We start from the raw sequence: 143,450 nt of genomic DNA on the forward strand, positions 1-143,450 counted from the left end.
GGAAGCCAGAGGAGGGGATATGTGGAGGATTCTGTGATCGGGGTGCAGTTTTCTGGGTGATCTTTGAGAGGAGGCTCTTCAGTAGGACACCGGGGAATGCTTATGGCAGAAAGACAGGATTCAGCCTGGATGTAGGAAACCCTACAAGGGCTGGAGAGGGGTCTAAGCTGGAAAGATGTGTCGAGGTCCAGTCTCTCAAACTCCTTAATCACACGGTGTTTGCATTTCTATGAGAGGTTATTCAATCACCTATCAACAGCTTCTATTTTTTTCTCCCACCTTCTTTTCATTAGGTAGGGACGTTGTTCCTTTTCCACTTGAAATAATTATAAAGATGATTATGGAAATAATGGTGTTGGTGGGCTAATGAGGAGGAGGGAGAAGAGGGTTTGTAACATTTCCTAATCTCCCAAACTCGGTCTCTCCACTTTGGGAAGAACTGTTGGGGCTCTCACTCACAAACCTCTGTGGGCTGGTGTTTGCTGAACAGAAAGTGCCATAGATAAGAGCTGTTTGGGGAATTAGTAGATCAGGGGCCCTGGACAGTGCTTTAGAAAGCCCAGAAATTCTAAAACACCACCTTTAGGCCAAAACTGGATGCGACTGAAGACTTTCAAATTTCTGTTAGTATTGAGACAGTTTTCCCTACTCTGGGCCTTTCATAAGGCCCTTATGGATTACTGTGGAGTGTTCTTCTGATACAGGTATTAATTCCTTGTTCGAACGACGCAGACAGGTCAAGCAAGCATGACACACTGCAGCAACCTGGCAGGTTGAGTTAGCAAGAATGACCCTACAAGGTCATTCCATTCACCATAAACGCTGCCTCACCATGGTGTGTGTATACTGCCAGCCTCTTCATGAAGCTTGTTCTTGTGTGTTACCATCTGTACTCAGCTCAGTTCCTGGAAACACTGGAGAGTGACAAGAAGAAGGCCAGGACAATAGCGACTTAGTTTGCTTGGGCAGCCCTCACACGTCAACAATCCTTGGCGCCGGGTAAAAACAACACAAATCTAATCTCTTGCATCTGGAAAACACATTCTGAATACAAGTGTCCTATGTTAGGCAGCCTTCGTTTGCTGTGGTGGGATACCCGACATATACAACGTGTGGGAGGAAATACGAATTTTAGCTCATCGTTACAGAGATTTCAGTCCACGGTGAGTTGGTCCCATTGCTTTTAGAGATGAGACACAAACAGCATGGCGGAAGGAAAGCTACTCAACTCACGGTCACCAGGAAACAGAAAGAGAAGGATAAACCATGCAGTCAGTGACCTGTTTCCTCCACCTGAACCTACCTGGTAATAGCTCATTTAGTATTAACTCATCAGTGGAATGATTCAATGATGAAGCTAGCATCCCTATGATCTAATATCTTCTTAAGAGCATGATCATTGGGTACTAAGTCTTCAGCACACAAATCTTTTGAGGAGACACTTCATCTCCAAACCACAATGGGCCCTGAGGTAGGAGGAAGTCTGAGTGTGGCTGATGTGGTTGAAATAGAGAAAGCAAGAGGAAGCAAAGAAGTTGAGATAAAGGCTTTTGATCACCCAGTCCAAGTCAAGTTATCCAAAGGACAGTGGAAGACTCAGTAAGTTCACGAGAAAACGAGAGACGTATAAATGATCGTTGTCAAGCCTTCTTCTTTCATATACACTATCCACTCTGCTGGCTATCCAAGGCAAAACAAGCTTCCATCCATCGACCTTCCCTGCTTCTGCCTGCCTGCTGTTCCCTCTCCATCACCTCCTCCTTCCTGACTACCCGTTCCAGCTACACACAGAACCAACCTTAACTTCTTTTGTATGTCTCTGGAGAAGTACCAGGGATAGTGTTTGCACACAGGAGCCCCTCAGTGGTGCTTCCCTTCCTCATCCCTTAAAACCTCCCCTCCACTAGGGATTTTCACGGCAAATCAAATCTGAACTGAGTTTTCCGGAGAAGGCTCCGTTTACGTGCAAAGACATAAGGAGGCAATAGAATCCTTTCAAAGCACTCCCTTGCTAATGCTGCATCTTAGGGAGGAATGCATTATCTGACACAACCAGATTCCCAGATTCTCCAGGGCTAGGAGGTGGGGGAGAGGCGAGCGGTTTTTATAGAGGTTCTCCAGTCTCGTTCTTCTTCTAGACTCTTTATTCATGGGCAAAGGGGGAGAATTAACATGAAAACACACAGGAAAAATACATGTCATGATGCCAGGTCACCAAGGTCCTGTGTTTTATTTTATTTTTTGGTAGCTAAGTCGTGTGTGTGTGTGTGTGTGTGTGTGTGAGAGAGAGAGAGAGAGAGAGAGAGAGACAGACAGACAGACAGAGAGAGACAGAGACAGAGACAGAGACAGAGACACAGAGACAGAGACACAGACAGAGAAACAGAGAGACAGAGTAAAAGATCTAAAGAACATTAGAGGGCAACACCAATCTCTCTCTCTCTCTCTCTCTCTCTCTCTCTCTCTCTCTCTCTCTCTCTCTCTCTCTCTCTCTCTCCCCCCGAGTATGTGTACTTAAAGAGGGGAGAGATGAGAGACAATGAGAGACAGAGTTGACATGTGCTGAAGATGAGAGAGAGGATTGGTGGCTCAAGTTCTGATGAAGAAGCTTAATAGGCATTTGACTGTCAGCTAAATGTGGAAGTATTTCCCCCTGAGTGACACCATTATATGGCAGGGGGTTATCTGTAAGTGGCACACTTCAGGCTGGAAGGTTTCCACACCTGCTTCAATCAACTTCACAAGCATCTTTATGAAGACTCACACTTACAGAAGCTGGAGTTGTTTTCCTGAGTTCCTTCCTTTTTGCTTATAGCTTGGAACTTTTCCATGTTTTTGGACGCAAATAAATGCAGCTGTTTGCTCTGCAAAAGCTATGGAAAACATATATTTATGCTGTATTTGTAATACAGAGAATGTTCAATTGGGGCTGAATTTGGCTTCTTGCCTTATGTTTCAACTTTTTAATACCATAAGGTCCTTCATTCATACAAACGATACTGTTGACTCATCAGTGCAGTGCTGTGAGGGAAGAGGGGTGTGTTTCATCAGGAATGACCTTCCAGGATGTGGCACATCCTAGTCCCCAAAGATGGCCTCCAAATTCTCAAGTCCCAGGAGCTCCTTGACAAGGTAACTTGACATTTTCCACAAGGTGGATAGTCTCTGAGAGTCAAAGTCTCTTTCAGCTTCTTGCAACCAAGCAATCTCAGCAGAAGTTATGGTGCAGGGTTTTTGAATCCGAGTCTTAGGGGCCATACTGCTTCTGCCTGTCCACTAGAATATTTAAACTGGAGTCATGCTGTTGTATAAGAAATTTGGCTGTCTTGAGGCAGCTGTGCTGTTATGAGCTATGTGCCTGGAGTGGCCCCATGTTGGAACTCCAGGGCTTGTTTTTGAGTTCTCCCAGCTTAAGTGCCAAATGTTTGATTGGAGAGGGCTTTCAATGGTCCAAATTTTTTGTCTGAAGTCACTTCCAACTTTCAATTATTTCTAGCTGAGACTCAGGACAGACAGAAGCTTGACCCACATAGTCCATGCACACAGTACAATGGCTACTTCATGCTGGTCTTAGAAATAATAGATTGAGTAGCCACAGAAACAAAGAATGCAGAGCAGAACTTCAGAATCTGGGAGTGGGAGATGATTATAACTGCACACTGAAGTAGGGATCATTGGCTTTGGGATCTGAGGCTGACAGTGTGAGAAGAGGAAAGGTAAGAGGGTGTGGCTCAATGATATCGTTGCAGGTTCAAGGGAAACAGGAAAGTAAGATCAGACACTGATGGAAGGGGCATTGCTCTTACACAGCAGGAGGAAGCTCCACAAAGCTGCTTCTGTGAGAATGCATAAGACATACATTGTCCACAAAACATACATCCAGGCAGGGGGTTGAGGGTGCTCCCCAGCTTCCAGCTGCCTAAAACAATATGGGAGGAGTGAGATAAAGAATGACTTCTTAGGTTTCCATGTGGCATGTGTGTTGACAGAGATTTCAGTCCCACCAGGTCCCAGTTCATTTTAGTACCAAATAAACACACAGAGGTCTACCTTAATTATAAACTGGTTGGCCTAGAGCTCAGGCTTCTTATTAACTAATAACTTACATTAGCCCATAATTCTTGTCTGTGTTAGCCATGTGACTTGGTACCTTTCATCAGTGAGGCATTCTCATCTGTGTCTTCTATGTCTGGGTGACAACTGCAGACTGAGTCTTTCCTCTTCCCAGAATTCTCCTGTTCTTGTTGCCCCACGTCTACTTCATGCCTGGTTGCCTGCCTATACTTCCTGCTTGGCTACTGGCCAATCGGCATTTATTAAATATAATACAAGTGACAGGATAAAAGATCATTGTCCCACAGCACATATGGAGGCTAAAGTAAGAGCCCACTACAGTATACCAAGGGAAAAAGGGGTCCAAAGCTTAGAAATGAGTCTGTGACAGGACTCAGGAAAAGCTGTATGAGCCCTTGTCCTTGTTTGGTTCTCAGAAGGATCCAGGCTCCACCCTCAATTTTCCAGGTCATCCAAAGTCCTGCACATCTTTAGTGCATCTTGTTGATTTTCTTCTTTATGCGGTGGGTCGTTAGAGAGTCTTGTGGGCCTTGCCCCTCAATGTTGTTAATAAAGGCCCAGGACAGAGGAGGGACTCTCCCAAAATGGTGCACAGATGTGGTTGCAAAGCTGACTCTCTACTGATACATAGTAAACAAATAAAACAAAACAAAACCCAGTATTTTTTTTTACAAGGAATATGTCAGCTTTGACTTAGAGGGAAGAATAAAAATCAATATTTTTGGAGCTTTTTGACCCCTGAACTTAGAAGGGCAAGAAACTAACTGAAGAGTCCAGTCCACTGTGTGCATAGGCCATGTCTTATGGGGAAAGAATGATAGCTCAAAGGGCAGGACCAACAACTGCAAAGGAGATGCCCAGAGACCAGGACAGAGTGCCACTCTAGACACCTCGGATGCCTTCTCTTATCCCTGTGTTTGAGAGGGTTGACAGCAGTTATTGAGAGCATGTCCTCTAGTGTGTGATGCTGGTACAGGGGACAAAACGTATCTCTCAGCTATGAATGTAAGGGTCAAAACAATGATACTTAAGGGTGTTAATTTTTTTTACAAAAATGTCCTCAAGGAGCCTCATCTACACTGGAACGATGTTTAAAGGATGAGGGTCTGGACTTACACATGGACCAGCTATAGGATGAAATGCTGTGTGTCTTTGGAGAGAAAGGGACTCAGTTTGCATGTGTGATGGGTATTGTGGCCAGTGTGTGCCACTCTTGGGCAGAAAGTATTCTGCTCAGATGACTGTAATGATTCTTCCGTCTGCTAGCTCCTTCGAGAAATCACCTTGACGCTCTTCCCACCAAAAGTTGGAACCAAGGTAAATTTTTGACTGAGCCATAATTCCCCCAATGTGAAGGAAATGCAACTTCTGCAGTTTTACTAGTATTGTCATTCCTGAGCCTTCATGACACTTTGTGAACTTGGTCACGTGGCTTTGCAAAGGTGCCTGGGAAATATGCTCTCTGGGAAAGCCTTGTGATCATGATAAAAAGACATATTTGCAGCAATGGCCACAGCATCTGTCTGATCCAAAGGCATTTGAGCCCTAATGTGATGAGATCAGATTTCTGAGACTTTGTAGTTATGAAGGAAGCCTGTTAGAACAACTCTGCTCTGACAAATACTAAGTTAAATCCACGTCCAGGATTCTGTTGCTGCACCAGCCAGCTCAGACCCCATGGTGTGGAACACCTTACTGTAGTAATGTATTCCATAATCAAGAATCCACCAAGGGCACAGGAGGGTGGGCATGTTTGGCCCCATGATCCTTGGAGACTCAATGGGAAGATTTGGTGACTGGGGTTGGCCTCATTGGAAGGCTCTGTCTTTCCCATGCTTAACACCAGGCCTGCAAGCCTACATAGACTAACTCTGTTAAACAGAGTCCCCCCCTTTGCCCTCTCCATGTGGCTCTACACAGCAATCTCGCATATGAATTAAATTCTCTTGCTCAAACCACTGTAGATTTGGGTCTTTTTGTATTAGGGTCTGATTTCAATTCCAATACACTGTGCATAGGCTCCTGGGGCCCGTGTGGTAGATTCCAATGTCCTTATCCTGGCTTAGGCCCTGGTCCCCCTCCCACCCAGTCTGTTGCCACTTCCTTCTCTACTCTCTGTCCTCTGGTCACATGCTTTTTCACCCAGTCCTCTTATTCTCCCCCCTTCTCTGCCCTGGTCGTGCCTCCCCGCAGCCCAGCTTCTTGCTGGCTAACCTTTACATATCCTTGGGTCTTCCTCTTAATAACTTAAATTATCTATATTATACATTGTCATAACAACTCTCTATGCTTTTTTGGTAGATTTACCACTTGGATGGTTAAGCAATTATTTTCACGGTTGTTTGAAATGTGCTTCCCCACTGTTCTATAGCTATCTCCGAGACATGCTTGGGATTCTTGTGCCCTGTCCTATCCCCAGGGTCTAAACACTGTCTGTCTCAGAGTAGATGCTCACAAAGTGTTTGATAAGCGCCATCAAATGACCTTCCTCCTCCTCTTCTTCCTCCTCTTTTTCTTCCTCCTCCTCCTCCTCCTCCTCCTCCTCCTCCTCCTCCTCCTCTTCTCTCTCTCCCCTCTTTCTTTCTGTCTCTCTCTCTTTCCCTCTCTGTTTTTTGAGACAAGGTTTCTCTGTGTAGCCCTAGCTGGAACTCACTCTGTAGACCAGGCTGGCCTTGAATTTATGAGATCCACATGCCTCTGCCTCCCAAGTACTGGGATTAAAGGTGTGCACCACCACCTTCCAACTGAATGACCTTCTAAGATAACCAAATGACCAAAGCTTGTCAGTTCATGATATCAGTTAGCCCTTGAGCTAAGTAACACGTTAGCCTGCCCACGTGCATCCCTGCCTCCTGACTTACCATACCTACAAGTCAGCTGGGCTTTCACCTGGATGTGCCCCTGGGTCGGTTCCCTGGAGCCCTGAGTGTCCCTAGAGATGCTTCTCATAATAGAAGCGCTCTCTTTAAAAAATTGGTTTATGGACGAAAAAGTTCCAAGTATGTAGGGTGCTGAGTTTAGCAGAATCTGTATGTAAATTGGTATTTTGCTGGTGATCAATCTTGTGCTAAAAATGGAAAATCAATACAAAAAGAAAATCTAAGGGGAAAAAATAAGTTGTAGACATTTTTGGTCCAATGAGTTTTCAAGTCTGAGGATGCTGCATCTAAGACCAAGGTGACTGCATTTCAAAGGTGTGCGGGAAAACAGACGGTTACGTCACAGACACAGAGTGGAGCCTGAGACCTGGGGAGGGACAAGTTCTGGAGGTAGAGTCCTCCACAGTGCTTGGCAGAGAGAACCTTTAAGGTGGCTCCTTGGAGCTAGGAAGGGACTCTTCAGATGCGTGTGGCACCTCAGGGTCTCGCAAGCCGCAGTCCAGTGAGTGAGTACAAGGAGGAAGGTGGAGCCATGGGCCAGCTACTGATTGTAGGACCAATAGCGAGCTTGAAGAAATCAGAGAGGCATGAAAAACAAGACAAAACAGCAAACTAGTCCAAAAATGCCCATTTCACAGCCTCCAATCAGGTGTCAGAATGGGTTTGTAGGACAAATGTAAGTGCGTTGCCTGGGGTGAGGGCAAATAAATACTGTGCAGTAGGGCGTCTTCTGGCTGAAGTCAAGGGGAAGCCCTGGGGACGACCAAGTGTTCAACAGGATGCAACAGCCGTAAAGAGACAGGAAGATATCACACTGAAAATGCAGCAGGCATTATGGGTTGTGACACTCTTCTCAATTCATACGCTGAATCATCTTGACACTTAGTACTCCAAAGTGACCATCTTCGGCAATCAGGTCATTGTTGATGTAATTAGTTAAAATGAGGTCATTCCAGAACAGGTGGGCACCAGTATAATATGACCAGCATCCCTAGAAAAGAGGGAAGTTTAGACACAGGATGATGCGGAAAGAGTAGAGATAGATAACAAATCATGAAAGAGGCCTCTGAACTGACCTAGTCAACACTTTGAACTTCATACATCTAGAACTGAAGGACAACCAAACTGTTAAAGCCACCCAGCTAGCGGGGCGGCAGCGGTGCATACCTTTAATCTCAGCACTTGGGAGGCAGAGGCAGGCAGATCTCTGTGAGTTCGAGGCCAGCCTGGTCTACAGGAGCTAGTTCCAAGACAGGCTCCAAAGCTACAGAGAAACCCTGTCTGGAAAAATAAACAACAACAACAACAAACAAGCTTAGGGTCACACCATCCTCATACTGACTTAGTACAATGGTGAGGAGCACAGATGCACTTCTCACCAGCTATGTTTTAACAGTGGAGTCCCCTAAGGCTCTTTAAAATCCTTGCTCGCCTCTTCTGAATGCAGATAGGACACCAAATCTTCAGCAATCCACGGGCTCCTGGCAGAAGCCTCTATCCCTGTAGGGCCACATATAGTGCCATAGTTCCTGAGGACCAGCACGGGTGCTGGGTAGTAAGACTCCACCAAGCATTGACTTCCTGAGGTCCAAACACCACCTGCTCCCTGGCCCTTTCTCCCTCTTCAGGGCTCTGGTGACTCAGGATATGGAGACACATGGGGAGAGAGGCACTTATGGGGAACTATAGAGAGTTCTTAGGAAAGGAGGCCCTGGGGAGTGCCCACTTGGGTGTCCCCTCGGCTGAGGCACTCACCAGAGTCAGGAATGAGGGGATAGGGCTACTTGAAGGGTAGTGGACCAACTGTTATTTCCTAACATCTATGGAAGTGCTTTTGCTATTTCTCCAGCCAACATAGCCTTCCAGGCTTTAACCTACTGTCTCAGTCAGGGTTACTATTGCTGTGCTGAAACACTGTGAAACACCTTGGGGAGGAGAGGGTTGATGTGACTCACACTCTCACATCTCTGCTCATCACTGAAGGAAGTTAGGGCAGGGACTCAAATAGGGTAGGAACCTCTGCCTTGCTCCGCATGGCTTCCTCAGCCTACTTTCTTACGGAACCCAGGACTATCCCTGACAATAAGCTGAGCCCACCCACAGTAATCACTAATTAAGAAAATGCCCCATAGGGGCTTGACTAGAGCAGGGAAACATTTTTTCCTTTTCTCTTTCTTTCTCTCTCTCTCTCTCTCTCTCTCTCTCTCTCTCTCTCTCTCTCCCCCTCTCTCTCTCTTTCTTTCTTATTTTTTTTGAGATAGGGTTTCTCTTATACAGTCCTGGATACCCTGGAACTAACTCACTTTGTAGACCAGGATAGCCTCAAACTTACTGAGATCTGCCTGCCTCTGCCTCCAAAGTGCTAGGATTTAAGGCGTGTGCCACCACTGCCAGGCTGGAAACATTTTTCTGATAGAGGCTCCCTCCCCTCTGATGATTCTAGCTAGTGTCAAGTTTCTGCAAAACTAGCCAGGATACCTACCTTTGTAGTTTGGATAGGAAGTGTCACTCTCAGGTTCACATCCTGAAAGCTTGGGTCCCAGCGGGTGGTTCCAATCGTGAACAGGTAACTGGATCACAATGTCTCTCTCTTCAACATGGGTTTATCCATGGGTAGATTTATAACTTGATGATATTATTGGGAAGGGATGGAAATTTCTAGAGGTGGGGTCTAGTTGGGGGTAGTAGGTTTGGGGGGAGGGGTGGTTCTTCTGAGTTATATCTCATTCTGGTTGTCTCCCTCTAACTCCTTGCTTCCTGCCACAAATGGGTGAGCAGCTTTGGAAATAAGAGTCTAATCCTGACAGGATGCCCTGTCTCACCACAGTCTAGAAACAGCAGAGCCAACTGACCATGGACCGAAACCTCTCAAACTCCGAGCCAATGCAGGTCTTTATTCCTGTACATTGTTTCAGATATCTGATGGTAGCAACTAGGATGTTGCTTTGCTGAATATGAGGCATGGGATCATTATTACACCTGCCAAGTGTTTGTAAAGACTCAGGCAGGCTTTGGGGTTTCAAGGACAAGTACCGCCCCAGTTCAGTCTTTCTGCTTCCAGTTTGTGGTTTAAGATGTGAGCTCTCAGTTGCTGCTCCATCCACCATGCCTGCTGGCTTCCACGCTTCCCCTCCAAGAGGCGATGGGCTCTTGCCTTTCTGGAACCATAAGCCCAAATAAATTCTTTCTTGTATAAGTTACTGGGGGTAGTTTGAAGGGGAATGCCACTTCTCTCCATGGGTTCAGATCTTTGAATGCTTAGTCCCCAAGTTGGTAGGACTGTTTGGGAAAGATTAAGAGGTGTGACTTTGTTGGAGGAGGTATGGCATTGGGGTTTTGAGGTTTCAAAAGCCCACCAGGCCCAATATCACTCTTTTTTTTTCTCTGCCTGTGGATCAGCTATTGCCCCAGCACCATGCCTGTCTGCTTCCCACAATGACAATAATAGATTAACCCTCTAAAACCATAGTAAGTTCCCAATTAAATGCTTTTCTCTATAATATGGTCATGGTGTCTCTTCACAGCAATAGAACAGTAACCAAGACACCTTGACCATGGCTTCTTATCACAGCAACAGAAAAATAACTAAGATTGTGGAGGTTCTAGAATTTGTCTTTGGAGAGCAGTTACAACACTTTCAATGGGCTTTATGTAGAGTCCCCCACAAATCTAAACTTATCTCAGTGAGCCTTAGGATTTTTAGATCATTTGGTTCAACCTACCCACTGTAGAAATGAGGAGGCTAAACACAGAGGCTGCGCTGTCCAGGCTCCTTCTCGCACCGTCCAGCCCACTGGTGTTTGCTTGTTTTACTCTTTGTCTTGCTACTACTTCACATCTTTCCCAGGGGTCATTGCTCGCTCCTTTGCAAATGTTCCAGGGTTTGGTGAATGGATTTTCCTAACTCACGCTTGCTGTGTCTCCACAGTCTTCAGTCTTCCCTTCCCTTTACCTTTAAATGGTCCTGGTTTGCTGCTTTTAAACATTGTTTTCTCCAGAGTCTAAAAACATAGACATACAACCAGCATAACATTTACCCCTTTAAAAATGTGTGCATGAGTGTTTGTGTGTGGGCAAATGCAGGTGTGTGTCCACACACAACTGTTGTTCCTCAGGAGTCACCCACTTTATTTTTCTAAGACTGGGTCTCTCATGGATCTGGTAATTGCCGAGTAGACTAGGCTGGCTAGGTAAGCCCCAGGGATCTCATCCCCAGAACTGGAATGCACCTTCATACAGACTTTTAAAAAACATTTCGTGTGTGTGTGTGTGTGTTTGTGTGTGTGCGCGCGTGCGCGCGCGCTATTCGTGTGGGGATCCTCACAGATGCCAGAAGATGGAGTTGGATCTGCTGGACCCAGAGTCCCAGGTGGCTTTCAGCTGTCTGGTGGGAGGGCTGAGGCCTGAGCTCAGGTCCTGTGGAAGAAAGGGAAGTGGTCTTTTTTTTTTTGTTTTTTTTTTTTTTTTGGTTTTTCGAGATAGGGTTTCTCTGTAGCTTTAGAGCCTGTCCTGGAACTAGCTCTTGTAGACCAGGCTGGTCTCAAACTCACAGAGATCTGCCTGCCTCTGCCTCCCGAGTGCTGGGATTAAAGGCGTGCGCCACCACCGCCCGGCTGATGGAAGTGGTCTTAACTGCTGAGCCATGTGTGTAGGCCCCCAAGCATTTTAAAATTATGTGTTTAAAGAAGTATTTTTTTTTAACATGGATCTGGGGACTGGATTCAGCTCCTCACACTCACAAGGCAAACACGTTCACTCACTGAGTGTCCCTCCCCCGTTTTCGCCTTCATCATACTGATTGTACTGTATGTCATGTATCTGCGGCATCCATTCCTTCCTTGGTGCTCCAGTGTGACATTGCTGGAGATCTACCTGCTACCCTCTGAGAGGTTTGAGGTTACAGCACCGGATGCTACCACCTAAGACATGCTCAAGAAACCCCATTTGAATGAATCAACGGCCCTCTTTGTCAAAGAAGACACCAATAAGGCTCTTGTATTGGCTGCCTTAGCTAGCTTTCCATCGCTGTGATAAATACCCTGACCAAAAGTAACCTGGAGGTGGGGGATATATTATTTTAGTTTGTGGTCCATTTTCCAGGGAAGTCAGGGCAGGGACCTCAAGGCAGGAACTGATGCAGAGGCCGTGGATCTTGGAGGAGTGCTGTTTACTAGTAGGCTTGCTCCTCATGGCTTGCTTGCTCAGTCTGCTTTCTTACACCATCTAGGATCTGCACTGTCATCTGTGCGATGGGCCCACCCACTTCAATCTTTAATAAAAAAAAAATGATCCACAGGGCAATCTGCTGAAGGAATTTTCTCAGTTGAGGTTCTCTTTTCCCAGATTGCTATAGCCTGTGCCAGGTTGACATGAAAACCGCCAGCACATCCTCTTAATGTTGTTTTTCTGTCTCATGGGAAGAAAGGGGCTTAGTAAGTGGCAACCACGTGCTATGTGAAGACACTGAAAGCTCACACAAGCGCTTCCTTCTCTAAGATAAGACATTTGCTGCGATGTCAGAAAAAAGGACAAGCTGGCAGTCATCCTGAATGTGATGGGATCGTACTCAATCTATTAAACATCTGCCTCACCATCCCAACAAGCCACGATCTTGTTCTTGAGATAACCTCCTCTTTGTCTACATCCAGACCAGACCAACCCTGGACACTCAAGCTCCCAGAAGGCCTTCCCTGTGCACTCAGAAACAAATGTAGCTTTGGCAGAAGGTAGGGTCAGTGCTGGAATGAGGGGGGCTGGAGGGATGACTCTCAACCTTCCTAATGCTGCGACCCTTCAATTCAGCTCCTCATGTCGTGCTGACCCCCAGCCATAACATTATTTTCCTCGCTACGCCATAACTGTAATTTTGCTACTGAGCGGTATTTCAGCTCCTAAGACCATCAGAAATATGTCTTCCAATGGTCACCACCCACACAGGTTGACAAACACTGGCTTAGAGGTTAAGAAGTCAGGACCAGGGTTGGGTTCTCAGCACCCACATAATGGCTTACTGACTCCTGTTCCAGGGGATGCAGCATCCCCTTTGGCCTCCACAGGGACAAGGCATCGCACAATGCACTTACATGTACAGGCAAAGACTCAGACACATAAAATAAAAACATATATATATATATATATATATATATATATATTTAAACAATAAGGAATGAAGGGAAAATGATACCCTTTGGCCTGGCCTGCGGCTGCATCTTGGAGTCTTTATTTATTTATTTATTTATTTATTTATTTATTTATTTATTGGCAGACCTGGGGATGATACCCGAGACTCATCTATGCTGGGTAAGCATTCTGAGATATTTGCCTGCCCTTGATGTGTTGATTCTACTATTTTGATTGAATTGCAAGCTACAAAGCAAGGTCTGGCCCAGAGAAGCAATTCCTAGACCATGAAAGCTTGCTGGCAATGTTCGGCCACTGCCAGGCCAGAGAGACTGCTATTGACTTGGGAGAGCCACATTAATGGACAAGTGTCATGACCTGCTATGAGGGGTGGGGGACAGAAATCTCCCATCCGCGGTTATAAAGGACAGCCTAATGGCCAGTAAACCTTTTACCAGCTCCAGACAATTCTATGGAATACCACCTTTCACCCTCTCTGTCAAATGACTCTCCCACTGCGCAGAAGGAAAAATATGCCTGTCACTTCAGTAGCTAATTCTCTGCACACAGTAGGTTCTTGAGAATGGCAATTCTCTTCCTCTCCCCCTTCCTATTCACACAAGCCTGTCCAGAACCACTGGGTAAAAATCGCTCCCCCACCCTCAGTCAGAACCGAGACAGGAGGCCAATGGAGGTGATCCTATTTTGGACAGTCATCAGCTTTTAAACTTTTTTTTTCTCTAAGTTTTCCTGAGCGACAGGGTCATTCCTGTTGCTGGCCTGCAGGAAAGGCCAGTGGCCCCCAAGCCATACGGTTCTATTTTCAGCTCCCCAAGTACAGAGAGCAGTCACCTCCCCTCGCTGAGGGCCATGCAGCCAACCCGCCGGCAGCTTGAAGCTTGCAGCCTCTCTGCATTTCTATTTCCATAAATTTACATCAAATTTGTGCTGAATCATGGCCCCCAGCCCCCGCAGAATAGATGAAACACATTATCAATAAGTACAACATATTTGAGTGATCTGAGTGCCAGGTGACTTTGTTTAACTCCTTCTGTGGCTGGGGCCCTCTCCATTTCTCACAGGGCTTGGGGTTGAATTTTTCCTGACGCCGGAGGTTTTTGACTCTCCTGATGTTCTCTTTACTTTCTGGTCTCTCATCAGACGCGTTGGCCCCGCCCTTTCCAGGGTCCCTCGCCCCCTCCAGCTCTTTTCCCAGTTCTTCCCTTTTCGCCCAGGCATCTCAGCCCCCTTCTCTCAACCTTCCGCTTCCATCACCTCCTCCTCTCCCCAACACTGCCTCCCGCAACGCCCAAGCCAATCAGCCCAGGCGTGCGACTGCTCCGGGTGACAATTGCGTCCCGGAGCCTGCCAGGCGGTCATCAGCCTCACTCAGTGGCTCGGAGCACCTCTGCGTGGTTCAGCGGGAAGTGGAACTTCCTTCCACCCCCTGTGGCTGGGCTGATTGGCAGCCAGCCGGGCTGGAGGCGGATCGTGAGCGTGCATGATTGCTGCTGGGCAGGGAGGGTTTAGAGGAGTTGGCAGGGACACCCCAGGAACTCCACCGGCTAACACACACAGCATGCTGAGAATGAGGAAGCGGCCTGAATCCCTCATCTACCCCTCTGCTGCCTGGCCCTTTGCAGGGAAATGATGAATGAGATCTCTCACGGAGTGTCCCTAAGCAGTGGAAGCGACAGAGCCTTGTTTTTCCACGGAACTGAGGCCAGTGGCCCAGGGGACCTCAGGTCTCAAGGCTCTTCAGGAAGCCCTTGCAAGGAACACAAAGACCAATTAGGTCTCTGTCTCCAGCTAAACTCATGAGCAGCCAGCCCATGGAGGCTCCTGGTAGGGCAGCTCAAAAGGAGCCTTTCTTTAGGAACAAGAGATATCCGCGGTCTTTAAGTTATGTAGAGCCAATTAAACACATGGGCGCGTGCATCCCTCTCCCTTCATAAACCACAACCATTAAGAATCATTTTTCCCCTCAAGTTGGATTTCTTAATTCAGGCAGGAGAACTAGCCCAGAACTAGCCTCTCGAAGGCTCAGAAGGGGAGGGCCCTCAAATCTCTCTCCAGGTGAACAAACCTCCTTGCATTTAATGAGAACTCTGACATTTTTCGCATGGGTGGCCAGAATCCAAACCAACAACACTGTGGAAGTATCAAAAACTTTGGGTATTTTTCCCACGTGTCTGAAGCATTTGGGATTGGGTGGGGGTGGTGGGGGTGTGGGGGTGGTGGTGGGGAGAACCACCCAAGATGATATTCTCAGCAGATAACTCATTCTGACAGTCAACTCGAATTGTCTTTGATTCCCAATCTCCCCAGGATCTTTTGTTTGTTTGGTTTTGTTTTTGTTAGTATGTAGTGGTTTAATTCCTGAGATTGAACTATTCTGGAGTTTCCATATCTAAATCTTTCTCTGAATCTGACAAGTGAGAAACATCCTTCAAAGGCATCTAAGCACTCCTGCTACCTTAGGTGTATAAAAATAAATCCATAAAATTGGTCTTGGGGCTATGAATACTTATGAAGAAATTGGGTCTCGAAAGATATCCTTTAGAAAGTGAAGGGGATGCAAAAACAACAGCTAAAGCCAGTGTTTCTGTATTTTGTGCCAGGGTGGCAAGATGAACAGAAGGTCACCTGTTTTAAACTGGCACCATGCACCAGCACTGCGTAGGACATTTAGTGGATTGCTTTTGTCTGAGGTGAGGACACTTGTAAGTAGTTTTATTTTTCCTTTTTTTTTTCTCTTTGAAAACAGTCAACCACAATATAATTAGCTTTGTTTGCACCAGCCAGGGCTGCTGTTGATGAGGTGTCTAGAGGCCTTCTGGTATAGGTGCCTAAAAGCTTAAACTGGATTTAATTATTATTATTACTCAGTGTCAGGCTGCATAGATGAAAAGAGATAAAACGAATGGCTCGCAGCCCCACTGCCTTGCTGTGTGACTCTATCACAGCTTACCGGAGGATTGGTGGGAGCAGGCACAGGGCATCTCCAGGAGACCCCCAGCAGCTCAGGATGGTGGTTTTCAACTTCATGGAACGTTTCTCAGCCTGCTGGGGAGAGGGTGGGGTAGAGGCCTGACACATTTTTGATTTCCTCTCCAGTTTTTCCTTTAAATGCTTTGATTGCTCTCTGTTATTGCAGGGAAAGAAAGCAAATCATAGGGCGTCGCCTTAAAAGTCCATGGTTTCCAAATGTAGGCATCTTGGCTCGTAGCAGTTCATTGATCACCCATCCTGCCGCCTACAATATCAGGCACGGCTCCGTGCAGCCGCTGAGCTGAAAGACTCAGCTAAACCAGGTATCCAGAAGGGGCTTTCCCACCTGAAGGCCAGCAGGGAGCAAGGCAGATGGCCCAGATCTGCCCACCCTCCCTACAGTCTATTTCACCGACAGGTCAGAACGGAAGCAGATGGTTTGCCAGAGGGCAATATATTGGCAGACAGTACCTTGCTTTTCAGGTAAGAGACAGGCTGTTTGGAGTAAGTGCTTGGCACCGTGTTAATTAACCCTAGTGGCTCTATTGAGGGATGACCTCTTTCCACCTTCTTGGATTGCAAAGAGAATGAGCCTAGGTGGCAGAGAATGGAGAGAAGATTAGAAGGTTTAGTTCATTTCCTCTCCCTCCCCCTCTTTCCTTCTGTCCTGTTCTCTAGAGCATTAGCTTGCAAACCACCAGGACAGAGATCATGGGCTCCATTGCTCTTCAGCCTTCTCAGGACAAGTTCAGGCACAAAACCCAAGAGCTCACAGGTAGGCAGGCTTCTTCTCACAGCCCCTTCCCCGTCAGTATATCGTAGAAGCTTTCGTGGATGAGAAGTCAATAGGCTGTGATGTCAGGCACAGATGCTCCGGTGCGGCTGATAACAGAGAAAACAGAGTGGTCCAGGCTTTCTTTCTTCATCAATAGCACTATTATCCTCCCTACCAGTTATCTGCTGCGCTACAGCGGATCAGCCCCAAACCCACGGGTGTAAGCCCTGCTTGTTTACCGCACGAGTCTGTGGGTCATCAGCCTGGGCAGGCTCAGCTGGGCAGTCCCACTGCCATTTTAGCTGGGCCCACCCATGCACCTGTGTCAGATGAGGGCCTCACACGGGCGCTGGTTGGTTGGTGGCTGAATGGTCCAGGGAGTCACGTGACGACCATTAAGCCATTCTGGACTTGTTTTCATGGGGGTACTCACAGGTTCCCAGGAGTACTGTGCAAAACGAAGGCGCAACCCAAAGGTGCTTATTGACTTGATTATTATAATACATTGGCAAACATGGCTTGGGCCAAACCCATCCGATGACTGAGCCCAGAATGAGAGATAATGGAAGAGACAGAAAGGCCACCATCTTGGAAACAATCTACTATGTCAGGGGAAAAAAGCCAAGAACCGAGCTCAGGGTCTCCCATTCTCAGGCATGATATTTCATCTTTAGGTTTACCACACACTGGGGCCGAAAGCCACTTACTGCTCCAGATTTGAGAACTCAGTTCTCTTCCTGATAAAATGGGTAACAGCAATGAAGTGAGCCACCAGCAATAGGAACGGAACATGTAAATAAATTCACATTAACCGTGAGGTTTCTGCAGCTGTCAGATGGATTTACGACTTCTCAGGTCCCCTACTCATTTGTACAAGCTGTGTTTCCCCGAGTAAGGAAAGCTTTCTGTTGGCAAATACGAGGGGGGTCACACACATCCACCTGAGGTTCCCTTCTGTCTGCAGCTTACGTCTAGTCTTCTCGCTAAAGAAAGTTTAATGGAATTATCTTTATAAAAATGTTCTTATTTATTTTTTGAGAATTTTATGCAATACATTAAGATATCTTTCCTCTTCCCCAAGTCCCTCAGACTCCTTCTATCCACGACCCCCCAACTTCATGTTCTCTCTCTTAAAAAAACAAAACAAGCAAAAGCATTTTTTAAAAAATCATGGAGTTCTGTTGGCGTTGGTCATCTGCTCCTGAACATGGGGCCTGCCCTGGAGTGTGGCTGAAACTCACTCTGTTCAAGAAAATGGATTTTCCCTTTCCCAGAAGCTATCAGTTGCAAACAGCTTCCTGGTTGGGGATGACACGACAGGACTCTGTGGCCACTTTTCTTCCCAGTACTTGCTTATCTGTCTTATCTTGTGCGGGTTTTGAGAGTTCAGCCCTGCTACACTTGCAAAATGCTGTTTACTTGAAGTCGTCCACCCTCTCTGACTCTTAAAAATCTTTCTGCCTCCTCTTCTAGAACCCTGAACGGCACAATCTTGAACACCTCTCTCGACTCCTGCCAAGTCCCACCATTGAACTTTTTGGCCCTATTCAGAATTTAAAGTTTTGTTTTCCAATTTTTGCTTTGCGTCCTAAATATGACATCTGATACCTTTTTTTGTAAAAAAAAAAAAAGGGTAAATATGGGTCGCTTAAAAAAAAACTTATCTGTGTACAGTATGGAGGGACTCATTTATGTGTTCAACAAAAATATGTAGAGCACCTACTACCTTCCTCGGAAAAGGAAGGCCCTTTCTTGAAGGAGCCTCGATTTCAATGGTGGAGGCCTGACCTGGCAGGGTATGGCTGGATGGGGGAGTTTGGCTTCTCAGGGTTGGGGTGACACCAGCTGTTAACCAGCCTTCTTCCCTTCACAGCAGGCCTGGGAACGATGGGGTCTAGGATTGTGTGCGGGTTCACAGGCCGGCTCCTTTCCCTAGGAGACCGGGCTGGTGACCTGGGGTCCCCAAGGCGCCGCAGCGGACGCTGGCCCCGGACTGTAGCAGGGCAGTGGTTGGGGCCCGGCTCCTCCTCCCCTTCCTCCGCGGAGGCTGACGTGGAGGCAGCCGCGCGGGCGGCGGCGGCGCGGAGGCTCGGTGGTGCCCAGCCCTCTCCCGGCTGCGCTGGTCGTGGTGGCGGCGGCAGCAGGAGCCGGAGGAGGAGAAGGGAGGCGTCTGTGCAGCCGGCCCGCGCACGCAGGAGGGGACATGGACGGCGAACGGACCGAGAGCGACTGGCAGGGGCTGGTGAGCGAGGTGAGGCCGGGGCTCCGGGCCGGCCTCCGGAGCGGCTGCAGCGGGTCTGTAACCCCCGAGAAGCCTGGTACCAGGTGGCCCCGCAGGACCTGCAGGTGCGCGGTCCATCCCGCACTTTCGGGCCTGCGGGGGCGCCGCGGTCTCCCGCGCCATCTGGTGCCAGGGTCTGGGGAGGGGCCTTTAACCCACCAGGGTTTGGCCTAGGATTGGAGAGACGAAGCAGCCCTGGGATCCGGGAGGGGAAAGACAAGCCCCACCTGCCAGCCTAGTCACCACTGTTTTGGAGGCAAGTGATTGGATGATTCTCGGTGCTGGAAAAGTGACGCCTGAGGGACAATCCGGGCCCTTGGGTAACAACTGGGCCAGGTGGCATGACTTGGAACAGTGGTTTGGGTGGATGAGTTTGGCGTCCTTGCAACGGCTGGTTCATGCGTTCACTTCTCCATTCTCTCAGCTCCTGTTTCCTGCGCCCACTGTGTGTGAAGTGGTTCATTCATTTCTCAAAGGAATGAGACAGGTGCAGAACTGATTTGACCTGTGGAAATAACACCACATCCTCCCCAGCGAGAGTGCCAGAAACACTGCCAGGAGTGAGCTTTCACACTCTTGGTCTGTCTCCTCTTTAATCTACCCAGAGTTTGGCGTCGTCCCTCCCACCCCACCCCGCTCCGTACACCCCCCCCCCCCACGCCCGCCCGCCTCAGGCTGCTGGCTTCTCCAGGTGGGAGGCATAGTTATGTCTCTCTTTCCCAAGCAAGCCACCACTCACCACCACCACCTGTGTGGATGGGTCCTCCAGTTATCTAACCACTTAATGCCCAGTTAATGCCCAGTGTGTGTAGAGCTCCACCGTCTAGGGTTTCGGCCCTAGTTTTAATTGGTTTAGCCTTGGTCTACACTGAAACCTCCCGTAGGATACCTATGTCTCAGTCCATCTCTGTCTCCTCCATCTGTTAGGCTTTATGTCAAGGGATAGATTCACAGGGAATCTTGTCTCTGGGCCCATCGAGAATCACCCATAGATAGAGAAAAGGAGGCTGGAAGGGCTTCTCCATGGAAATCCAGTGCTGGGATCTGACTCATAAGGTACAATATTCCCTGTTGTAGTAGATGTTTATTGAGAGTGCTTATTAGAAGTCAAGCACCCTAGCCAGCCATGGGATGCACACCTGTGATCCTAGCACCATGGAAGAAGTAGAGGCAGCAGGATCGGGAGTTCAAGGCCATCCTCTGCTACATAGTGAGTTCAAAGCTCTACACAAGACTCTACCTCCCCCCTCCTCAATAAATAAACAAGACGTTAGATGCACTATTCTGTGCTTAGAATTCAGTGGTCACCCATTTAGAGGGCTCCTCAGAATCTCCTGCCTGCCTTCAAAGAACACATGAGGTTTATTGGTGTAGTTTGGGAAGAAAGTCACTCAATAAACAAAGGAAGTAATCAAGTGCTAAATCGTGCCAGGTGTCCCTTGAGGGTGCCTCCCACTGGTAGGTGCATTGACCACATTGAATGGCCATGGTTTCCTAGCTGGACTGCATTTTTCAATTGGTTCTCCAATGCCTGCATTTTAAGTTCCATATACAAAAGGTGGTTGCTAAACACTCATTGAGTAAGCCCACAGATCATGAGCTAGGTGTTTTAAAAGTTGCCCCATCCATCCCCAACGAGCTTCATCTTGTTAATCTTATAATATGTAAGAACCACGCAATCGAGTTACAAAAAATTGTGAAAACTTTTCATGTTTTAAGTAAGTTCGTAATTTTTGTGGCTCCATTCATAGCTATCATGGGCCATATGCTGTAGAATAGTGGAATTTGCTGTGCACAGATGTGTGTTACAGACCTAAAATGTGAGCATGGACAGATCTTGCCTTCTGCCTCAGGAGTCACAAATGTCTCTTGACTTTGCCCTTCATGTCAATCATTGCACGGAAGCCATATTTTCCTTAGCTATCTGAGCCTCATTCTACATCAACATATATAGGAATCCCTTCTTAAGCAGCATGGAAATCAGGGCTGAGGCCAGCCAAGGAACATGCGCTCTAAGTCTTACAGCTTGTAACTAGAGGGAACATGATTTGAACCCTGGTCCGTCTTGCCCTGGGTCCTTGCTTGGCATTATGAAGCAGTGCTTTACATAATCTGTCTACATCGCTCATTAAACAGTGTGTCTCCCAAGACAGGGGCCATACCTAGTCCATCTTTGATTCTGCAATAAATGTATCAGCTTTCTCAAAATAAGGCCTACAGATCAGAGCCCCTTTGGATGCCCATGAATGTGCAAATTTCTGGGTTTCCTATCTACTTCAGTGGATGGACATGTAGTGCCTGAACGCCATAGATATATCTGAGTTTTAGCTCCCTGTAGCTGTTCTTATGTTTGGAATTTGGAATTAGGGTCTTTGGAGTCAGTCTTTCTTTGTATTGCCATCTCCCAAATAATGACAAGGAGATTTCTTATTAATTATGAATGCTTGGCCTAAGCCTAGGCTTATTCCCAAGTAGCTCTTGTAACTTAAATTAACCCATTTGTATTAATCCACGTTCTGCCATGTGGCTCATTACCTCTTCTCCATACAGTATATCTGACTCCTTCCGCATCTTGTTGGCAAAATTCTGCATGCCTTAGATTCTTCCTGTGTTCCTGTCTTCCCAGAAGTCCTGCCTATTCTCTCCTGTCTAGCTATTGGCCATCCAGCTCTTTATTAAACCAATCAGAGGATGCCTTAGGTGGAGACACATCTTCACAGTGTACACAAAGATTATCCCACAACAGGTCTTTGAAGATATTGTGAAGTTGAGATCCTTGCAATGAGATTATCTTACATTTAGGGTGAGCACTTAATCCAATAATTAGTGTCTATATTTTAGAAAGGAGTGAGAGAGGGGCTCGCAAGACACAGAGCATGGGGAAAAGGCTATAGGAAGACAGGCACAGAGAAAAAGCTTGCGAAAACTGCCAGAAAATAGAGGGGTGCAGCCACAAGCCAAGGAGAGCCCACTGGCACACTGACTCTGGACATCTGGCCTCCCTGACTGGGAGAGTAAGTTTTTATTTTTTTTATATCCCATTTGGTGTCAGTTTTTTACACTGGACACAGGAGACAAATCCACCTGCTGCTTCTAAGTACTGAGAGATGTGTGTGGAGAGATATGGCCCCAGGACTGCCTCTTTTGAAATATCAGCTGCCCAGGAAACTGCCTGTCCACTTAAATAATTAAATAATTCCAGCAGGGTTCACTGTGCATGGATTGGGCCTGGTACCTAGTCATGTAGAATTCAAGGAAGTATGGCTGGTGGCATTACCAAGAGATTTAGGGATCAGGGCCAAATGAACATTATAAGAGAACACAATCTCTTTTTGCAGAAGTCCTAATGTCTGTCCCACCAGGGTCCCTACACCATTTCCATTTCTTCTTTTAGCCCTGGCTGTTGTTTCTACCTAAGTCTCTATGGTGCTATTTATTATAAAGACTTGAGAGCCAAATGCTGGAGTGAAAACCTGCTAGCTCAAAGAGGCAGAGAAAGCACCCAGCTGCTTCCCCCTTTGCTGTTGTCCCAGAAAGAGGGTTTTCTCCTATACTGTCTGAAACAAAAACTTCTTCAACTGGATGTGTCTCCTTTCTACTTCCTGTGTGTCTCTCTATCCATCCCCCTGATTTCCTCCCACTCTCTATGGTTTTTCTTATCAACTGGTTGCTTGCTCTGCTTTTGACCTATGGTTGACTTTATTGAACCCTGTTTACCACATTCAAACAGAAAGCTCGCGAATTAAAGGTGCTAGGACTTAGCCACACCATACCTAGAAGCAGGTTCCTCCAGTAAAGACACAATCTCAGGGTTCACAGTGTGATCAAATATTCTAAAACACAGGACTGTCTTCCAGTTGTTTTCTTCCACTGGTTTGGACATGGTTTTCATTTAAAATGCGATTACAGAGATCATTTTTAGTGTAACCATTGGTGGCAGCCTTCTCTCAAGACCTGACTTCATCACTCTCTGTGTGTGAAAGAGGCATGACTGATGCTCAGAGCTGGACACTCAGTGCTTAGGGAGGTGCAGATATCGTGTCTCTCATTGCCATATGTGGGGAGCTTTCCACCTTAGAGAAACCACAAACTCAGCCACATTCGCAGCCTGTGACTTGTTTTCATTTTTCTCCCGTATCTGTGACTAATTACTTGACAAAGATAACTTGGCAGAGGAAGGTTTATTCTGGGCTCATATTTTCAGAGGGCTCAGTCCATCGTGCCAGGGAAGACAGTGGTAAAGCAGAGCAGTGCACAGACTGGTGGTAAAGAAACAGAGAGCTAGGAGAACTCAGGCCCCTTGCTGGCTTTGTCCTTCACTGCCCCCTCTATCAGCCTAGGCCCCTGGTGTGGGATGGCTCTGCCCAGATTCAGGGTGGGTCTTCTTTCATCTATTACTCTTCCCTGGAAATGCCCAAACAGATCTGCCCACAGCAGAGCTTCCGCCTACCTTCTCAGTGACTCTAAACACAGCCCAGCTGACAATCATGTCTCAGCCTAATCACCGCTTGACATTTGGCTGGTTAATTTGGGCGGGTGGTATACAGTGGCTGTGAAACAGACAAAAGACAGTGAGCGCTCTATCTCAGCTCCAAGCCACTAGAGTTCAGGCCTGTGGCTGAAGACCCAACTCTTAGTTTTAGTGTTGACAGACTCTGAAGATATTAAGATACTTAGGGACAAGACTACTCCAGTTTTGGTGAACACAAAACTTGGATCTACAGAACTTCTAAGAAAAATAAATGTATCTGTTAAAATCCTAGATACCTACTTTCTAAATGTGGTGATTTAAATAAGATAGACATCAATGTGTCTTCCGTGCTATAGGACTGCAGCACAAGTAGGCCTTTCTCTGCTCTGTGAATCAGTTCAGATCCCAGGCTCCTTCCATCTTGTTCCTCTACTATGATTTAAGGCTTGGTCATCAGCTGGGTAGTTGAACCAAGATGCTGCTACCTTCATATCTAAGCCCATAGGAAGGGGAAAGAGGGAGAGGGCAGGGGGAGTTCAGACCATGGGGCTTTTCTTCACTGAGGGATGGATGGAGAGATTTTTGCATTACTTCTGGTCATAAACCATTGGTTTGAGCATTGTTACATGGCCAACACTAACTGAAGAGATAGAAAGAAAATATAATCTTTATCTAGATAGACCCAACTTGTATTTGGGAAGGTTTGACTAAAAGGTAGAGAGTGTCTGCAGACATGGAAAGAAAAATCATCAAAGAAAGAGGCAGATAAATTGAATTTTATCAAAATTAAAAAGTATTTGCCTCTGAAAAACTTGCTTGATAAATGCAAAACAAGCCATAGGTTGGGAGAAGGTATGCACAGAATATATGCATATATATACATATATATCATATCTAGAATATAAAAGCAATTCTTATAACTAAATAAGAAAATAAGCAATCTAGTTTTCCAAATGGGCAAAGTTAAGTACATGCTGCTCTGAAGATGAGATAGGGATGGCAAGTAAGCACCTACACAGATGTTCAGCATCATCAGTCACCAGGGAAATGGAAATTGGAACCACAGGGAGAAACCACAACACTCCGATTAGAATGGAAAAACAGCAAACAACTAATGAAGAACTGACAGGGTGCAGAGCCACCAGAGTCTCCATTGCTGGAGGAGCAGACCGTGGTTGTCACTTCTGAAAAAGTGTGTGTGTGTGTATGTCTGTATGTCTGTGTGTGTGTCTGTGTGTCTATATGTCTGTGTGTTTCTTTGTGTGTGTGTGGTGTGTATATGTATTTTTTTCTCTGTGTGTGTGTCTATGTGTGTTTCTGTGTGTCTGTATGTGTTTCTCTTTCTCTCTCTGTATGTCTGTGCATGTTTCTGTGTGTGTGTTTCTGTGTATGTGTATGTGTGTGTATCTGTATGTTTCTCTGTGTTTCTGTGTGTGTGTGTGTCAGTGTGTTTCTCTGTGTCTCTCTGTGTGTTTTTCTCTTTCTGTGTGTCTATGTGTGTTTCTGTGTGTCTGTATGTGTTTCTCTCTCTCTCTCTCTCTCTCTCTCTCTCTCTCTCTCTCTCTCTGTATGTCTGTGCATGTTTCTGTGTGTGTGTGTATTTCTGTGTATGTGTGTGTGTCTGTGTTCACAGGGGCCGGTGGAGGATAACCAATGTTCTGCTCTATCATTATCTGCCACATTCCCATGAGACAGGGTCTCTTACTGACCCTAGAACTAGACTGGCAGCCAGCAATCTGCAGAGATCTTCTTGGCTCCTCCCCACATTTGCTGGGGTTAGTGTTGGGGTTACAGCATGTGCCATGCCAACAGCCGCCTCTTTATTTGGATTTTTACTGAGGATTTGAACTCAGGTCCTCACGCTTATGCAGCAAATGCTCTTGTCAACTGAGCCTCTTCTCTAGCCTCTCCTATGTCTTCTAAACACACCTTTACTAAGGTTTTGTTGAGATGTGTAAAATACCACACTTCTTTAGGGTGTGCAGTCGATGGTTGGGACATTAATACACACCTTGTAAGGCTTATTACTAAGACCAAAGAATAAAGAATTCTTTGAAAAGTCAGAAGTAAGGGGATAGAAAAGCCTTGTGGTTTGTTAGAGCCTTGAAGTGGTGTGAAAGAGGAACGTGGGGGGAACTTTCTGATTTGATGAACATATCCTGTGTTTTGTTTATGATGATAACTATAAGTTTATTAAAGTGTATAGAACTTCAAACTTTGCAAAGGTGGTTTTGCCTATGTAAATTACATGTAAATACTATAATAAATGTAGCCTTATTCTTTGTAATTCTTCAACCCAACAGGTTTGTGTCTAAATTAGCACATTCCCTCTCCAGCCCTCACTTCCTCTCTCCCAACACTAATCAGGCTAGGCTCAGCATTCCTTCAAAGACACTAAAGGCCAAGTCCTCCTTCACACTCTGATTCCATCCTACCCTTGATGTAGGCTATACTCTCTTATCTTTGGGAGATCTTGGTGGAGGGAGCTACTGGGGAGCCATTTATGCCTGGACATCACGAGGGCAAGGCATTTAAAATGGAAAAGGCCATTACTTTATTACCTGGGTTTTGCTGGGCTTCTCCTTCACTGGGACAGGAAGACAGGATGTCTGGCCTCTTAAAAAAGAGACACACACACACAGGGAAAAATGGCAATGGCTACAGGAAATGGAGGTGAGATGGGAAGACAGGCCTGCCCTGTTATTATTTTGAAGTAGTCACTCCCATTAAAAGGTATTTTTATTGACTAAAAGAACTATGTTCAATAGTACATGAGCTGGGCAGAGGAGCAGAGGTTGAGGAAGTGGAATGTGAACAGACTCTCTTCTCTTTAGTTAAAGAGGGCAAAAAAATATCAGGAGCAGAAATAGGTATGAGCCTGAGCTGGTGTTTGTGCTGTTAGGAAGCAGTCCAAGGAGGAACTACTGGGTTGGGGGAATAGCACGCATGGCGGTTAGATAGCCAGGGTAGATCAGGTGAAAAGTGGATTCAGAGGCCAGACAGCAGGGTGTGCTCTGATGTAGCCAGAGCAGAGAGGCACCAAATGCTTGTTCAGCTAAAGCCCAATGTGATGAAAGCACTTGGGGTCAGTTTGTTTCCATTGAACTCGCTTGTCACAGAGCTTCAATCACCTGCAGGGCACGGTGCCAGGCAGTAGGAATGGAATGGAGAAGAGACAGGTGAGGGCGAGCTACCGCTGATCGGATCCTTTCTGTCAACACCAACACTCTCAGTTGCCTTGCGTGTTCTGGAGAAAGGTCTAGGAGAGCCAGACTTCTGGTTTTGAGTAAGTGAGTTTATTAAGGATACAGGAAGTGAAAAAAAAAAAGAACAAATAGCAATTAGCAGATAGGAAGAAGACAGTAGATTGCAGATAAGACAGTAAAATATTAGGTTGGGAGTTTACGACGTTTCGCAGACTTGACTGGAGTAGCACAATTGAAAGAACGAACAAAGGAGACACCATCAAATCTGGAGCCTATAGATATCCAGTAGAAAATCAATGGGGCAGTTTCACGGAGGCACAACCAGTTGGAGATCTCCCTCCTGAGTCCTGGGCCAAGCAAAGTGTCCCCCCTCAGCTGGGCCTCCAAGTGAAAGAACAAATAGCAACAGGTGGAGATGACATCACTAAACATCTATCAGGGTGGGCTGGGGAAGCCGGGGCGGTCAGGTGATGGCGGGTTTTCTCCATCCTCCCCATGGCTGAGCAGCAGGCTGTTTTGTTCTATGGGATAAACAGCAGTAACCTCAGTTGGAAGTAGTTTACTTCCTAGCTGTTCTCAGATGACAATTGACATAAATTTGCTGTGTCTAAAGTGTGTGTGTGTGTGTGTGTGTGTGTGTGTGCTCCCTTTCTAGACTCAGCTTCTCATAGAATGTACATCAATGAATCCTAATTATTCTGTCATTGTCTATCTCTCTACTGGACCCAAAAGCATTGAACTTGTTGAGAATAAGTAACTCTAAGTTTTTAATTTGTAACCTTAGCATTTAGAACTGGACTTGTTCATTGTAGGGAAGCATAGTCATAAGTAAAGACTGTAAGATAGGGTCAGTGTTTTGAAAGAATGGAGAGATATAGAAATGCAGAATGAATGGACATTGAACACAATGACGATGGGGAACATTTCTAAGGAAGACCCATGCAGGATCCATAGCGAGCTGGATGGGGTAGATGGGAGGAGTGATGGCTCTTGAATGGCACCTTGAGCATCACAGTGCTGGGAATGGCAGGAGGTGGGGGCTATGGAGCTTGGTAAGGAGAGGGTGCGTGTTCTATTTTGAACTCTGCATTGTTCAGCTTGCTGGGAGAGCTTGAACTCTTGTAAGGAGAGCTGAGTGCTCACTGGGAATGCTTCTGATGAGCAGCTATCTTTGTAGTGGCAGGCTAATTTCAGAGTAAGTTTATTAAAATTAGCATGTTGGGAGAGGGGACTGAGCACACTGCTATTTTTAACTAATAGGATTCATGTTCTCTCCTATGCAGAGAAATTCACATATGTACTTCTAAATTTGACAATTTATACTCTTTTTATGTTGAAAACTTAACTGAGTTTCACACTGAATCAGATACACTGGCTGGAGACCGAAAGAGGATTGTGGCTAGTCTCTCAATGAAAGTGACCAGAATAAATGACGTTTCTTACACACAGCCTCTTTTCCCATCAATTACACCAAACTGGGACTGTCGCCTGACCTTTTTCTGGCGAGGCTTGAACAATTGTCTGTTTGCCCACACAGGCCACTGTTGATAACCAAAGAAAAGATTCCATTCTAGCTTGGTGATCCAATGAGCTTCCTGGGAGTCGCCTATAGGAGCGTGGGTGACCCAGAAGCAGCTGCTTCACCCTAAAGCCTGCCCCACAATGATGACAGTTCATAGAAACCATATCCATGGAGCTCTCTGTCCATCTTGCAGGCAGCTCCATTGAAGAGTGTCCTCTCCCCTGGCGATTGTCCACTGCTCATGTAACACTTGAGTCTCCTGATTTTCCCAGCTCTTGAGCCTTGCTGACTTTCTGAGCTTCCCCCAGCCTTGGGACTTCTTCTTGGCGTCCTGCTTCCCTCCAGGAAGGAATGATTTAATTTGAAAGAAAGTGCTACACAGTGCCAGCTTTGGCTCCCTCATAGCAAGAACTTGGCTTAGGTTTGCCAGGATAGGGTCTGCTCCTATCCTGGGGGCTGCAGACAAATGGTACCACATGCTGGGACTAAATGATTCCCAGGGGACACAAACACTATGGTTTGTGTAGGAAGTATTCTGCCACCCAAGGCTCAAATATTAAAAGTTTAATTCCCCAGCAGGTGGTCATCATTGCAGGAGGCTGGCTCATGAAGGCTGTGACCTCCTCCGGGAATGGACCTGTGAATTGATTCATACTTCACTGGTGTTACTGAGAAGCGATGGGAACTGGAGAAGGAGGGTTCTCTTGGCGGAAGTAAGCCACCTGAGGGATGTATTGGAAGGATGTCTGGCCCCAGAGTCTTTCTTTTCCTCCTCTGCTGCCTGGCTGCTGTGAGGGGAGCGGCTGGACTCTTCTGGGCCGCTGTTGTGTGATACTTCCGCCTTGACACAGGCCTGAAAGCATGGACCCAGCCAACCTTACCTTGAAATCAAGAACCCTTCTTCCTTTTAAGTTGTTCATGTCAGGCATTTTGTTGGAGGAAGTATGCCTCTGGCAGGTGGGCTTTGAGGTTTCAAAAGTCCAAGTCAAACCCAGAGTCTCTCTCTGCCCACTGATCAGGATGTAGCTACTGCTCCAGCACCTGCATGCCGCCATGCTCCCTGCCACGATGATAATGGACTAAACCTCTGGAACTGTTAGCAAACCCCCATTAAATGCTTTCTTTTATAAGAGCTGTCATGGTCCCAGTGTCTCTTCACAGCAACAGAACGCTGAGTAAGATGACTCCCCAAATCATGGTCATTGAGCCTGAAGCTGGCGCTTCTTCCTCGGGCATCTTTCTTGAAAACCCTTTTCCATCAGTACCTGCCTGCAGCCTGAGAGAGAACGGAACTTCTCTGTATATGTGAATGGGCTTTTGCAAGGTTAGTGAGCTCCTCAGAGATGGTTCACGACTGCTTAAGGAAAGCCGGGAGTCGGTTTTAGAATGCTGAAGCTTTTTCTGTGGTGACTGCTTGGGAGCACGAGCTGAGGCAAGACCCCGACAGGATTGATCCATTTTGAACCATTAGCTTCACATCCTCATTTATAGAAAATGAAACGTGGCTGCCCCTGCCCACCTACCCATAGTTTGATTAGTGACTGCCACACAGGTAGGGCTCAGCAATGTGAGGATGCACCCCCAGTTGTTCTTGGTAGAAAGGGATGGTGCGAAGAAATGAGGGTCCATCCTCACAGTGTTTCTGGAACAGGCTGGGTCACAGGTAAAGGTCACCCTTCAGTACACTACTGGGCATGCTCTGTTACGAAGTCTCTTCCCTGGCACAGCTGGCCTTGGGTGTGTCCACTGGTGACCAAACATGAAGTCATTACATGCATTGTACTTCAGGGCAATTTAGCAGGGGAAAGAGGAAGGTTCTGGATGGAGGTGACTTCTGGGGCAGGAATGGTGGGCAGAATTTCAGCATGTGGGGTGTTCTTGTTGTTTTTCTGTTGCTGTATAAAATACCCTGACAGAAGAAACTTAGTAAGGAAGGAAGGAGGGAAGGAAGGAGAGAAAGAAGAATGGATGGGTCTCTTTTGGCTCACAGCTCCAGTATATAGTCCATCATGTGGGTGTGTCGAGGCAGCAGGAGCTCGAAGCAGCTCTTCACAATGCACCTACAGTCAGGAAACAGAGATGAATCCTCCTCATCAACTAGCTTCCCCTTCTTGTGCAGTCTAGGAATGGTGCTGTCCTCCCTTTGGGTGGGTCTCCATACTTAAATTAACAGTCTGGATCATCCCTCTAAGGCACGCCCGGAGGCTAACCTACACAAAAATAATCCTTCGTGTGTGTCATCTAGGCGACTCTAGATCCTGGCAGGTGTTAGCCATCCCATGGAGATGCAGAGGAACAGTGCTCCAGGCAGAGGGAATGGAGATGGGAAAAGTGCAGAGCTGGCAGAACACAGACTCTGTTGGTGAAACCACAGCTCATCCGGCTTCAGGTGGGGACACTTGGACTTCAAGTGCCCCAGCAGCAGTAGAGAAGTTAGAGGATGTCTAAAAGTGTGTTTTCGAGCCCCACTCCCGTGCAGAGTGCTTATCTTCGTCAGGCTGCAGGAAAGCCCTTCCCCAGGGCATCAGAGATGCCTCTGCAAATGGAGGTGATGTGTCAGCTGCAGCTGTCAACACGATGCCATTGCAAATTCATGCTGATGGGGCACAGATTGACGTGCCTGCTTGCTCTGCCATCTGTAAATCCACGACGAAGGCAATATTGGAGGTGGTTGGGTGGGGTGGGGAGGGGAACTCCCTTTTTCTAGCCTGTTCCAATTTGCTTTATAATTGGTTCCAGCCTGATGTGAATGTGGGGTCAGCCTGTAACCTTCTTTCCCTCCACAGCCTTTCTAGACCTTGCAGTGTGCTCGCTGGCTACTCTGTCTGTTCCAGGCAACTTTTTGCCTATGACCTCTTTTGAGAACCCCTTAACTTCCAGCTTTGCACCCCCTTCATTGTCCCTGAGCATCATCTCCTCTCAAGCCCACATTGTTCTGCTCCTCTTCACTCCGGCCCCCGTATGATTTTGAGAACATCGGCCAACCCCTCTGATTTCTGGCTTTGCTGAGTAAAGTTGAGTTTAGTGTTTAGGAGAAAGACACGACACTTGCTCACAGGGAACTAACAGTAACCTCCTTCCAGGATTGTATTAGAAACGTCATCAGCCTTCCTGTACCCCCAGCCTTCCTGCACCCCCAGCTTTCCTGCACCCCCAGCCTTCCTGCACCCCCAGCCCTCCTGCACCCCTAGTCAATTCCACCTTTCTATCCTGTCCATGACAGCTAGCTCAAGATCCAGTCATAAGAGTCTGACTGTAACTTTTCCTTGCTCATGGAGCCTCCGCTTGCTGTTGGCTCTCACTTTGGCCCCAGCTTTGCTGTCAGTTAAAGCATGTCTTACTTTCATCCAAACCAAATGGACCAACTCTATATCGTGTTTCTCTTTCCATACGTCTAGCAGTCCTGGCAAGCAGAACCACTTCCGGTATATGTGAAGACTGGTTCCCCTCACCTACCTTTCCACATGCTCCATTCTCTGCCCGGAACTGTCGCACCCCTTCTTTTCCTTACTCGCATTTCAAGGCTCAGCCATCGGTGCCATGGCCCACTGCTAAAGTTGTCTTCCTGTCTGCCATCCCACAGCATCCATTGAGCCAAACTTGCTCTGTCCAAATGTCCCTGTGGGGGCTTAGGCTGAGATTGTTCTTGCTTTGCCTTCAGCCTGGAGTCGCTGCAAGAAGGGCAAGGCTGTTTTATTGTAGAATCTCCACTGGGCCCCTTGAAGCACACCCCCACCCCCAGCAGTAAACAAATTCAGAAGAGATGGCAACCTCAATGATTTGTGGTTAACACTTCAATTGAAAGACTACTGAATCAAAATAAGGACATTATATTTTTTATGAGAATAACATCATCTGTTTTTCCCCCCTCAAAGTCTCCTTCTATCCATTTCATTCCACAGGGCTTCTGACTTTCAGAGTATAGATTGTGATCTCTCGGAGGTGGTAAGTCAAGCCACCTTCAGATAAGCTCTCGGGATTTATGCATTAACTGTAACTCACTTTTCTCCTCCCCATTTCTCTCCCCTCATTCTTTCTATGCTGGAATTGTACTGTATCAGAGATATTGCTAGGAAAAGGCAGGCAGAGGCTGTGGGTGGGAAATCATTTGGTTATAAAGAGCTATTTCTATAATGGAATCTGACCTGCCCCTGAGTGTTCACCACGTTCTTCCTCTGCTCTCGACTGGAATTAGCTTGCTCCAAAGGTCATTTGCCACCTAGGCTTGACTCTTCGGCAACAAAGTTCCACAATTTCTTTTTTAGAAAGATGTATTTTACTTTTTGTGTTCTATTCTCTCTCTCTCTCCCTAGAATAGGGTGTCATTTCCCCTTCCTGGAGCTGGAGTTACAGATGATTGTCACCTGATAGGAGTGCTGGGGATTGAACATGGGTCCTCTAGAAGAGCAGCAAGGGCTCCTGCCTCCTGAGATGTCTCTTTAGCCCCAGTCACACAGTGTCTTTGGTCTCTGTGGTCATTTTCTCATCAAGCAAAGTGTTAACAAAGTCATTCTTCACACCTCTTTTTCTTCAACTGATATTTAAAGGCATTAACTATGTCCTAGGTACTTTACCAAAAGTTGGGATGCACAATCCAGAAGGCGGTTCTCCCCACAACTGTGTTTGAGGCTAGAGCAGGTATTCCTGGGAATTCCAAGTGTTTATGAAGTATCTACAAATTCAGAGCCCTTATTTGTGGTTACTCAGCAACATCTAGGAGCAGAGGGCTTTATGTTAATTTCAAATCACTCGTTTTGCCGTGAAACCAGGGGTTCGTGCTGGAAGGCGTGTGCCCAGGTATCTCTTACCCTTGCTTTCAGACGTCTGGAAAATATCTTTTCTCATGTTGGTTCCCATCTCACTTAGGCCTATGCCCCAAATATTGAGTTAAAAAGCAAGATTTTGGAATATCAAGATGGAACAGATTCAAAACTGTGGGCCCTCACGTTGGGGTTTGACTCGGGGTTCCTTCCTGCATGCCACATAGGCTAGCAGCAGCACCAATGGGGTCAGCAGCCCTGTAGTTGTGACTGTATCCTAAAGGGGGCATCAAAATACCTCTCGTAGTGCAGCTGGAAGCAGGTATACCAGATGACCTAATAATACTCAGGGTTTACTTCACCAGCCTGGACTTGCCTCTCCCTGGCTGTGTAGAGTGTCCTCAGGCAACATAGAAGGCTTGGCCATGGTGGCCTAGATTTTTTTTTTTTTTTTTTTTTTTTGGTTTTTCGAGACAGGGTTTCTCTGTGGCTTTGGAGCCTGTCCTGGAACTAGCTCTTGTAGACCAGGCTGGTCTCGAACTCACAGAGATCCACCTGCCTCTGCCTCCCGAGTGCTGGGATTAAAGGCGTGCGCCACCACCGCCCGGCTTGGCCTAGATTTTTGAATGTGGAAGGATTTAGGAAGAAAAGTAAATGACCAAAGCTATTATATAGGCTTGATACATATCTTAGGTAATGATGGGTTTTAACTTTAATATTGAGTAATATAAATTCTCTGTACACTTCAAATTCACAAAATATGGATGTGTTTAAGGAGAGAAATCTATAATTTATCCAGGCCTCATTGCTGTTGACATAGAAGCACAATCTCCCATTTCTCGTGTTGTTATTTCTCCAGAGTGAACCTGGAGTAGTATATGCTGTTTTATTTTTGTCCTTATAGAGACTGTCTTGCAGGCAGTGAAAGCACACATTGTATGTGGAAAGATCAATGAAGTTTTTACATGTGTATGCAGCTGTGTGGCCATGTGTTTACCAGCGTGAACCAGGGAGAGCCAGGCCTGAAAAGGAGGCAGACTGAAGTCTCAAGCAACAGCCAACTTTGTACAGAGCATCAGATAATTTATGCTCTGAGTTGAGAAGGGTCACCTGAACAAAGCAGATAATCCCAAAGACAAGCCATGTTTTTTGTTTTTCTGTAATGCATATGAATAACAACAGCTGTAAAGTCTCTCCTATCTGCTACATCTGGAAGGAGCATGGAAACACATTCTATGAACAGTTCTGTGTTTTGAAGAAGCTAAGGTCACAGGACTCTTGTCTTGTTTTCTTCGAGTTTTCTCACAAGCACTCAGAATTCTCACGGACTCCATTCTTGGACTGTGTTCCAGCTGCCTTGCGTAGATATAAAATCCAGAACATTCCAAGCTCTCCAACAGGTTCTATATGCCCTTCTTACTCAACTTGTCCCTCTTCTCCACACCTCCCAGCGGTCACCGTTGTTCTGCATTTCGTCACCATATGGTATTTGTATTACTCACTTCCTACCCAGTGGTAACTCTTAGATCATTCCGTGTTACTTACTGTTCCTTGTCACCATCACACACAGTGGTAGGGCAGGATTCTAAGCTATTGATACCTTTGTTAAACCTTACGTGTGTGTTTTAGAAATTGCGTTGTTTTCCACTGTCAGAGAGGTCAGGGGTTTGACATCAGGAGCTCTGAATCAGGCCTTCCAGGGCAGTGAGGTGAGAGTAGTTGGTGTGATAATTTTGGGGTGGGGGGATCAGGGCACTGGCTTCTGCCTTCCATAGATCACTCTATAAGCACACCTGGGTTCTGTAGAACATTCTGATGCCAGTTCTTGCCTGCGTGTGAAAAGGCATCTGATATCCCAGTTTGACGACTGCACGGTGGTGTTTGCAGGAGAGCAAATTCTAGATGCTTGCTCATCCCAATTACAAACGTTTTCTTGGAAAATTCTAGAAGAGGGAGCTGGAAAGATGGCTTAGGGGTTAAGAGTACGTGTTGCTTTTTCAGAGGATCTAGGTTCAGTTTCCAGGACATGGCTCACAGCCATGAGCTTCCATGAGCTCCAGGCACACAAAGGCTGTACAGACATACAAGTAGGCTAAGCACTTTTGCACATCAAATAATTTTATAATAAACAAACAAATAAAAATTTCTTTAAAACGTGAAATAAATTTCGGAAAGAGAAGAGGCTTCCATCTTGCTGGCTGCTACTTTGTACATTTATGGGCTGGTCACAGGGTCTGCTTCATAGGTCCTCCTTGTGAGGGCCACATGAGCGCCTGTCTGCTATGGCTGAAACAATTCCAGAATAAACACTCGTTTGAAATTTAGTCTTTGTACCTTGCCACAGTGCGGACAGCAACCAGTACTGATGATTCTCAGCTACTCAGCATTCCTGAGAGTGGCTCCGCTGTTAAAGAGCACTTACTGCTCTTCCTGAGGACTGGAGCTCAGTTCCCAGTGCCCACACTGATGACCTCTGACTCCCAAACCCATTTACCACTGCTGTGTCCACATCCCCCCCTCTCTGCGTCTCATCTCCTTTAGAAACGGCTAGTCTGGCCATCGAATCAGCCGTCCATCTGATATTTCTGTTTGTGCTGCTCCTGACGATGCTGAATTCCTTTACTGGTGGGGAAATATGTGAACCTGACGTTTCCTGCCTCAGTGCCTTCTGAGTACAGGGCCAGGAATGCTTCTGTTAAGTGTCCGACCTTCAGACTACACTTGCAGGCTAAAACAGCACACCTTAGTGACATTTGAATGCTGTTTTGATGAATGGCAGTGACCAAAGTGGTGGGGGACAAACAGACTGTGGAAGAAAACAAAACCTGTACCCAGTGTTGGTTTGAGTTCCACTGGGGGTCTGTAGTCAATGGAGATTTTTCACCTTCTGGAAAAGTCATGGTCTCAGGCCACCCACAGGGACCTTTCTGTTAACATCACCAACCCATGTGCAGTCGACAGCCAGAGAAATAGATCCTCCATGACACGTCTTTCCACTTCAGCTTGTCCCCTGAAAACGCCAGTGGTTTGAATCCCTTCCCTGCATCCCAGACTGAGTCTCCACCTGACTTTTTACTGTGGGCTGGTTCTGAACTGACAGCTCTTGTTGAGGAGAATTTCTCCCTCATCAGTCATGCCTGGAGATGGTGGGAAGAAAATAAGCACTGCGAAGATGAAGCGGGAGAGCAAATTAGCAATGCTCGGGGAGAGGCGAACAGGGCGCAGAGCAGGCAAGCAAACAGTTCCCCGCCTCAGGCTGCGGCTGGGGACACCTCCATACTGCAGGCGGAAATTCAGGGCCCAAGTGGTCCTTTAGGGATGTCTATGAGGTTCTCATCCAGAGAAAACGACTGTAATGATCACGATTGGTTGGAATCCTGGCAGATGGTGGCAAGAGCTCTACTTACTTGGGTAATTAAAGCGGTAAGGATTTGCATGGTTGATTTGAAGGATCTCGAGGCTGCGGATGCCCGCGTGTGGGGCGGACTGGGATGGAGCACCTCCTTGCTTTAGAGGATATGCACCTGGCGCCAGTAGGAGAGGATGGGGGCAGAGACTGTTCCCACGCAGGCTCTATCTCCAGCTCTCTGGTCCACTCATGAGACTGTTTAGCCCCGCAGGAGATGCAGAAAGGTGGAGTCTGCTCTCAAACTTAGGAGGGAGACTTTTCTTCTTTTCGGTGGTTCGGACACAATTCTCTTGATTACTGTGATGACAGGATGTGTAATATTGGGAGTCGCGGCTGTGACTCAGGTGCTCAAGTGCCCTTTGCCTGCTTAGCACGTGGAAGCAGGCAGCTGGAGTCCCAGTACGATCAAAGGAAATGGCTGGTAGCGTTAGAGTTTCAACATTTCATTTTAGGCGAACTGTTTAATGGAGTCCTTGCCACCCTCCTATGAGTGAGATAGGGCCACCGGTGTGGTGCAATAGCCACCGGGCAGGCCTGCATTCAAATCTCACTTTTGCCTAGGACAATGTTTTGCTGGTGTTCTGGGTTCCTTAAGAGCAAATCCCTTGAAGACTTTTTTGTTTTTCTTCCTCTGTAGAGGAAATGGCAGTCCATCCCCTTTGGGATGGAGATTTTGATCAATGGTGGGTGCAAGGAGCTGTGTCCTTCTCAAGGCTCCAGAGTGATGAAGACCCTGCCCATGTTTTATGTGCAGGAGGGGGAAAACCCCCAAGTACTGGATTGGAGAGCAGTTCCTTGTGTTTTCGGGATGAGTGATGGCCATGAAACCCACATGGTGTTCCCCAAACCCTTAGTACAACTTGGCAGCCTTGGCAGATGCCTTCCTGTTAGCTCATCCTGGATTCCCTTAGAGAGAGTCCTGAAGGGGCCATGTTTTAGCTTTCTGAGGAAGTAAAACTTCCTCTGTAAGGTAGAAAACACAGCCTGGGTCCCCTTCTGGCTTGCCATGTTGGAAGAAGGTCTGAGAACTTAGGAGCTGATATTTTTGCAAGGGGAACTTTAGTCCTGCCAGCAGAAGTGTTAGGGCCTTTGTAAGGATGGATGCGTTTGTTTGTTTGTCTTTATTCATTTGCTAGGCATATACTCTACCACTGAGCAACCCAAACTGCCAAGCGTGTCTGGAAAAGAACAGTCTTTCTATTTGACCCAAGTTGGCCTCTTACTCCAAATCCTGTTCCACTCAGCTTCCTGAGCGCCGGCTTCATAGGCCTGCAGCACCGCTCCTGGCCCGGGGTCTTTTTTATCGTTTCTTTCCTATTCCAGGGGAAGCTGAGCGGCTGCCGTTTCCCAGCTTTTGAAGTCAGCCTGACTAACATGTGCCACAGATTCTGCTGCTCAACCCTAAAGAGCTGAATTGAATCGTCCTCCCATGTGGGGAGTGCCAGAAAATCCCCTCTTCCAGTCTATGTGTGACTGTTGCATAATATGGTATGTAAATAGATACAGGAGTGTCTGTGCGCACGCACGCTGTCCCATCCAGTGTACCCTAGGAGCCCACTCGCTCAGCAACGTAGATGGGAACGGAACAACCTCTGCAGACACTGAGTGATTGCAGTGCTGTCTCCTGAACATTTGATCTCTGTAACGAACTGGAGCCATACACCCCACTGGCAGGTGGCATCTTGGCCCCAGGCAAGGTCAGATTATCCTCACATTGGTGACAGCAGCGTCACTCTTGGGGGAAGCAGTGAGTTTGACAAAAATGTGCTATCTTCAGCAGAGGGAGAGGAATGTCCTGGCGCACTGTGGCCAGCAGAAGGATAGGCAGTCTCCTTCCCTGGCATTCTACAGACCCAAAGGAAGCAGGAGGCAGGGCAGGAGTGGAAGTGAGATGGTGGGAGGGAAGAGGAGCGGTAAGGAGAGAAGGACTGAAACAGAGATGCAGGTATAGCTCGTTATTCACCACTTCAGTTAACCAAGACTGTCAGGGAATTTCACATACCCCCCAGCTACTGCGGTTCACGTTATAAACTTTTCCAATTACCTGAAATCTCACTTAACTTAAATCCCAGCACATCCCCTGGGGCCTTCAGATCATCAAAATTTGCCTTGTTGAAAGCAATCCCAGGGAGGGGGAAGTGTGATGGCGAGTCTGAAGAAGATGGATCATAAAAAGTCATCTTCCAGGATGGCATGAGAATCACTAAACCGCTGGCTTAGGATTGCTGGATCGTTAGCTAAAAGTTACAGAGTTGAACGCCAGCATGGCAAAGGGCCCGTGCCATGAGAGATGTACCCATGGAGGGTGGGCTCAGGTGGGCAGGAAGGGCTTGCGCCTAATTCTTGAGGGAGGCACATGGGAGGCTGCCATTCTGCAGGCGGAGACTTCAGTAAGATGAAGGACACCGTACCTGCCCCACATGGTGTTTTACTCTGGATGCCCAAGTCATACCTTCAAGAAGTTAAGGGCACATATGTGTCTCTCTGAGGGACAGTCCTGGGTGCCTGTGTGGCAAATCTGCAGGGCTTATAAGGATAAAGGTGAGGAATGGATGACCACAGAAATGAAGGGAAGTATCGTGTTCAGTGCTAAAAGGTCAAAACCCAAATCCCATTTTGATGACTGTGGGAATTCTCCCACATTCTCGCCATGTATACACTGTGGCTTGTAGAGCTGTACATTTCCCCTGCAATGTGAAAAGCTTCATGAGTGAGTCGGCTTTTGACCTGGCAGAGTGATATTGTCATCTACAGAGTTTACCTTCCAGGACAGAACAATCATGTTACAAACAAAAAACCACAAACATTGCCATAAAATAATCCCCATAAAATCCCAGGTTTGTGATTTGTGTTGGTCAACATTCATAGCCGTGTTTGAGCCATGGGTTGTACACAGCTGGCAGAGATTTAGGCAGAATATCAAACTGATGGCTGTATCACTAAAATACACAAATACTAAATGTATATATCTGTATAACAATGTATGTGTACATTTGGTTACTGGAGACTGAGGTTGCGTCTCTATTATTTAGTGTGGTCTGGGCTCTTACTATGGGCTAGAGTCTGTGCTTGTCTGTGGGGATTCAATGTTGTATGTGAAAGGCCTGGTTGCAGAGGCCAAAGGCATAGAATAGGAAAGTGGGCAGCATTGTGTCACACATGTATACGTGTGGCTTGCATGTGCTTGCACATACCCCGTCCCACTTCCGCTCTTGTTGAGGTGCATGCAGAATGCTGTGCAGCCAACCAGGAGCCATTCTTCCTCTACTTGGGGGTTAAGAGGCTTTTGAGACAGGACACTTTCCCCAGCACTGGATCAACTAAGATAAATGAGATTGGAGGTGGGGGAGGATGATGTAGGATTCCCCTCTGTATGCTGTAAATATCATTGGTTAATAAAGACGCTGTTTTGGGCCTTTGATAGGGTAGAGCAGAGCTAGGTGGGGAAAACTAAACTGAATGCTGGGAGAAAAGAGGCAGAGTCAGAGAGAAGCCATGTAGCCCCACCAGAGACAGACATGCCGAATCTTCTGGTAAGCCATAACCACATGGCAATATACAGATTAATAGAAATGGGTTAAATTAAGATGTAAGAGCTAACTAAAATTATGCTTAAGCTATTGGCCAAGCAGTAATTCAAATGATATAGTTTCTGAGTGATTATTTTGGGTCTGGGCAGCTGGGAACAAACAAGCGGCCTCTCATACAAGAGAGAGTTGGGCAGGGTGGATAACGGCAGGAAGCTTTAATGGGAACAAGCCGAGCAGGTGAAAGAGCAGCTGCAGTCAGGTCAGAAGCAGGCTATAGCCAAATACTGAGGGGATGTGGCATGACAATTGCTTGATATCCAGTGTGTGTGTGTGTGTATGTGTGTGTGTGTGTGTGTGTGTGTGTATGTGTGTGTGTGTTTAATGTTTTTATTTTCATTTTTTTAATGGTAGGAGGACATCAAGATGGCTCTGTGGGTAAAGGTGCTTGCTGTAAAGACTGATGATCTAACTCAGTCCCTAGGTCCTACATGGTAGGAGGCAGCCAAACGTTGCTCTCTGACATTCTCTCTCTCTCTCTCTCTCTCTCTCTCTCTCTCTCTCTCTCTCTCTCTCTTTCTCTCTCTCTCTCTCTCAATGGATGAATGAATGAATTTTATTAAAAAAAAAGAGTGGCAGAACCTGACTTCTGCTTTTTCAAAGCTCCACGATATAGACTGGGCAGATAGGAAATGTAGAAGAGGTTGTGATAGTCCTGATGTTATAGCGCAGAGCCAAGCAGAGGTTTCAGAACAAAGAGGTTGCTTATTGGAGTTGGAGACGGTGTGCTGATTGTTGAGGGCTGTTTACCCGGTGCTTCTGGTTGGGCAGGAAGGAGAGGTTCCTGGAGAGACATGGGGCAGGGGAGAAAGTGGACACTAACAACAGAAGGGAAAGTAGGGGGTAACCTGCTGTTGTCAGTTCTCCATTACGGTGCTCAATATCTGAGAGAATCTATCAGCAGAGATGGTTCTTCCTGGCATTTTAAAGACTGCATTTGTAGCCAGTTGGCCCCATTGCTTTTGAGCTTTAGGATGATGGCGGTGGGGAGTGTCCTCACCTCACGGCCAGGACTCAAAAGAGAGAGAGGAGCATCTTGCCCTACACTGTCCCTTCAAACAGTACGCTCCCGTGACCCACAACCTCCCACAAAGCCCTGCCTCTAAAAGGACCCACAGCCTTCTAATATTGCTATGCCAGGAAGGAAGTATATAGGCCCTTGGGGACATTTAAGATCTAGCGGATGAAGTACCTCTAAGCAGAGTGAGTTTTCAGGTAGCAAATGTTGGGACTGTTCCTGCTCGTGACCCTTTGTTGTGTGTGCTGTCCTCTTTCTAGGTGGTTTTCTTGGGGTAGTAGGCAGGCTCTTGCATGGTGGAGAAAAACCAGCTTGATTCCTTCTCCAAAAAGTGCTCACTCAGGACCAGGGGGCGCTCATACAAGACCAAGGGGTGCTCACTCAGGACCAAGGGGCGCTGTTTGGTGGAAAAGGTCCCTTGGCAGACATACTCCCCTGACCCTGAGCTACCTCCTCTCTCGGCCACAGCCAGCCAGTTGTAAAGCTGTCCAAATCCTAATGTAGTATGTCAGGTAGTCATTTAATTATTATGGTCTCCCTTGTAGCAATTATGATTTGCTTTATGGCAGATAACAGGAAATGGGTAGATAAAAGCCACTCAATGGCCCAAACTGTGGGATTGGGTTCTTAAGGTGACGAGTATGACTGCCTTCACCTGTGGGCATGAATTAACATCACACGTGAGTTACAAGCTCAGCTTCAAAAAGTAATTGAAATGCAATTCAAAAGAAATCTATTTTTGAGTGGATAATAAAAATATTTCACGATATCTAGTATACATGCCAGAAACGGGGCATATTTTATGGAGTTCCATTCGCTCTTTCTGGGTTTCCCGGTCTACTTGGTGTGTGGCATTTCCTTCTCTCCTGCTGGTAGGTATGTACCCACTTGCAGCAGTAGGAGTCCCAATAGCCCACAGCTGTCATTGGGAGACACATGCTTCTGCCCCTGATCACCAGCAGCTCAGAGGTCAACAAAAATAAAAGGGATTGCTAGCGAATAACCATCCTTTATTTGTCAGCCTTTCTTCATGAGCCATAAGAAGGTTCCAGAACCTTAGCAAGGTTCAGAAACAGTCAGTAAAATGGATCCTCCCCAAGTTGGCCATTTTCCCAATTCTCAGCATTCATTCCTCTTTCTCGGAGCTCCTTTATTTGGAGACTATTGTCCTTGACCAGTCTGCCTACCAAAGGACTGTGGACAAGGGCCCTGAAGACACTATTGAACAGAAAGGACCCCAACACTGGAGCTCAGCTTACCCCTTTGGCAATTTCTGAGTCAAACTCCCCTGTAACGATACCTGGTTGTGGGTGTTCTGGGCCTTTCCCTCTCTACCTCCCCTCCCCCTAATCTAAGTCTCTTTCTCCACTAGTCAAGTCTACAAGTGCTAATATTCTCCCAGTACAATCCTATGTTTCAGCGTCTGTTACTGTTACTGCCCACCAAAGCATCCTAATTTCTGCATGCAACTCTGCCACCTCCCTACCTCCACAGTCATGAGATCATTGACCTCTTTGGGCTCAGAATCCTCACCTTTGAAAAGGGGTTTGTCTCACTGCTTGTTACAGAGGCTGACCACGGGGAACAAATACAGCACTTAGCATAGACAGGAAACTGTTGAGCTCACTCTAGTGGTGGCTACCATTACTATTTCAATCAAATAAAGTCCTTGTTACTTCTCGGAATGCTGGACACGTGGTGGCAAACATTCAAAAACCAACGTCTTTGCTCCTTCGCCTTTCTTGAAAATAAATGAAATGTTTCTTGTCTTGAAATGGGAAAGAGGGTGAAAAAGCCACCATTCCTATTCCAGCTGTGAACTTGGCCAACAGAGTTGTTAGCCGACTGAAGATCAATAGCAAAAGAATTAGGAGAATAAAGGGGGATCCTCTGGCCCCACCCAAGGGGCTAGAGGGTGGAGTCTTTTCCTGGATTTGTCCTGCTCACTGTCTTTGTAGTGTGATGGGGCAGTCACATGACTCATTGGCCCACGATATGATCCCCCTATCAGGCTCTGTGGCTAAGGCTAATTTCGCGTGTGTCTGGTTGTCTGGGGAATGCCCTGTCTCACCATGTATTGGACATGGTGAGGACAGACCCCATTAAGAAATAGCGGAGCTGGAGTGTTCTCTGGAGGCCTGCTGGGGCAGACCTTGCTGCAGAGTGCAGCGATGTTGGTGTCCTGAGCCCCAATGCCTTTTCCTCCCACTGTGGGCTGCATGGCAAATTGTGCCCATGCTGTGCAGGCCAATATGAGTTACCCCCTCTGACGGCAGAATAGCATTTTTCCCCATGAAAAGATTCTGAATGATCCTCCCCTAGCTAGAGACCCTAGGTTCCTCATTCCTGGGAGAAGAGAGGCTGAACAGCTCAGCCAAATCTGCACCCTAAGGCCTCATCTCTCTTTACCTTCACCCTCCCTCTCCCTGACCTGTAGGCTCTATGTCACATGTCACCCCCTCCTCCAGTGAACACCTTCACTTTGAAGATTTCCCCACTTGTCTCACCCTGAGCCATCGGAGTGGAAGTCATGGCAATCACAGTTAATGTGTTAGAGGTTTCACAGATGCTAGCTCGCTTCTTACATTGTCATACCAACCCCTCGAAGGTGCTTCTCCATCTCTGTGTGTAAAACAGGGAGTCTGGGCTCACAGTGGCTAATTGACCACATAGCTAGGAAGTAGCAAAGCCAAGACCGGAACTCAGGCATGCTGGCTCTTTCTGCCACAGCTTCCATCATGACTATATCTTGCATTGTCCCTTGAAGGAAAGTGTCTGTCACCCTTACTAATGTCCAGGGCACAGTAGTGAGGTCTACTAGTTAATAATATATTCTCACATTATTATCAACACCTGCCTATGATGATCACAGCAAAAACTTCAGCATTATTCTGAGTTCATGGTCTGTCATTTCTTTTCTTTTTTTCCTTACTTGCCAAGAACTTGGGATTATTTGCTATCCGGAAAGAGCCTTGAACTTGGAGTGAGACAAGTACACAGCTTACCTAGCTTTGACCAGCCAGCTTTGGATAAGTCAGTCCCTTCACCAGGCCGAGTCCCGGTTTCCTCCTCTGCACACTAAGGAGCCTGGTGTGGGTGACTCATTGTCAGGGAGTCTGTAAAATAGGGGTGGTACCACATGGCCACAAGGTCTGGGGAAGCTCTAGATAACATGTGAGGGGTCCTCACCCATCCATGTGACTAGTGACTGTGTACATATATTCTATATGTGTTATATATGTGCGTATAATAGGATAAATGAGAAAATCCATACATTATCAGTTTACAGCATTACACCATATGCATGTGTCTGTGCATGCGCACATCTAAACACATGTATGGAGTACCTGTGCACCGTGTCTTTTTCTCAGCACTGGGAATCTGGAATGAATAGGATGACGTCTCTACCGTCACAGGGGAGATACTGAAAGTAACCAGTCTCTAAGACCAAGCATAGCTCAAGACCCAGACATACTACCGAAGGGACAGGAAGTCACACTAGGCGGCTGGCTTAGCTCCTTCTCTGTTGCTGTGCTGAATACTGTTAGAGGAGCAACCTCGGGGAGAAAGGGTCTATTCTAGCTTGCAGTTCCAGGCATAGTCAGCCATGGTGGGGAAATCAAGGCAGCAGGGTTTGGAGCAGCTCACGGTGTGTCTGCAGTCAGAGGACGAGAACCATGAACGCTCGCTGCTTCTGCTCAGCCTCTGCCCTCCACTTTCACAGTCCAGGACGGACCCCTGGGATTTCCCCTAGCGAGGAGACCTTTGCCGCTTAGAACCGTTAACATTGTGTTCCTGGGTCCTCAGTGCCGCCTGTGGTTGCAAATGTCTAAGACAATTCTTCCTGTGCTCAGATCCACTTCACGTTGTTTTGTAAGCGAGGCTTCAGCCTAAGGTTTATCCTGCTGATAAATAGTGTTGGGCTAAAGTTTTTGACAACCAGGTCTCTAGACTACAGCAAGCAGAAGACTGACTGACCAGTGCTTTCTAGGACCACCCTTTTCTCAGTGTAGCGCCACTGTCTGTACAGACTGCCTCTGCTTTCTTTGATGTGTGGTGTGTGTGTACGTATGTGGTACATATATGTGTGTGTGTGTGTGTGTGTATATATATATATATATATATACTTTTGTAATATAATTCCATCACCCCAACTCCTCTGTTACCCCCAGACCCTCCCCAACTTGTCCCCCCCTCACCTTCATGCCTTTGTGCCCTCTTTTTTTCTCTCTTGTATACCGCTGTGTCCAGTTCTTGCGGCCTTATGGAATGTTTCTGGATCTTTCTGGCTAGCGCATTTGTGGGTAACCTTAGCTGTGCCGAGCTCTTGAGCCATGCCAGCATTTCACGGCTCTCCTTCCCATCGTCGAGCTCTTTCTGCCCCCTCTTCCCTGATGTTCCCTGGACAGAGCTTTAGCTGTCACGTGCTTCCCCCTGTCATGTGCTCAGGGATGGACCTGCAGAAGTCTCCTTCGCAAACTCTAGACCACTGTGGCTTGTGAAGGCCTCCACATCTGGTTTCTACCAGCTTCCACAGAGCCAGAAACTGGAGGGTTTTTTTTTTCTTTGTTTTTTTCTTCCTTTATAACTTGGACTGTTCCTTGGGAGAGAAATGCTTTTTCTCTTGGCTCATTCGTGGGCAGGGAACCTGAATTTCTGCTTTTCTGAGTATGAAGCAGCCTTTACTGTCCTTTCATGAGATGGGTATTCTATGCAGACTTACCTATTGAAATGTCTTGATCCAATTGAGATTCTCTTCCTTAGAGTCAAAGACACTGGACGTCTCTGGGGCCTCAGGTATAAACCTATAAATGGGACCTTCATGCTACTGACACCCAAGGCCCTGGGACTGGGGCTGCTGACTGGGGGGAAGAAGAGAGCAGGGTGATGGGTCAAGAGGTGTAGCGATGCTTTCCCCTGTGACATCGCCATGCCTCCCTCCCCCAGGACACTGCAGCTCTGGGTTTCAAGCCACTCACCTCCGATATTTACTTGTTGTGGACTTGACTCTTGAGAAATCACTGTGGCAATAGGATCACTTTGCATCAGGCAGACAATGTCAGAGTCTTAAAAACTGGAGCGTCTTAAGGCAGGATTCCAACCTCATTACTGCGGGGAATAAAATTCCACCAAGGTGAAGTGTCCTTTCTCAGAACTCAAATCTCCCTCAGCACGACTTTTCTTTCCCCTTTGTTTTTGAAACTGAGCAATTACTTTTTTTTTTTTTTTGGAAAAAAATGTGCTAATGCACAAGACTCTCTTTTTTTCCCCTTTCATTTATTTGAAATTGAACTTAACAAAGTCGGTTCTGAGCGAGCACTATATATGAGTAATGCTTTTTGTCCGTAAAGAGCATTGGCTCAAATGGTATGGGAGTGCCGGCTCTTGCTCTGCTTTCTGTAAGCGCCCACAATGACAAAGCGCTTGTGTCAGGGTGGATAATGAAACTATAAATTGTTTTCATGAATGCTCTGAATTTGGTCTTTTATGGGGAAAATTCAAAAGGTATTTAGTGCCACATTTCACATATGTGAGTAACACCAGGCAGTGTAATAGATCCAGTAAAAGCAGAGTCTCCTCTGAGCTCACATGGGCCGCTATGGTGGGACCGCTGACTGGGCTTCATTCCTGGAGGGAGACACAGAGACACACAGTGTTGTTTCTTGAAGGCAGGAGTTCGAGCCAGCACTGCCCGGCTGTTGGGGGAATCCAGAGTGTGGCAAAAATACCGACTTCTGAAGTTGGTCTCTGGTGATGGATGGGTGCGTGTGTTTGATCCTTGAAGAGGTTTTACAGATCAGTGCCGAGTTAGTGAACAAATTCTCCAGAGGAAAATGGCTGCTTGGTTTCCTGGGTGGGAAGGATCGAGTGAAGTGTTTTATGGCTCAAAGAGATGATTTTTCATAATATTTGGGGTTATTGTTATAATTGAGAACATATTGACTTATCCTCAAAAATTTAGAAAAAAAAAAAACCAGAAAAGCACAAGGAAAAAAATTAAAATTTGAGGGAAAGGAATTACTAGCAAGAGTGATTCCTATCAATATTTATAAATTTTTCATTAAATATGTTTGTGTATATTGCTTTGTAAAATTTTAATAAAAATTTATGTAATTTTATATGGATGTATAAATATATATGTCATACTAGATAAATCTGGGATCCAGGCATCTATTTATCCTTATACATAATTTTAAAAATAGTTCTACTTTATTAATATCATAAGCATGTGTATGGTGTGTGTGTGTGTGTGTGTGTGTGTGTGCGCGTGCACACCACGGCACATGTGCAGAGTCAGTGGAATAAGTTGAGAATCGGTTCTCTCATTTCACTATGGACTCAAAAATCAGACTCAGGTCATTAAGGTTTGACGGCAAGTGCTGTGGCCTGCTAAGCCATCTTGCTGGCTTATAGTTCTATTTCTTAACTTATTTGCAAATACATGATTGTATCTGTCCCAGTTCGTGAACGTTCGCGGACAGCTAAGGTTTGACTTTGTCTTGAGAGAACTGTGTCAGTCAATGTGGTAACCGTTCTGTACATATGCTACCGGGAAGTGTCTAAAAGTGTGTGATCCTGAGCCATGAAAGAGGGGGGATGTGGAGCACAGTGCCCTGGGGCTGTGAAGCCCATCTGTCATTTCTGACCAGTGGCTGTTTGTTCTGCAGTACCTGGTGTGTAAGCGGAAGCTGGAGAGCAAGAAGGAGGCCCTGCTGATCCTCTCCAAGGAGCTGGACACCTGCCAGCAGGAGAGGGACCAGTACAAGCTCATGGCTAATCAGCTGCGCGAGCGACATCAGTCCCTGAAGAAGAAGTATCGGGAGCTGATTGTAAGTCTGGCACCGGAGGGATATCTGGCCCCCTCTGCAAAGACAGGAAAAGAGGCTGTGTGATGTCCTCTTTTCAAAAGCCACCCCTTGCCAACAGTTCACCAAGTAGCCAGGTATATGCCTGGAACCCTAGCTTGGGAGGTAGAGGCAGGGGGATCAGGAATTCAAGGCCTTTCTTGGCTACCTAGTGGGTGAGAGGCTTGTCTCAAGCAAGCACACAAGCAACAACAAAAAAGCCCAAATCAAACCAAACCAAAGTTTAAAAGTAGAAACGTTCACACCACCTGTTTCCTCTACAACCCACTCCACATGCATGCAGTTCCAGGCTGCTGGACCTAACACAAGTGAAGATGCTCATATCCATCTGTGTTTACTGTGGCTCTTTCCTTATTATTTTACTATGGACTTTTCTTGTTATTTTAAAGAGTAATTAATATCTTAAATATGTGCCAGTACAGAGGCTGCCAGCTGCACATGGCTCAACTTAACTAAGCTAATTGGCATTAAAGAAAATAAGAAACTCAGTCCCTCAGTGTCCTGTCCCATCCCATGGGCTCAAGCCCCACAGGTGGCTGGTAGTTGCTGTATGGTGAGGGTTGAGCGCTCCCGTAGTGGCTGCTGTTCTGTTCTCCCTCAACATGGGGTTCTGGACAGCATGTGCCAATGCTGCCTAGAGCATGTTCTCTTTACCCAGCATTTTACAGCAAAGGCTTCCTAAGCCTTGTAAACAGGCCGACGTTACCTATGTTAGCCAGCGTTCTCCTAGAGGAAGAGAGCTTATATAGTGAACACAAACACACATCCCTGTGTGTTTCTGTGCATGTGTGTTTACATGTTTGTGTATGTATGTATACATGTGTGTGTTTTCATATGTGTGTATGTTTATGTGTGTATGTGTGCTTGTGCTTGTGTCTGTATGCATGTGCACATCTGTGTGCATATGCAATATGTTTATATATGTGTGTATGTATGTGTGCACAATGCCTGTGCATGCCTGTGTGTATGTATATGCATTTATATGTGTGTGCATGTGTATTTGTACATGTATGTGCCTGTATATGTGTGTATTCATGCATGTTTATGTGTCTATGCACATGTGTATGTGTGTACATGTGTTTATGTCTGTGTACATATCAGTCACTATTCTTTTTATTCTATTTCAAAATACTTTAACCAAATGAATAACTATTTCAGTTTTATGCTCTTCTCTAAAGTAATTTTGATCCATCTAGATTTCTCTTTTAGAAACATCATTTTGGAAAATTCATGTTTGGTCTTGATTGAGCCGACTCTCTGGGGTCCCCATCAAGTGGTAGTTATTTTTACAGCATCGTCAAGCTTGCTTTCTCACCTTACTAGCTGCGTGGCTGATGGGGATTGGTCTGAATTTAGATTCACATGGGTCCAACTGAGGGTTGAGATTCTGTGGTGAGTCTGGGTTTATTCTTGGGAAGAAGTAAAATGTAGTATTTGTTTCTTTGTAGGATGGAGACCCATCACTTCCCCCTGAAAAGAGGAAGCAGGTAAGATTTCTTCTTGCTCTCAGGCAACTCTCACATCAGAGTGACTTCTTACCTTGACACAGTCCAAAGAATTGGGAAACCCCAACTGTCTAGCGCAAAATTCCTTTTTAAGTTTTCCTGGAATCTTTTCAGACACTGGGGGAATGTGGCTGTAAGAGGCACCAGGAGAGGCAGAAGGGGTACTGAGTACAGCCCAACAAGATGTGGGGAGACACCAGCTGGCTGAGCCCTGGGACTCTGGGGGAATTCTCCTGAGAAGCTGGGAACTGAGTGATCGGGCAGCAGCTCCTTATGCTGACTTTTAAACATGTCTCCTGTCAAAACTCCCAAGCTGTTTTCTTACTTTCCTCTGCATGGTGGCCACCCCTGTCTATTGGTCTACCCCCTTTCTTACTTCCTCTTGTATACATGTGGCTATTCCATTGGGCTTCCTGTATAGACCGGTGGCTATCCTACATGATTCTGATTGTTCGCCTGTCCTGTGCTTTTCATGTCTGTTTGGGTCCGTCCTTTCGCCTTAGTTCCTTCTGTTCAAATGTTTCATATTTGTTACTTTTTTCAGATAAAACTGAGAAATATTTTTATCAAGTCTTCCTATTCTCCTCACACAGATCTTGTTAAAATTTTCTGAAAATTGTTTCATTAAATTGCTACAAGTGAGCATCTAAATTTGTTGGGTGACAAAAGGGGGTATCTCAATTTAATTTCTTTAAAAATTATTTTTAAGTTGCTGGTTAACAGTAAATTGATTAAATCTGTCAAATTATGGGTTAATTTGAACTTCCCCTCCCGTGTGTGTATGAAAAGCACTGATGTTTTTTCTAAGACAGTTTTCTTAGACCTTCCCTTAACTTTGCAGTTTTTCTAATTTGCCTTGTGCTGTGTTAGAGGTTTTATGTGCCCAGGTGGTGGCGATGTTAGTGGTGGCATGTTCTGTTCTGGCAGGCCTCTTCACTTGAGCAGGACTTCAGAACTGGTGGACATAAACCAAGACACAGACAGCAACCATATGTCCTCGGCTGTAACATCAACATCCTGTGGTCATAACTGACGGGTGTCTGTGAACACAGTTGACTGCTAATGTGTAAGATACGTCACATAAAATTCCTAGGTTTATTAGCTCGAGATATCTGATGCTGGTAATAGTGTCAAACACACACACACACTCACTCATATGCACAATAACACATACATATGCTCTCACTTGCACACATGCATGCATGCATACACATGCATGCATGTGCACATACACACACCACACGCACACACGCACACACACAACTTTCATCCGTAAATAGCACTGCCGTCCACATCCACCTGTCTATGCTGCCGGCTTGTACACTCCTTTCTGCTCTATGTGACTAGTTTATAAAGCTCCATGTTTGATCTAGTCTAATTTTTCTGTGTGGCTAATTGATGTTTTTTTCTAAACAAAATTACATGGGAGTTTATCATTACTGTTTAAAAACTGAAATCCTTAATCTTGGCTTGCTGGGTGTTTTCGATAGCTGTAGGCAGTCATCTTCCCCGTGATTTCAGAGTTTGTTAGTATTCATGAAGGAGTTTTCCAGTTCTAAGTGCATTCGTATTCTGTGACTTTATAATGACACATTTACATTGACTGAGGAGAATCTGATGAATTCCAGTAAGTCTGTCAAGCTGCATCCTCACCGTTCTAAAAATACAAGTTCAAGGTGCCAAACATGAACATTGTGGCTTTTAATATGGTGCTCAGTTCCCTTCCCTTTGGGGATTAATATGATGCTGAAGCTTGGACTGAGCCTCCTTCCTGCCCGACTAGACCCAGGAGACATAGGATGGGGTGCAAATAAGAGAATTCTGAGCTGTATGTCTGGTCAAAGGTGTGATGGTCTTGAGGAACCAGAATCTCTGAGATGGTACAGTCAAAGGGCTGTGTGACCGGCAGTCTCCTGAGGTTGACAGTACCGTTTCTCTCCTCTGAGGCATGTTTAGCAAATAAAAATGCAGGGTACCCAGGTAGACTCGAAGTCAGATAGCCAATGAATACTCTCTTAGGATAAAAACACATGCCATGCAATGTTGGGGACACACATATGAAAATATAAGTCAACGTTTACCTGAAGTTCAAGCTCATCTCACCTGAGAGCTCTATTTTTGTGGCAACTATGAGGACCTCTTCCTCTTGTAGTCAGCTTCCTTCTATGGCTGTTGTCCCTGAGCAGGAGAGGCAGGATGCCCAAAGGTCAAGCCCTTTCCTATAGGTTGGCCCATGAAGGCTATTTCCCATTCTTGGTCTAACCCCCAAGGGGTTATGCTCTTGGCTTAGTTTGGTCATCTGGGATGGAAGGACCATTGGGGTCAGCAATGATGTGTTCTAGAAGGCACCTCTGGGTACCTCAGCATTATCCTCCATAGAATATGATAAATGTGGTACCCACTGTGCAGAGTATCCATGGGGGGGGAAGGGGCAGATGATATGATGCAGGTAGATTGCTCAGTGTAGTGCCTGGCACAGGTAAGCTTTAACGAAGGTCTCTTCTCCTCTTTTCCTCCTCCTCCTCCTCCTTCCTTTCTTCCTCCGCCTCTTTTCCCTTCTCTCCTTCTTCTGTTTTTCTCTATTCCTCCCTCTCTTCCTCCTCCCTGTAAATAAAAGTCATTCTTTCCTCAGATGCTAACTGTGCATGACTCCTAGCTCTCTACAGAACATGATGGCCTTCTTGGAGCCTTTTGGTTGTATTTGTTCAAAGTAGCTTTGGCTAAAGAAATGGTTCCTGGCTTCCAGGAACTTCCCTAGAGTTGTTGTTTGTCCAGTACTCACAGGAGGCAAAAGACAGCTGTCCTGGGGAGTAGGGAGATCAGCTTGAGTGGTCCTAGGTCTGCCCTCCATGTCAACTCTCTTGCTTAGGCCACTAATAGAACTATGAACCCTACCCCTTTAACCTTGAGAAAAGGGCAGTTCCCTGGGTCTCAGGGAAGAGCATAGGCCAGGATTGGGCTAGGGTCCATTTCAGGTTAGACAGGCTGGGTTGGGCTTTCTGCAGAGGTGAGGTGGCTCCCACTTGTACCCATGCTATGGGTGCTGGTGGACAGTGTCATGGTCCTCTGCTTTATGTGCCTTATTGAAATGATCTAGGAATAGCATATACTAAGTATAGTCAACCTTCCTGTTCATCCATTCTCACTCTTCCAGGCTTGTGGGTGACCTCGTTTAGCTCCTTCTTAGTCAACCAAGGCAGGCTGTGGTGATGGTCAGTGCTGTCTGACCAGGGCGGAACCGGAAACTCATGGAGGTCAAGGATGTAGAAGTCATGTGACTAGCTGGCAAGGAAGTAGGGCTTGAGCGCTACCTTGCATTCCAGCCGCTGGTGGTGACTACTGGGTCTCAGGAAGACCTTAGTGAGCGCTTTGCATGTGCCCGGTGCTTATTTTGGCAGGAAGGATCTGGGGTGGAAAGAGCCAGAGCAAAGCCATTGACTTGTTGGACCTGGTGATGTCAAAGTCACCACTCTTTGATCTCACCTCTTGTCCTGGCATCAGGTATCTTGGTATGAATGACCAATAATGCAGCCATTATTAAGTCTAATGGTGTTACTGTAAGTCAGTGGACAAAGTCATTAAATATAGGCTGGCAGACAGTAACTGCAAAGGAGAGGAAACTGTGGTCCAAGGTAGGTTCTGGCTGTGCAAATTGGGGGAATAAGTAATATTGAGGAATAGTCTTGGTATTAGGAAGAAGGCCCTTTCCCTTTGAAATATTTTAAAATTTTGTTTCCTGTTAGTCCTTAGGCCACTGAATGGTTTCGAATGGTCATTTTAAAGTCCCTTCATTTGAGCCCATTCAGAACGGGGAGGAACATGCAGTTGCGTTTTAGACCCTGGTTCCAAGGTGATTTCCTATTTAGCCCAAACCAGACAGTATGTGTGTTTATAAGGGGAGACATGCTCATTTCCTGAGCTGCTTTGTGAACAGGAAGTGGGGGAGGCACACCCCTGACCTGGTGCCCCCAAGCCTACATGGCATATTGATCCCAGATGTGAGCCAGAAGGAGCAGTGTTTACCCCTCCAGCTGCAAAGTGAATGCACCTGGCATGAACAGATGGTGCTGAGCCAGACCCGACTGCCAAGTTAACAGAGGCAGCATGGAGGTCATAAGATGTGCACACGGCAGAAGAAGGTGCCCACTTTGGTTCTTGCCGTCCCACTGTTCTTATGTCTGTGATAGCTATCCCTGACTTGGAAGGACCTCACTAGGCTCTTGGATGAGAGATGCTATGACCATACCTTGTCGTACCTTCTCCATTTTTTCAATTCCTAGGACCGGTGCATCTCATCCTTTTGGGAATCGGAGATGATTCTACAAACATGTCCAAAGCCATGGGTCCTCACTCTAGAAGAAGCCCACGTGCTTGTCGCAGAAACTTTCCTACCATTCCACAGAGTCATAGATCCCTTACAGCCTCCCTGTGACTCCTTGGCCTTCCACAGGTTGCATGTTAGGAGCTGTAAATGTGTTGAGGGTTCTTCGTATATTTTGATAGAGAATAGTAACCTTAGTTATCATAGTGCTGTGTGCTTTCTAAGAGACCATAGAGGTGTTCATGTGTGTAAGTCCTGCTGTGGGCTGAGGTCATGCTGGTGCAGTGTACCTTACATAAAGGCAATGCCATGGGGCTTAGATGATATTTTCCAGTCCAGTGAATTTAAGTATAATCCTTTGCTGGCTGGCTGACCCTAGGCAAGCTGTATAACCTTTCTGAGCCACCATTGCCTCCTCATCAAAATGGAGATACTAATGAGACATAGTCATGAAGTTCTTTTGAGCAACTTCTGCAGAGAAGCTTCTAAGTGCCGTATTAGTTAGGGTTCTCCAGAGGAACAAACATATAGAATGAGTCTATATAACAATAATATATCAATAATCAAAATACCTGGGAGTTATCCTGGGAGTTACCAAGCAGAAACAAAACCACAGTGTCACAGATCAGGAAATATATATATGGGATGTACTGGAGTAGCTTACAGGCTGTGGTCTGGCTAGTCCGACAATGACTGCCAATGGAAAGTTCAAGAATGCAGTGGCTGTTCAGTCTATGAGGCTGGATGCTTCAGCTGGTCTCCAGTGTATGCTGGAATCCCAAAGTAGGCTCTAATGCTAGTGAAGGAATCAACTTGCCAGCAAGAGGAAGGACAAGCAAAGAGCAAGCGTTTCCTCCTTCTGAGCCTTTTATACAGGCTGCCAGCAAAAGGTGTGGCCAGGTTAAAGGTGGACCTTCCCACCTCAAGGGATGCTTAGTAAAGATGAGTCTTCTCACTTCAAATGATTTAATTAAGAAAAATCCCTTATGGGTTTTCCCATGCACTTGAGGTTTAGCTAATTCCAGATGTAGTCAAGCTGACAACCAAGAATAGCCACCCCCATGTGCTTTCCCTAGTACTTGGTGATTGCTTGGTGAATGTTGGGTTTTGTATAATTTCCTTGGGATTATCCAAGGCCACACAGCAGGTTCACAGAGCAAGGCTAGGTTCTAGATGACTGTGTGTGGCGATGTTTTGGGTTCTATCATGGATCTGTAGGACTGCTTGAGCAGGAATGAACCATGGTTGGCACCATTAGTCCAACCCAGTTTGGAAGTCCTGTTCAGAGCCCTCTGCCAAGCAGTGGGAAAGAGTCAGAAATGGAGGTAGGGTTTTTACACTAAGCTGTTGTGGTTTATCCACCAGAGAAGAATACTCGGACACTAGGAGGTCTGTAGTAGCTGACTGGAGATGGTACTGGGATTTGGGGTCTCAGTGTAATCCCAAGCCTTTTTCAGAGTAAACTTTTGAGCAGAAAAACAATCTCCTGGGCTGACTGGCTTCAGGTGGTATGAACCGTTAGCCAGAAGCAAAACTACAGAAGCCAAAAAGCAAGGTTTGTACATTTAGAGACTTTCCAGAGCTATGGACTTTGATGGATTAGGTCTTTGTTTTTGTTTTGGCAGGTGGTGCTGTCTACACGCTGAGTTTTGTGGTGTGAGTAGTACTTCCATCATGGTGTCAGTAGTGCCAAGGTGTGGGAACCTGTTACATAAACTAGTTCTGTTTCTGGTGGCCACCAGCCACTAACCATAATTGTGTCTGTCTTTTTCCCTTCTTAATCTCCTTAGAACACAGACTTGAACTTCACGCTTGTAAATTCTAGGAATATAGTTGTCATGCTTTCCTTTTGGACCCTGGACTTCTTTTTCAAACAACTCAATTTCCAGTGGTAAATCACCCGTTAAAGAAGCTGTGGAGAAACCAAGACAACAGCGATTGCGCTAATAGCTTCTCGTGGGATATTGAAATGAAAACGTCTTCCCATCACTCCAGGCAGAACTGTACGCAGTGCGCCCCTTTGCACTGCGCGGAGAGATCATGGGAAAATCTCAAACGACCCTTTAAATATTTTTCTTTTGCTAAACAAGCACTTTCTGTGAAGGAGACAAAGGGGAATTGAGATGATCTTGGGTTAATCTTCTTAGGTGATAGGATTCTTTTGGGTCACGGCGGCACACTCCTCCTCCCCAAACTCCTCCTTGAACAGACAGTCAAACACATCTTTAATATCTTTGTCTTTGCTTGTTTGATTTCAAGCATGAGAACCCTGGGAGGCATCTCCCCTGGCCCACCAGGGAGCCTTTGCTTTCTTGCCTCTAAAAAGGAATGGCTTATTTATACAGTGACGTGCGGGAGATGTCAACTCTCGGGGAAATGGAGTGTAGAGTGGCCCCATGCAGGAAAGGAGGGGGGCTTTTATTTCAGCAAAGTCTTCTTGGTCAAGCTTACTTTAGTCCCCAGGGCCCACAAATCAGAATGGCTTTGTACAGGAATCCTGGTTTGATGCAGAGAACCTGAAACTTCCTTCAAAGACTTCAAGCACTTTGAGGAGTTCTTTCAGAACACTTTGAAAGGAGTGACTTACTGTCACGCTAGGGAAGCCAGGAGGCAATGCAGGTCCAGCTGCTCCGAGCCCTCCCCAGCAGGACTGTGGCTCCATCTTGGCTCTCACACTCTGCAAATTCTCATAACAACTTGACATGGAGTGTGGGCGTGCCCCCAATTCATAGACTCACTCTAAAACACTTGGGAGTTATCCTGGGAGCCACTAGCAAGCAGGAGCAAAATCATAATGTCGTAGGTCGGGCAAATATTTATTTAAACTGTGCCTTTCTTAAAGTCACGCAACAGGTTTGCCTGGAAAGAGGTTTATCTGTGAAGATGGGGGAGGAGGCTGAGCTCTTGCGCTGCCCAACAAATGCGCAGAACGTGCTCGCTGTAGCTGGTGTCCATAAATAAGAGCGCTGCCGGTGTGATAGGGATTATTGCTCTGGCAGTCTCTATAAGCAGGGGCCCTTTGCTGAGCAGGTTTTACTCAATTACTGTGAACATAGGAGGAGTTGCCACCTATGGACCAAGACAGCATAGTGAAAGCTGCAATTAAACTTGGCAGCCATCACAGGCTTTAAGGACACTGGTGTTTCATCCAGTGTAAGGTGGGAATATATTTTTAATGTATTTTTGCTTTATCGTATATTCTTCCCTGTGGAAGCTGTGGCTTCCAGGGGCCCAGGATTTAAACTTCCCCGTGAAGTGCAACACAGCAGGTCCTCTGAATCTGCTCTCCCTTTCTTTCTCTCATTTCTTGATCAAGTCAAGGATTTGCTTGTCTTTCCGTCCCGTCTTATTTTCATCTTACTTTTAACTTCCTATTTTGATAAGTCTGTAAATAAAGAGGTATGTTGTAAGATTTCACAGTATACATCAGTTATTTAGGTATCGTGTGTGTGTGTGTGTGTGTGTGTGTGTGTGTGTGTGTGTGTGTGTGTATGTATGTTATGTGCATGTGAGTGTGGGTACCTGTGAAAGCCAGAGGTGTCAATTCCTCCTGAAGCTGGTGATGCAGGCAGTTATGAGAAGCTTGATATGGGTACTGGGGTTTGAACTCGGGTCCTCTGGAAGGATAGTACCCAGTTGTAACTGCTGAGACTGAGTCATCTCTCCAGCCCAGGCCCTATCATTTTATATTATGATATAGACTAACCTTTCCATGGCTTGATGGCTAAGCTGCTGTGTATATAATAGATTCCAGAGGAGCTGCAGTAGGGAGACTAAGCTTCCCCAGTGAGAATTCCTAATGAAAGGTGGCCCTGAGGTTTGAGTGAGAGATGCTGGCTCCCTGATGCTGTGAGGATGTTCATGGGGCAAGAAGAGTGTGTCTGAGCCCCTGGAACTGGTATTATAGGCAGCTGAAAGCTCTGGATCTCTGGGAGAGCAGCAGGTGCTCTTAACCAATGAGCCACGTCATCACCCTCTCTTCCTGTTTTATACTAGCAAATCTCCTTCCCTTTTCTGTCACAATTGCAATTTTTAATTACATTCTATTTATTTAATCTCTGTGTGTGCACATGCACCACAGCACATGTGTGGAGGTCAGGGGACAACTTTTGGGAGTTAGTGATCTCCTTCTACCACGTGAGTCGGAGGGACTGAACTCCCTTGTCAGGCTCAGCAGACACCTTGGCTGGCTGAGCCAGCTCACTGGTCTGCGGTCACAACTTAAGGACAGCTCGAATGACTTAAGGGTGAGGAGTCTATAGTTTGCCCGCTGTTTTCAGCACACACTCTTATTATCAAGGAGAATATGCCAGCCTTTTCTTGCTTGGTCTGAATATTTAAAAGAGGCTCCTTTATGTCCCTCTTTGAGCTTTTCTCCTGGGCCACCACCTGCCCTGGCCATGGGAAGATGTGCACTCCTGGGCCTGTCTCCCTTCCCTCTGAAACCCTAGTGCCTTGCCACATTCTCCCTGACATTTCTTTCACGAAGTGCAATTCCAAACTGATGGTCACAGAGTCCTTCTCAATAACAGGGAGACAAAGCGCTCTGCATAGCGGATAAATTATAAGCAGGCACCACCTGCTCGCATGATGGATTGTTAGAGCGGGTGTGTGAGTCATGGGTGTTATTTTTGGTCAGGAGAACTGTGTGAACTTTGCTCCTCTATTCCAAGCCCTTGAAAATGTGCCGCACCCTCCCTTTTAAGGTGTTGGGTACCCTAACAGAATAGTCGTTTTCTGGTGTTTAGTTACTGTTTCACAGTTGAGAAGGCAGAAGGCTTGAGTAGAGAAGGGTTGTGTGTTGACAACCCTCCCTTACAAGTATATATAAAAAATACAGTCTTTTGTCTTAAGGCAAGGGTGCCTCTCCCTTCCACTTCTACCCGTGAGGTCAAGCTCAAGACTGGGGTAGATATACTGTGAACTCACAGCCCTAAAAGTATTGTGATTCCAACTGACCACTACCATGGCATTGTGGGTGATGGCGGGATGCCTGGCTGTATTATGGTTGTTTTTTTTCAGCTGGGCTGCAGACTAAATATGGTTTGATAACGATGGCTCTGGCTCTCTGAATGCCTTTTCTGTTGCAGCCCAAACCTCTACTCCAGTGTTCTCTAGGATCTTGGGTGTTTATCCTGGGTTTCTGTCCTGCTCTATGTCCAAATGAACAGGAGCACCAAGGCCAGCACTTATCAGCAAGGCCCTAGGTCTAGAGCCATGATGCATGTTAATTGTTTCTGGTCCATTAAAAGATTATCAAGGAAATTAGGAAAAAGCTTTCAGAGGCCTTTTTAGAACCATTGTATGGGCATGGCTTTAAAACACAGGGTTTTCTTAAATTTATTTTCCTAATAATTCATGTTGGTTGCATCGCACAAAAGCATTGATCAGGGATGGACTGAAGAATGCGTCTCTTTTGCTGCATGAGATGAGTTACTCTGGCTTTGCTAATTCAGTGGCTGTGGTCCCTGAATGTCAGGGTCTCCCCTCCCTGCCAGGGGATAGAGCCATTGTTGATTGAAAAGGGGAGTCTGGGGGTGTGGCTGTCTTTGTGCTTTGGTTTCCTTGTATGTTTTGATTGCTGCTCATGGAAAGGGTGCAGGTGACAGTGGCTCCTCGCCCGAGACCATCCTTCCTGCCTGGTGCCTGCCCTTCCATCTGGGTGGATGCTGCTGCTGGCTCTCTAAGAGGATCCACGAGCTAATGTCTGGGAATTTTCTGAAGTTCAGTGGAAGCAAGGCACAGTGCAGGAACCAAGAAATGTCAATCAAGAACAACTTCCAGTGCTGCACCCAGCCTGTCCTGTGTCTATGAGATATGGGGTAAGGAATGCCCCTTTCCTGCCTGGATCCTTGCCCCCAGGATACCCACAAGGTCCACCATCTCCTTTTCATTGTGACCTCTTTGGCACTTTTCACTGTTCCCTGCACTTCTAAGTGATACCTGGCCGAGTGAGCCGCTCTCATTCTGTACCACATAGTATATTATGTAATCAGTAGCTTCACAGAACCACAGAATTTTGTCTGTTTGGATCATTGCTATATCCCCAGGCCTTAGACAGCCCCTAACCCAAAGCCGATGCCCAGTAAACATTTGTGTAAATAAATGAGTGACCGATGAACAGTGCAGGCACAGAATCATAAAGGGCCAGCTGTGGTCAAAGGGGGACCTTCTGTGTCCCCACAACTCTGTCCCCTGTGTACTTGAGTTAGCGCCATGGGGGAGGGGCTTTAGGCAGCACCCCCTGGGTGCCCAACCTGGGCTTCAGGATTCTGTGTTTACTGTGCACATTCCAGGTCACCACATGGAAAGTTTGGTGTTAGTTCCCTTCTGTAGATGGAGAAAATACCCCGGGTGGCTAGTGACAAAGCTGGGAAGGAACTTCGAATCCCCACCGGGGAACTTTCCAAAATCAGTTGGGAGCAATGGTTCCTTGTTGCTCCATCTACAAAAGGGAGTCTAACTTTCCCCGTCCACCATCAACTTTGTATCTCCTGAGAGCAGAGTTCTTGGAAAATGGGGAGCAAGATATTGTAAGCTATGAGCCTTGCCAATATGGGGTTGAAGATGCAGATTGCACTGTGGCATGGAGATTGTATTGGGGACAGTACAGTTTGTGCCAGGCAAGACTGCATGCTAGGCACTGGTTTCAGGAGTTAGTGCTTGTTTCTCCCAATGAAGAGGCCAGAACCTCCAGCTCAGCTTCTCATCTCCCCTTTCAACTGTGTTAGGGCAGAGGGGAGGAGCGAGAACCAAGTTCCTCGCCCTTCATGGAACTTATGCTTGAGCAGGGAGAGGGAGGCAGGAAATAAACAGCGAGCAATAAACCATGAAGTGAATTATATGGTATGTTAGGAGATGGCACGGGCCTCAGACAAAAGGCACAGGAGTGAAGGGGAGGGTGGCCGTGTTAAATCCAATGGTCCAGGGGGCGTCCTGTGGGGACCAGTGACCTCTATGCAAAAGCCTGAAGGAGATGACAGAGAGTTTGGGCACCAAGATGGGCTCAGGCCTGGCATGGAGGAAAAGGGAGTGAGAATGGAGGTCAGGTACCTAGGAGGAAGAGACAGAAGGCAGTCCCAACCAATGGACTGTGAAGGCCTGATTGGGGGTGTGTCAAGAGCTGGTAAAAATTTCATCTTTAGATTCTTTCCCTTGCTGCCTTTTCTTACCCAGCATAATTGTTCCCAGAAGTGTAGCACTGAAGGCCTTGGAGACGTGGCCACTAGAGGGGGGTTGTCCATTTACGCCTCTGGATTTGGGTTTCCTGAACTTCAGCAGGAAGGCATCTGGAGATTTAGCTCTGTGTACAGCTCCTTAAGAGACTGCAGTGAGGCCCCAGCTTTCTCCACCCTTCGTCCTCATCCCGAGGCTTGGAACACATGCACACAGCCCTGTGTGCTGGCCGCCATGCTCGATGGTTGTCTCCGTAGAGGCAGGGAGAACTCGGTCTGTCGGGTGACAAGTTTTCTTTGTAGAACAAGGGTAGGTTTCTGCAGAACAGGGGACAAGGGTGAGCTGGAACTGCATAGGGGTGTCCAGAGTCCAGGGGAGCCCCAAGAGGAGATGGGTGTATGTCAGAGGGCCAGCAGTGCTGCTTTGGGGAAAAGAATGGAGCTGGCTGGCTAGGTGAGCCCCTCTGACAGGGCGGGTACCCCAGGTCTAGATAGGAGTAAGTGTTTGTGAGAGAAGAAGCTTGTAGTGTGGGGGTGATGTTTTGAAGACTGGGGTGGAAAGCAATAGCCTGGGCTCTTTGGCACCGTGAGAACTACCATCAGGAGACAATGAGATGGGAGACAGCCCAGGAGCCTGAAGAATCACAGCTAGACCCTGATGTTAGAATGGCGACCGAAGTTCTGGGCATTCAGCCTGGGGAGATGGCATTGTGGGTAAGATGCTTGCTGCAATCATGGGATCCGAGTTTGATCACCAGCACACATGTAAACGGTAGGCACAGCTACATCTGTAGTGAGGAGACAGAGACGAGGTGGATCCTTAGGGCTCACTGGCCAGGTAGACTAGTGGAATTGACGAGCCCCAGGTTCCGTGACAGACTGTCTCAAAAAAGTAAGGTGGGAAGCAACTGAGGAAGATATTTGATGTCAGCCTCTGTCCTCCACATGTGTAAACACACGTGCATACACATATGCACAAGCAACTATACACACAAATTCTGGGCACTGAAATAGCAAAGAAGAGTTCATTTAACAAGACACATTGGAAGGAACAGAAGAAATGACCTAATTGAGAACATGAATCCTTTCTTACATTGCCGGCCCTAATTTGTGAACTCAATACTATCCAATTTGAAAGTGGCTATTTTATTACCTGTGTGTATACATGTGGTGTATATGTGTGCAGGTATGTGCTTGCAAGGGTACAGAGGTCGGAGGAGGACACCAGGGGTCCGGCTCTATCATCCTTAATCTTACTTTCTTGAGACAGGGTCTCTCGTTGAGCTTCAAGCTAGGCTAGCAGCCAGCGAGCGACAGAGATCTTCCTGTCTCCTCCCCCAACAGCACGAGTGTTCTATCTGCACACAGCCATGCCTGACTTTTTATGTGGGTGTTGGGGATTTGAACTAGGATCCTCATGCTTGCACTGTAACCCCCCAGGATAGACTTCTTAGTGACAAGCTCTTAGGAAAGTTTCGATACAGCCAAATATAACTGGTTCCTCTGTAACCTGTCCACTTTTGTGAGCCACTCTGGAAACAAACCTCCCTAAATAATGGAAGCTTGCTGTCCACCTCCTCTTCCTCCCTCGAGCTGTCACTGTGTGGCTTACACCCTTCCTGCTTTCACTCACGTTCACTTACATGGGGTTCTGTGGGATCCAACTGAGCTGGATGCCAGCATCCGTACGTTAGGAAAGCCCACGTTTGTCCATACCTCCATACTGATTGCTGTTGTGCTATGTTGGTATTTCCAGGCTAATCTTGTGCAGCTGTTGAGAGACTCTCAGGACAGGAATAAACATCTGGGAGAAGAAATTAAAGAACTCCGGCAGAGGCTTGGCGAGGTCCAGGGTGACAATAAGGTACTGTGAACGTCGACAGGGAAAAGCTCACTGCGGGAGTGCGCACTGGACGCTTCTGAGTGGGTAGCACGTCAGGAAATGCACTGCAGCATTGGTGGGGGAAGATTGCTATAGATTTTTATATTTGCCATCATGCAAATTCACAGTTTAGCGTTTGCCTTTATCGCAGCCCCTTTGTGGGTGCACGTGTGTGCACATGTGTGTGCTTTGGAGCTGCTCTGAAATATCATTCCAACTCATTCTAGAACTTTTGCTCTATCCAGCTTGGTGGTAGATAACATGTGGTTGAAGGCAAAATAAAACCAAATGCGATACTTCCTCCCTTCTACACAAATAATGGGTTTGTGGCTCCGATGATTTGAATTTTAAGTAGTCATTCTACTAATGATGTTCACATCACCAATTTACTTTATTGCTAAATTTGGCAATTTGTATGGAACATTGCTCAAAATCCACTGCTCGGCATTAATCAAACTCCCCTGTTGGCAACGTTAATTATAAAATATGAACTCATAAACTCCAAACTAAATGTGTGCATTCACTCTCTCCCAGCTGAAGCTGTGAACAAAAGTACAATCGAAAAAGAGAAAGAAAACTGAAGTTAAATTCTTTTCCCCCAAATAATTCTCCACTTTGCCCGGCATGGACAGATTCATTTTCAGTCTTTTGCCAGAGGCGGTGCTCACAACAGCAAGGGTGCTGGGTTCCGACTTGGAAATGCTCTATTGTGTCTGTGTATCCAGGGGTGCTTTCTTGGGGAGACGTTTTTTTTCTAGATGTTATCACATTCCTTGACAAACAAAGGTAGCTTTCTCTTTTATGGAGAATGGTTGGTTATTAGGAGGCACCATTTTGAAAGATGTTCACTTTTTTGTGTGTGTGTAAAACATGTTTGGTACTCTCTGGAAGTCAGTTGCCTACAGGAAACCCTTCCACAATGAAAGATCAGAGAGGCCATTGCTGACTGTTATGTGAGAAGGAGGCCTAGATGGTTTGGATGTGGTGCCATCCCTGCACCCCACCCCACCCCTGTTTGTGTACTGGAAGTTTGGCCCCTGTGTTAGTTACATAATAAAAGCAACTTTAGGAATCATCTTTCTGGGAAATAAACTACGGCAGGAACACCATGTGGAAGCAGAAAGAGATGGTACTGTACTAAGTGTTCTCCTTTTATTGGTCCTGGACTCCAGCCCACAGGCATCGTAGCCTACGTTTAGTGTGATCTTCCCTCTTCATGTAAACTAGCCTAGGAGATTCCTCACAGCTGTGTCAGTTGTTTGTTTTTATGGTGATTTGTCATGTCAAGCTGTCAGTCAAGACTACCTGCCACCGTCCCCAGTCACGGTTCCGAAAGGAGCTAGGACCTTTAAGAAGTAGGGTCTGGTAGGTCAGGTCATGAGTGCCCTCACCAGGGGACGACTTACCACCTGTGGACCTGAGCAAATCTACAAAAGTCAGTAGAATAAGAGCAGCTGACCCTTCTTCTCTGCTGTCTCCCTCCCCCCCTCCAGCTGACATCTTCTGGGTCCACAATACTGTGCTATAGTCATGAGGCCCTCGCTAGAAGTTCTCTGAAGATGTGAGCCAAGAAAGCTTCTTTACTTTCTAACATACCCAGCCATTGGTGTTTTACTATCGCAATGGAAGATGGGCTTGGGAAAACCCTCAGCAGTTAAGAGCACTTGTTGCCTGGTCTGGGAGCTAGAGTTTAGATTTTTGGCATTTGCTTAATGAACCAGGTGTCCTGAGTGTGTCTGTAAGTTCAGCTCTAGGTTGGGGCAGTGATAGGAAGTTCTCTGGGCTTGGTGACTTTCGGCCTAGTGAAGAAAACTAGAGCTTTAGTTTCATGGAGTGACCCCATGTCAAAGGGATGCATGGAGCATGGCAGTGCCCTCTTCCATTCTGAGAGGAGTGGGCATAGACATTTTATTTTAGCTAGCAGTTCTAGGACATATAGTGCGTATTCAATGAGTGAAATAGAGAAATAAAAATATTTTTGAATGAACTAAGTCTTCATTTATCTGCTTTTGAGAAAGGATTTCACTATATAGTTCTGATTTACCTGGAATTCTTAGGTAGATTATACTAACCTTGACTTCACAGAGATCCACCTGCCTCTGCCGAAATTAGCTAACTCTTTTCCATCTAACTACTGTAAGATAGATAGATAAGCAAACCTCTGTATGTAACATAAATTGAAAAATTAGGTTCTATTATTCCTGGTTCTGAAATAGGAGTGAGAAAGGATGCCCAGAACAGGTTTTAATTAGTACCCCAGAATTTCGGCAGGCTCCCATGTGGAGGATGATGCATCAAATAGGTCAGAGATCAAAGGTCAACTCTGGAAGTGTCTTCCTCCATTAGTCACAAGAGAAGTGTGGTCTTTCTAATAAAATGTGCAGTTGTTTTCTTTATGCTCATAAAAATACAAAGTGGATTTTGGAGACACCATGAACTTGCTGAAACAGTTTGAAAGTGTGACTGTTTCTGATCCATGCTTCTTTAATAGTATATTATTTCCCTGTTTTCTTTTTGTTATTCTGAGCTACTCCTGATTTTAACTTTTCTAATTATGTTTCTGCTTTACCAGTTGGTTATGTCTTGATCTTTGACCTGTTCCCCTTTCTGTGTATGTACATGTGTGCGTGCGTGTGTGTGTGTGTGCATGTGTGTGTACGTGTGAGTCTGTGTCTGTGTCTGAGCCCAGCCCTGGGCTCATTCCCCGTAGGCATTGTCTGAATGCTGTGATCTGCACACGTGTCAACTTGTATCCAAGATTTTGGATATAGTGACTCCTTCACGGCCTGTAGAGCAATCTGTCTCCTGACAGGTACCTGAAGACTGTTATCTTGTTCACCAGACCCCTGCTCATATCTGGTTCCTCCTCTTCAAAGATACGGACATGGCAGCAAGCCCCAGTCACCATTCTGTTCTTTGCGTCTAAACTTTCGAGGCTGGCCAGGTCCCGGCCTTGGTAAGATTGCTGATTCCACAGTGGTACTAGACTTCCTGACACCGAAGACCCTGTTCAAAGGTAGCTGATGCTGTGTGATAGAGAACTGGTTAAGCCTTTGAGGTCTGTGTGTGTGTGTATGTGTGGTGTTGTGGTCATGGTGAGGTTCTGATGGTTGGTCATTTTTGTTGTTTTGATCCACTACGCCATGGGTAGCTCCCACTCTTCCTTCATCTTCCAGATGATGGCCACGTCCTGGTCATAGTGTGCCAGACATCCATGGTCGGTCCACCGCCAGTTTTTCCCATCAGAGTTGGACTGAAACCTTCATGCAGGCTTCAGCCTGTCTGCTTTGCCGCCTGTGTCATGGGATCTTTACACCTATTACGTACCCTGGGGCCGTCTCCTTGACTCTACTTTCCATCCACTCCCATTCCAGTCAGATCGTGGATTACATGTTGTCTTTGCCAGCCTCAGATGTCAGTCCTGTGTGTTCTCACTGTGTTTGGCTCTGCTTCTCTAACTGACACTTGTGTGGCCCTGTAGCCTGGGGTCGGGGAGAAGCTCAAAATATGAGTGCTTGTCCCATATTTCAGCCTAGGACCCTTAGTTCCCTCCACGGACCCCTTCTTAGAAAATCTCCCACGAAGTGTGTGTGTGGGGGGGGTTGCTTTGACTGAGTGAGCAGTGCTCTGAGGGGATAAAGTGAACCAAAAGAAGAGCAAAGGGACTGCTATGGTGCTCACGAGTAAATGCAGCACTTGGGAGTCAGAGGCAGGAGGATCTTGAAACCAAGACTAGCCACAAGAGAGTGGGACAAAGGGGTTTAACTAAAAGAGAAGGAGAGAGGGGCGCACAGCAACACGTGGTGTGAGGAACTTGGAAACAGAAATAAAAGTTCTAGAAAAACAAAAGTCCCAATAAGGGACAAATAGCAGCTTCACTGGGAGCCCGTGGAAGGCCTGATAGGTGTGAGGGCAGAGGACAGATGCTGTGTCCAGAGGGTGTCCAGTCCTGCTCATGGCCAGTCCCATTCCTCTCAGCGTACTTAAGGGCCAGGTATTTGCTGCTTGGAGACCAAACAGGGGTCAAGGGCAGTGTTTGCTGAACACCTGTGCCTGTGGGCAGCATCTTCGAGCTTCCATTTAACAGTGACCCGTCATGCCATAGGAAGGCTGACTGTGGGTATTAAGCACATGTGAGCACTGAGGTGACAGGAAATGGCCTGCCTTCGATATTGTCAGAGAGACTGATTTTCCTATTTGTTCAGCTAGGGCCTTGGCACCCTAAACTTCATAGAGCACTTCCAAGTGGCTTCTGGAGGGTTTGCAACGGCAGCAGCTAGGACAGCCTCGTGTTTGCATAAGCTGGGGGGTATGTATCTTGTCACATGTGGGTAAGGGTGCCTAGAACTCATCATGACCTGACCTCCTCTGTCTGGTCCCCAAGAATTGGGGCAAGGAGCAAGAATGCACTCAGAAAAATACAAACTCCCAACCCAAACCAGATGAGAGGGTGACAACAGAATCCTTCCAGAAGCTGCCCCTTCCTCAAAATTTCAGGGTTTTTGTTTTTGTTTTTGTTTGCTTTGTTTTGATTTGGTGGGATGTGTTCACACATGTGTGGGTGCTTGCAGGGGCATGTACGTGTTTGTATATTTGTGCATGCATGTGGAGGCTAGGGATTAATGTCGGGTGTTTTCCTCAGTTACTTTCCTTTTATTATTGTGAGACATGGTCTCTTACTGAATTTGGAACTTGCCAGTCAGCAAGGCACAGGGATCCCCCTGTCTCCACCTCCCCAGTCTTGGGATTAAAAATTTCAGTGTTTAAAGGTCAATAAGGACTCGGGAAGAAAGGCTCCAGGTAACACCCATCACCTTGGGGAAATCCTGGTGCATGATACAGGGCCCTTGTATTCATCTGTGGGAGGAAAGAACTAGTTATGTGGGAAGGAGCCCCCCCCCCCATCTGTACTGATCCTGCTCTGAATGGCTCTAACATCCCTGGTCTTTGGCTGCCTTTTCTTCTAGACATGGAACAGAGAGAAGGGTAAGGGGATGGAATGTGGCAGAAGAAGGGGATCTCTGTGGATCTAAAATTTCAACAGCAAGCTTGTAGAGGCTGTCTGAGTCTTAAGAGGGGAGCTGACACCCGCTCTCTGGCAGAGAGAGCCCAGCTTCTGGAACTGAGCCAGCTTTCTTGGCATAAGAATCGATGTCGTAGCAAACATCAGGTACCTGTTTTAATCAGGATTACCATTGCTGTGATGAGACACCATGCTTGCAAGTCCTTATTACTGTTCATCACTGAAGGAAGATAGGACAGGAACTCAAGCAGGACAGGAACCTGGAGTCAGGAGCTGTTGCAGAGGCCGTGGAGGAGTGATGCTTATTGGCTTGCTCCTCATAGTTCGCTAAGCCTTTCTTATAGAACCCAGGATCACTAGAAGAAGGGTGGGACCACCCGTCATAGCCTGGGCCCTCCACCATCAATCATTAATTAAGAAAATGTTCTACAGGCTGCCTATAGCCTGGTCTTGTGGAGGGATTTTTCTCAATAGAAGTTCCCTTCTTTCATATGACCATAGCTTGTATCAAGTCGACATAAAGCTAACCAGTACACCGCCAAACTGATGTCTATCATCTTGGGATGGTTGGCCTCCCAGAAGGATCTGGCTGAAAAGCAATAGTGCAGACAACCCAGGAGACCCCGTCTTTGGGCATGCTTAGACCCCAGTGTGTGTTCCTGCTCCGCCTGCCAGGGTGTAAGTGATTGGAAGAAATTTGGTCATTCTCTGGGGTTCCCGTGTCCTCACCTGTAAGATGCCCGTCAGTGGTGGTCGGGCTTCTTTCTGTGTCCACCCCCACACACCTGGTGACTTCCTGTGTTCCAGCAGCTAACGTTGCATAAGAGGCTGAGAAACACAAAGTTCCCCAGTAGGGAACTTAAACGCTGATTGGGGAGACAGACAGAGAACAAAACACATAAAGTCATCAGACAGTGTTTAGTGTGAGGAGAGGAGAGAGCGGGGTGATGAGCTATAATGAGGGAATATGTGCTCCATCCTTCTCACCGTGCAGCGAGTTCTCTGGCTGGGAGGGCATGGTGACCTTTAATGTGTCACGACCAGTGTTGCCTGAGAGTCCCCTCCATCACACCAGTGTCACCAGTAGTCCCTCCCATGGTCCCACTATTTCCAGGGCCCTCAGTGTGTGCCCTGGGAGAGACCATAATCCAAGTGAAAAGTCTGCCACGTGGCAGCCAGACCTCCAACCTCAGCCCCCTCATCACCACCCAGGTGCTGCTAGCAGCAAGCATCATTTTTATGCAGGGCTTCTGGAAGCTCTTGGTGTGTCGTGCACCCTATTAAAGGAACACCTGTAAGATGTACCCACAGCAGCCACCCCTAGGCCCTCTGGGACAGTGACGTCAGTGATGGCTCTGGCACTGTTACAGCAATGGTGGCTCTTGTGTGCCTTTCATTTCGCGTTGTGGGCATGGGCATTGCATGGGCAGAGGCAGAAAACTTGCACTTTTTTAGTCATCTCTGTGACATTGGAGAAATGCCAGCTTTGCCTTCAATAGTAAGCTTTATGTTTCACCAACTGGCAGCCCTGAGTACCGCTCTTTGATCTGGTGTTGGCCCCGTAAAGCACAGAGCCCTTCTGTGACTGCCAGTTGTGGGGAGTGGCTGTATGGATCTTGCAGAGCAGTGAAGCCCAAGTCATCAGCCAATAAAGACAAGCCAGTGAGCAAGCAGGTGACCAATTAAAGTATACTTTGCTTATTAAAAAACAAGGAAAGCATGTTGTGTTCAGCTGTGGTTGTTTGTCATGGTCTTGGATCAGAGCTGGGAAAGTTGTGTATAAGCAAGCTGTTCTAGAGGCTTCATGGAGGGTTCTGTTGGACTAATCTCCAGGAGGGGGTACCTAATGAGACATTCTCTCTTGGAGTATAGCATACATTTTGTTTTGAGGTAGGGTCTCATGTAGCCCATGGGTTCAGTTCATTTAACACATATGCTCTGGGATGCCACAAAAAACAATAAGTCTGTACTTCCTGGGACTTCAGTTGTGGTAGAGCCATAATTGAACAAACAAACAAGTTCCTTTCCTAGATCCTGGGAAGTGGAGTTTCACCATTGCACCTCTGCCCTATTGATTGAAGGTCTACTGGATGGGACACAGTCTGGATATGTCAGTCATGCCAGGTACTAGGCAGCCCATGAGGCTAGCTGGCTAATGGTAGGGGTACCCCAGGACGGCCCTCACATGCCCAGGCTGCAGAGACCCTGGAGGAAGGAGAACAGATATCTTGGGGATGGTTTACAAGTGTTCTGAGGTAGAACTGAGCAGAGAGTATGTTTGAGGATTACATTGGGAAATTGTAACACATGCTAACTCAGAGCAGGCTCTGCAGAAGTGTATGTGCTTTGTCTGAACAGGGGTGAGACAGAACAGAGCCATAACAGAGGACAAGCCCTTGATAGCCAGGATCAACCCCACCTCAGTCATTCCTGGGACTTGCGACTTAAGCCAGTGACCTTGCCTCTCTTGGTCTGTGTCAGTGGATCTTCCCCAAGTTGAGCATGTTTCAGACCCCTGGACAGCACCAAACCGAGCACAGGGGTCAAGGACCCAGGCTGATCCTGCCTCTCTGTAAGGAGGGGGCATCAGGATCTTCTTTAGCATGATGGAAGGACAGTGACCTGAGAAGCATTTGGAGATCCCCCAGGGGGAGCCTGACACTGGGCTGTGGGAACTTAAGTTTTCAGGAGGAACCATGGAGCTGATGGCAGGTGCCACACGCAGATATGAAGAGAGGCAGGCACTGGGAAGCAGGGGACCTGGGAAGAAATAGCTTTAGCTGAGATGAGATGTCTAGGGAAATCTCTAATCTGAGCCTTGACAAGGACGGCAGGAATGACTATGGCATGTTTTATCACTAACTGTGCTAGGGGCAGAGGAAGTACAGTACCTGGGGGCTGGGATGGATACCAGAGGTGGGTGGGATGGGTGAAGCACAGACACAAGGTAGCTGGGAATGGCATTGGAGCAGGTAAGGAGAGCCATGTGGGCCTCCCAGTCTTAGCAAGAGCTCTGAGCCCATCTGGGTGCAGAAGAAAAGCCACTGCGAGTGATTTGAGGACATTGCTTTCTCATCCCAAGTACGGGGCCCATTAGCTGATACACACACTCGTGTGTGGACGACAGTTTCTTGAGACCCAGGAGTGGTGCACAGACCCCACCATCTTGTTACTTTTTTTCTTTTTGGTTTTCTTGGGACAGCGTTTCTCTGTGTAGCTCTGGCTGTTCTGGAACTTACTCTGTAGACTAGGCTGGTTTTAACTCAGAGATCCACTTGCTTCTCCCTCCTGGGTACTGGAATTAAAGGCCTGTGCCACCATGCCCTGCTGACAGACTCCTTTGTATAGATGCTAGTATATCTATAAGACTTTGCTTATCTTTGTTTTTTAATTTCACAAATCACATGCGGCTTGGCAATGTTAGGTGACTTTGTCAGGGCACATAGGATTAGCAGAAGAAGAATCTGAACACAGGTAACATGCAGAGAATAGTGGCTCCCACCTTGGGTGCCTCCCAGTGTCCGTTGGAAAAAATGGATTCCAGCACATGAAAAAAATATAAGTTAGAGAATGTTGAAGACCATGACAGGAGGAAGCTGGGAAGAGGTCAAAGAAGGACTGAGCCCCTCTGACTCAAGGACTAGGAAGGCCTCCCATAGCTTAGATCTGGTGAGGCCTGGGCAGCTGGCAAAGAACCTGGAGCCTTCCTGCAACATTGTTTTGTTCCCTGTCCCTCAGCGACATATGAGCTGCAGCTGGGCCTTATGCACCAGCCAAGACTCATGTCCATAATTCATTCATAAACATTTATTTCTCTCTAAATCAGTGAATGATGGTGTCCCTTGGTGACAGAGCGGGTGTTCACAGAGCTCTAGTCCTCTTGGCACTGGAAGAGTAGCTGTATTGTTGTGATGCCCTGTTTGAGGATAGCAAGCATGGGGAGCAGTGCTTATTGTCACTTCCCCTGGAGGACAGCCACCCCCTCATGCTCCCTTGTAAGCCTGGGTCTAGAGCTCAACTTCAGCCATTCGAAGACAGCAAATTTCCCTGGGTGGCTGTTAGGAGCTCTTGATGACGATGACGATGATGACGATGACAATGATAATGATGATGATGATGATGTGGTGATGGTGGTGAAGACAGCAACGATCATAATGACAATGGCAGCAATGAAGGTGATGGTGATGATGATAACCATCCTGCAAGCAGCTGGTGTTAGTTAGTCACACACTTTCTCTGTTCCTGGACAAAGCTAGTGTCATAGAGAAGACAGCCATCATCCTTCATGGCTGTCATCAACATGGGGCAAGCTCAGATGACCCGGATGGTCCTTAAATCACACAAACAGTCCAGTTCAAACAGTAGCATGTTTGCTTCCAAGCTGTGGCATTATTGATGATTGCAAGCATTACAACTCTGCATTATATAGCTGAGGAAATGCAGTCTGTGAGCATTGAATACATAAATGCAGTTTCTCTTAGCAGAAGGATGAGGGGAATCACTCAATTTTTAGAATTACTTCTTTTCTTCTGCATCCCTCATTCCTTGTCACCTATGTGACCCCTAACCCAGTGTTCCCTGACTATGGCTCCACTCGCTCCAGTTTCATGCTGTGCTCTCAGCAGGGAGATACATAGGCCTGGAGAAGTTCAAGCTCATTCTTTGGGAGTGAGCATAGGAAGCCCTAAGCAGATGACCCCAGAACCTATGAGCTGTCCTTGGAGAAGGCAGACTTGATGTGCCTGGGCTCTATGTAGGCAAAGCAATAGCATCACCAGGCCTCTTCTGCTGACTGCATTTAAATTTCAGTCCCAAATAACAACCCAACTTGAGCCTCCGTTTAAATGTGTTTCAACCAGTTCAGCCCTGCAGTGTGGGAGCAATATTATCTGCACATTAGACACCAAATGATAGCTAACGTGTTGATTGACATTTAACCAGCATCCAGTGTGAAGATGACTCTGTTCTATGGAGTGGGGCCTCACTGGGCATGCGTAACAACTAATTGGCATTAACAAGCATAATTGTGTGACTCCAAATAAAATGTGTGGTGAGGCCAGTTCTGACTGGAAAGTGAGGTTTACATCTAGTTCATGCGGTCTGTCTATCATGTAACATTTCAGGGAAAAGCTTGAGTCTTCAAGACACAGCCTGAGTCTCCTGCAGCCTCCCGCCAAAAGCCTGTGTGCTTATGACCCTGCCTCTGGGGCTTGACAAGCACTGCTTCTCAGCTTTGCTGTGTCTTTGGGGATGTGCTCTTCAGAGTCCTGCTGTCCTGAGCCCAGGACCAGGAGACATGAAAGATGTTTCACATTCAAGCTTTTGCTTGAGTCAACCACTTCTGCGGTCCACGTGTTCCATGAGGCAACTTCAATGCCTCGTGTGAGAGTCCTGGCCCACTGGTCCCAGGGGAGGTAGAGAGGCTCCTGCTAGCCTCTGTCATAGCTATTGTGCCAATGCTCATCACAACTGTGGTTTCTGTACCTTCCATTTAACATACACTTATTTAAAAGAAATGTTTAATTTATCAGCACTGTACTAATGGGTTCACCCATTCTCTAACTCAGACTCAGAGGGAACTGCCTTAATTCACATGTTTTCCCTATGAGGTACATCGCAGCCTCTGTTCTTGCACTCAGGGACTCTAGACAGCATGCCAGCAGTGTGCATGAAGCCATCGCCAGGAGACCTTTTTTACACCACCAGTGGAAGGGTAGATTAGTATAATGTCCCAGTGGAAGGGTAGATTAGTACAATGTCCCAGTGGAAGGGTAGATTAGTACAATGTACTAGTGGAAGGGTAGATTAGTACAATGTCCCAGCGGAAGGCTAGATTAGTACAATGTGCCAGAGGAAGGGTAGATGATTAGTACAGCCATGGGAGGAAATGCTGTAGTCCTTCAAATTATAAATAAGTAAAATGTTATATATGCACACCAACCTCTAACAGTTGCAGTACTAGGTATGTATTCAAGGGACTGACATCACTGTATCAAAAAGATGCCTGCGTGCCCATGTTCATTAATATGCTACTCAGGCTAGCCATAGTGTGGCGTCAACCTAAGTGTTCATCAGTAGACTGGATAAAGAAGATCTGGAACATGTACCCAGTGGGATATCACTCTGTCTTCATAATGGATGACATCCAGAAGATACCATGTTAGCTAAATCAATCAATCAATCAATCATAGAAAGACAGTTGCCACAGGATCACTGTCATATCCAGAGTCTTGAAAAGGGTCTTCACAGAGACGTTGCACTAGCTAGTTTTTATTGTCAACCTGACACAACCTTTAGTCACCTGGAACGAGAGACCCTCACCTGAAGCATTGCCTCAATCAGATTAGCCATTGGCCATGTCCGTGAGAGAGTGTCTTGACTGATGTGAGAGGGCTCAGCCTACTGGCATGGGGGTGGGAGAGAGCAAGATCTCTAGGCAGTTGATCTGGGCTGCATAAGACAGCTAGCTCAGCATGGGCCAGGCAGGAGCAAGCCGGTCAACTGCTCTAGTTTTGCTTTCTGCAGTTCTTACTTGACTTACTGCCTTAATTTCCCTCAATGATGGCCTGTGGCCTAGAAGTGTAAGCTGAAACCAACCGTTCCCTCCCCAAGTTGCTTTCGGTCAGAGTGTTTTTTTTTTAAAAATATTTATTTATTTATTTATTATGTATACAATATTCTGTCTGTGTGTATGACTTCAGGCCAGAAGAGGGCACCAGACCTCATTATAGATGGTTGTGAGCCACCATGTGGTTGTTGGGAATTGAACTCAGGACCTTTGGAAGAGCAGGCAATGCTCTTAACCTCTGAGCCATCTCTCCAGCCCTCGGTTAGAGTGTTTTATCACAGAAACAGAAAAGAAGTAGAAAAGAGAACCGTGTTTATCTGAGACTGGGATGGGCATGGTAGCATAGCTGTTAGTACCCCGACAGAGTCACAGACTGCAGGGATTAAGGCCCACACTTTGTTGTATAGTAGGTGACTGGTTAATTAGAACATTGCATTGTGTATTTCAGAGCAGTTAGTGTCCAAAGCTTTGCATGATAAATAAATGTGGAAGGTGAAGTGTGTATTAATTACCCTGCTATGACCATCATACAGTATATACATGCATGGAGGCAACACACTGAGTCCCACAAATTTGTGAATTTTATATAACCATCAAAATTATCAAAGAAAAAAATGTGGGCACTCAGCACCAAGCAGGTCATGGCCAGGCCGTCCATGGTATGAGACAGGGAGACAGGAGGTGGCCTTATTGACCTCATTTGGGCTGAACATCTGGCACTCACATTTTTTCCACTCTGTGAATGTTCAGCTATGATGCTGGAAGACCTTGAACATGGATTTGGGGGTGCAAATAAGTTGGACTGAGTAGGAAAATCTACAAGTACACAAGCTGTGAACCCCAAGTATGGACTTAGCAGATTCCATTAGGCATGGAGTTATGCATGTGATATCCTCCACCCCCTGGCAGGCTATGGCTCACGGCGCCCAGTAGACACTGTGAGAGTCAATGGAGCAGCGGAGGGCCACTGCATCCTGTCTGCCTTTCTGCAGGTCCCATTTCTCTCCATTGCTGTCATCATTTCAATTAGGTAATTCTGCCTTGGCTTAAATTAACTTTCTATCTCTCACCTGACCCAAATCCTTCGGAAATGCTGGAGTTTAATGACTTGTACTAGTCAGTGTTCTCCTAAGACTCAATCAAGCAGGAACAAGAAAAGAGCATGCTCACAGGGAGCTTCACTGAGCTGTCATACCTATACGATAGGGACAGCATATTCTGAGAGCTTCATGCATATGTGAGCCCATCCACATCCACCCATAGGGAGAAGACGATGCATTATGAACCTTTTTAGGATAAGTACATGGTGATTGGCAGGCATGGATATGCTGAGGCTATGGGTTCATCCTGGGATCTCTCCCATAATTCCTGCTGTGACTTTACCTGGGAGGAGGGAGCTGGGATGCAGGATGCAGGATGTCTACATCGCCAAACACACATACTCGAGTACTTTATGTATTTGGTCACTTTTTGTATTCTCTCACACATTAGTTCTTAGCACACACTTGGTCACAGTGCATACAAGACTTGTGTTCTCGAGTGCACTCTACTTATCTTTTCTACAAGAAGCTAGTCCACATCGGGGTCATTCACAGACCACATTGGCATGAGCTTGCTGGACACTGAATAGCATTTTTCAAGTTCTTGAGAGCCTCGCCTAGTGTTTCAATGTGGGGCATGCCATCTCAGCAGATCCTATCCAGTCCTTGGGGTTGTTTTGTATCTTTGCTAAGTCTAAATGAGGTTCAAGATTTTCTTCTTCATTGTGGCAGTGCCCCATGCCACATCCGCCTTCCAGGATCAAGCCTGGGTGCCCTGGCCTTACATTGAATGTGTGCACAGATGTATCAACAAGCAAAAATTATAGCAGAAGTTTTCTCTTTCTTAAAACTTAATCGTATTGGCAAGTCCTTTCTTCCAGTAGTTCTTGCAAGAATTTTATTCTTCCAGAAATTTCTGTATAGGTCCTTGAGGTTTGGGGAGATGTACTCATTCATATTCTTTCTCTCTTCCTTTGCCTTTTTTTTTCTAATCATGGAAAATGCAGCTGTTGAGAATGACAATTGCTAAACAAAGGCTCGGAGATGAAGAAATTGGCATGAGGCATTTCGCAGCCCATGAGCGGGAGGATTTGGTTGAGCAGCTGGAGCGAGCTAAGGAACAGGTGACTGTTGAGCTCTGGTTTGGGTGGGGATGCCTGCATGTGGCCTCACAACAGGAGGCAGGGCACACATGCTCCCATCACCCCTCACAACAGGAAGTAGACCTCGCAACAGGAAGTAAGGCATACACGGTCCTGTATCCAAATCCAAGAGGAGGCTAGGGATGTTGAGAGGTCTTGACTTTCTCTGTTCTTCCTAGGTTCATACTGAGTGTCTGACCCCTAGCCAGGAGTTCCAGCATTGATTTTCTATTGTTCTGAGCACATCAAGAAACTTGCCGCCCTCCACCCACTTAGACAGTGGGGAGGAAATGTGACAAACTGACCTTTGACTTAGGAGTTTCCACTAAGATGCTGAGCAATGCTTTGTGGGCAGAACTTCAGAGGGCACAGAGCCCTGTTTGGGAAGCAGCCACAGGGGCAGAGTCTTCCTTTTTCTTCTTTTGCTAACTGGGCCCAGGACACCCAGGTTGAGTGACTTGGAACTGCATTGCCTTTGTAGGATTCTAGGATCAGCCTGTCCTTTCCACGTCTGTGAATGGGGGCAGTGTGCAGGGGTTAGAGATCAGGCTCAGCAATCCCACCCATGTTAAGTGCCTGGTTGGAAGGTATCCCCCAGCTCCAAGCCCTTACCCAGCATGCAATGCAACGTGGGTGACTCTAGCAGTACCCCAAAGCTCTCCAAGTTAGCTAGTCTAGCGGAAGCCACGCCCCTGACCCAGAAGCCCACGGCTGAGAACAACATGACACTCCTTGGATTTCAGATTGAGTCCTTGGAACATGACCTGCAGGCGTCAGTGGATGAACTCCAGGATGTTAAGGAAGAGCGGGCTTCCTACCAGGACAAAGTGGACCGGCTGAACCAGGAGCTCAACCATATCCTGGGTGGTCATGAGAACCGAATCATTGATGTAGATGCTCTGTGCATGGAGAACAGGCGAGTGCTGAGCATCCAAGAGAGGCAGTCTGGGGGGCGGGGTGGTCCTGAAGCCCTGCCTGCAGTTGAGACAGCCGCATTTAGAATAAAAAGTAAGTTACAGCCCCCAGATATTGGCAATGGCGTGTGCTGGTTATGAAAGAAGACGAGTGGGAGACGGCCACTTGTCTAGCCCCCCTCACTTCCCACACCTTCTCTGATTGGGCCACAAGGGTGAAGAGCTAGGAAGAGTTGTTTGTGATTGCTGTCAAGGAGAGGGGAAAGAATAAGAAAATAAATTGAGAAATTCCCTTAGCTGTGTCTCTGCCCCCAGGCACATTTCAGCGTGTGGATGTGTCTGACTCGTGTTATGGCTGGCGTCTTCTCTTCCTGGTTTGCTCCCTGGTGCAATCATCTTAATGAGAATTATGTGGAAAAGGATGTTGTTGTCCCCAAGGGGATCTCCGAGAGGGATGTTTTAAAATGGGGTGTCTGTGATTTGGGCATGTCTGACCTTGATCTCATCACTTTAATAAAAGGTCACATTTTCCAGCCCCTGCCCTCCAGGATGAGAAGGAAGTCGTTACACGCAAATGACATCTGGGCTCTTATCATTCAGTGAGCTTCATTTCACTTTTGTTATGTGTGGGTCTCCCCCCCCAGATATCTCCAGGAGAGACTGAAACAACTCCATGAAGAGGTCAGCCTTCTGAAGTCAAACATCGCCAAGTACAAGGTACCACGATCAAGACCAAGTCTGTGATTCTCCACTCAGCATCCGTGTGTCATCCTGTTTCGAGTCTCTTTAATGTTTCAAAGACATTTCATCACTTTTCTATCTTCCCAAATGGAGCTCAGTAAGACCCCTCGTTGGGGTAGCTAGTATAACCAATCACAAAGCAGCAAATTCCCAACACCATTTTCTCCCAGTATCTGCTTATACGTCTATAGTCTGGACATGGCATCCTGAGACCTCCAAAACCTGTGTGCTTCCACCTGGGAGTCTCATCCCTGTGAACTCAGGGGTCCTTTCCACTTCCTCTATGAAATGTACAGTTGTCAGATGCTATTTATATCATAATTATCCCCCAAGAAAATGGTTTCAGTGGAAAAAACAAAGATGTAACATCACAACCCAAACGCTAATATTTGAGGCACACTGCAAGGGTAGGATGTTTGAATTCACCTCACTGTCATTTAGTCTAATTCCAGCTCCACTGGCTTGATACTATCTATTTCTGCTGTGTTAGTTGTAAGTGTTATAATTGGAAAACTCTCCTGGGTCTCTCTGCTTTGAAAATAAATTGATGGCTCTTCCTACGGGTGGAGTTTTACAGCCAGCTGCATGCTAGGGAGAGCTGGCTCATTGTCCTGGTTGTTGACATTGGCCTTTATTCCCAGAGATCACCATGGCTTTCCATTTGGCGGGAGTCACACTATCGTTTATATCTATCTGTATATAAACATGAAGCAAGGAAGTATGTGCCTTTTAGCATATAAATTTACAACCATGTGTATCCTTTCAAATATCATGTATCTTGTTCATATTCCAAACATGGATGACTACTATATATCAGTGTGAAGGCAAGAGTCCATTCTAAGACCATAACAGCATGTATACTTAATCCTATGTCCGAGACACACATCATTGGTACCACCATTAGTACATGAAAGCAAATGTTATCTTCATCTCAGGTCTATTCTAAAATGATTCCAATAACAAGTCTCTCCACATATTAGCCTGCCTCAGATTCCATTTAAGGAATGTGGATTAAAACCCTCTGAATACAAAGCTACGGTTACTGCCTTCCTCCTTCGCTGTAACTTAAAAACCAAACAGACTCTCTATACAGAGTCTTTTAAAAGCCCAAGGATGGAGAGGTCTGTATTTTAGGCTACATTTTGAGTCTGCAATTGTTCTTGTAAGTACGTGGGGTATATCCCCTTAAGGAGGTATTTTTTCATTGCTGCCTTTTCTGACAAAAGCTTTTGGCTTTTCCATTGCTGTTGCAGAATGCTCTCGAGAGACGGAAAAACTCCAAGGGTCAAGGCAAGTCCAACAGTAGTGCTCTGACCGGGGTCCTATCTGCAAAGCAAGGTAGGAGTTAGTATCCAGGTTGGACCAATTTCTGAGCAAAGAGCTGGAGTACATGTCCCACCCAAACCTCAGGGTTTGTGGGACAGAAAACAGGCACCCGATTGCCACTTGCAGCAGGATTGCCTGAGTCTTTCTAACTCAGATTACGCTCACCCAGGTTTCTGGTTTTCCCAGTCTTAGGGATGGGACCTGAGACTCTATCTTCAGGATTCCTAGGCCATGCTTTTGTAGTGGGAGACCCCACTTTGAGAACCATCACCTTGGAGCTTCTCCAATGACTTGATCCTCTTGAGAATCTTTTTCCTTCCCATCACCACCGGAGAGCCCCTAGGTGCCCAGCCCCCTCTAAGCCTATTTCTCCTGGCCTCTGCAGACAGAATGGAAAAGCCCCCTACTGCATAGATCATTGCACCATGGATCATGGGAACGCATGCCGTTTTCAAAGAAGCTTTTATTGATTGCAGCTTTGTTCTTCCTTCCTGTCGATTCCAATGAAAAATAATGATCTTCCGGGAGAAATCCAGGGGAATAAATAGCAGAGAGCTTGAGTCTGGTACTTCGTTTTCTGCAGTCAGTTCTTGACTTAAGCCTAGGTTACACAGGTCAGCTTCTCAGCCGCTGACAGTGCCGCCCGGCAGCTACCAAGGCCCAATCTTAATCAGAAATGGCTTTCAAAAGCATGGCATCTGCAGTGGGCTGCACACTCAAGGTTCTTTCCCAGGCAACTTCTTTTCCCCACTCACCTAGAAATGACCATCCTAGAAGTGGTTTTGAATGGGAAGCTATAACACCCTAGAAGGGAAAGCCCATCTATGTGGCTCAGCAGGGAAAGTGTCTGCTGTGTAAGCAAGAGGACCGGAGTTCAGATCCCCAGCACCCATGTCAAACACTGGCTGTGGCGGTGCACACTAGTAATCCTAGCACTGGTGAGGAAGGGGCGAGAGGACCATTGGAGCTTTCTCACCAGTCCTGGCAGCCTAATTGGTGAGCTCCAGGTTCAGTGAGAGACCTTGTCTCAAAAAAAAGAAAGATTGTGTCAGGCAAAGAGCCTTTTAATTAAGTTCTCTGGGAGTAGATATCTCCAGGAGTTCAAGGTCATCCTGGTCTACATAACAAGTTCTAGGCTAGCTAGGGATGCTCAGTGAGAGCTTGACTCAAAAACAAAAAGGACAGAGAGATTAAAGAAAAAGCCCCGATGTCAGTCTACAGCCTCCACCCGTGTACACCTGCATAAACACATATGCACACAGAGAGAGACTGAGCTAGAGAGAGAGAACCTCATGCATGGTTGGCCTTGGATACCATACCTAGCAACCAGTTTAGAGTAAGGACCCCTGTCCTGACTCTTATGTCGCAAGTGCCAGTCATAGTCAAACACCACAGGCCGAGTTAGTGATCTACTGACTCAAGCCTTCTAAGAAAACCTATGAGAGAAGCTTATTGACATGGTCTGCGGGGTTAGTAATCTAAGTGTATGAGCATGGCAACCCATAATGAAAAACCTAATCGGATGCTCTAGCAAGAACTAGTAAAAAATAAATTAGACATATAGGAGCTTTTTGCCATAAGAAATTTCTTCAAACCAGGCAATGGTGATGCACACCTTTAATCCCAGCATTTGGGAGATAGAGGCAGGCAGATCTCTCTGAGTTCAAGGCCAGCCTGGACATACATTCTATATTTTAACTGGAAATGGCATAAATGTCTTGTAATAGCTAAATGAACTTTTATAAACCTAGATGAACTATTAAAGTGGGGGTTCACCTTTATATTTTAGGGGATACTAATGGGATAGAATGTTGTTAAATGAAAAGGTAGTATTTTCCCCATTTCAGAAGAATATTGAATGGATCCGTATACATGCAGACAGCCCCAGGAAATGGTGCTCCAGAGAGCACTGTGCCTTTTCATAGTCAGGAGGGCACCAGGGTGGCTGTCACTTGTGTTTTCTCCCCGTTGATTTACCCCTTTAAAGTGGTGTATTACTTTTGCCCTAACCAGAGAGCCTGAAGGGCGGGGAAGCTCTGTCATTTGCAGGGCAGTATGACCTTTAGCAAGTGTTTTTAACCCATCTGAGACTTGCTTTATTGTTAACAAAATGGAAATAAATAACGGTTGCTAGGTTTGGGGTCTTTTTTTCTCAGTTCTGAGTCTCAATGAGTTAGCATAAAAATGCCTTCACACGCTGGCAAGTGAAAATGTTGTTAGTCTCTGAATAAGCTGCAAATGGCTGGAGGTGAGTATGGCTCAGCGGGCGTGCATGCTTGCATAGCAGGAAAGCCCTGGGCTCCACCCCAATTTGACAGAAAGAAGAGAACTTAAAGGGGTGGGGTCCAATTTCTTTGAGACCTTTTCCACTTAGCTCTCACACTGAGTTTCATGTTGTCTTCCTTGTGGTAGCTGAGATAGGCTCTCAGGACAACACAGTATCATGTCAAAGCTCGAGGCGCCTCATCCCCCAGGAAGAGCGGACATGGGTGTGCAGCCCCGCGTTTCAGAATCCCTGACTGAGCTGTCAACCTTTGTGCCTTCCCTAGTCCAGGATCTGCTCTCAGAAGATCACGGGTGCAGCCTCCCAGCTACTCCACAGTCCATCGCCGACCTGAAGTCTTTGGCCACGGCCCTGCTGGAGACGATCCATGAGAAAAACATGGTTATTCAGCACCAGAGGCAAACTAACAGGTGTGCAGTAGGTCCTTAGGCTTGGGGGCAGGAGAGTGGGAATGGGGCTCCCAGAAGTAAACCAGGAGCACTCTGGGAAGAAGGTAACATCCCTGAAATCTAGTGGGGAGAGAACCCATGAAACCAGAACTAGTCTTCTACTTTGCGTTGGCATCCGGGTTATCCACCAGAGTCAACGAAGCAGGAATCTTGACTTCTTAGTGAGCTGTGCTCTGTTAACACCAGTTTCATGGTAGCTCCCAAAGGACAATGCCAGTTCTCTCGCCTCTTCCTTAGCCCTCCTTTTGAGGCGGGAGCTGCCTCAGTGGACCTTCAACTCCAGGACTTGAATCTGAGGGTCTCTGATGACCAGGAAAGCAACCGTCAATTTCTACGGGCTGCTGTCCCTGTGAGGGACCTTCCTGTCAAAGGAAGAGTCAATAAGATGGAGAACCCTGTTTGATTTTTAATGAGTGTTGATTATGTTGTATCAAACTGAACAAGTTAAGGCACCTTAAAATAGTGGTCAGAAGCAGCAGCACACAGTTGAAGACGTCCCGAGAATGCTCAGTCAAAAGTGAATTAAAGCAAAAATTGTCACATACACCAGTCAGTTTTCTGTTCCTAAAACTGAGTACCCGAGACTAGGTAGTTTATGAATATTTTTTAAAATGAGAAGTTCACTTCTCATGCCCCAGGAGGCTGAGTTCCAGAGCATGCCACTGTGTCTTGTGATGGCCTTCATGCCACATCTGAACATGACCCGGGTACCACATGGTCAGATACGGAAAGCATGCTTGCTTGGATCGCTTTCTCATAAACCCGCTGATGCTATGGGGGGGCCCTCACCCTCCTCTTCATCTCATCCTAACCTTCCTAAGGGCGGTTAGCATTGCCTTAAGAGCTTGGAAATTTAGTTTCTAACATGGGAACTCATTTGAATCACAGAGCCAGCTTTGTGGCATGCAGTCAGTACCAAGAAGGATTTGGCATTTGGTCAGATACTGTTACCACCATCTTGCAGTTCACGATACTTATTTTTTCACAGGGATGGGGGGGCACATTTTTATCTTGCACAGAACCCTGGAAGTTATAGGTGGTCCTGCTCCTGAGACTCACACTTAGAGCCACAGGGACACTGCAGGAGAACGGTGCAAGGACAGATGTTAGAGTTCAAGGGGAAGGACCCGAGAGTTGGGACTGCCAAAGGCAGGGACGCTCGGGGAAGAGACCACAGGAAAATGATTGAAAGTGTTATAAAAACAAAAGAGAAAAGGGAAATGATGGAGTGCAGAGAAGCCCGTAGCAGAGATGAAGATGTATGTGGGAGAAAGCAAGAGCATCAAAGGGAGGCCGGCAATCTCCCTGGATGACAGGGTAATTTATTGACAGGAGACGTTTGCAACAGCCTTGCAAAATGAAACAGCCATGCTGAACCGCAGCTACTTCTCAGGAAGCAGGACCGGCATCTGGTGGGGGAAGGCTGTCTTTGGGGATCCCCTGAAGCCAGCAGTCAGCCTGCTTCTCACTCCTGGCCAGGGGCTCTGGGCTCTTTTGAACCCGCTGCAACGCATAGGCCCCAGATGCAAACCACTTTCTCGCTCCATGGAGGCTGACATTTCCATTCATTGTGGGTTTTTTCCTTGTTATTTTGTTTTGTTTTCTGAGTACCACTTTGCTCACGAGCCATGGTCAAATAACCATGACCCTCCACGCATCTCGCTGTCCAAATCCCCGCCTTGGAGAAGTCACCATTTCTTATGTTTCATGTGACCTTAGAGTCATGCAAACAAAGGCACAGTACATGAAAACACACCTCAGGATTCTTATATCTATGGATTTTTTTAAAAAAAAAAAACAAAAAAAGCAGCTATTCTTTATGAAAGAAAGGGGAGGGGCGCCCTTTGTGTCTGTTCTGTTTGCTTTTCTATAACGGTAGATCGTGGAGGTAGCATTGTATCGGCACACAAAGGAGTGCTACATATGCTGCTTTTTGGTACTTTGAAGGCCTTCAGTTTCATTACTTCCCGGAGGTGTATGAAGAAGTTAACTGTACTATAGATGAAGATTGAGAACAAAACGTGAATTTGGTCAGCTTGCTGGTACCCCTGTGATTTTGCCTTATAACTGAAAAAAAAAAAGGCTTTATTAAGGTGAGGTAGTGCCTCAGAACTAAAGACCCTCCCTTCTGGAAGCGCGTGCTCTGCCTACTGCTTTCTTCTCTTTCACAATGGCCCCTATTAGGCAGATGGTCCTGTGGAAACCACCTTGATAACTGCTAAGTACAATGGGACTTTGCATTTGAATGATGCTCAATGGCAGGGCAGTTTGCTGGCTCTGTTTCTTGATGACGCATGAGCCATTACCTGGTTACCACTAAAGAAGGGAGGAGGCTCCCTTCCCTAGCAGCTGATGCCGCAGCAGAGGAGATGGCTGTTACAGGCTGAAAATTCAGTGACATACCTTTGCTGCTTCCCTAGCCGATGGCAAATGAGCTGGGAAGTTTTTTAAATCTCATCTAACAGTGATGTCCTGGATCACAGCAGCGTTTCAGGGGGCTCCAGGTGGGGCACACCAGGCAGTACAGAGAGCCACAGCTTCCCCTTCAGGCTGGAGCCTTTGTCTGAACCCTCACCTAAGAATTCTGCCAGACTGGCCAGCTCCTGGGTTCTCTTTGTTGATTTCTAACCTTATCCCCAGGAATGGCATCAGAAGCTGTGCGGCAAAGTCTGTATGGGGGCCTGACATTTGGAAGATTTTCTTAGACTAAGGGGCAGAGGGTGGGGAACATGTTGCACTATATCTTAAAACAACCTGCAACTACCTTAAAAAAATTCTCCTATCCTACCCATACCAAAAACCTCTCCCAATCCTAGGTGTGCCTCCATCTCCTGCCTGGCTACATTTGTGTGCTACTGGCTGCCTTCCCTGCAGACCCATCTTCCTTCCATCTGCTAATCTGTCTTAGCTTCTCACTTGGGAACTGGGATTCTCTTCATGTTCTTGACACCAAGGTAGATGTCACATCTCCCACAAACTTCTTGGAAGAAGTGGACCCTTCCCTTTAGCACCTCTCTCCCAGTGGCTTCCAGGCTCTCTCTTGTCCCTGTTCCTTCCCTTGTCACAGCCCTTTCTTGCCAGTCTCTGTTTCGTGCCTCACTCTGTTGGCAAGAGTAGATCTCCTCTCTGGCCCTATGCTCAGACGGTTATCTCTTCCATGAGTTGCCATGTGGTCAAGTATCTTTAACACAGCCTCAGCTCCTTCCCTCCCTCCTTGTGGCCCTGTTCCTTTGGCTCCCCTGTATCCTGACTGGTTGTTGGTCATATCTTCATCTTCCTGGATGATTTCCAACCAAGTGGTCTTTCTGTCTCTACTTCTAATCCTTGTCTGTTCTCAACTTCATGTGAGGACCACTTCCTAAACTGCTTTCTGCTTCTTAGAAGACCTCAGTGGTTCCCCAGAACTTGTGTTTAAAAGCCCGAACGCTCTCAGAATTCTCCTTCTCCATCAGAGGTGCTACTGGCCTCTCTGGTTCTGCCTTCTCATAGCTCGTCAGTTTTGCTCTCAGCTTTTATTAGACTTGTGTGTTTTCCGGCTTAGTCTTTGTCTGGTCCCTCTGATTCCCAGCTGTGTGACCCTGAGTAAGTCATCATCTTCTATGAGCTTCAAGTTTCTCATCTATAAATCAAGGACTGCCTAGCCAGATGTTGAAGAAAAACAAAAAACAAAAATGAGCAAACAAAAAAATTAGGGCAGTATGTTCATATTATTCAAAGGGACAAATACCTGGATTGGAACAAATGCCAGCTATATATCAGCAGTCCTTAGGTTTCTAACACACTGTCCACGTGTGTCTGCTAACACACTACTGGTCTCTAGGAACTGGGACAGAGTCCTCTCCTCTGGGTTGCCGGTCCAGCCTGTAGCACAGAGGTGGATCCCAGGAGCTGGTTTCGCATTGGTCAGACTTCCCGAGCCGCATTTGTTCTTAACTCTCCCTCCATCCTGAGAGCTGCCAGCCACTGTCGCTCCCCTGGCCTCTTATACCAGCTCCCATAACCCCTGCCTCAAGTCACTGGCTGAGGCTGGGCAGGAGATCCTGTCCAGTCGTGCAAAGCATCTTGGGTTGTATTTTGCACATCACCTATGGCTATACCCATAGTTCCATGAGCACAGATTTTTAAGAAATTGCAGTCACTGTTACTGATGGTTCTATTGCTGTTGTTGCCATAGCCACAGCTTCTCTCCTGGATCCTTTCTTACCTCTAGCCTTGCACTCAGGTATCAGACCAGAGAACACAGCAACCACTGAGAAACTCTAGCAGGCTCTATGGGAGTAGAAGATGGGGGTACCGGCCACTTCACTCATTCCATTTCTCTGAGAAATGGCTGGGTTATCCAGAAACAGTATGAACAAATCCTGCACTCAACCTATAAACCCAGCCCGGGGCATCCCTCAGCATCACTGAGGAGTAAAGCCTTAGCCTTTGTCCTAAGAAGCAGCTGCAGACGTGTGATCTCATCTCATTAAGAAACAAGGGAATACTGCTGTGATTGCACGTCAGACCCATCAACTGCAAGGAAGGGAGCTGGCATCAGAAGCTCCGTGCAAAATATTGAAAGGCAGATTAGGAACAGCAGTGTCAATGGAAGGGTCAAGGGTGTAGAAGCAAAACAGACCCCACAGATGGTGCGAAACTGGAAGGAGTGGTTGAGCGCTGCTGTGCAGAGAGCAAGACTGGAGGAAAGGAGGGAGAGATGGGATGTAGTAACTGGATGCAGGAAAGCAAGCAGAGCAGGGCCAGTTTTCCCGTGAACTCCAAGAGAAGAGGAAGAGCCTGCAGGTCGATTCAGGTAAAATCAGGATGAACTGTATGTATGTACAGCCATATGCATATTCATGGCCCCGAATGTATGTGGGTGTGAGCAGCTATCTCTGGAACAGAAAGAGACGTAGGAGAATAATTCAGCTGCTCTAATTTTTCCCCACTGAAAGGAATCGAGAATTCGCTATTAAGGAGATTTTCATGTCATCTCAGCACAGCGGTGCCAAGAAAATCCCCCAAATGAAAATAAAGACTGGTTTCCAATTCCAGAGCACTGGAAAGCAAGGTTTTACATGGCTGCCAGTCATGTCCCAGCTATATTTAATGCCTGGAATGAATGACCAGATGTTTACCTATGCGCGCGCACAAAGCTCGCCTTCCAAGCCCACAGTCTGACCTTTTCGAGTGCACATTTCAGAACTGAGCTGTCCCAGTGAATGGTCATTTGAAAAACAACCTCATTATCCTAGTGATTCCCAAATCACTGTAAATTATTTTAAAATTCTTTTTAAGATTTGTTTGCTTACGTGTCGTGGGGGTGGGGTATACATGTTCCGTGTCTGGTGTACGGAGATCAGAGAAAAGCTAGCCAGAGTAGGTTCTCTCCTTCCGCTGTGTGGGTCCTGGGGATCGAACTCAGATCGTCAAGCTTGCTGGCAGATGCCTTTGCATGCAGAGTCATCACATAGTCCCGCTGAAAGCTCTCTTGAAATTCTTATTATTCACCCTTTTCATAGACGGTTGCAGACAGCGACAAAAGAAAAAGCCTGTGTTTAATTACACACATTTACTAGCCACCTACACTGTTTCAGACATGGTTCTTGATATCTAGGGCATGGGCATCAGTGAGACCTAGTGTGGGTCTGCGAAAGCCCATCTTATTACTTTATTGCCTCGGAAGAAGCATTTTCAGGTGTGCCCCTCTCTCTTACTTGCTGGTTCCCAAATCAAACCTATGCTCACAGAATGAGGGTCTGCTGCAGCTAAGGGTGTTCAAAATGAATTGTCATCTTTAGCAATGAATGATTGTCATATGGAAATTCCTCACGATGTTTTGGGCAGTGATAAAATATTTGTCCAACTTCCAGGGGATTGCCTTGTGGAACAGAACTCAGTTGAATAGTGTGTGTGTGTGTGTGTGTGTGTGTGTGTGTGTGTTTCACTTTATTTTCAGCTTTCACATGAACTTCCAACAGAGACTGTATCATGTGCACATGTGTGCCCTATTGACCTCCCCATTAGCTATACCTAGGCCTAAACACTGACCCGTGGTAACTCAGTCTCTTCCTGATATTCTCCTGCCTCTTCCAGAATCCTAGGGAATCGAGTGGCAGAGCTGGAGAAGAAACTAAGAACTCTGGAAGTTTCCGGTTTGTGGAGTCTCCCAGGTAAGTGGAACCTCTGAACAATGCTGGCTTTCTTCTGGTTTAGGATTTTGTTCACTTTTAAAAGAACAGTCTCGCACAATTTGCAAGAAGATTCTGCTTGTTTGAGGCCCTTTGGTTCAGAGACTTCTGAGAAACAAGCCACAAATGTTTCAAATTGAGAAGCCATCTGATGGCAGGTCCGTGGAAGGGACAAATTCAAAAATAAACAATAAAATTTCAAAATCTCATTAGTGGGGCACTGGAGTTTAGGTAGCCTCACTCCTCAAACTATCGTGTGTGCGCGTGCCCGTGCGAGCACACATGCACACTAACCCCTGTGACAGCCCGTGAGTTGTTTTGTTTCTTATTAACAATCGTCAAGATTTGTTCCATGTAACCTTCTCTCCTAAAAGGAATGGGAGACTACACAAAGATTTGCTCAGTGTAATCACCGGTCCTAAAAAACGAATCTCAGATCTTACAGAGATTTGTGCAATTTAATCATCAGCCCTAAAATGGAACGTAAAACCACACAAAGATTTGTTCGGTTTAATCACCAGTACTAAAAATGAAGCGCCAACCATTTCTCCAACCCAGATGTACTTCATGGGCCACCTTCTCCTGCCTCTCCCCCTCCCGACCGTTTTATGCAGCTTGAAAACAAAAATTTCCTGAGGAGGTTTTTTTTTTTTTCTTTCTCCCCGCGTTTGTCCAACGTGTGAGAAGCCGTGGTGATTCTCTCTAATGAGCTATACTTATCCCGTTTATCCCGATAAAACAGCCCTCTCAGGAGACCCCATCAGTTCTCCGCCTTGTCTTTACGCTGTTTGGAAACTTATATTTATCACTTTCTGCCGCCTCCTGGTTCCCTGGAAGGAACATTGTCCGGGTATTTTTAGTGCCTTACCCTTTCAGTGCGGAGCGGTCTCTTCCCTCAGCTCCTGTGGGCTGCATCCCTGTACGAATGAGAAATGAAAATTGCCACAGGAGAGGAGGTGGACAGCATCACGTTTTTCTTGGTGGAAATCTGAATAGCTGCCTTAGGTTGCCGGCAAGTGTGCTTCATAAATTGGAATTTTTCGCAGAGATTTCTTGAACTGGATGTCAAAAGACCTCACAGAGCTAATTAGTGGCAAGTGCCGTCCTGGGGATTTGAATGGTCCTTTTCCACCTCCGGCTTTTGATGATGTTCAAACCTCATCTTCTGGGAAGGCCTTTCTTTCACTGCATTGAATTTCAACACAGACAGACAAATTCGTCATTTACTTGTGCAGTCAAATTGCTGTTTTTGTGCATGTACCGAAGCTTTGGTTTTTTTTTCCCCCTCTCAGAATGAGTTAGTGAATTTCTCACTGCTTCATTTGGGTGATTTATGTAAAAGATGGAAGCTGAATGGGTGAATCAATGCTGGGAATTTCCCGTGGCTGGTGTTTGTTTGGTCAGGTGGGACTTCAAATGGCTGTTCTACAATAATGACTGTTTTTTCCTTCTTTGTGCTGCCGAAGGCCTGAGCTACAATGTTTCAGTTGGATTTGGGAGTATGTTCATTTTGAAATATTTGGGGTTTCTTGTGGCTAAATCGGGGACACAGTCTACCACCCATGTATGTGAATAGCAGAAATTTGCTGTCCACCTTTCTGAGAACTTTCTAGGTAGAATAACTTATTGACATAGAGAACCCAACTCATGCAAAAAGCATTTGTGTACAGTTAGCCGGAAGGACCAGCCTCAGTGGGTTTTATGCTGTAGGTATGGGGGTTCTAGTCTCTGGCCACCACACAGATACAAATGAGGGCACAGGACAGGGAGTGGCACTTTTCCTTTTGGGTATAGTTTTGTTATTGCAACAACCTTGCTTTGGGGCATGACGGAAGGGTGTGTGGATGGAGCCTTGTCTTGGGGTGGTTGCGGTCCTAGAGAGAAAGAGCAGGGGGTGGGGTGACTCCCTGTGTGTATCACAGCTCTTAGCTCTCCCCCTGCTTCTGTGTCTCCATTTAACCTCCTGCCGGTTGAGCAAGAAGCAGTGTGTTCTCTCCCCGTCACACCTCCTCTGCCTCCTCCACTTCTTTCTAGTCCTCTCCCCAAGCAGCAGCTAAATCCCAGTGGAAGGTGCTGAGTCCCATTGGTTTCAGGGAATTGTCTTGTTTACTAGCATCTTGAAGGGAATGAGCAAAGTCTTCTCCACTTATAGCAGTTTGTCCTTGGGCTGGTACCCGTTTTGAGCTTCAGCTTTGTGAGTACAGCACTGATCATGCCAGGCGACCTGCCCCATCCCCATGAACCTGTAGTCTGCCTAAGGAAGTAAGGTGAATCCCCATCAAGCAGTGGCAGGGAGATCAAAGCACTAAGGGCTTAGAGCTAAATGAGTGACCAAGACAGAAGAACTAGGGAGATGATGGGTTGAGTCTGATGCCCTCTCTGAAGAACAGTCAAGAACAAGAAGATTCAGGATGACAAATACTTGGTGTGTGTTATGCACCCCATTCTCACTCCAGTGACAGACATGGCAAATCTATCACAGCATTTTGCCTTGCTGATGTGGGAGCCATCTTCCATATTGGCCAACTTCCAGTCAGAGCTGACATATGGGAGAACATTTTCCCCTTTCCTGAGCGAGTCTGATATACTCATTTTAGAGCAGGAAACAGGGAGGGTTTAGATGACACATAGGTCGTTGGAAGATGGCCTTACATTTGTTTCAAGTTTCACCAGCCATCTCTTATGAGTTCTGGATGACCACAGTTCTGAGCCAAGATACACAGGCAAATGACATTAAGTGGATACTGGTTTCTGGACCAGAGAGGAGGAATCCAGAAGGCAGGAAAAACCTCTTCTGAGACTCTAATGGGCTGTGGAAAAGAATTCATGAGGCAGAGGCTTTGTGAGTCTCCTCTTTCCCCTTCTTCACTCTCCTGGACAATACTATCTAGTTTTATTTTGTTTTATTTTTTGAGATAGTCTCATGGAGCCCAGTCTGGCCTTGAACTTGCTGAGGTAGCTCTGGATGACCTTGAACTCCAGATCCTCCTCCCTCTACCTTTCAAATGTTAGCATCACGGGCATTCATATCACACTATGTTCATTAATGCCATGGATTGAATCCAGGGGCAAATGCATGCTAGTCAAGCTTGCTACCAATAAATTATATCCCCCAGCCCCGTCATAGGAATCTTGATGGTAGTTTGTAGACTTGGAGCCTATTTGTAATCTTGCTAAAGAGTAAACGTATTTGACAAATGTCAGGTTATAGAGAAAAGTCATCTAGATAGATGAGACTATTTCAAGCTGTTTAGCCTGTCCCTTGATAGCGATAAAGCTAGTGGGCTACTTCAAGGAAGCCAGATGGTAGGTGTTGCAGGCCATGGTCCCTAGCCAGGATTGATCCCTTTACTCCCACCTGCTGATATCCTTCCCTCAGGTCTTCTCAGATCTATATAGGTTGCTCTGAGGAGGGCTGACCTGGATGTGTCCACATTCTACAGAGAAATGCCATATGCTGGAAGCTGGCTGCACAAGCAAGAGGGCCCGAGTTTTGAGTCCCCAGAACCCACATAAAGCCAGGCATTTTAGCATACATCTGTAATCCCAGTGCTCTGACAGCCAGATGAGGTGGGGAAGCTCAGGAGCTAGATAGCCTGGTGCACACAGCAAATGCCAAAATGACCCAGTCTCAAATGAGGTGGAAGGCAAGGACAACATCCAAGACTGTCCTCTGATTCCCATGTAAGGACAACATCCAAGACTGTCCTCTGATTCCCATGTAAGAGCTATGACACATAGGCCTCTCTCTCACTCCCTCCTTCTTTCCCTCCCTCCCTCCTCCTCCTCTCTCTCTCCCTCTCTCATACACACACAGACAGGCAGATAGATAAACAGGCAGATACACACACACACACACACACACACACACACACACACACATACACGGTGTGGGGAGCACAGACACAATTCACAGAAATGCCAAAAGCCAAAAAGCAATCTGGTTAGATGCTATAATCTGGCTTTTTAAGCTTTTACTCTTCATTCTGTCTCCACTCCAGGCATCAGGCGGAGGAAGAAAAAATATCTGGGGGTTGAAAGTATTTGGTTCATTTTTAGAGGCAGGAGCGAGAACTTTGGCGCCATATGGACTCAGCAGAGCCTGCAGCCACTTGGGTGCCAGCGGAATGAAAAGTCTGCCTGGCCTCTGCATTAGTGGTCCTTTGACCTGGCATGCAGAATTTCCTCCCAGACACACCCCCTCCTCTAAGTATAAGCCAGATGAAAGTTTAGGCCACCCGACTGTCCATTAGAGCTCCGTTTGGTGCCCACAGCTGCCTGCAGACCTTTGGAGGGCAGCTGAACCAGGAGCCTTCCAAGAAAGGCTTTGAATTTCCCAAGCATGGCAAGAGGGACCAGACCTTGGCGTGTTGCTAACATGGGAACACCATCTCCAGGCAAGAGTGTGCAGCCGTGTGTCTTCTTCTCACCCCACTGTGACTGGCATAGGTTAAGGCTGACTTGTTCGCCTTCTCTACATTCCCTCGCTCAGATTTTTGCAGAAGTTTCTTGTTTTTTTTTTTTTTTGAGGAGCCACTTTAAAATAATGATATCCTAGGGTTTGGGGGGGGGCAAGGGGACATTCCATTAAAGAATTCCCATGAGAGGAACCCCCAGGCTGCCTTGATCACTCTGATTCCCACTAATATCTCTGCCTTAGATTCTTTGGCTACCAGGGCACAGGGTTAGAGACTGTTTTATACAGAGGGGAGGGAGCCCCCCAAGAAGGCTAGAAGGGTGACAGTCTACCTGCTGGAGACAAATGGGCATGAAATGCAGTACTGTCCTTGACCTGGAGACATACTGTGCGGAGATAAAGGAAAGGAGTCTACTGTGAAGCTCCTGTCGCCTGTTACAGTTCCTAAAGCCAGTAACCTAGGATCCATGAAGGCATTTCCAGATTGCGCTCTAGAAGAGGGCCAGCTTAGAGGTCATTCTGAGGGCTTCCAACATCACCCTGAACCATTAATCCACAGTGCTCTTTGGAAAATCTTTCCAGATTGTAACACTGAAGTTTCTAGATTTATTCCACCAGAGATTGTGGAAGTGCCTGGCAGAACCTCAGAGTCAGCTCCAAGCGGTTTCTCAGCTCATCTGACACTCAGGAGACAGAGAACCCAAAGGCTATGGAACCAATCACTTGCCATTTGCCCAAGACTGCAGCAAGCGCCAAGCATGCCAAACGCCAGGATCTATGAAACCCTTCAGTTGGTAACACAGTCCTTATGAGGCATTTAGTAAGTGCCTACTGTGTGGAGAACTCTCTCACACAAGTTAATCAAGTCAATAAGACAGCTTTCTAAAGCAGAGGGACCAAGGAACACACTGGTGAAATGTGCTTGCCTTCATGTGGTTCTCCAAAGGAGGTGTAGACATCTATCTTTACCCAAGTAGCCTTCTGGGCTCTGATGAATGGGAGACCAAGTAAAATCATGGAACGTCGGTGAAAATCTTCCCTAGACCAGACTGGAGCCCCAGCTGGAGCTTTTGTTTTGGGACCAATGGTTTTCACCCAGAGAATCCTTAAGCCTTGCAAGCCAAGGCTTGGTGTCCTAACAGGCCTATGGTCTCTCGTGACCTCAGAGTAGCAACATTGCTTGTTCGTGCATCTGGTGCCAGCTTGTCTGTCATGCTCATGTCTGAAGCTGTTCTCCCTGCTGCTCATCCCGTGGCCTCCTCTGCCTTCTGCCGTGGGAATGTGGTGTTTTTCTCGTGCCCCTCATCCACTCCAAACCTCTCTGTTCTCACACCAACTCACACTACCAGGCAGAAAAGTTAAGCTGAGTGTAGGTCCCAAGTGGGAATACAGCTAGGATAACACGGAGGACTTGACGCCACCCGCCTTGTGACAGTTAAATAGTTGACATGACCAGATGCGCTTGGGACAGATGTCAGGTGTGTGGGAGCCAGTGCTGATGATCTCAGCATGCGGCGTTTGCTGAATGCTCTTTAAACACCTGGCGCCTTCTCCTGACCATTCCATTCTTTCTTCACAATCATCCATGTTGAGGTTTAGAGAGTGAAAGTGACACCCTTGCTGTCCCCAGTGAGCAGGTGATTCTGTCCAGAGCACAGCTAATACAGTGCCCCCCCCCCCAAGCTCCCTGCTGCTGCCACTGCTGGTGTCCTGCCCACCTGCTCACTTCCGCACAGCCACACAAACTTCTTTACTGGCAACACTGTGGGCAGCTGGTCCCGAGCAGCTCCTCGGGAATGAGTCAAGGTCTGCCATCACAGATGGAAGAGCCATGCTCCCATCCACACGCTAGAGAAGGACCTGCTGACTACATTCCTTGTACTGCCCCCAGCTGAAGGAGTTTCCTAACCCTGTAGCTAGCTCATTGTGTGGGGGGTTTAGTTTCATTTCCGGTGCTACGATAAAAACACCCTGACGAAAGCAGCTTAGGCAAGAAAGGGTGCATTCAGCTTACAACTCCAGACTGCGGGGAAGCCAAGAACCTGAAGCATCTAACCACACCCCAGTTAAGGTCAGAGAGAATGTGTAGATGCTTATGCTCAGCTCATTTTCTTTTCTACAGCCCGAAAGGCCCTGACTAGGGAACGAATGCCACCCACCGTGGGCTGGTTTTCTCACCTCAGTCAGTGTAGTCAAAAATAACACCTCAGAGGCCAACCTGATCAAGGCAGCCCCTCATTGAGAATCTTCCCCAGGGATTCTACAGTACTCTTACAAGTTGTGTTACCCAGCTAAACCAGTGGCTGACAAATCAACTTTCCCATCTCCCTCATAGGGGGCAAGGACACCATACTGTTCAGCGACCCGACTCTTCCCGCCATACAGAGGTCAAGGTCCCCACTGTTGAAGTTTGTGGAACAGCCCACTGAGAACAAGGAGAGCACCGGGGATGGTAAGTGCCTCTCAGGTCTGCTCTCTCTTCCTGGTCTGTACCCTCTACAGGACGTGTGTCAGTGCCAGCAGTAAGTACCTCATACTGCAGCTACGGTGGGACTCCTTGAAGACATCCTCACCCCATACCTAAACACACACACACACACACACACACACACACACACACACACACACTCACTCTCTCTCTCTCTCTCTCTCTCTCTCCCTCTCTCTCACACACACCCACACCCTCCCCCACACGTCTGCAGCTACAATCTCCTAGTTCTCACTCAGAGCCTACACTTCCCTAGCAGTCTGTGGGCTTCTTGGTATGGCATCACTAACTCTTCCTATTTCCCCCTGTGTGTGTGTGTGTGTGTGTGGTTACTTATCAACTCCTGTCAGTAATCTCTTCCCCATCCACATGTGACCTGTAGACTTTTTCTTTCTGAAGGGTTCCTTGGACCAGCCTCCCACCTGTGGCTTGGCTCAGTCTGGTCCCTCATTGTGTCCTTGGAGGCTCCTCTCCAGAACTCCCCACCTTCCAACCCATTCCTGCTCAGTTCCCATCTTCATCCGTCCACTGTCGGACCAACCCATGGTGATACCTTCCCAATTGCATTTTCACCCTGCCCAGTTTCCAAGTTACCCTTAGCTGTCTTGACTTTAATGCCTCAGCTCCACAGTGTGATCTAGCCCACCCTCCTCCCCTGATGGTTGGTCGACCCTTTAGCAAGACGGAATAACTAGGTCTATCGTTAGCTCGCGCTGTGAAACCAGCCATCTCACAACTTAGAGCTTAGAGTGTTAGTGGGATGAAGTAAGACTCATGGGGACAGACGGGTGGTTCTGCCCACCAGAGCTGGGCCAGCAAGGTTCGCCCGGCATCTTCTAACTCTTCAGGTTGCTCGCCACAGGGCCAGAGCAGTACTAACAGAAGACATTTCTAGGTTTTCAAAAGAAACATTTTCAGGTACCTATGGGAGAATCCCCAGATACAGCCTCTTGCCTGGTGAATCCACATTGACCAGAAATCAAAAACTGGGTCATTGCAGCCTCCAGCTTGGGCTGCTTGTAATACTGGCCTCCAGCACATGGGGGCCTTGTATTGAGGCTAGTGGTCATGGCTTGCTGGCAGCCTGTGTCCTCATGGAGTGCCGAAAGCCTCTGACTGTTCTGGGTGGCCCTGGCCTGCCTGCTGCGCTGAAAGGAGCTCTCGTTGTCTTGATCTTCACAAGGGCAGCACGAGTGAGGGACTGATTCGAAATGATAGCTTCCAGAGTCCCTTCATCAGTGCGCATTGTTCCTGCCTGTCCTGAGCCAGCTCTGGGTGGGAACAAGGACACGTTTTCTGAGAGGCTGTCAGTGTCCCAATGGCCTCGTCACTGCTGTGGCCTGATTAATTCCATCTGAAAGCTGCCACATGCAGGAGGACAACAAAGCCCAGCCAGCCAGCCAACAAAAGATGACAAATGTCCCCTCTGGGCCCATGAGCGGGGGACACATTTTTAGGGGACTAACAATCTTTTCTACAACACTATTTCTTCTTCATCTTTTAGAGAAAAAAGAAACAATATTTTTTTTCCCACTCTGTCCTGAAGCATTTGCCTCATCCTTATTGATGTGTGCTTTGTGACTAATAAGTATTAATGATATTAATTCTGTTTGTGACAGCAGCCCAGAATAATTACTATTATTTGCAATAATATTTTCCAACTTTGCCTAATTCATAAGTCTTTTATGGAAATGTCAGTGCTGTGAGTCTGTAATTAAAGTAAAAGTAAAGCTTCTCATGGCTGGCTTAAGAGTTAACGCCCCGAGTCTTAGCATTCAAAGAGATTTGGTTCCCATAGCAAAGAATCAGAGGTCCTAATGAAGGTGTGGCAACTGTCACATGTTTCAGAAGTTTTCTGTGTGTATTGGTGATTGTCTTAAGCGTGCTGTTTGGATGCCTTCTAGATAGACACGAGGGAAAGGGGGTATTGGTAAACCTTCCCGTACCCACAATTTCCAGATCTCATACTCCTACTGTTCTGGTACTGTCCAGCAAAGTAAACCGGATCACACAACAGAACCAGAGCTAGTATCCCTCATCCTTTTCAGGGGTCCACCATCTCCTTCTGGTATCCATCACCCTCTTTGGGTGTCCATTATCCCCTTCCTCTGGCTGCACTAAGCCTATGGTGATAACAGCGGGGCTATGTTCGTCATACCCTGAGCAAAAGTTTAAAATAAAAATGTTTCCCTGGTAACCTCAAAGGCTTTTCATTAAAGAAGGAGGGGGTAGAGAAGGAGGAGAAGGAAGAAGAGGAGGAGAAGCCGTGGGGAGGGGGGAGATAGATGGTGACAAGATTCACACATCCAGACAGGACTGGAATATCATATAAAGAAACAGCACAAGGAGAAGCACCAGCAACCAAAAGGCCCTGGCATAATTTAGACCAACTTCCCTTAGATGTAAATGAGGGTGGCAAAGGTCTCAGCTGACCCACAGTAAAAACACACCGCCAGTGGTTTAGGGGTGAGGCTGTTCTGAGGAAGGTTAATTAATTTTTCGGGGGCACCAGAATATACTATTAACTGTCTCAGGAGAAGTAATTTCGTGAGAGTCATTTCCAGAAGGAGTTTATTCACCTCACACTGGTGAAAAATGTGGCTGGAGGAAACACCATAATTCGCTCCTTTTGAGTAACTCTCCCCCACTCTGCTGGGAGCGGGATCCGTTTTGACTCAGTGTTTCTCGTGCCCCTCTATAGCCACTGGAAGGCTTTTCATTTGTTAGTTTGAAATTGATGTAATCGCTTCCCCGAGCTGCCTTGGATGTAACTAAATATTTGTCGGAGTTAGGCATCTCTGTCTCTTTTGAGAAAGACCCTCTTCGAAAAGTTTCAGGGTAGTTACCTGAATCAACCCTAAAATGAATACTATAAATTCAAGTTGCTTTCATAAAGTGATGCACGGGGTTTAGGATGTATGCTAATAGATTCCCCTTTTCATGAATGCATGTATAAGTCCATATATTCAAGCACTTAGTGAGATATTTATTGAGTCTCTGCTGTAGAACATTGGCGAAGTTAAAAAATTAATCAGGCAAGACTTTGTACTTAAGGTAGTTAGTTATAAGTAACAACTTGAGGTGGGAAAAAAAAAAGCCTCTAAGTTTTAGGAGGTCCAGACCGCCTCGTGGGAAGCCTGTCGCTGAGAATACGGCTTGTGGCCAGATTTAATCTTCATGGAGGAGGTGGGGGCTGGGCTGTCCCCCAAAGGCTCCCTTTGGAATGGAGAAGGGAATGAGAGCTCCAGGAAGAAGGGGAATGAGCAAAGGCCCTGGGGAAGATGCAGTACCGAAAGGGACTGATGTGGCTGGGTGGAGGGGTAGAAGGAGAGGAGCTGGGATGTCAGATACAAGGAGAAGTGGGTGTTGCATCATAAATGAATGAACAGTAGGTTGCAAACTTGGGCTGTGCTCCCCAGACTTGGCCGCCTTTGGAAGTTTTTCCACGTGGAGGAAGACACGGGGAGATTTGTATGTCACTCTAATGGGAACCACATCACCTGAGGCCTTGTGAAAGTGTGCATTCTGAGGGTTGGAGCCTGAGACCTTGTAGCACTAACAAGCACCCAGGTACAAGTCCCTAGACCCAGTCAGAATGGCAAAGCAGTGGGGAGGCCCCCAGCTTGGCAGTGGGGATTGGAGCGTGACCCTGTTAGGAACTGCACACACCGTCATCTTGGCTGAAGAGATCGCAACAGGCAATCCCCCCTCCCCCATTTCAGTGCTTGCTTTACTCGTATATGTGTTCATGTATTTCATTGTAAGGACAGGTGCTGGGCTCATCTTCCAGGATAAGACTGTGAGGAAGAATCGCACAAGGTGTCCATGACCGAATACAGACTTGAAAATGAGAGGGAAAAAATTGGTCAAGAACCTGTCCCTAGGATTCCTCTGTGGTATCCAAAAGGCTGACGAAAATGAGACGACTCCTTTTAATGTGAAAAATGAAATTTGGATCAGGAGAACTAGGTGGAAGAGGTTTGGGGACAAGAGGCAATGCTCACCTGCTCAGGTGGAGCCCATGTCCCCTCCCGTTGTCTCTAGTGTGTTTGCCACCCACAGCATCACTTCCTCTGTGCTAGCCATCCTCTTCTCTTCGGCGGTATCACCAAAGCCTTGTAGAGTTTCTTCTGGGGTTCTTCAGTTCTGTTCTAACCAGGGATCAGACATTTTAAAAATATTTTAGCTGACACCTAATGACTGTACTTAGTTATGACTTACGGGATGCCATGTGACATGTTACGCGTGGATATAGTGCATAAAGACCAAATCAGAGCAGTTGGTATAATCACCACCTCAGACACTCGCCATGTTAGGGACATGTTAGGTGTCAGGGACATTCAAAAGCCTCTCTACCAATTGTTTTGAGGTCTACAAATAGATTTTGTCAACCTTACAGCTTTTTCAAAGTTTATTAAACCTTTAAATGTATACTAGGTAACTAAATGCTCCCCCAAATGAGTATTTATTTGATTAAATAGATATGTTCAAAACCCCTATTCCCTCACCACTCATATTCATCAGTACGTTTCATGCATTGTGTTAAAATGGATCATAGATGTAATAAATTACATGTTGTGGAAATTCTGAGCTGCATTTTTAACTCAACCTTTTCAGATTATACCCGCTTTTCAGGTTATAGTTCACCTTACATACCCAATTGCATAGGTTTGTACTTTAAAATACATAACATGTCTAACTTGCATAAGGAATCCTCTCAGATTTGTGTTTTATCCTCTTATATAGTTAACACACCTGTTACCTGTCTGAAATCCAGGGCTGGGTGCCCTTGTTTCCTGGGTCACTTACCTGTTTGTTGAGATGCAAGGAACCCCTCTCCCTGAACCTAGAGGACACGGACCAGAGAGGCTGGTGCAGAGGCTTTAGACAGCCAAGCCATGACTGATGCCGTGGAAGGATGAGAGTGAGAACTGCCAGATGCATTTCCCTGAGTCTCAGTCAAATGGGTTTGCAGAACAGAGCCAAGCAGTTGGCTGTATTGTGTAGTGAGTATAGTTTTGAAGGCTGGGAGGGTCAAAGTGTCAGTATACTCTGTGTCTGGTGAGAGTTCTTTTCCCTCTTGGCTATGTGCTCACACGCTAGAGAAAGAGAAGGCTCAGATCTTCTCTTCCTATGAGGGTACTGAATCCATGGTAAGTGACCCATATCCACGATGCACCTCAAATGCCCCCTTCTGAACTGGGGGTGCGGAAGGGAGCTTCAACCCATGGCTCTGGAGAGACACATCTGCAGTGCTGAAGGCCAAAGCTGGGACTTTACATTTCACAAATGGTGGAAAAGATGAGGAAGGACACTCTTGTGGCTTTGAAGTCTGAAGTCATGTGACACAAAGCAGTACTGAGATAGCAAATGGGAGGAGACGTGTGTGTGTGTGTGTGTGTGTGTGTGTGTGTGAGAGAGAGAGAGAGAGAGAGAGAGAGAGAGAGAGAGAGAGAGAGATGTGTGTGCATGTGTGTGTGTGTGTGTGTGTGTGTGTGTGTGTAGGGGTGTGACCCATTTCTAGAATGTAACAGCAGATTCTCCAGGGAGGTGGTAGGAATGGAGTGGGAATAGTTCCAACTGGACACTAGAATCATGAGTCTATATCTCCTATGAGAAACATGATAAGCAGGCCTAAGGGATGTCATCGTGAACAGGAGTTTGATTGCCAGTAACTGAATGGGATAAAGGACAAGGAAACAGGGTAGATACACAGGAAGGTATCCTCAGAGAGAGAGGAGTAGACAACAGGTCAGCAAAGGAAACGAGGAGGGTCTATGTATGGAGAGGGCTGAATGATGTTCTCAGGGGATCCCAGTGGACCCACTCAGCCTTATCTCCTGTGGTGAAAGCACTTTGCAGATGGGACTCATCTGTGGGAGTGAGGTGAGAAGATGATCCTGGGTTAGACAGCTAAATGGATCATTTTACGAGATAGAGGCAAGAGAGAAGCGTGGCCCACATCGATAGGCCAGGTGATGTGGCTGTGGAGACAGAATTCTGCCACCAACCAAAAAGCCACAAAATCTGGGGAAAGTGGAAAATGGGTTGTGCCCTAAAGTCACCCAGGGACTGTGCTCCTGCTCTGCCCAGGGAGACCAACCAAGGTGTTAAAAAATCGGTGGGTGTGTTTTAAAGTCACTAAGTGGGTGTCATTTATTACAAGCCACAAAACAAGACAGTAATCTGTATGCACCCAGAAGTGGACTGGAAACGGAAGGAAAAAAAAACCTGCTAATCCAGAAACCACTGGCAGAGCCAGCTAGGGAGGAGGCTGTGGCTGGTGGAGACAGAGGGAGACTGGATGGAGAAGGTAGGATCTGAGCGCTACAGACCTTACAAGGGAGGGGCTGGAGACAGACCCAGGACAATAATCAACACTGGGACAGGGAAGCGGTGGAACAATGATGGAGCAGCCCTAGCCTCTTCAAGGGGCTTGTTTTCTTTCCCTTCCTGGTCTCAGGTGAGCCTGTTGGTTTCACCCTTGTGCCTTCTACCACAACATGCTGCCTGGCGCAAAGCAACAGACAGCTTATTATGGGCTAGTGCTCCTAAGACAGTGAGTCAAAATAGAAGGGCTAGGAATGTGGCTCAGTAGTAGAGAGAGTGCGGGGCCCTAGGTTCAACCCCCACTAACACCCTCACCCCAACCCATGCAATGCCTCTTTCTTTATGTAAGTTGATTATCTCGGTGTTTGTTACAGTAATGGCAGGCCTCTCCAGTCCTCCCCACATATGTTATATTTCTACTCAAAAGTAAAAGTTAAATTCTGTTTTTAAAATATTCTTGGATGTTCAGATGATGTTCAACACTGTTAACAAGTCAGTGGATGCTCCCTATCTTATGCCCCAAAGTTTGACAATAAGATAAACCATGCCATCTGTGTGGAGCAGCTCCTAGCAGAAAGGGGCACCCTGTAAGTCCTAGCCAGTCAGCACTCTAGAGCTGGAGGAAACGGAATGGTTTCTGCAAAAACCTAAGGGGTCTCATGTTAGGCAGGGCTTCCTAGAGGAGCAGAACCAAGCTAAAGTTCATATATAAGCAATAAAGGGATTATTGGATAGGCTTTACTATAGACTATAAGGACTGGTAGGCCAACAGCAGACAGGCAGAGGACCAGGTTCTTGGTATAGAAAGCAGGATGCCTGGGTAGTCCCAGCCTGGAGCTGAAATGCTTGGAAGATTCCAGAGAGCTGCTGGTATTGATTCTATGCTGAGCCTGCTCTCAGATGATGTGGTGCATTCCCACCATGCTGCCTTCCTCGGATTCTGTTTATTATCCGGGCTGCCAGCTGGAAGGTGCCTCATCCATTCCAATCAGGTCTTTCCAGTCAGTATCCTACATACCAATCCTCTCAGAAAAGGCCCCACGATCTCACAGGTATATCTCCAAAGTCCTGAACATCCCTTCAGACAGACAAGCTGACAATAAACCTATCATAGGTATGCTACATGACTGGAAAGATAACATGTGCGTGAGCCAACCTTGGAAACTGAGTCAGGGGGTCATTAGGAGCTGACCAGTGGGACCTTGCAAAGAAAGTGAACAGTGTCAGAACTGACTTCAAAGCAGCAAGGCTCCCTCACAAGGTGTAATGTGGGTAAATGGAAGGACTGTGTGTTCTGCCTCCTGCTAATCTTCCGCAGTCTTAGCTCCACCAACCAGCTGTCAGCCTAAGAACATTCCTGTACGTGTCTAACGGCGGGCCTGACTATACATAGTGTATGTTGTTCTACTGCAGTTCTAGTCAGGAGTACCCTGAAGCGTTCCTGGGGCCTTCATTCTTGCACCAAGGCCTATGCTCATGCTAGACTCACCCAGCTTTGGATCTTCCCTCTCCTTCAGCACTGCTGTTCCTGAGGTGCCAGGACACACTGGCTTATGAGAAACTCACAGCATTGTACCAAATATGAATGTCTTGGTACTAAGAGTGGTTTGCTCTTCCCTGGTCACATGATGCCGTCTCATTTATTAGGCCAGGGAGGGACATTAGCGTCCTTCCTTTCACTCATCTGAGAAACCGAGGCCAGACAAGTTGTGACCATACAGCAAGTGAGGAGGGAAACGGGGACAAGGTGACGGCACCTCGTGCTCATCTCCCGTCTTCTGCCTCCTGCCTGCTGCACCTCTAGAATTTCTGATGGATTGAGGTGTTTAAGGCAGAGAGTCTGGTGCTGAGGGAGGGAGCTAGAAGCTGTTTGCACATAGTCTTTATGTAAAGATGGGCAAACATGGTGTTTTCCCCTCAGACAATGAGATGCTGTGGAGAAGAAGGGTGGGGACGGCACTAAATCTCCCCAAGTTATCCTGAGAAGTCAGTTGGAACCTCTGTTTGTTACTAGCAGGCCCAGGTATTTCCCCAGCTTCCAAAGGACAGCCTTTGTCCTCAGACTTAGTCTTCCACGGACATAGGAGGTCCCTTGGCAAAGGCAGAGGTTTAAGGTGCTTGCTTGGCTTCTGAATGTGAGTCCTTCATCCACCTGGGCTCCAGTGTCCTGCCTGGAAGAGGAAAGAGGAAAGAACTATTGGTTCTTCAAGGTCACGGGCAGGTAGCTGGGCAGGAGTTGATAAGACAGGAAGGTGAGGCCAAGCTGCTGCCAGAGAGTTGATGCTGTCCCTTGTCTGTTTTCAGGGGCGACTCAGAAGCAGGAGCGAGATGAAGGCTGTGCAGCTGCTGAGGCATTGACAGTGCCTGAGGATGCCGGGAAGCCGGCTGTCAGTTCCCTAACACAGCCGAGCAGCAAGAACCAATGCTCCTGCTTTCCGCATCCTCCGTTACCCCAGCCACCTTCAGAGGACATAACCACGGTGGGAAAGGGTACCACTCAACTGACTGATGGCCAGGAGGCTGCAGGCCTGGAGGAGGTCACAAGGGAGGCTCTCACAGAAGAGCAGAGACGCGACCTGGGCCCATCTCCTCCTAGTCTGGCCTCCCAGGGAAAGGGTACCACAGCTCTCCAAGACCACCTGCCTTCCGTGCAGCCGGAGGCCAAAGCAGCCAGTGTGGAAGGTGACAGAGGGGTCTCAGAGAGCAGAGACACAAGAAGCACTGTGCAAACATGAGGGGAAGAGAGACTGACGGGGGTGACATAGTGAAGACACCAGGGACAGTGAGGGACGCTTGAAGCCTCCGAACAGGCATCCAACCGCTTTCCGCTAAAACACCTTCCTGTCTGCAAATGAGAAAATGCTGTGATTCTGTTACAAGCTGGGAGCGCCCGATGGTGCCAGCTCTGTCTGATTTATTAAATGCTGGTCTGTGAGCTTCTCGGTGTCACCTCTGTCTGCCGAAGACGTGCCGCTGTGAACATGGCCGGGCACAGGAATCGTAGTTGCCATATGGCTGCCTTTCTACATCCCTCTCCCTGTCAGCATTTGCTTTATTAGAGAGAAGATGTTTTTCTATTAGCATTTAATGTTGTCCGTCAAAATGATGGGACAAGCTGGGAAAGGAAGGGATTTTTGTGTCCTCCCTCCACCCCCCGGGGTCTCAGTCTTCAGACTCACTGGGTAGCTAGAAATAAAGATGTAATTGAATGAAGTGTGTTCATGGGGCCATGGCTACACTTTGTCATGTAGCAATCTTTAGGGATCCTCCAGAAATGGGTGTTCTTCACACCCAGTGTTTTACGGTGGTAGGTGGGAGGGACCAGAGCAGCCTGGGAAAGATGGGCTGCAGGTTGGAGAGGCTGTTTGCTGACTGAACGCAGAGCTGAGTGTTCTAGCCAAGGTCTGGAGCTTTCCCTGGCCTGGAGGGATGGATAACAAGACACTACCAGGAGTAGGGACTTTCTAGTGGTATTCTGATCATTGTTGTTGTTGTTGTTACTTAGATGATATTAGAAACACAGCCTGCATAGGATGATGTGGATCTTTGGGGTCTGGGGAAAGCTCGCTGCTTAACATCATCCCATCTTCCTTACCACTTGAAACTCTGAACCACTCACTCCGTCAGCATAATGTTGTATCTGGGCCTCCAGGGACTCGAGTTTTAAACACAGGACTCTGAACTTGTGGTCTAGTAGGGAAGGAGGAAAGATGAGTTCATTCCAGCCTTGACCACAAAGGGAACTGTACACCAAGTGTAAGGTCCAAGGGGAGAGGAGGGAATCGCCCACGCTGCCTACTGCTTCCTCGCAGGGAGCTACAGAAATTCACATTGAGCCCCAGACTTCCCTTTGAGATGAGCTCAGTTTATCTCCCCAGAAATGTGGGGTGACTGAGATCCCCAAACTCAAACCGCCTCTGAGAGCCAGAATGGAATGGACCTCGGAAACTCCAGCTAAAAAGGGAAGCTCAGAGATGGCACATGTTCCCATTTATCCTAAAACCTGTCTATGCCCTGGTACTCTGGGAACACCTTCAGACAGGGCCCCAATGTTCTGTTTATCCCTTTGTCCCCTTCCCATGAGGGCCAGCCCCATTGCGGAGGCCCTGAGGCTGCAAGTTCAACATAGGCCAGTGGTCCCAATGGGACTTTTTTTTTCTCCTGGATGGGGGCTCAGCTGGCCATATGTGTTTGGCTACACATGGTCAGTATTGCTGCATAGGACACCAGGGCTGCTAAGGGAAATCCAGCCAGATGTGACTCAGTAAAAGAAAATAAACAACTGAACCTCCCAGAAGCTCTGGCTTGGAAACACATCGAACAGGTACACATCACTGGGCCGTTCATCACTTTCAGGAGAGTGGGGTTTATAGCAAACTCTGGCACCTTCTAGTAGGGCAAGAAGCTGCAGTGAGCCCCAGGGTCTCTGCTTTAGGGAGTCAGGAGGAGAGGGGTCCAAAATGTAAGCTCATTGTATACAGCCAGCCTGGGGCCTGTGTTATTAGATGGAATTAGAGCCAGTAAGTTGATGTTGTTGCATATGTAACCATGACAACACACATCCCCACTTCTGCTGTGCCCTCCCAACATGGCTCTTCTATTCTGTAGACAATAAAGAGAGTTCCAGCCACTAATTATGGTTTCCTTTGGTCTTTTTAAGAGAGTTAATTGTGGCATCCTCTCTCCGACTCCACCATATCGCCTGCGTCCACCATGGTATTCCCAGGAACAGCTCATACTCAGAGAAGCTTAAATGATAGGGTAATGAATCCTATTGTGTGGCCAGGACTTCTGAAATTGAGCATCTCCACTCAAGAATTTTCCAGGGATCTGGGTACCCATCTCCCATCTTTGCTTGTTTTGAGTCAGTTGCACTCACGGTTGCAACAGCTCCGGACATCACTTCTTATCGCATTGTGTTCAAAGGCATGAGGACAGTTCTCCCGGGAATGTATAAACGTGTTTTAAGTGGCAGAGGGGAAGGAAAAGGGGTTTTCCGCCATACTTTGTTCTTCACACAGTCTCACACGCCTATGTCTAGACACCTAGCCAGGAAGTATTATTGTGATGGGTAAAGGTCCATCTAGGTGTGCTCTCTGCCTTCTCCCTGGATATGAAGATGCTAAAAGAGAAAATGACAAAGCAAAATCATGCCTTAGGCAGCAGAGTGAGCAAGTAAGTAGATTTGACCCCGACAGAGCTTTTGTGGTTCTTCCTTCATAAAGCAGAATATTATGTTGCTGACGGGTCTGCAGCTGGAGAGCAACTGTGGTTAGGAGAAGACCATGTCCTCTCCCCTCCTCCCTTGTTGAGGCCATGTTTCCTAGCTTTGTTTTCTAGCCTGGTTCCCTCCATAGGTGTGTGTGTCTGTCCTGTGAGTTTTCCGCCTTAGGTACTTGGCCAGCAGAACGTGGAGGGCAGTCTAGAGAGGAGAGGCCGATGTGATAGTCCTTAAAGAGAGTGTGTTTGCGCTCTTCTTCCTCTGTGCTGTGAGCCCTTAGGCGTGGAAATGAATTGGTGCTTGAGAAACCAGCCTTTCTCATGCTCACTTCCTGCCTTCCCAAGCCCTTTTTGACTACCCGCCCCTTCAGCCTCTTCAACATCCCTTTGAGCCCCACTAACTAGGAGGTCCCTGCTAGAGCCTCCTGCCCAGTTAACCTAAGTCAACCGGATTAGTTTAGGTTCCCTCTTGGCTTTCTAACACACTCCATCATCCATCACAGTGCCAGGTTCTAGAAAGGGCCCCGCTGGTGGCATTCCACACAGTGGATTTTTACGACATTCCTGCCCTGAGAGGACCTGCACCAGCTCCACTAGCTGGCATGAAAAGGTCATTTTACTTGCTCATTAATATAATTCTTTCCTGTCTGTCACTTTACAAGGTCAAGTTGTTTTTGTCCTTCTTGTTTTCCTATAACCCCCTTTCCTATCTCACATCCAAGGGCTTTCCTGTGTAACCCCGTGAATGCCTGGGTACGACCCTCCTTTTGGGTGGTTTCTGCTGGAGTGTTCTGGAAGGTGTGATTGGGAGCATCCTTCCTTCTTGCTTCTGAGCATTCCTTCTGGAGGCAGCAGGTAGGCTGTCCAAAAGTCAGAGTGGCCACAAAATCACACTTGAATGCCATCCTTCCCCCCACAGCAGCTGAATGGAGAGCCAAGAGGAGTGCGGGAGGGGGTCTAATTAGTGGGAAAAGCAAGGAAAGTAGGCCGGCCAGGGCTCTCCAGAGTGTGGCTCCACAAAAACAAACCACCACGGCCCAGCGTGGGTGCAATTTACACCTCTCACTAAATGACAACGTTTCCTCTCGGCTGTGGAGGGCAAGCCCACGCAGCACTGGACAGTTTCACTTTGGCCAGTCTCTGTGAGTTTGGGATGTGTGGGGAGGGAATCTCAGCCGAGGCCAGGATCGCTCCTTTGGTACAGGGCTTGCCTGGTAAGCAGGAGTTGCATTTGAGCTCCTGCTCGGAAGTGGGGGAAACCAAACCAAACAAAAACTCCAGGCTGCTGGCGCATACTTGTAAGCTCAGAGTACTGAGACAAAATCAGCACGGGTGGGTCCCTGGAGCTCCCTGGGCAGCCCAGTTAGTTACGTGTTGAATTCCAGGGCTATGAGAGACCCTGTCTCAAAACAACAAAATAATGGACTGTGTCTGAGGTACTTCAGATTGTCTTCCTACCGCCACACACATGCACGGACACTCACCTGCAACATCAAAGAACCTTACGGACATGGTACTGTTTTCAAAAGCTACTTGCTATTTTTTAGTTTTGTATAATGAAAGAAGAAACTTCGACTCCTTTGCACAGCGAGCTGGGTTCCTTCATCATCATGGATCATCTATCACTAGATCTTATGCCACAATTATCTGAAATACAGAAGCCTGGGAGCTGGGGAGCGGGTTCACTGCTGGTTGTGAGCCGGCTGTACAGCTGAGGATTGGAGTTTGGATCCACAGCACCAGGTGAAATCTGGGTGGATGTGGCAGTCTCCTGTCCAAGCCTTTGGGACACAGAGACAGACTCTCAGGAGCCAGCTATCTAGACTACCCAAAACAGTGAGTTTTACAAAACAGAGTCAGTGTATTTTAGAGTTTGGAACACACAAACACACACACACACACACACACACACACACACACACACACTTCATATGCAAAAGGGGAAGAAGTGGAAAAAGAGGAGGAGAGAAAGGGAAAGAGCTTTAGGAGCTCTATGGCTCAGTGGGCAAAGGTCGTGCTGCACAAGCTTAGCAGCCAGGGTTCAAGGCCCAGAACCCTGTAACGGATTCCACAAAGTTGTTTTTCTGAGCTCCATGTGTGCATCATGGCAAGTGCACGCCATCATCCCCGCATCATGCACAAGCACACAATGAATTGTTTGTAAGTGTTGTTGGCTTTGCTGGCTTGGGGACTAAAGGTCCACATTAGCTGTGTCACCCTTTCCCCAGCCTCCACCAAGGCCGAGTCCTGGCTGTTTCTATGGCAATCTAGTCCCTGCAATCTTCCACCTGAAGTTCTTTAATCATATAACAGTAGTGAAAACTATGGCGAACATAAAGATTTTATGCATTTTGTCCAAACAGCAGATCTAAACTCGGTTGGTTTATTTCCTGCAGGCTTTTAAAGCTGGCTAAAGCACTCACTGATTTGCTCTATTTTCTTAAGTTTTTTAGTATTTTTGTGTATATGCACTAATAAGCCCCACTTGGGAAAAAAATTAAAAACATCCCTGCCATTCTGAAAAACAGCTTATCCTAACATCTAAAGATAGCATCCCTAATTATTGTCTACATTGTGTGTAAGCTATGTGGGGATCGAGCATTATTCTTGCTTTACCAGCTGTGGGTAGGTGCAGCCATTACATCAAATGCTTCTAATTTTACAGAAAGAAATCAAAACAAGTGTGGGTTTAAGTCCCAGCAATGAACGCAAACCCTGTGAGTCAAACCGGCAAACTGATTAGCAAGCCGGCCAGGAAGTCGAAACAGCAAATATAAAGAGATCCATAAGCCAGATCTGTAAGATGAGGGAAGTAAAAATAGAAGCCAGGGATCAAGTAGAGTCCAGTGGGCGGTCTTGGTGGCACACAAGGTTTTGTGCCAAGAACCAGATGTCCGCCTTATGGCTCCCAATCTTTTCTTCTCCTTTAGTCCCCTCCCCGTCAAAGCTGAAAAGGCAGAGCCGTCTCCTGTGGCCTCTGGCTGGTTGGCTGTGGCAATGCATTCTAGAAACCTCAGGTGGCAAAGCTTTTCTTTACTGAAATCCTTCTAGTTGCATGACCTGCGCTACCTTACAAGGTGGCTGGATCCATTGTTAGGGATAGCTTTGTCTGATTGAGCTGCCACTGTTAATAGACCAATTGGGTCGCAATCAAAGATGTTGTTCTGCTCAGCACCTCTCATGAGCACCCCCATTTAGGCTTCAGAACAACCCTGTGCCATGACCATATTTTATATGGGTTCTGTGATTCCTTTGAGTCATACAGCTTGGAAGTATGTGACAGAGCTGGGGTTCAATCAGGTCTTCCTATGTGAGCCCAAACTGCTGACTAGAATTCCCTTGCTTTTTCGGTGACCTGAAACTTGTGCTCTTGCTATTTTCCTAGGGTTTCTTAGCTCTGGGCACTCAGGATAGTTGCTAACTCTGTGAATGGACAGAGTAGATGTGGATTGGGTCTGCTAGGGTGTTTGGCGGCCCCAGAAGAACAGAAGGTAAGCCATGAGACACACCTGATGATCCCAAGCCTAGCTTCCCCCAGGGTTCTGAGTTGGCCACCTCAGAGGAGCAAAGGAGAGGATGTGGCTAGAGATGGATTTGTTCCTCTCCGTCATGGGTTCCCATGCCACTGGCATCTCATTTGCACGACTTTAAGCTATGGAAACAGGGTGAAACTCAGCACGGGGCAGGGGAGGATGGGTTTCTGGCTGTGGTTCAGTTTGTCTCACAGCTGAGGTCTGGGAGAAGTGGAGGATGCCTTGCTGGGAAGTACTCGGATTGGGTTTGTAGAGGTAGAAGGCATACACAGGCTGTTCTCTCATATCTGGGGAGCTCAACATTTAACTCACTCTCAGTCAAGTAGGGGCTCTAGCCTAGGACTCACTTCACAGCTAATGGGTTTTTCTCCCCTATGGCTCTGGGTTGTGTCTATATCTTTTTGTAAGGAAGCCACACACAGGTACATTTAAATGTCCTTGAATGGCTCTTAATCCTCAGTCCTCCCAAAGGATAGCAATTGATGATGGAACCTTCTCCCTACAGGACTGGGGAAGGCAGGAGAAGGCTCGCAAAGACTCAGGGATATTTTCAGGGGGTAGGGAACTGAGCTGAGCAGTCTCAAAAATGTACCGGAGGCCAATGGAGGACTGAATTGCTGTGTTTTTAATGTGCAACACAAAGGTTGCCAAATACCCTAGCAGGAGCTGCTCTCGGTGGGGTGCAGGCACCATATGGGAAGTAGCTGAAAACAGAACCAGGGCCACCGCAGGAGGTGAACTGAGACTTGGAACCCTAGGTGTGCGTGAGACGTGGTGTTCTCAGCACCTAGGAGGAACAAAAGAAAAAGAAAGAAGAGGCCCCTATGGAAGAAAGGAGTCTCCTGTGGTAGGGGATAGGAAAGAAAAGAAGGGCAAGAAGAAGTGGGGTGGGGGGTATTTCGGTAGACCTGGGGGGTGTTCTCAAGGGTGCTGACCGGGAGGCCCTTATTGTGGAGAGTGTGTGAGCAAGTTTCATCTCGACAGGGGAGTGTGTGGGGGGGGATTCTCTGGGAGCAAACAGCCTCAAAGACTGTTTCAAACGGGATTGGAGGGTCATGTGTGATCGTCGGGACACAGAGGGGCCCTTAAGGGAGCATGTCCAGCATGGAGGGGAACCTCCATCATCTGGAGGTATCTGGGACACGAAGGAGCTTTCCTCTGTGGAAGTGCCCAGGGCATGAAAGGACTCCTGGGTGTGAGGTGTCCTGGAACACAGGGAACACAGACGAAAGGTGTCTGGAGGAAATCTGGGGAGCACGAAGATGACAGTGTGTGTGGCGGGGGAGCCATCTGGAGCCATACAGAGGTGTCAGGGGTTAGTGGAAGCGTGTAGGACCCGCAGAAGCGACTGGGTTGTCTGGAAGACATCTGTCTGGGGTGCATGGAGGCGACCGGTGCGTGCGGAGGCATCTCTGCGCAACATGGCTGGGCTCTGCGGCCAGGAGTGACGCTTAGGCGGCTTTGCACTCGCTCTCCCGCCGCCGCTTCTTGCGCTCTTGTGCCTGCCGGTCCCAGGCCTCATGGTTGCTGGCGCCTACCACACAGCAGGCAAGCCGTCGACCAGCGTTGCCGTTCGCCAGGCTGGCCTGATTACCGCCCTGGCCCATGTCATCCTCGCCGGCGTGGACCACCACCGCGCGGCCCAGGATTGAGTGCGGGCCGGCCAGCGACGCGGTCAGGCCGGTGCGGAGCTTCCAGAGGCGGCCGTCGCGCACCACGAAGTTGCCGAAGTCGCCTGGGTGATGCGGGTGCTGCACGGACATCGGGTTGTAGTGAGGACCTGTGGACTCGCAGCCCTGGCTCAGGTCCCCGTACTGATGCACGTGGATGGCGCGGCTGGAGACATTCGACTCGGCAGGGAAGCCCTCCAAATCGAAGAAGGCCTCGAGCCTGGAGCCTGGCGACAGCTGCCGGAAGAGGACCAGGCCGGTGACCCGTGGCTGATCTATGGCCAGCGAGGCTGAGGGTTGTACCTGGCAGATTGCGTACTTCTCCGAGGCATCTGCCTCCTGCCGTCGTCCCATCTCCATCCAGATCTCCAGCACTTTGGCATGAGTTTCTGTTATCTTCTCGGCCAGGTCAGGCCTGGTCTCTGCTAAGTCGAAGCTGGAATCCTCCTGATCTGACACGGGCTGGGTGACAGAGCCACGGAACGCCAGAAGCAGGCCACAGAACAGGAAGGCCAGCATGACTGAGGTTCTGCACCTACAGAAAGTTCCATGCACGTGGGAGGAAAGCAAGCCTTAGTCACTTGAAATATCCAGTCTCAGGGACCTCACTCCCACATCCTAAACCCACAGCCCCATGCTTGTCTGGGCTTGCTGGGTGCCAGGCACAACATTATGGGCTGTGTATACAGAAGTGCCACACCCCTACATTCAGACACTCACACAAAATGACAGTTCTCTCAAATCCTGTTTCCACAGCCAATAGCTGATAGGGGCCTTAGGAGCCTTGTGTGTCTGTGTGTGTGTGTGTGTGTGTGTGTGTGTGTGTTTGCGTGCGCGCTGGGGATTATCTCACTGCCTTACCATATGCAGCTCTTCCCAGTCCCATGCCTGATCTCCTGCCAGGCTCTCCCCAAGTCCTTCTGGTAGTCAGGCATGAGACTGTCCCTGCCATCTTGGTTTTTGCTGGTACCAAACGTCTCTCTGAAGTGTTTGCACCCTGACCCCCACCACTTGCTAGCTGACTTGGAGCTCGCGGTGGTAGCAATTTCGTTTCTTCAGGATTTCTTCCTTCCTTGAATTCCTGCCATAGTTTTCTAAGTGGTCCTCAACCTATGTCTGTCTGTCTATCTCTGAGTCTCTGTGTTTCTGTCTGACCCTAGACTGTGCCACTGCCTCTCAGCTCCTAGGTTCATAGCAGGCAGCAGGACACCTAACTGTTGAAGAAAGACAAGGGTGAAGGCAGGCAGGTCCTCAAGTCATTCCAACACAGTTAGTTCTAAGGCTGAAGTTGGAGCATGGCGCTGGGGACATCGGAGACACCGTGTCCATCTCCCGGTGGGGGTGGGGCTAGTGCACGGATCCAAAACATCACATCATCCCATAAATATGAACAAATACATATCAGTTTCAAAAAGTTTAAGTTCTAATCTAAGAAAGGATGAGAAGTCTGGGCTTTGAAAACCAAGGGAATTTGGGAAACGCAAAGGGTACAGTCTAGGGAGAGAGATGGACCCAGACCCAGAGAGACACACCCTTAGGATTAGATAGAGTGCCATTGCAGGAAGCCAAGGCAGAAACTGTGAAAGCTATTCCTAAGTGGAACTGGCAAACAGAGAATGGCACAGGTGTGGTAGCCGTGGCCAGAAGGAGGAAGAGAAGTAGTAGTTGCCAGAGGCTGAGGTGCCCCAAAGAGGAGAACATGTGGGTATATGTGGGTAGCAGACCCAAGAGGAAGTGGGCTAGATTATGTGCAGTGGTGGGAACATCTGGACAGATGCTGGAAGCTCGGGCCTCGCACTTGGAAGAGGCCAGGAGATTAGCTTAGTGTTGAAGTGTTGAGTGCACATCAGCTTCTCTCTCTCTCTCTCTCCCTCTCTCTCTGTCTCTGCCTCTCTCTCTGTCTCTGTCTCTCTGTGTGTGTGTGTGCGTGTATGTAGGAGCCCAGGGTTGACATCAGACATCGTCCTCAATTGCGCTCCACCTTATATATCAAGGCAGAATCTCTCATGGAGCCTGAGGCTTGCTGTTGTCCTTCTGGCTCATCTGGCCAGCCAGATGGGGATTTGCTAGCTCCTCCTCGCTGTCTTTAAGAATACAGGTGGAACACCATGCCCATCCATCTTTTTACATAGTTTCTGGGGATCCAAATTCCCCAACTTTGCTTTACCCACTGGACCAAGTCCCCAGCTTGGATTCTGGTTTCTAAAACCAAGATGCCCAACCATCCCCCACCCAAGAGATCCTAATTCAGAAGAGCTTAACTTTTTTTTTTTTTTTTTTTTTTTTTGCTTTTGAAAAAGTTTAAATATTTTGGAAAGGTACAGAATTCAACCTCAGTCACAACACAGCTGACTCACTCAGTATGTGGGTGATGGATCCCAGGATGCCTCTCCATGGATGCCCAAGTCCCTTACATAAGATAGCCAGATGTGTGCACAGAAGCGGTTCAGATGATCCCATGCACTTAAAAACCTGCCTGGATGCCTTACTGCAGCCACCAGGGTCAATGTTGCGTAAATAACCACCACAAGGAGAAAGGTCTGTATATGTTCAGTGCAGATGTAGGGTGGGCTTTTTGTCTGTCTGGGTTTTGTAATTTCTGTCTGAGGTTGTCTGGGTACCTAGCCCAAGGACATGGAGGGTGGCTGTACTGTGACTTCGTAGGGCTACAGTCCGTAACCTTGGATCCTTACCTGTAAAATAAGGCCAGTTCTGCTACAGAGGCCACGGTGAGGGTCAAGGCAGTTACTTATAAAGGAGATACTTTCACATTTTAAAGCCTGCCCTAAGGGATTAATGATGCCTTTGAGGGGGTAGTTGAAGGTCATCTGTGCTTTCAGAGTCCTGAAGAGGAGCCATTGAAAATGAATGGGGTGTGAGTTCTTCCATAGCTGTTACAGAAGGGCAATTTAGTATGGTGATTATAAGAATGGATTCGGGAACTGGCCCTGTGAATCTAAAACTTGACTGCCACTTATGGTCTCAGGTTAGCTGCCATTGTTGGTTCTATGCTTGGTAGCAGTGTGCTGAGCTGCAGAGTGTCCTTGGACCTGCTTCCTCTCTGGACCTGTTTCTCACCTACAAGTAGGTGCAGGCATACCTGTCTCTGGGGCGCTTACTACCAGGCTTCAAAGAAAACATTGAAATTGCCAGCACCTGTTGAAAACTTTGGCCAGGTGCTGTTAAAAGCCTTCGGCACATGTGAATTTTGTACATAAATAGATATGTGTACATCTGTGCATGTGTGCATGTGTGTGTGGATATGATTGACAGGCCAGTAAGCCTTCCGGTCCATCATTGTGCCTGACTTTTTCATGCATTCTGGGAATCAAACTTGGGTCCTCATTCTTCCATGGCAAACACTTTTCTCTGCAGCCCTCCTGCCCCCCACTTTGAATCCTGGGAAAAACCCTTTGAGATGAATGCTTATCTAGATACAATGGGCGGAAAGCGGAGGCCCAGACGTAAGCGGCTCTCCCAAGGTTACTTATTCACTGAAGAGCTAAGGGCAGGACTTGGAAATGAGTGGCTGTCTCTCAAGCCCATCAGAACCACACACCACAGTTTTCCACTAGGATTCTCGTTCAGAGCAAGTTCTCAGCACAAGGAGGTCCATGGCTGCCAGCCAGACGCTCCTGATGGAACTGTAAAGACCATCAGCTGGGAGATGCTGTGGAAGCCAAGAAAGGATGAGGGACCCAGAAGAGATTTGAGAAGGAGTAAAGTGGGTAGGTATCATACTGAAAAATGTGACATCTAGAGATCCCGCCCCCCTTTGGATGTGGGCTCGTGTGGCCCTTCTATTGAAGCTTTGGGGAATGGGTGGGAGGTAAGGGAGCAGCCTTGTGTGGGAGGTAAGGAGAGCAGCCTTAGCTCTCCCTGGACAGGATCCTCTCCTGAGGCAGCCTGACACTCGGGCATGTTCTGTGCTTACGCTTCGCATCAGGAATTCTCCCTTCAAAGCCCAGAGCAAAATCCAACTACAGTGTGTTTGTGGGCTTTTCTAGGAATGAACAGTTTTAAAAGGCATTTTTCTTTTTAAAAAGAACATGCTTCCTTACCCCCCAGGTAAACCCGGACTCCTTGTTCGTGAGGTCTCCTCTCCTTGGGTATTTTCACCTCTTCAGCTGCTCATTAGAAGGAACATTTGCTGTCAGCCAGAGCTGACAAAACCCTGGGACTTTCAACTTCCCAAAGCAAGTGACTCTTGGCGGTACCTGCTCAGCCTCACCCTCCATAACTCCAGTGCCCAAGTCACGCAGTGTCCAAAGACAGCCTTCATTCCATGACATTTATAGCGCTAAAGGCCTCTAGGACCAGCCATTGAAGGCCAAAAGCAGGCAGCTTTCTCTCCATTGCCTACCTCCCCCTCTTCCCATGACCCTTGTCCCTACTCTAGAGCAGCCAGGCCCATGGCTAAACAGGGTTTCTCTCCCAAGAACACCACTGAACCTTTTCCAACAAGTGCCGACTGACCCAGCCCAGTCTCCATCTCTTCAAAAGCACACTCCTAAAAGAATGAAGTTAAGCTCAGTTTGGTACGTACCTGTCAAGCTCTCCCAAGAACACTTTCCCTCTGGCGAAGTGGGGAGCAGCACCCAGCTAGGGGCCCGAGGAAGAGCCTGTGGGCTGCCTCCCCAGAGCAGTCTGGCAGGCTGTTTGTGAGCCACAGCGAGGCCAGCCCCGGGGAGTGGTCAGCAAAAGGGAAGAAGGTCATTGGACTGGCTGGGAGAAGAGAAGCCAGCCTGGCTGTCCCTTGTGGTAAAGTTGCTGTCTTCTCCTCCTCCTCCTTTCCCTCTTCCTCCTGATATTCTTCCTCCTCTTTCTCCCTTTGTTCCTCTTCTTCTTTCCACCTCCTCCTCTACTTCCTTCTCCTCTTCCTTTCCCAGTTCCTCTTCCTCCTCCTCCCCCACTTCTTCTTTTCCTTGTCCCCAGCTCCGGGATCCTTTCCCACTGCTCCTTCCCCTTGCCAAGTATGCCTTTCGTGACTTCCCTGGCTTGTGCAGACGCAGTCAGTGACCTTCAGAACGCAGCAGGGGAGCAGAAATGAGAAAGAAATGAGCTTGTTTGGAGAGGTGGACAATGGTCTCTTTATTGAAGGGCCTTTTCTTTTCCCCTGGCTCCCTGGGCTATTGACTTCTGCTGGATGCTGGGATGTGCTTAAGACAGACATGGGCACTTGGCAGCTGAAGGGGACTCTCTCTCCAGAACTTGCTGCTACACAGGTGTGGGTCAGGCAGGGTAGTGTGCCTTCACAGCCTTGCCATTTCTGACCCACACACCCTCTTTACCTCCCTTTCAGCATCTGTGAAACAGACATGGGATATGGATAGCCCCATCTTCCCGAGAACCAAAAGAATAAACCCAGGGTCTAGCTCTCATAATGACATCAGGGAGTCAAATAATGGCCACAGCAGTGGCAAGGCTGCTGTATTAAAGTGACTGAGAAGGAGTGTATGTTTGTTTTTGAAACAGGTTCACAGCCTCAATTTTGCTATGTAACAGAAGATGTCTTTGAACTCTCGATCCTCCAGTCTTCAGCTCCCAAATGCTGGGGTGACAGACATGCCCCGACATTTTTATGTGTTTTTGGGGATCAAACATGGGCCTTCATCTTACATGCTAGGCAAACACTCTTCCCTCTGAGCCCCAGCCCAGGAAGACCCTTTGAACACAATACATGGACTGGATATGTCACGAGCCTTCAACTCCAGGGCCATTATTTCTTTTGCTGTCATGAACTCTCGTCTATCAAGAAGCTCTTTCCAGAAACAGAAGGTTCTCTTTCCCAGAAACCCCACCATGAGAAAAGTCAGCTTGCTGCTGCCTGCTTGCCCTGCCCCCTGAATTCCTTCAACAAATGGTTATTGGTTGCCTGCCCCACACCAGGCATGAGGTCGCATACCAGAGACTCAAAGCTGCACTAGTCCCCGTCCTTTGTGGTCCACAGTCTTAGGAAGAGAACAGAGGGGTCAATGGTACAACTAGAGAAAGAGGGACAAGACGCCCCCTGACACCTCCAGGGGCCAGGCCTGGCGGGTAGGAAGTTGTTCAGTAACCTGACATCTGGGCTCCACCCAGAGCTTAATGAATCTACTTCAGGTAGAGGATCCTAGAAGCACTGTGTTTAATTAAAAACAGATGGTTCTGCTGGAGCTTACAGAGTACCAGATGCTACCCACCACCCATAACCACCAGCCACCCTCAGCCACCCACCACCCATAACCACCAGCCACCCTCAGCCACCCACCACCCATAACCACCAGCCACCCTCAGCCACCCACCACCCATAACCACCAGCCACCCTCAGCCACCCACCACCCATAACCCACCAGCCACCCTCAGCCACCCACCACCCACACCCACTCAACCAGATCCTGGCTTCTTTTTATGACTTTTCCATTTATTTAGTCATTCAGTCCTTGAAGTAATTCTTGCATAAGCTCCTAGCCACTGTTTCAAGCGGCACTATCTTCCATGAGCCTCATTTTATTTCTTTCAAGACTCGAGAAAGCATTCCTCCATTCTGGGCTTCGAGGATTAGTGTAAAGCCCCGACTCACTTTCATTTTTATGCGCTCTAGGAGAAAATTGCCTTCTCTTGCTCTCCTTGTAACGCTCATCCCTTTTCCTTCGATATTGTGATCTCATTTCCTTCTTAGAAGCCAACTTTACTGCTAGGCTGCAAAAATTAAAAAACAGTCAGTTTTTAGTTGGAAAAGAAAAAGAAAACAAGCAAGAGGCCAAGATCTGGTCTCTCAGTCATTATATTTGATGGCCACCAGCCTGGTGCAGAGATGAAGGAAGAGGGACAAAGAGTTGACAAGCACTGTGGGTTCTGCAGTTCTTGCCAGCAGCGGGGAGCTTTGCAGAGGTGGCACCAGACCATTTCTGACCCCTTGGGCTGTTAATGTGTAATAAATGAGGCTCAGAATTAGAAACACCAAGAAGCGCCTCTCCTACTCCTGAAGAAGAGTGATCACTCTGCTCAGGACCTTTGCACTTTTGTGCTGGAATGTCAGCTATAAATGGTATCGTTGGGAGCTAAGTTTCATCAACAAGTGGTGTTTCAGTAACCTTGGAAGCCAGGGAGCTCAGATCACCTCCCTCCAAGACCAGGTGCTAGGCAGTGACGGTTTACCCAACCAGCCCACTTCAGACACACCGGAGAAAACCCTAAGTGATTCTGGCCCGCCTGGAGTTTGCCCAGAACCCCTGCTGAGGCTTAGAAACTGAAAGACACTCTGCGCATCAGTCCTGAAACCTGTCATTTGGTCTACCCACATCTGGATAATGGAGGGGAAAAAGGCTCCTTTCTGACCAGGTAGACAGGAAGGGAACAAGTCCTGTTCTTCTGACTAGAGATAAAACAATAACTAGCAGTTATTAACTGCCCTTTGTGCTCCAGGCTCTGGCTAAGCAACACTTGGTGGTCCCTGGCGTGTGAAGAGTGGCTGGCACTTTGGTGCATGTGATGTCCTGGCAAGTTCCCTTTACACTGTGAGCTTGTTGCCGGTCCCTCCAATGGTAGTCATGAGAAGAGAAACACTTGTGCATAGGAGAACAGAAATGAAAGGCATTTCCTGACCAGAAGGACAGTGGATGTAGAATATTCCTCCAGGGAACTCCAGATCAAAATTTCTCCACGTTAAGTTCCTCACGGTTCTGAGCAGCCTGTGAACGCTTTATCTCTTTGGGCTCTGCCAGTTGTATGAGATGGGAAAGTACACGCTTATCTGATTCTGTGCATGTTCCTTCAAAATAATTACATGGAACACTCCACTTGGGAAAACAGAAACAGCCTTCAGCTTACATGTTTCATATTTATTTAATAAACATTTGTGAACCCAGCAGCTATATTTATCCATCTTCTGGCTGTCTCCCTTCTATCAAGTTGGAAAGGCGAGACTTGCTTTCCCAGAACCCCTTTCTGATGGCAGTGGTCAGGTGTCGCGCACCGCACCCCCGTGCCTGTGTTCGATTTTATCCAGTTACTGAGCTTCAGACAAGGGGCTGGAGGTTAAAATACACAGACACACAGACAGACAGACAGCGACGCGGGTCATCCTTGAATTCCTCAAGAATGCCCCCCCCCCCGTAGTGTGAAGCGGCGGGGCTGCGTCCCGCCACCCGGCCAACGGCTAGCTTTACACCCGAAATAATTACATGGAAACTGTATTCTTTTAAAACACTGCCTGGCCCATAGTTCAGCCTCTTATTGGCTAATTCTCACATCTTCCTTTAACCCGTATTTAGTAATCTGGGTAGCACCACGAGGTGTGGCTTACCAGGAGAGATCTTAACCTGCGTCCATCTCGGAGAGGAGCAGCATGGAGTCTCCCTATGGAGACTGCCTGAAGCGTCTCCCCAACTCTGCTTCCTTGTTCCCACAATTCTGTTCTGTCTACTCCGCCTACCTAATTTTCTGTTCTCTTAAAGGGCCAAGGCAGTTTTCTTTATTAATAATGAAAGTAACACATAAACACTCCTCCATCATTTCCCCTTTTTCTGTTTAAACAAAAAAGAAAGGCTTTAACTTTAACATAGTAAAATTACATGTAACAAAACAGTTATCAAGCAAGAATTACAGTTACAATATTTAAATCTATTTTATCTTTTATCATAACTAAGGAAAACTATAACTATTGAACCATTCTTCAACTCCATCAAAGACTCCAGAAGGATATAAGACTACCTAAGTAAACAAGAAATATGCAGCTTTCAAACTCTAGAAATGAGAGATAACTTGCTGCCTGGACAGTCACCCAAAGTTCCTCTGTACCGTTGGGGCATCCATCTTCAGCCTTCAGGCCCATGGTGTCCAGCAGACTTTTTCATGAAGCAGGAAATTCCAAAGACAGTTCAGTCACTTTCTGCTGTGTCCTGCAGAACGTCTCGCAGACTCTTTCATGAATCAGGAACCCCGAAAGACCATCTCACCTTTAGGCAAGTTCAGCAGTCCTCTCTCTGCGGGTTCTTTGTGTCCAGTTTATGCAACAGTCCAGGCAAGTGCAGTTTCTTGCCCAAATGGCTAATAAACTCCATAAGTAGCCTCTTCGATGCCCATCTTCCTCTCGAAGTAGATTGGTGCTGCCAGGAGCAGACGTGTCTCATTGTCATGAAAAACCCTAAGTTATTAAAACATTAAATGCCATATTCTGCAGTCTTTGAAAGATATGAAGAATGTTTATCTAACTGAAATATATCTCTACATATCTAGAAAATCTAATAACTTGACTACAAGCTTAACTATTATCAATGATTATCCATTAACAACCTATATTTCCTAATTATACATTACAGTTTTTAAAATGAACTACAATCACAATAGCTTAATCAAGATCAGAAATACATATACATATAACAAAATTGACCTTAAAATCTATACCAATGCAAATTCATATCTATATCATCTCCCCCTTTAAATGTAAAAGAACATTTATAAGCAATATTTGGGAAAATGGGCGCAGTTTTTTCTCTCCAAACTGCTTCCTGCTGTGTGGGGGCGTTGTTATTTAGGTCTTTCATGGTATAACCTGTCTGCTAGGTTCATCCCAGTCGGCAGTTGAGTGAAGTAATTTTTTGAGGGTGTTCACAGCAACCTTTCAGGAGGGCGTGGTCTATCATACCATATTGGGATAGAAGCAATCCACAGAGTCTCGTCCTCTGTGAAAACAAAAGAAGAAACTCTTTTCCAAAGCATCATGTTCTTAGATCCAAATCCTGAAGTCATACCGTTAAGATGTCCATTCTGGTCTAGCCTGGCAGCCCATATAATGAAATGTCTCTCTGTACTTAGCTCCTTTACAGTCAAAAAAATCAAAGAAAACACAACAAAATACATAATCCAGACTCTCTGTGAATTTTCCATTTTTACGTGGCTTATTTTTACTCTATCACTTTACTTCTTTTAATCTATAACTATCTGTACTCTGTCTCTTTAAAGACTTTAACCTTTTTTTTTTTAAGGCATTAACTTTATTCTCTATATTTTCTTTTTCTCTCTTTTAAGCCTACGTGAGCCATTTAAAGGCCTTCTATGTCTGAATCTTTTCTATTGTGAATCTGTAATTTTTTACTATCCAGGAGCATTTCTTAAAAGGTTAACCACTTCTTAAAATCTTAAGTTGCGCCAGGTAGAGGTAATACGGTACTGCCTGTTTACAGCCAAGTCTAAACCTTAACTGCGCTGTTATTATGGTAATTGCGATAGACCTGTCTGAGCTCAGCACAATTCAGCATGGCGGAGCAGAGCCAGAGCTGCTACTGCCTCAGTCATTTGGTGTCCCTGAGCTGCACACAGTTACAGGTACACAGCAGTCCACATTGGAGCTGCACTCAGCAGTTTAATTTTGATACTGAGCGTGCAGCACAGAAACTCTTTTAATCCAAGTCACAGCCGAATCTGACGCGCAGAGCACCGCGCAGTCTGAAAACACCTCTCTCTCTATGGCGGCAGGAATCCGCAAATGCTGTCCCGCTCGCCTAAGCCTGATTCCGCCATCTGCCCAGGTGCAGGCAGGGAGCAGTGAGCCATCCGCATGGTCTCAGAGTACTTTTTTTCCCCCGATCCCAAGCGGACACACAAACATCCAGTCCATAAAAGCCACTGAAATGGTTTATAGCCAGAATTTGCACTGGAAGCACAGCACCAGGAAGCCGCGTTTTAAAATGACTCAGCTTTTCTCTGCCGCTATTGCAGAAACAGAAAATCTCTCTACGGCACGTCCAGGCAAACAGCAGAAAGCTGTGTTAAACTCTCTCTCCTTTATTTAAAGCCCTCTCAGGTTAAAAACCTGAGTGGATTTAGTCACCACGTTGGAGTGCCAATCTGTAGTGTGAAGCGGCGGGGCTGCGTCCCGCCACCCGGCCAACGGCTAGCTTTACACCCGAAATAATTACATGGAAACTGTATTCTTTTAAAACACTGCCTGGCCCATAGTTTCAGCCTCTTATTGGCTAATTCTCACATCTTCCTTTAACCCATATTTAGTAATCTGGGTAGCACCACGAGGTGTGGCTTACCAGGAGAGATCTTAACCTGCGTCCATCTCGGAGAGGAGCAGCATGGAGTCTCCCTATGGAGACTGCCTGAAGCGTCTCCCCAACTCTGCTTCCTTGTTCCCACAATTCTGTTCTGTCTACTCCGCCTACCTAATTTTCTGTTCTCTTAAAGGGCCAAGGCAGTTTTCTTTATTAATAATGAAAGTAACACATAAACACTCCTCCATCACCCCCCCCGTTGTGTTTATATAGAGATAGCCACGCCCCAGCCAAACCCACCAGAAACCACTCTCCTGCCATCAGGAACTCCTGAAGGTCTCATGCTGAGAGCAGCTGTAGGCACTCAGATCAGGGGATTACAAAAAAATCAGGATCTGGGGTCTCACTGCTCCCAACAGTCAGGTGGCCCATTCTCAGCTTGGAAAACAAAGCAATTCTTTGCTGTATTTTAGAGAGAAACATCAAATATAAGACACAGATTGGCAGTAAAGGAAGGAAAGTTTTAGTGTGTAAGGAGGCTGTGTGTGTTAATAGATTAATATCAGTCAGAATAAGTACCAAGACACTGCCGTAGTCACAACCAGACATGGCACAATGATAAAAAGGCATGGTCACTAGAAAGGCATTGTAACACTCAAAATCTTAAATATGTAATGGTAAAAGCTTAGAATATATTAATTGAAAACCCATAAAAACTAAAGACAGGACAAAATCCAAAATCAGAATTGAACATAAATTTTTTTTTTTAAAAAAAAGCTTTATTAGTTCATGTGAAAAACAACCTGAACATAGATGGACTGAATAAGTTATCAATCCACACAACTGGGTATATTACCAATAATTTTGAGATAAGCAGTTCTCAAGGTTACAGTGACCTCATCACAACAGATCCTATGCTAGGCCAAAACATTAGGTTCACTAAGGCCTAAGAGGTATCACCTTGTTGGTAGGAGGCTGCTTGTTCTTTGCGGCCACCCAGCTAGCTTAGATCTGAAATAATCACACAGAAACTGTATTAATTAAATTACAGCTTGGCCCATTAGCTCTAACTTCTTATTGACTAACTCTTACATATTAATTTAACCCGTTTCTATTAATCTGTATATCACCACGAGATCGTGGCCTACCAGCAAAGTTTCAGCACGTCTGTCTCCGGCAGTAGATCCATGGCATCTCTCTGACTCTGCCTTCTTCCTCCCAGCATTCAGTTTCGTCTTTCCCGCCTAAGTTCTGCCCTGCTATAGGTCCAAGGCAGTTTCTTTATTCATTAACCAATAAAAGCAAACCATAGATAGAAGGACCTCCCACACCATCACCTAATTGCAAAGAGGATGAAATAGAAATCAATGAGCTGTTTAGAAAATCCCTAAATACATGGGAACCAAATGGAAGGAGCCACAGGGAAACAAGGAGACGTTCCTGTGAGACAAAGAATGGAAGCAGCTTATCAGAACCTGCAGGGCAGACCCCAAACAGCTCTTAGGGGAAGATACACAATGTTAGTGCACATGCCTATATTTAAAAAGTAGAAAAGTTAGATATTAAGGAACAGTCATAAGTAAACGAATAAATACATAGGCGCAAACATCACATGTATACAGATGGAGAGAGGTAATCCAGAACATAAACCAATAAGCCAAACAGAAAGATGAAATATAAATCAAACAGAAAAAAACATGATAGATATTTCTAAAAGTCCATGGTGGGTTATTTGTAAAGGTTGATGAAACTGTTAAAAAGTCAAGCAAGGCTGATTAAAGGAAGAGAGAGAAATCAAAACATCTGACATGAGATGAGAAGGAAAGCAAATTATTTTATATTTTAAAACTATTAAAAGGGCTAGTAGGGGGCTGAGGGATGGCTCTGAAGTTAAGAAGGCTTGGCTCTTTTTCACTTATATGATGTTAGAGAATAAGCCACCTGGCCAGTGAAACCAGAGTAGTGGCTTCCAGAGAGAGAGAGCGAGGGGGAAGGAGCCACTCTACATTTTGAATGCTTACGTATCAAAGATCATGCATGTCACTGCTTATAATTTATATCTCAAAAAATTTGAAAAGCAGGACATCTTGTAAACATGAGCCAAACAGGAAGATAGGCAGATGTTAGGCTGGCCTCACTGGCCTGAAGACGACCTCAAGTTCAAATCTTTTCCAGGCAAGTTATTCAAATGGAATTTTGTATTATGTGCCATTGATCCTTAAAATTCAGTCTTGCAGAATTTGAGATCAGACTTCCAATGAGAAAGAGTCTTCCATGTTGAGAAAAGCCTTCTTATTCATTGGTGGGATGACTGTCTTGCTGAGTCCCCAATCAGTTCCCAAGGGCATCATCTGAATTCACTCTTCAGAGGTCTCTGATGGAGATCTCAAGTCTGGGATCAGGACTGGGATACAGCTCAGTCATTACGATGCTTGCAATAATAAGTATGGGGTTCTAAGTTTGAGTCCCAGAGCCCACATAAAAAAAGCCAACGTGGTATAGTATGTGCTTGAAATCCCTGCTTTGGGGAAGCAGGAACAGATAGATGCCCAGTACTTGCTGGCCAGTCAGCCTAACCAGATCAGTGAGCCCTAGGTCCCAGGGAGGTACCAGTTTCAAACACACAAAGTGGGTAACATTCTAAGGTTAACCACTGGACCCCAGATTTGTGTACACACAGCACATACAGAAAATACATAGGTACACCCCCATATGCATGGACACACACATACATTAGCACACAGTGTCTTAGTTACCATTCTGATGCTGTGATAAAATATCATGACCAAGGCAAGTTAGAGAAGAAAGGGTTTATGGGGGCTTTCCGTTCCAGTGGGGGCAAGAGTCCATCCCCATAATGGCAGGGAGCTTGGTAGTAGGTATACATCTTCCAACAAGGCAACGCCTCACCTTCTAATCCTTCCCAAACAGCCACCACCTGGGGACCACGTCTTCAAATGCCAGAGACTTGTTGGGAACATCTCATTCTGTATGAGTTCCACCTGACCTCAGGTAAACCAGCTTGGCAGTTCCCACACAGCCTTCATGTGCTCCAAGTCACATTGTTCCCACACATGAAAAACAAAACAAAACAAAACCCACCACTGCACAGTAATCAAATTAATCAACATAAGCAGAGAACTTCATAATTAAGTGAGCTAATGTATGTAACAAAAGAAAGCGCTTAGCACATGGCAACCACCACATTGGGTAATTTTAGTACCTCCTTTCTTTTAAGATAATTTGTTTTATAAATCGGTTTGGTGAAAAGAGAGTTCTCGGGCTGTGGTGTTGAAACCGATGAATGCAAGTGCCCACTGCCCACCCCAGGGGTCCTGCTCTCTCGCTTTCCTCCTTCTTCCCTTGAGATGGGGTATCTCACTGAACAAGCTAGGCTAGCAGCCAGCAATCCCCAGCAATCCTCCTACAACTCAGAAGCCGCCCAGTGCAAGGATAACAGTGTGGATGGCCACGCCCACATGTTTGGGTTCTGGGGAATCCAAACTGAAGTTCTCCAGCCATCCCCAACCTACAGGTGAATTTCCATAAAGATGTCTGTTTCCTCTTTTCAGGACCCAAACCTTGTGGCCGTGTGTGTGTGTGTGTGTGTGTGTGTGTGTGTGTGTGTGTGTGTGTTAGCTGGCTCTGCTAAAGTGGCAAGAGATAGAATGGCAAACTTGTGCCAACTTCAGCAAAAAGGGCGATCTCATTGGTTCACACAATCAAAAACTCTAGGGTCTTCTATTAAATAACTCTATGCCTTCCACTATTTCTGACAACCCTATGCCAAGCCTTCTGGAAGCTGTTTGTATTGTTGATGGCGGGGGTGGGGGGGCACAGGGATTTTGCTGTGTGTTAAAGGCCCATTCACAGGAATCACAGGGATAGGGAATGGCAGTGCCCTCCAAAGAAAGCGGATTGCTCTGCTCTGTCTTCTGTGTGACGGCCAAGAGGCTTCCAACCCTGCCGACTATGTCCTCTGTGCATCCGACATGCGATCCCATATTGGCTTGTGAACCAGCAGGTGCATGTCAGGTTGGGGGTGGGTGGAATTCACTCCCAAGAATGAACCAGAATCAGCAGAGACTCAAGGACCTGTAAGACTCTTGTGTTGTCTTGTTGAGATGCTCTATGGCTAATTTATCGGAGGCTCTGATGATCACATGATTCCGTTCTCCATTTTTACACCTGTTCTCAGGGAGGAACCAGCTCTGAAATTCTTGAGAGCACCAACCCCACACTGAAAAGGAGGCCGCTCATGACGACAGTTCACGACTGAGTCTTGTTAGTTCTTGGATCAGAGTCTCTTCCTTCCCACTTGTTGGGAGTTTGGGATTCCCTCGGCACTGCCCTTAGGCACACTGAAGATAGCTTTGTGAACTCAAAGGGCAAGGAGGAATGGTTTGTTAACGCACTCCGGTTTTCACCTGGGCTGTTGAGGCACTTTGAACACTTTAATTGCTTCCTGCTATGAGACCAGGGGAGGGATGATGAATAAATTCAACCATTCATTTGGAAGCTTAAATGCTAGCTGACTGGAGAAGAAACCAAGCCTTGTTTCTTTCACAAACAGCAGCCAGAAAGTGTTCCCGGCTTCCACTCTCACCACTGCCATTGCTGCTGCCATCACCACCACCACCACCACCACCACCATCATCACCACCACCTCCACCTCCACCATCATCATCATCATCACCATCACCATCACCATCATCATCATCATCACCATCACCATCATCATCATCATCACCATCACCATCACCATCATCATCATCATCACCATCACCATCACCATCATCATCATCATCATCATCGTGCAGAGCTTGACAGTTCCTTGCCTTTCCTTCATAACGTTTCATTCATATTTTACCACAGGGCTTAGGGCAGAAGTCCCCAAGGAAAGTTCCCGATGAATCTACTTCAATTGGCTAGGAGGGCTCAGCCAAGAGATGGAAGAAAGAAGGTCCAGATGTTTCTGCATATCTTTGCTTTTTTTAAAAAAAAAAAAAAAATTTAAACCTCCGGGCTTCCTACTCTGTGGTTTGATTAAAAAAATGTGATTCTAGCCAGGATCTGAGGCCCAAAAGAATACAATTTTTCTTATCCTGGGAGGAACTGGCCTTTATAAAGGCAATATTCAATAAAGAAGGCTTTTTCTTCTACCCACTCTGGGCACCAGATCCCAGACTGAAGTTTACAGTAGGATCAACCCAAGAATGTCTGCCAGGAATGCTTTTGGCTGAAAACAATGGAAACTATGGCAAGAAGTTTCTGAGACACTTGGTCAGTCGTCACATAAACAAAGTCTAGAGCCAGCAGGAGGGCCCTGTTGTGCTGGCAGGGCTCACGTTGGCAGCACACAGGCTGTACTCCATTTCTGGGAGGGTAAAGGGAAGGTAACATCCTGGCTCCCAGATATTTCGGCTTCTTGTGGCCAGAAATTCATCACAGGGCAGCCGCATAAATAAGAGCCTGACAGGGCAAGCCTTCTTTTGCTCCCAGAACAAAATGAAGTTTCCTTTGCTAAGAAGGGAGGAGGAAACGTGTTAGGTAAGTGGCCAGCGTTGGCTGCCACCCTGGTTCCGATGTTTACCTTTAGGCCTTTGATGTATCCTGGAAGTTCTCTAATTTGGGAGAGTATAAAGACACAAGATTAGTTGGAGTAGGCAAACTTATCCCACAGAATTAATGCACTGACAATTACCCAAGAACAGAAAGGCCCCCAAACTCCAACGATGCCACCAGCCACAGTGAAGTCAAATTGTGTGTGCTTCTGTTCTACACGGGTTGAGGAAAGTCTTGGCGAGGCCCAGCTACAGGAGATGTTTCTGTGTGGACCTGCTCATCCATCGTCATCCCTGCTTCTTCAGCATTCACAGACTTCCTCTTGTTCTTAGTCATCTACAAAACACCTGGGCACATTGTGTTCTCTCTGCCCATCGTAGTGGTTCATGGATCACCTGCCCACCCATTCCTCCACACCCCCACCCACCCCCATATAAACACACTCATTCATTCAATCTAAGTTTTCTGAATTCAGTCAAAGAAGATTCTCACCAACAATATTTTCTTTTTTTCTTTTTTTAACCTCTACTAGGCTATTGCACAGGTCTGTGTAAACACCCTCCAGTGTGCTTGCAGAAGGATTCCTTTTTCTTTCCTCCCGTAGAGCCATACGGTCAATGGCCCTGCTCTGAAGAAGCTGCAGTCCTCAGCTCAAGAGCGGAAGCATTCTGTCTGCTGTGGTTTGGGCATGAATGCAATGCTTTTGGTTGAGGGCTACTTGGGAAATTCCCTTCAGTGCTGGCTGTGACTTTGTAGGATCGTGCAATGGTCAGTGACACACAGTTAAGCTGGGACTTCCCTTGGCCAGCACAGTCAGCCTTGAAACACGGGGTTTTGCTGCTGAGACCCCATGGGAGTAGATGGTGTCTCTATTTTCATGCAAAGAAAAAAGCAAGAACAAGAAATTTTTTTTTTAAAAAAAGCAGCATCGCATTTCTCTCTTAGCTCAGACGCAGAAGTCTGGACCATCATCCGACACTCCCAGCAATCGTCTTAGTTTTCCAAGAAATGCAGGAGGCTTTCCAATCATAATGTGTGGACACCGAGATACAGTTTTTCCAAAACTATTAGCATATGGCTTGGAAGTGTGCGCTGAGGTGACGTCTTAGGTCAGCCCGTTATAGGACAAGGCCACAGACCACACGGTGTAAGCAATAAATGTTCATTTCTCAAAGTTCTGGAAACCCGCGTCCAAGATCAAGATGTCACCCCAGGCCCTTCTGTGCACAGGGACCATGTTCTGAGTCATTGAATGACGGACCTGTCTCCCATATTCCATCATGGTGGGGAGGGCTCACTTTTCACAGCCTTCACCACCAAATCCCTTCATTTGCGAGTTAGGGCTTCAGCGAAGGAGCTGCAGGAGGGGTAAACCAAGCCTTCGGCACCTACGACATGGCCATGTGTGAGTGAAAGGGGCAAAGAGGAGGAATAGCCAGACGATGGGTGTCTTGAGGAATTTTCTCTGACCACAGTCACCTCACGTTTAGCCCCATCTAAGTAGCCATCTTTACTTGTCTTTTTCTTGTGCTTCAAGATTCTGGATAGCAGGGGCTTCCTTGGTCTTATGTCGCTTTGGTCTTGTAAGTATAGGCTGGGGGCTTTGGCCTCAGACAAATAGAGGCCATGCCCTGTCTCATGTGCCCCCTCATCCTCCAAGGCTTCTCCTGAAGCCTGACCTGCCCAACGGGAAATATGACTCCCCTAGTGGCTCAAAGGTCTCTAATATCCAAACTTTGAAATCTAGAAGCATCGCTCTGTTTCCTTATAATTCTCTCGATCAGAAGCCAAACTTGGAAGAGGAGGAGTGTAGAAGCAGATGCTATGGGATCCAGGGCTGAGAATCGCACCCAGAAAAGATGAGAACGCAAGGGACAAAACTACCTCTCTCCAGCTTCGCTTACGACTGGCGTCCGTGGCTGCAGCAGAATCACTGAAGGAGCAATTCCACTCTCAGGCATGTGGCCTGGGAAACCGAGCTGCGTAAGACTTCCAAATCCGAGCCACAAAGACTTGTGATAAAACACTCATTTCCTCTCCATGCTTCCACATCTGTTTTTTAATAATCCTTTCCTTGGACCGGAGACAGCGCCTCCCGGAAGCATGTGAAGTAAATTTAAGAGAATGTTCTTGATCTGCTGCGGCCAAGGAGGACTTCGTGGACACCTGTAGCAGAGCCTTATTTAAACAAAATGTGTTGGTTATTTTTAGCATAACTTAAGCCCCGGGAGACTAATGAGGTGTTAACAGTGCGTGTTAATTATGTGATTTCTGTTGTCTTCATTAAAGCTAAGATTCTCAATCCTATTTGCCACCTGAGATCCCAGGAGAGCCCCGTCACTCCTCTGACCCGGCATCCTTTAGTTCCCCGTGGTTCACGCGATCACAGCGGCAGAGTTCCATCCCCCTGAGGAGAATCAGGTGAGGGGCTCACACATTTGGGAGACCTTGGGTTCCCCCTTCCGCAGCCCTTTCCATCTTTAATCTCCGTTAGTATTTGTTAGATCTGACAGGAAGTTCACTGTGGAGGAAGCTGGCGGTATGAGCACATGCCCAATCGTTTAGGACTGGCTGTCCTTCACAGAAAACTGCCAGAGAGGCTAAAAACCAGGAGGAAGTGGAAATCCACCTCCACCGCTTTTCCTAAGCATTTCAATTAACCAAGGAATTGTGCTGCAGACACGCATGACTCTGATTATTTTAAACTTCTGCAATCTATTCTATACCTCTGTCCCGAGTGACAATACATCCCATCCAGAATAGTCTTCCCTCAGAAGAGATAATCGCCTGTCATAGACTCATTTGAAGGTGAGATGAGCAGCCTTTTCCTGGCTCCATCTGCATTGCTAGTGCTTGAGACTTGGCTTGGCGATGGTGTTAGAGGCCTTATTGCCCGTCCTGGAGGTAATGGGGTTCTTAATGATGGCCTCACCGGGGCATATGAAGTTGTAATGAAAATAGCAGGTGAACGTGATTGGCAAACAGCGCATTATGAGTCTCCTTAGTAATTAGAGTCATCTAAAAATGGAATGGGCTGTCACAGGAGGTGGTGAGCTTGCTGTCAAAGAGGCAGGGACACAGAAGTGGGGGATCCTTTTCAGGTGAGGGTAGAGTCAATCTCGTGTGTATGTGTGGGCCTCTTCAGCTGTCATCTGGATCCTCTGGATGTTCTAAGGCCATATAAACTAGCAGTCTCGGTTGGGTGGTTTGTAAGACAGAGTGTGACACAGGAGACTACTAGGCAGAACTGGGTTCAAACCCATGCTCCAGCACTTACCAGAAATGGCATCGAGACTCTGAGCACCCAGAAATGAGCACTGGAATGCATTGCCTCCAGAGCTAATGTAGGAGGTGGAAATAATGCCTTTAAAATACAAGGCCCATGACGAGCACTCAATAAATCACAGCTTTAGTGACCTCTAGGAGTCTCTAATTCTTTTTCCGTTTTATTCGCTCTCCACTCGATGATACAGTCAGGCTTTGTAAAACTGGAAGGAATGGAGAGATCAGAAGATCCAGCTGCAGCGTGTTTGTTAGCACTTGGTCAGCCAAACAAACCACCTTAAGGCATCAGGTGGCGCCTCCCACTCAGGCAGCCTCCCAGCCCCACCCCTTGACCCAGGAAAGGATCTTCACATTGCTGAGTGACTGCCAAGCGATGGACAACATGCATTTGGCATTCCCCTTCTGTTGTCATGCTAGTTTTAGAAGCAGGTCTGACCATCTCCCATCTTACAGAGGAAAAACGTTTCACAGAGACGTGCCAGGCCTACCCAAGGACATTTGGCTGCCTCCTGGGTCAACCCAGCTGAATCTGCCACCAAATCATCCTTGAAATTTTGTGGCATCTGCTACTCACAGGGTGGTGTCAATCCACCCACCCAAAGATGCTCCCACCTTACTGGATAGAAGGCCAAGCAGTGAGAGTTTGTGGAGTAGTACCTCAGCTTACAGATCCTAAGTGAATTCATTCCTGAGTGTGTGCCATGTGCGTGCACAGCTGTCTACAGATGCACTTATGCCTGTGTGTACGTGTGGGGTCCAGAGGTTCAACTGCCTCTCCACATTATATCCCTGAATCCCACCAATTAAGCTAGACAGGCTGACCAGCAAGCCCTTAAGGTCCTCCAGTCCCCAGCACTGGAGTTGCGGATGTAAACTTCAGTGCCCAGCTTTTTCTATGGGAGCTAGAGATACAAACTCGGGTCCTTGGGCTTTGGTTATAAGCCCCTTTACCCTCTGACCCATCTATCCAGCCCAGTTAAGTTATTCTTTACCCATCTGCCTTGGGTTTTATAGAAGAGGTGTGATCTTAATAAACCTTTGTATCCCCTTTTGTACACACAGCTAAAGATCTGAATATATGAAAAGTTGTATAGGAAAGAAAGCTGCCCTCCCCTCATCTTTCAGGTGTCTTGTTATCCAGAGGCTTCATCAGTGTCTATTGGGGGTTTGCTTTGTTAACTGAGATAAAGTTTATGCAACATGCAACTCCCCATTCTAGATTGTACAGTTCAGTGGCCTTCAGTGCTTACATAACACTATCCCACCCTTCTCTCTTCGTATCAAAACATTTTTATCATCCTGGAAATGAAACTACAGAAGCCAAAATTGCCTGTTGAGTAATGACTTCCTGTTCTTCCCTCCTCCCCACTTTGGCTCGCCCCTGCTTGCTTTCCCCATGGACCTGCCTAGTATGAGTTCATTGTGCGGACGGAGCACTTTGACAGGTGGCCGTTAGTGTCTACATTCTTCACTTTACGCTCTCCTTTGAGTGGACTGCTTCTTGGTTAACTTGTGAGTGTGTGTGTGTGTGTGTTGCTGCTGATGGTTTGGTTTTATTTAGTTGGTTTTAAATAAACTCTTCCTGGTCATGCTGGCCAGCAGCGGGGTGTCAGAGGCAGACAGACCTCTTCGAGGCAAGCTTGATATACATAGAGAGGTCCAGGCTAGCCAGGGTTGCATGACCATACCTTTTCTCAACAACAACAAGAGCACAAACAAAACCACCAGGATGCAGGCTTACTCTGCAGCCCAGGCTTTGAATTCATAGCTGGATTGTCTCAGCCTGGGTTTGTACATGGTCATACACCACACCCAGTCTTAACGTGTTTTTGAGGGTCATTCAAACTGGAGCGTTAGTCAATACCTCACTCATTTTTATTAATGTATTCTAATTAACATGTAGTAATTATGCATTTTATGCAGTACGGTGTGACATTTTGAGACATGGCTACAATGCGTAACAATCAGATGAGGGCAATTAGCATATGTATCACCTCAGACACACGTCCTTGCTTTGTGTTGGGAGGATTTAAAATCCTTCTTACTAGCTTTTTTGCAATATTTAACTGACTGTTGTCAACTGTAGCCTTCTCCCCATGCAATGGAATATTGGGTGTTGGTCCTCTATTCCACGGGGCCCACTTATTGCCATCCCTGCCTCCTCCAAACCCTTCCCCGACTTTGGTAAACAGTGCTCTAGTCTCTGTGTCTTCAAGATAAACTTGGTTTCAACACGCAAGTGAGAGCATGCAGTATTTGTCTTTCCATGTCTGGCTTATTCATCTGACACTTCATTCCTTTCTAGGGAGGACTGATATTCTAGCAGGCATGTGTCACAACCTAGTTACTCCTTCATCCACTGATGGGAATTTTCATCCTGTGCTGTTGTGGATAATGTTTATATAAGCACTTGTGGACCATTTTCCGTGTGACTACATGCTTGTAATTCTCATGATTACATATCTGTGAATGGAATTTCTAGGTTATATGCTGATTTATGTTTAAATATTGAGAAATCGGTGCTGGGTGTGTGTGTGTGTGTGTGTTTGTTTTTACAGTGTCAGTAGCCAAACCAAGGTCCTCATGAATACTAAGAGAATGCTCCCCCGCCGAGCTACACCGCCAGCCCTCTCGTGTTTCTCGGCACACATAACTTCCCCCAGCTTACACATCTGTAGAATACTACACTTTGTTTTAGTCTCCTGACAGTGGGGTTTAGAGTCAATGTTTAACAACCTGCTTTTGTGAGGTGCAAATTCCCCAGGGATAACTCCCAGTGTTGCTGGCTTCAAGCCAAGCAAGACCTCTCTGACTGCAACATTAGGAAGAGGCACTAGCAAAACATCCTTGAGAATGGATCCAAGCCAGCTGTGGTGAGCAGCTAGATCTTTCCATATCCGAGCAGGAGGAACTGGCTCATTCATTTTTATGAGTGCATAGCATACCACTTTAGGATGTACTATAATTCTTTAACCTGTCCCTGATGGCAGACGCTTAGCTGGCTTCCACTCTTTTCTTACACAAACCAGGCTTTAATGGATAACCTCATGTGTGTGTGTATGATTTTGCTCATGTGCAAATAGAGCGGTAGACCAGGCTTCATGACACCCAAAGAGTCACCAGGGAAGACATTCTTCAAAGGCGATTTATTCCTTCCTTGGACCGTTCTGACTCTTAGAGCGAATGCTGTGTGGAGCAGCCACTGTTTCTGTCCCACTTTCCTTGTGACTGAAGCTGACGATGTAAGTTAGCTAGCCACTTGCCAACATCAAAGCATTGTCGTCAGACTCTGAAACGAAATAGAAAAGCGTGCTTTTCTTCTGGAAGATAAGAATTAGTGTCAATATAAAGTGGCATCGTTCACACAGGGTGAACTAAAGAGCTTTTCTAGTAGTGGGAAAAGTCGTACCTGGCACACTGTGACCCAGCTGTAGAGACACGTCAAGGGGAGGCTCACAGCAGAGGGCTAATTAAGAAATGGGATAACGCGTTTTAGCCCAGTTCTTGGGCAGATTTTAAAATTCTAGGCAATATTTCTCAAGGGTGTTTGTACTTGAGAATGAGCTAGGGAGTCTTTAAAACCTTAATTCCCTAACCCACAACCACAGTTCACCCAATGGGCTATCTAAAAGCAAGCGTCCAGGTATCTGTGTTTCAGACAGCTGTGGAGAGTCCACTGTTCAGGCGAGGCTGAGAAGAGATAATAAGGAAGGCCTCAGAGTGGGAAGCACATCTGTCAGGGTTAGCTGGGGCAACAGAGCCAATGGAATGTGTGCGTACAAATAAAAAGAGATTGAGTTTAAGGAATTAGATACTGCTTAAACTCCATCATGGCAGAGAGGCTACGATACAGGAGAGTGGGACCCGCTGCTCACCTGGGGTCCACATTCAGAAAGCTGAGAGAAACGAGTGCTAGTGCCCAGCTCACCTTTTCATTTTTGTTCAGCCCAGGATGCTACTCGGGGAAGGATGCCACTCACTGACAGTGTTGGCCTTTCTACCTGGACCAATCTAGAGCTGTCCTCACAGACATGTCTAAAAGATTGTCCCTGGGATGATTCGAAAAGCCATCAAGTTGATGAGCAAGACTAACCGTGACACCACTGCAGTTCTGCACTTGAAGTTCTTAGCCCGATAGTCAGACCCAGGCCATAGCGACCACATAGGCGGTCTGAAGATTCACACTGAACCTTGCTGTGACCGTATATGACACTCTGGTTCTCAGAATTCTTGGGTTCTGTGGAGGCCACTCTGAAGCTGTGGAAGGGGCTGTCTACAGAATCTGGGGTTGCAGAGAATCAGGAGGAGACTGAATCGGCTTCGGTTTGCAGTGGGGAGCTGTGGGATGAGTTTGTGGAGTCTGAAAGAGAGACAGTATTTAGGAAAATAGTTTCATTTTTCCAGCTACAAACATTCAGATTGGCCCAGAAGCAGGAGGGCTGCAGTTAAAAATGAGTTAATCTTTTCTTTTTAGGTAAGGCAGATCGTGCCATTAAAACAGAAAGCAGGGTGTGTAGGCTTGTCTCACTTGTGGATTCAAGGAGAAAGGCCAAGCCTGTGGGGTCTCTTGGCTTCTCTGTTAGTGCGGGAGGCATGTGGGCCAAGTTGTCCCAGCATGGAGACATGCAGACACCTTGTGTTAAAGCATGCCACTCTTTTCTCCTCATTTCTGCTACAGGTCTCCTGTTAATCCTGTCAGGAGTGGCAAGGGAAGGCAACCCCTGCAGACTGCAGGTGTGGCATGTGCAAGGAGGACCGACATGCACCCAGGTACTCTGCTTGGGAAAACATCGGCATATTTCCATAACGCTTGACAAATAGTCAATGACATAATCCTACCATGCTGTCTCCAGCTCTCTACCCCTCTTGCGAACTTACAGACGTTCCCAAGATCCGGTAGCTAAAACGCTTATTCCTGGCACAGTAGGTCATTTCAAATGATTCTCTCTGTTGACTTGACTAAGCCTCCGCTGCAAGTTTCAGAATGCAGAAAGATTGGTGGCAAAGGAGTTTTATCACATTTAATAGACTCCAGGGTGGGTTGGGAAAATGATGGACAGCCACCGTCTGCTGCTCCCCATTGTGAGAGGACTGTGGAGGTGACCCGGGTCATCAGCAAAGGGATTCTGCTTCAGACCAGAGTCAGCTACACTGTTTTGAGTGACCCTAAGCCATCGCATAGTGATCTTTGTTCCATCAAGTTAAACAGTCACCGAGGGACAACCTTCCCGGCTCTTCCTCAGGACATCCACCATTTCCCAGCTATTTCTATCCATGCCTAGTGTCTCTCACAGGCTCAAGCTGTATCACTCGACAGTGTGCAAGCTGTGGCGCTCTGCTATGGATTGGCTCCTGAAATCTACCTGAGCTCCAAGAAAGAAGTGCTGGTCTCCCTACAATCATTTAATCCAAAACAGAAGTGTGTCAATGTTCCCTATTTCAACAAGGTATCAGACATCAGGAGATCAGTTAAGTGAGACCCAGATTTGGCATCACCCAGGTTTAGTGTAGATGAGCCCCACTTACCAAAAGGGTGTGTGGTTAGTCCATTGAGCCCTAGAAGGTGATAGCTTACCTCAACACACATAACTTCCAAGTTCCAAAGTCTTGTAGCTAACAACGAAATAAAACCCCTAGCTGTTAATCATTACACAAGCTGTTCTCAGGGGTTCTAGAAAGTTCAATGAACACATTGGAAAAAGAGCAAAAGGCACGTGGAACTTGTGAGTTAAGCACAGATCTATGCTTGAAGGACTTGGTGGTTCTCAGGTTGCATTTGACAGGGTTCTCTAGAAGAACAGACTAATAAAATGCATATGTATTTTACAAAAGGAGATATTTGGGGTTGGTTTATATGACAGGATGGCAGATGGACCAATAGTGACTGCGTGTATGCTGGGCACACAGAGATCACTGCAGCTACTCAACCCAAGAAGCCATCTGCCTCCACAGTTCTAATGCAGTGCTGAAACCCCCAGAAGCTCCCTGGAGAGGTCCTGATATTGAGTTCATGTTGAAAAGTCAGAAGATCTGGAGTCTAAAGTCTATGAACAATGCCAGGTGCTGTGGGCATGTACAGGAAGAGAGGGGACTTGCGCGTGTGCCCACACTGCCTTTCTCTTTCTCCAGCCCATTGGACAGTGCCACCCTTGCTCAGCGTGGATTTCTCCCCTTTGCTCAGCTTCATGGGTTATATTAGTTACTTTTCTTTTTTTTTTTTTTTTTTTTTTTTTTTTGATTTTTCAAGACAGGGTTTCTCTGTGGCTTTGGAGCCTGTCCTGGAACTAGCTCTTGTAGACCAGGCTGGCCTTGAACTCACAGAGATCCACCTGCCTCTGCCTCCTGAGTGCTGGGATTAAAGGCGTGTGCCACCACCGCCCAGCTAGTTACTTTTCTATTGCTGTGATAAGACATCAGGACCAAGGCAACTTACAGAAAGAAGAGTTTATCTAGGGCTTCCAGTATCTGAGAGTTAGAATCCGTGACCATTGGGTCAGGGGCATGGAGCAGGCAGGCACTGGAGCAGTAGCTGGGAGCTTGCATCTTGATGCATGAGCATGAGGTGGGGCGAGGGAGGAAGGAGGGAAAGAGATGGGGAGGGGAATGGCACAAAGCTCAAAGTCAGCCCCCAGTGATACCTCCTCCTGCAAGGTCTTCTCATCCTTCCCAAACCAACTGGGGACCATGCATTCAGACAGAGGAACCTATGGGTGCCATTCTCATTCTGTCACACGTGTCAATCCCCACAAACACTCAGGAAAAATCAAACCACTCTAAACATGTCTGACCCCAAGCCTGAGTTGACAACCAAGGGCAGGCATCGCACGTAGGAAACAGGTTAGTCGGCAAGAAGCCTGGAGGAGGGCCTGTGGGTGCAGTGTTTTTCCACACTCCCAGTTACCTTGCTGTCTGATCTGCAGTGTCCAGCATCAGCGTCAGGCCCCACCTCAGTGTGTTCAATCTCTCCAGTTGTAGCTTTCTGTTGCATGCATATGAAAGGGAAGGTCATCAGTGCAGATGTGGTGACCTTAGACCACTCGGTGTGCTTCTCAAGACTCCCAGCTTCCACACTGCCTTTTTTTCTTCTGGATTTCATCCTTTCCATTTGGGGTAAGTATTAGTTTCCTCAGTGACCCTGTTCAATCAGATACATCATTCCGGGTCATTTTTCTTTCTTCCTTTTAAATCTAACCATTATATTCCTTTGGTGGCACATATATATTAACCTGGAATAATGCAGATACCATCACCATGGCCTCCCCCTAGGACGGCACACACAACATTCGTAAAGGGCTCCATCTTAGGTATCCATGTAAAAAGTAATTAAAACACAAATCAAACCACGAGTTGGGTTAATAAATCAGTCCTCTGATTTGCTTGCCAGTGCCCCAGAATGCCTTTCCATATTCTAAGTAATCTCATTGGTCCTCCATGTTGCTGAGACGTTATCCCTGTGGCAGGAATGTCCCTTGGACATCAGGGAACACGCTGTAAGCATCGCCATTCCCTCAACTCCTGTGTGTGCCTCACTGCAGACATCCAGAGATTCCTCTACCATCCACTTTAACCCCACCTATGGCAATGCTGGACCACTCCCACTTATCGCTGCTGTGCAGAGACAGGGAAAAGCAAACCGTTCTCGCCTCAGAAACAAATCTTCATTTTCATGAATTTCAATTATGAGTCTTTTCAATTCTTCTTTCAATAGGCAAGAATACAAAAGTGTCCTTTCAAAAACTTTCTTTTTGGTACTCATGGAACGCAGTCCTGTATGAACTGAATACTGTCAACACACTCACACAGGTTTGGAGGTTTATAAGGCAGTTAGTTCCCTTTTCAGAGAGGACCACCAGTCTGCCTACTATGGGCAAGAAAGAATTCAATGGCATATATCGGCTTGTGCTAGACCACAAAGAAAACACTCAAGATCTGCTGAGGGCATGCCAAAGGAACAGTAGTGGAAGTTGCAGGGTTGCATAGGTGTCTGCTCAGGCCACCATGACAAAACACGCAGAGTGGACAGGTGAGGCCAAGGGATTTGGTTATTCACAGCCACAGAGGCTGGAGATCCAAGTAAGATGCGGGCAGGGTTGATTGCACCTGTGGCCTCTCTCCTTGGCTTCCTTCTAGAGTCCTCACATGGCCTTTCCTCCATCTGTGCACTGAAGGAGACTGACAGATATTTTGGCTGCCTCTGTTTTTGTTTGTGAGCAGTGGGAATTATTGGTGGGGGTAAGAGTGGGAAACACGGTAGAGTCCCTCAGGAGTTCAAGGCCACCACTTTCCAGGGCACCCCTCTTAGGAGTACGTCTGACATTTACAAACACAGACATCCAAGAATCTCTTCTCAGCCACCTGTCCTTTGTTTGCTTGCTTGTTTTGAGATAGAATCTAATCATTTATTCCAAGCTGATTCCCCACCTCTTCTCTTGCCCCCCCACACCAAGTGCTGAGGTTACTGGTTTGTACCACTACATCCACCTAGTCCTCCTGCCTCCATATACATCCTTAGTGAAACTGCACTTGAAGATGTGAAAACTTGATCCGGGCCCCATGTGGAGCCTCCGGCACTCTCCTTCTTTTATGGCTTGTCACAGGCAGATGTGATGATGGGAACAGAGGCCACTGTACTCTGGAACTTCCCAGGAACACCCCACATTCCTGCCAGAGCTTAGAATAGGGACAGCAGGAGTCAGATATGTGAGCATCCACTAGAAAGGGCTGTCTCCAAGGTCACTAGGGACAACCTGCAGAAGTAGCAGGACGGATAAACCGCTGAGCAGGCTGCCGTTTGCAGCTGTTGCACTTTGGGCTCCTACAAGGAAGGGACCTGGCTGACATAAGGGTCTGCTGTCTCCCTCATCTCATAGCGTATAGATATCTCATAGTTATTAGATAAGGTCCCAGGCATATAAGCACACTTAACCTGAATGACCTCTGAAAATGCATTATCTTCAAATGAGGGTTTCAATATGTGAATACGGGGGCCACAATGCAGCCCATGATAGGCCTTTGTTCTGTGCTGCTGTCCAAGGCCTGCTATGTGAGCAAAAACAGGTCATTAAAGCACTCTGGATGTCACAGTATGGAGAGCAAAGTAGGTGAGGGCTGGCGTATATAATGACACACATAGCTGGCTTTGACTCCTTGTGGCCTCAGGGGCTGAATGCAAGCACATTCTGTTCGGACAGGTTGGGCCCCCTGTCCAGTTTTATTGTTTGACCTATTTCTCCCATTAATTGTTTCATAGAGCAGACAGGACTGGAGGGCAGCAGGGTGTGGTGATACCTTGGAGGTCCTGTTCCTGCGAGGAAGTAGATTTCACCTTTGGGCTTCTTCCTGACCCTGAAGGAGGTGGTCCTTGAAGTGCTGTGTCATGGTCCACAGTCCAAAGCGCAATCCATCCCCACTGGGGCCAGAGCTGCCTCCGTGTTCCCAACAGTTGAATTCTCAGTGCTTCATAACGCCCCTAAAGCTGAATCCCCAAAGCCAGCTTGACAGGATTCTCATAGTTACACCCAAGGTAACACAGAAATGGAGCCTGGATGACAGATCAGAAATATAGAATCCCTAATTTTCTTCTATCTTTCCTTTTTTTTCCAAATTATAAAACACGGAGAGAAAATCATGTACAACAACAGTATAATTACTTTTTATATACTTCTGTCCATTGCTCCCCATCCTCCCATCCATATCTATCATCTCTCTCTCGCTCTCTTTAACCTTGGTTGTATAAATTCTTGAGAAGTGGTATTTATGCCCACTACACATGAAGCTGGGATGACTTTGTGACCTCTCTATAACCAAAACCACACAGCAAAGGGATGCTGTTTCGGTTTCGAATGCGTGCCAGAGAAGGCCTCCAAGTTTCAGCCTGTCCGTTCTTTCGGGACATTAGTTCCAAGAGATGTTAGCACTTCGGAAGAAGGCCAACTGTCCTGAGACTGCCGAGTCGCGAGTCTGCATGCCGGCACAGTGACGGACAGCCCAGCCGGGCTCATAGCTGACAGCCAGCATCAAACCCTGCCGGTAGGAGCGAGCCATCTCCCACTGCCAGTCCCATCAGCTCAGCTGATGTTTGCGGCCCCAGCTGACATCTTGCCTCTGCCGCATGAATGACCTCAACGGAAAGAGGCTCGGCTGAGCCCTTTTCAAATTTCTGAAGCTCAAAATTGCCAGCCAAATAAAATGCTGGTTTTAAGCTAGTACACTTGGAGACAATTTTTCACACAGGGATAATAACCAAAGTGAATCTTGGAATCTGTAAATGAGGGGTTGCTATAATAAAAAAATTTAAAGCGCGTGGCATCAGACTGCAGGCAAAGGCTGAAAGAGCTGAAATCTGGTGGCCGTTGGGGTGGTGGTGGCTGAGGGCTTCTGGGAAAGCCAGAGAAACAATACAAGAATTGTAGGCAAAGGAGATCTTTGTTATACAGTGGGAGAAAGATCAACAAAAGTATCCCCTGCAGTATGGAAAGTAGAAAATGTACCAAATGAACTCTGTGATCCCCTAAAGGAAACGTCCAGGCAGCGTGCAGAAGATGCCAACCAGAAAAGGGGAAAGGAAGGGCCAGCGAGACGACTGTGGGTAACATGCTTGCCATCAAGTCTGATGGCCCAAATGTGAACCCTAGACCCTACATGGTCAAAGGAGAGAACTAACGGCTTTGAGTTGTTCTCTGACCTCCACATGCGCACCATACAATGTGTACACACACACACACACACACACACACACACAAATAAATAAATAGTTGAAAAAAATAGAAAGAGCCTCCAAACAGAAAAGTGAAGAGATAAAAGGAAAAGTTATTTTGTTTCCAGTTAAAACTTGTAAGTAATATAAAGGCATTACAAGAATAAGTTTGCTTTAATTATGTTTATACACACACACACACACACACACACACACACGATATGTGTATGTGCCTGTATGTGCCCTGAAGAGGCTAACAGAGGGCATTAGTTCTCCTAGAGGTGGGTTAAGGGCAGGAAGTACTCTGAGAGGCTGAGCCATCTCTCTAGGCCCACATTAGCAGTTTTTGAAAAGGCCTTGCATTCCCTTGCCAGTCTTCCCGTTGGCCAGCGAAGTTTGTCTTCTCCTGGAGTTTTGGCCAGGCTTAGTGACACACTTGTGACCAGAAGAACATAATACTACATAACTTTCTAGATGAGATCACCAACAGCCATGATGCTCTTGGAACAGGAGCCCTGGAAGAAAACAAACCTGGTAAGGGAGCAACCGAAGCTGCCGTGTCAGAGAGGCTGAAGGAGGGAACTCTGACCATGTCTTAGCTGAGCTTGCTGTTCACAACTGTGAGCCACCATGGATAGAGAGCCAGATCAAGTCTCCCATGACTTCAGCATGGACAGAAAGCCAGGTCAAGCCGCCAATGACTGAAGCCGTGCTAGAGGTCTAAACACAGTCCTTGACAGACTCCAAGCAGGAGCTTGGGCT

General features: G+C 47.0%; 2 protein-coding genes and 1 non-coding gene across 4 annotated transcripts; 1 reads left to right on the forward strand and 2 right to left on the reverse strand.

Annotated features, from left to right (window-relative positions):
- Nucleotides 1-18,898: 18,898 nt before the first annotated feature.
- On the forward strand, nt 18,899-106,371 carry Ccdc149 (coiled-coil domain containing 149). Of its 2 annotated transcripts, none has more exons than XM_038346057.1 (12): nt 18,899-19,090; nt 47,762-47,923; nt 49,408-49,446; nt 62,717-62,824; nt 76,481-76,597; nt 77,359-77,531; nt 78,174-78,246; nt 79,524-79,608; nt 82,146-82,290; nt 88,408-88,484; nt 95,255-95,371; nt 104,042-106,371. In XM_038346057.1, exons 1-12 carry the CDS (start codon nt 19,043-19,045, stop codon nt 104,470-104,472), a joined length of 1,575 nt encoding a protein of 524 aa, XP_038201985.1. In that variant the 5' UTR covers nt 18,899-19,042; the 3' UTR covers nt 104,473-106,371. The 2 variants fall into 2 exon arrangements, with proteins under 2 accessions (XP_038201985.1, XP_038201993.1); XM_038346065.1 differs by lacking the exon at nt 18,899-19,090 and adding an exon at nt 37,850-37,976.
- A 4,723-nt stretch (nt 106,372-111,094) lies between these two features.
- Sod3 (superoxide dismutase 3) lies at nt 111,095-117,007 on the reverse strand. The gene is made up of 2 exons (XM_038331895.2): nt 116,707-117,007; nt 111,095-112,695 (listed from the first exon to the last, which is right to left on the reverse strand). The coding sequence occupies exon 2, from the start codon at nt 112,677-112,679 to the stop codon at nt 111,942-111,944; it is 738 nt and encodes a 245-aa protein (XP_038187823.1). The 5' UTR covers nt 112,680-112,695; nt 116,707-117,007; the 3' UTR covers nt 111,095-111,941.
- Nucleotides 117,008-140,711: 23,704 nt separating this feature from the next.
- LOC119806078 lies at nt 140,712-140,845 on the reverse strand. Its single transcript, XR_005284114.1, has one exon. It is a non-coding gene; the product is annotated as a small nucleolar RNA SNORA70 (small nucleolar RNA).
- Nucleotides 140,846-143,450: the final 2,605 nt, after the last annotated feature.

The sequence above is a fragment of the Arvicola amphibius genome, chromosome 1, assembly GCF_903992535.2.
Source record: "Arvicola amphibius chromosome 1, mArvAmp1.2, whole genome shotgun sequence".
Classification (NCBI taxonomy): Eukaryota; Metazoa; Chordata; class Mammalia; order Rodentia; family Cricetidae; genus Arvicola; species Arvicola amphibius.

Coding starts and splice junctions, on each gene's coding strand:
- Sod3 (XM_038331895.2), bottom strand. CDS start 112,679: ATGCTGGCCTTCCTGTTCTGTGGCCTGCTTCTGGCGTTCCGTGGCTCT.
- Ccdc149 (XM_038346057.1), top strand. CDS start 19,043: ATGGACGGCGAACGGACCGAGAGCGACTGGCAGGGGCTGGTGAGCGAG. Junction 47,924..49,407: donor AGAAGTATCGGGAGCTGATT/GTAAGTCTGGCA, acceptor GTTTCTTTGTAG/GATGGAGACCCATCACTTCC. Junction 95,372..104,041: donor CAAGGAGAGCACCGGGGATG/GTAAGTGCCTCT, acceptor GTCTGTTTTCAG/GGGCGACTCAGAAGCAGGAG.